At 40.0% G+C, this 140,124-nt stretch overlaps 2 protein-coding genes across 8 annotated transcripts; one reads left to right on the forward strand and one right to left on the reverse strand.

Annotated features, from left to right (window-relative positions):
* Positions 1 to 1,254: 1,254 nt before the first annotated feature.
* Positions 1,255 to 64,768, forward strand: plcb2 (phospholipase C beta 2). Its single transcript, XM_016995929.2, has 32 exons — positions 1,255 to 1,769; positions 7,032 to 7,109; positions 17,261 to 17,329; positions 18,833 to 18,973; positions 21,242 to 21,321; positions 23,281 to 23,334; positions 23,433 to 23,508; positions 24,451 to 24,551; positions 24,687 to 24,853; positions 25,101 to 25,247; positions 26,904 to 27,061; positions 29,625 to 29,707; positions 30,602 to 30,686; positions 30,849 to 31,020; positions 32,715 to 32,806; positions 33,775 to 33,871; positions 37,967 to 38,051; positions 39,839 to 39,963; positions 42,570 to 42,724; positions 43,907 to 44,071; positions 45,475 to 45,574; positions 47,794 to 47,898; positions 49,024 to 49,109; positions 52,078 to 52,180; positions 52,329 to 52,385; positions 53,195 to 53,408; positions 54,953 to 55,118; positions 57,391 to 57,467; positions 58,970 to 59,065; positions 61,737 to 61,794; positions 62,927 to 63,013; positions 64,389 to 64,768. The coding sequence occupies exons 1-32, from the start codon at positions 1,686 to 1,688 to the stop codon at positions 64,665 to 64,667; spliced, it is 3,642 nt and encodes a 1,213-aa protein (XP_016851418.1). The 5' UTR covers positions 1,255 to 1,685; the 3' UTR covers positions 64,668 to 64,768.
* Positions 64,769 to 74,075: 9,307 nt separating this feature from the next.
* Positions 74,076 to 139,395, reverse strand: pak6 (p21 (RAC1) activated kinase 6). 7 transcript variants are annotated; one of them, XM_062968189.1, is made up of 11 exons: positions 139,221 to 139,395; positions 136,536 to 136,690; positions 117,463 to 117,526; positions 101,410 to 101,618; positions 94,435 to 95,061; positions 84,219 to 84,707; positions 83,083 to 83,216; positions 81,244 to 81,370; positions 80,300 to 80,425; positions 78,468 to 78,602; positions 74,076 to 76,177 (listed from the first exon to the last, which is right to left on the reverse strand). In XM_062968189.1, the coding sequence occupies exons 4-11, from the start codon at positions 101,611 to 101,613 to the stop codon at positions 76,010 to 76,012; spliced, it is 2,010 nt and encodes a 669-aa protein (XP_062824259.1). In that variant the 5' UTR covers positions 101,614 to 101,618; positions 117,463 to 117,526; positions 136,536 to 136,690; positions 139,221 to 139,395; the 3' UTR covers positions 74,076 to 76,009. The 7 variants fall into 7 exon arrangements, with proteins under 7 accessions (XP_062824259.1, XP_062824256.1, XP_062824255.1 ...); XM_062968186.1 differs by having other exon boundaries at positions 94,435 to 95,064; positions 136,536 to 136,687; positions 139,221 to 139,393; XM_062968185.1 differs by having other exon boundaries at positions 94,435 to 95,064; positions 139,221 to 139,393.
* Positions 139,396 to 140,124: the final 729 nt, after the last annotated feature.

The raw sequence follows: 140,124 nt of genomic DNA on the forward strand, positions 1-140,124 counted from the left end.
AACCTGCCCCCCCCCCCAGATGTTTTTGGCCTTCAACTCCCAGAAATCCAGCTGGTAAACTGGCTGGGATTTCTGGGAGTTGTAGGTCAAAAACATCTGGAGACACCAGGTTGATTGAGAACCACTGATCTAGCCTCTGTTTCAAATCTTCAGAGAAGGAGACTCTTCCATGTTCCACCACATTCTACCACACTTTGCTATGTTTCAAATTTCATATCATTTTTAACATTTACAACTGATTTAAGAGTGTTGCCCAATGGATCTCTTTCTGTACCAGACCATGCCACAATACTGTAGCTAAATACCAGAAAAATATATGTTTGTAGCATATGTAGACTTGTCACATGAGTCAAAACATCTTTGTAATTGGGAAATGATGGCAGTTCTGATTGGAGAGCATGTGCATGAGAAGATTCCAAAAGTAAATCAAATTTACTGCAGTGAAGAGAGAAGGGGCTATGTTATGTCTTTGCTTTGGCAAAAAAAGAAGATGTCTTTGTATTTTGTTTGCAAAACCTTTTAGCTAGCAGCACTGTGGGACGGGGAGCATGCTTGTGCAGGAAGGTTAAAGCTATTGATTTGTCATAGCAGGGAAGTGAAATATGGCTATTGGTAAAATTATGTTTTCAGTGCAAGGCATTTTAAAGTGAAAGTTGTATGTAAAAATGAACACTCAATCCTAACTTTTGGACAACGAATGGGGACAAATGGACACATATAACTTAAGCAATGAATAAGAACACATTAGAAGGGTCACATTAGAAGCTATATGACTTCAAGTTAGCTTATTTCATGTAAATATATATACTTCTCTGTATTTATTACTAATGTTTAAATGAATAGTATATGCATTTGTTCTTCAAACCAATAAAATTATCTCAAGATCCTTCTACATTGCCGTATAAAATCCAGATTATCCCCTGTGATAATCCAGATTATATGGTAGTGTAGAAGGGGCCTCAGACTGATTTATGTTTTGTTTATAAATTACTGAAAGCCCCAACAGAGCCATGTTAAATTAAACAATACATTCTGGCTCATGCAGGCCTTTCATTTAACTTACATATATGGAAGATTTAGTTACTACTCCTTGCATCATGTTATTTTAAGTTGCTTCAATGTTTTCAACACTATATAGATATTTGTTTGTACGGATATAGGCATTTTCCATTTGCAGACTGATCTTTCTTGGGAAGGTGTCTGTGTGTCTGGGTGATCTGTAAATAATATCTTTCACTTAAATTGTGAGACAGGAGATGATACCGAAATGGCAACTTCTGAATTTTGTAATTCCTTTTTCCCGTTTGAAACACTTTATGAATCAGCTGGTTAGAGAAGCAGAAGCGCATATGAGGAAGTTGATAACAGGAAGCTTTCAATTGTGAGTTTCTGCAGTGTTAAGGAGCAGGCTATCACCCAGCTCTTTGTTCGCTCACCCTACAATCTCTCTGGATTGCACGGATAGATTTCACCTGTTTGTTTTGGAAAGCTGATCATTTGCCATGCAGATCAAGGGCCCTGCCTCTGTCTTTTGGAGCCAGTCCAGCATTTTCCCTGCTCTATAAAGTGCCATTGGTCCCTGAAGTGGCAAGAACAACATGTAAGAGGAAGAGGAAGGTCACAAGGAGGCATCCAATAACAGGAGAAGCCCCCTCCCCAATTGAGGGGAAGACTTGGATGCCAAAATGTCGGTGCTCTCCCCTATCCTGACTTGCCCAGAGATAAAGGAGTACATGACCAAGGGCGAACGCTTCATCAAGTGGGATGATGTGAGTACCATCATTTTGGTTTTGCCTTGGTCTCTGCTCTTGACTTAGAAGCAGTACTAATAACAATCTGACGGGGGTTTTTTGTGGAGTGGAGGACTTGTCATGGATGGCTCTGGATATCCCACAGAAATGTGTATGTGAAAGGGGGGCATTTTTGTTTGAGGACAACATACACATGCTTTTTTGTGGGACCCAAGGTGGAAAGCCAAAGGTGGAGAGTAGGAAAGAGGAAATGCTACTCACTGATTACATGCTTGTGATTATCAGAAGGAATAGCCATGTTTAGGCATTGTTGCTAAAACAACAGAAAATCTTATGGCATTTAAAAACTGATATATTTATTCATCTGTTAGTTTTTAAAGCACTGAAGAACTTTTCATGCAAAGTTTTTCTTGTTCATGCCTAGGTTCATGCAAGGTTGCTGTTCTTTTGTGAATATGCATTGTTCTTATTCCTTGAAAGGCACCCCAAGTACTTTCTTTTCCAGTAAGCATTAGCTCTGCCTTTCCATTCATTATAGAGACGGAAAAGATGCAAAATAACAGTGGAAAAAATGACCCATAAAAGCTTTTCTCAAAGTTAGCAACATTCATCATTCACTGTTGATGATGATATATTTTTACCTGCTTCTCCCAATGGATAAAGTGGTAAATAACAGATTATAATACAACAAATGGATATATAACACTAGTTAAAATATATAACAGCAATTAAAATACATACAATAATCAGCTAAAGGAGCATAACATCAATTAAAAAGCATAGGTATTAAAATGAAAACATCCAATTCTTAACCATCTGGAGAGGCCTGCTGGAAGTGATTGGTCTTCAGTGCTTTTTCAAACTCAGGCAGTGCATCCAGCTGTCAAGTTTCTTCCAGTGGGTCATTTCACAGTGTGGGTGCAGTTGAAGGGAAAAGTCCATCTTGGCTGACCGGAGTAAATAGCTGAAAAACATGGCCTACAGTTATTTGTTTGATGCTGTTATATACTGGAAGTGTTTGCAATTCAGTATGTTCATCTCATGACACACACTCATAAATTCAACTGAAGTGTATAAACCTTGTTAAAGACTCTCATGGCTGGAATCACTGGGGTGTTGTGTGGTCTCATGGCTGTATGGCTATGTTCAAGCAGCATTTTCTCCTGACATTTTGCCTGCATCTGCATCATTGAAGATTCCAGCCATAGATGTAGGCAAAACAACAGGGGAAAATGTTGCTTGAACACAGCCATACAGCCTGGAAACCACAGAACACCCCCCTGTATGAAACTTGTTATCTCAGATATAATCAGGGTCACCGCAGTGATGCTGCACCAAACTCCATGATCAGTGTATTTGTGATTATTTTAATGACTTTATTTATTTAAAGCATTTTTTAAAATCCCATTCCTTAGCCCAAAAAGGCCCCTGTTGTGGCTTAATAGAGCTGACAAAGTGAAGTGGTTTGATTTCTGAAAGAAAAAATAATAGTATACATTATTTCACTTCTGTCTTGATACATACTTACTCACTCTGAACAAGCTTTTCTTGATTTTGAAGGAGTGACTTTTCCAAGTAAACTTGCTTAGGTTCTAACTTTTTTTAAAAGTTCTAATTTCTTTCCATCAAAGCAATTATTGAAGTCCATCAATTTATCAGTGAGTGAGAACTACTGGTCAAGGACAGGATTTGCAGATAGGATTTGCTCCCCTTTTCCCCTCTCAGTGCTGTTTATGAATGTATGAACCAGAGTTATACAGTTCATGCCCTGTCCACGCATTATGTAGAACAAAATGTCCCTGGTTCAAATGTTATCTCAGGCCAGAATATATTGGGCCATATTTTCACTTACATTTCCCCAACAATGTCTCCCATATGCCAGCATTTAAGTTTTATTTACCTTGTAGAACTGTTGTTAAGTCTTGCTAAGAGACATGAAGTGCAGTGAGCACTTGAAAGGCTGGCCTTCTGTGATGATAGTGGGGGCCTCATGTCAGCAGCAATTTCAGTCCTGAAGAGGGAATAAGACACAAAATGACTGCTCTCAATCTTTCTCTTTGTTTTGCTGTTCTTACATATTTGGTAAAGGATTCTGCTGACAGGTATGGTTTACCTTGCCTGGTATAAGCACATAAAGTTACAATAGGACTGGCTACAGTAAAATCCTGTTATTTAGATCTGATAAACACCATTTTTAGTTGGGAAAGGAAGCAAAAGTTTTAGGTCAGTTAGTGGTTCAAAGTTCAAAAGTGGGTAAGGATATAAACCAAATAAATATATTCCCCATTCCTACATTTGGATGTACTTATAGAAGAAGAGTAGTAGCAGTAGTTATGTGCCTTCAAGTTGACTTTGACCTATGGTGACCTTATCATAGAGTTTTCTTGGCAAAATCTATTAAAAGGAAGTTTGCCTCAGCCTTTTTTCCCAGAGCGAAAGAGTGCAATTTGTTCAATGTCTCGAGGTGGGTTTCAGTAGGTGAGTGGGTATCCAGGCTCTGCTGTCTAAGAGCTCATATTACAAAATTCACATATGTATTTATCCCTTGTGTCTATGGTCATTATTGGCTGACTCAACTGTTTTGAATTTCCCCTCAGTGAAAATGTCACTGTAAGCACTTAGAAAGGAATGCCATGCTCACTAAAACCACATCATGTCAGATAAACCTTATTTCCTTTCTCTATTTTGATAGAATTACAAGCTTGGTAGATGAAGGGAATACTGTGGGTGCAGTATACCTTGGTTTGAGTAAGGTCCGTTATTATATCCTTACAAAGCAGTTTGTAAAATATGGACCAGACAATGCTATTGCTAGGTGGATTAGGAATTGGTTAACTGACTGAACCCAAAGGGGACCTACAATGGCTCCTCTGTGTCCTGGAGAGAAGTGATCAGTGGGATGGCCCAGGGTTCTGTCCTGGGCCCAGTGCTAGTCAATATCTTTATTAAAGTTGTGGACAATGAAACAGAAGGCATGCTTATCAAATAAGAAGAGAGGGATAGCTAATATCCCAGATGACAGTATCAAAATCCAAATTGACATTGTAAGTGCTGTTGTCGAAGGATTTCATGGTTGGAATTACTGGGTTGCTGTGAGTTTTCCGGGCTGTATGACCATGTTCCAGAAAGAGTCGTTATCTCCTTCTGGAACATGGCCGTACAGTCCGGAAACTCACAGCAACCCATTGTAAGTGCTGTTTGACAGTGGAATATGCCTCCTTGTAGTGTGGTGGAATCTCCCTCCCTGGAGGATTTTAAACAGTGGTTGGATGGCCATCTGTCTGGAATGCTTTGATTATGTGTCCTTGCATGGCAGCATGCAGTGGGACTGGATGTCCCCCTGTGCTCTCTAAGATTCTATAATCTTTGTCTTTCAAGCTAGTTAGACTATTCTATTATATGGCTAGGTAAAGGTAAAGGTTTCCCCTGACATTAAGTCCAGTCATGACCAACTCTGGGGGTTGGTGCTCATCTCCATTTCTAAGCTGAAGAGTCAGCATTGTCCATAGACACCTCCAAGGTCATGTGGATAGCATGACTGCATGGAAAGCCATTACCTTCCTGCTGGAGCGGTACCTATTGATCTACTCACATTTGCATGTTTTCGAACTGCTAGGTTGGCAGGAGCTGGGGCTAACAACGGGTGCTCATTCCGCTCCCGGGATTTGAACCTGGGACCTTTTGGTCTGCAAGTTCAGTAGCTCAGCGCTTTAACACACTGTGCCACCAAGGGCCCCATTATATGGCTACATTGGACTAAACTCGCTTTAGAATAAGCCACACTTTAGAACATAGTCCTTTATGGTGCTGCACAGGTCAGTATTTCTGAATATCTACATTATAAAGTATCTGTTTGCCTATCTGCTTTTTCACCCAAGCCATTAGCTAGCTAGTGGTAACATGACAAACTTATCTTTACATTGCTAAATTAGAGTTCTGATAACAAAGTTATTTTTCCTTTTACTCTTAAATATTCTTGGTTGCTTTAAGACTTCAAGTAGCATGCTTTTGTGCATAACTTCAACTCTTCAACTCTCTGTTGTTGGGTCTTTTTACAATAATCTTGAGGCCAATTGCAGGCGGGGTAAAATAATTATTTGGAACTGAGACACAGGGAAATTTCCATTACCAATATTTCATAGATCAAAACCTGGACAGAATATGATCAAGATAGTAAAATGGATGAGGGAAAATATATAAGGTAGGAGAAGCTACAGCCGTTCACTTTGTTTGAGATAACTGGAAAGGGGAATATTCTGCCACTCCAGTTCTCTTTGCCCTAATGTGGCGCAAAAGCAGTGGAAACTCCTTTTGCACTTTGAACTCAGTTTATATTAGCTGAGGAAAAATGAGGACAAAGGAGAAAGTGTGCAGAAAAGAGAGAGAGAGAGAAAGAGAGAGAGAGAGAGAGACTGGTACACAACTGAAGAAATGGGACAACAAGAGGATTCATCATGACTGTCCCTGCCAAATCTGGACAATTCAAGGATGTAGTGATATGGGGATATTTGGGATAAAAAATTCTTTCCCCCAGTATAAAGAAAGATAGAAAGGACCTTCTGGTGATAAATGAATTAAGGCAGGAGAATGGTGAGAATAAGAATTGCATAGGATTCCCATCACAAAACTACCCTGTTTCCCCTAAAATAAGACATCCCCAGAAAATAAGACCTACTAGAGGTTTTGCTGAATTGCTAAATATAAGGCCTCCCCTGAAAGTAAGACTTAGCAAAGTTTTTGTTTGGAAGCATGCCCACCGAACAGAACACCAGAGCATGCAGGATCGGTAAATGTACGTACCATAGAGTGTTGTATATGGAAATAATGGTAGTAACAAGAAATTCTTGATAGGATTCACAGTTTGTCTGGTTATGCTGGTTTGTGATGACAACTACTGTATAGTATATAATAAATGTTCATTTTTTTGTTCAACAATAAATGTAAATTCTTCTTCATGGAAAAATAAGACATCCCCTGAAAATAAGACCTAGAGCATCTTTGGGAGCAAAAATTAATATAAGACACTGTCTTATTTTCGGGGAAACACGGGATTACAGGAACATTTACATCTGCTTCCCTGGAAGAGGAAAAGCCCTCTTCCTGACCTTAAAGTCTATGAATCTTGAAAATAAGATTTTATCGGTCCATAGACTAATACTTTGGAGCAAATGGATTAATGTAGTCACCACCCAGTCCATTTCATGGACAGAAATATATTTTTTCTTACTGAGAGTTGCATCAATTAATATTTCTGATCTATTTACTTTTTCTTATCCTTAGGATTCTACAAATGCCTCTCCTGTCATTCTTCGTGTAGATCCAAAAGGATTTTATCTTTATTGGACCTTTCAAAGTAAGGTAAGTCCTTTCCCTTGCTGTTTGACTGATGGTGTTGACAACAAAGATGCCTGAATTTGAGATGGCTGAACTTACCCATGAAGTTGCCATATCCCAAATGAGATTGTTACTCTGACAAATCTGGTGCCACTTGCGCTAGCCAGCAGTGGGTGTTCAAGATTTTAGGAGCAACTATTCTACACCAATAAAAAGAAGGGGCCCACATAGAGTTAGACTTTATAGCACATTAAGCTGCCACACAAGTCACTTGATTATAACTGATCCACTTATTGGCTGGAATTCTGTTGGTGACGTATATTGGTGTAACCTCTTCCAATGTGCTTTTTTATTTCTGCGAAAGGAGATATTTAATGCATCCTTGTACAATGGCATCCCTGTGAGCACATGCAATCTCAGCTTGAGTTTCTGAGACATATTTTCATGGTCCTATGCACCATTTAGCTTCAGTTTTATGACCTCTTCACATAGGCTGCTGGAATAACTATGAATTGTGATGAATCAAGTGACTGCTGTCAGGGGGCATGGGGAACCCATTGTCCCATGTCTCGAATCACCCAGCTTGCCAGGAAGCTGATCCCATGGGGGAAGCATCGACCTTGTGGCTTCCCCCCATTGCTTTCTGTGCAACAAGGGAAGCCTCCCATGTTGTTGAAGTGGTGGCATACGCCAGTTCATCCCTAGTTGACCCATGGAGCCCCACCAGAAGTTCATCTGCATTGTGAGATGGGAGCCGGCGGGCTCCATTGGTCAACTAGGGTTCAACCAGCATATGCCACCAAAGTAAGCCCCTTCTGATGAGATTGCTAGAGATGGGGAAAAAAGGAAAAACCACTCTTCTATTCTCCAGGACCTCCAGCTTCAAAACTGCAGCCAGATGTGCCCGAGATCTTTCTGCCTCTCCCAGCTACTGTTTGGCTGTGAGACTGTCCCACACTGAATGAAGATGAATTTGCACACAAGTGTGGAAGGGGATGCCCAGCCCAGATGTACTCAAGTGGTGCTTTATGATCCACCAGCACCAAACAATATCTTGTCCAGAGCAAAATATTTTATTTGAATTATAGAAATTGTATGTAAATATGTATTTATCCATATAAACTAACACATGCAAACTTTGTACATATTCATGTCTCTTTTTGTTTTCTGGTTTATATGTATGTGGGTGTGTGATGGAAGCCACTTCTGCAGTAGGACAACATGTTTCTACAATATGAAATGTGAGCTTCAGACACAGATTATTTTCCTATCCCTGCTACCTGAGATCAATGGAGTTGGAGGTATCAGTCAGGATTTGGATTTTAATACAAATACCATGTAAAATATTATCCCCAAACTCTGTCCCTAGCTGACTGCTGCACTCTACAATAACATCAATGATCTTTTGTGAATGAATGATATCTAAAGGAGGAAACTAGTGAATCAAGTAGGAATGGAATTTAGGAAGTTCCTACTATGAGTTGTGTATCTGTGTGAGCAGTATCTTTTCCCACAGTAACATCTTAAAATATATCCAGTACATCTTCAGGATCAAACAAGTCCAGGGTCAAGAAATCTGTAAGGCAGAGCAAAGTCCTAGAAGTCGGGAGTGCAGAATACTTCAGCAGTCCAGGGGTGCATCTACACTGTAGAATGAATGCAGTTTAACGCCACTTGAACTGCCATGGGTCAGCACTATGGAATCATGACAGTTTTAGTTTTACAAGGCCTTTAGCCTTCTCTGCCAAAGAGTGCTGGTGCATTACCAAATTACAAATTCCAGGATTTCATAGCATTGAGCTATAGCAGTTAACGTGGTCTGAAATTGCATTCATTCTACAGTATAGTTGCACCCAGGAGTTAAGGAATCCAGTATTCACGCGAGCCAGGTGGCACGAGTGTGTGTGTACCTCAGGTTGCCTATCAACCTATGGTGATCTTATGAATTTCATAGAGTTTGGGGTGAACTGAAGTTTAATTAGTGGAGGAAGCTTTCTACTTATAAAAGCACTCAGCTCAGCCAGCACCCTACTTCCAGGTAGTACCTGTCATTTTTCTCAAATGCCAAAATGTTTAGGGCTGTCATTGTGTCTCTGTCATATCTGAAGTTGTTAACTGTTTTAGCAACTCCAAGGAACCCCTTCCTGAATCCTCCACTTGAGGTCCCCATAAATTGCATTGTATTGGGTCTAATATATGCTTGGATGTTGCCTCTGACATAAAGACATGACCTGAAGATTTGGGACAGGGCGGCCATGAATGTAATGGAAATGCGGCAAAACAGAAAAAACGTATTTGGTGATATATTGTCAAAGGCTTTCACAGCCGGAATCACTGGGGTGTTATGTGGTTTCCAGGCTGTATGTCCATGGTCTGGCAGGATTTTCTCCTGACGTTTTGCCTACATTTGTGGCTAGCATCCTTCAGAGGTGATGCTGTATATAGAAGTTTCAGCGCTGGACAATCAATAACGTACAGGAAAAAAGAGAAAAGGATGCATTTTCTTCCTTGGTGCCAAGAAAAAAAAAAGCTTAAAAAAGAGCCGTTAGCATGTTTAGTTCTGCTTTCCAGTTAAGTCAGATGTTGTGGTTCATGGTTGCTTCCTCCTTAGTCTAAACAGTAACAGAAACTTGAGAATAAGACCACATGGAAGGCTACAGCAGTAGCTATGGCCTCTTACTTTTTAAAACTAAACTCCTCAGTTTCCCCTACCTCTGAAATAAAATTGGGCCATACTGTCTTGAGGATTTTGAGAGCTGTAGTCCAAAAACTAATGTTTTCAGACTCTGGGGAAAACCATACATTTTTTTAAAAGCCCACGAGCAGAATGTGACGCAATGGTTTCTATTTTTTTCAACATGCTAGTAACATCAAGAGCTCTAACTAACCCTGAACATGAAATTTCCATTTAGTTGACAAGGTATCTACTGACAAATAATCTCAACCAAGATTGAGGGTTCTCTTACGATCCCTCTTAAGAGTCCAACCTTTGAATAAAGATGGAGAAATCTGTCAGTTCTACTTTCTCTCACATGCAGTCTTTAAAAAAAATCTTAGGTTCTTTTCCTCCTAATTCTATGTTTTCTGAATTTTTTTTTCCATGTTGGGAGTGACTTGAGAAACTGCAAGTCACTTTTGGTGTGAGAGAAATGGCCATCTGCAAGGACGTTGCCCAGGGGATGCCCAACTATTTTGATGTTTTTCCTTGTGGGAAGCTTCTCTCATGTCTCTGCACGAGAAGCTGAAGCTGACTGTGGGAGCTCTTCCGTGCGCTCCCCAGAATTGTACTGGCAACCATCAGGTTAGCAACCCAATCTTCAAGTCAGCAGTCCTTCTGGCACAAGGGTTTAACCCATTGTTGATAGTTGTTTCAAAACTGAACCAAAAGAATATCCTCACTCAGCAGGACTGGACAAATTTAATAGGCAAATATTGTCCCAACTTTTATTTTCATGTGACTGTTAAAGGGAGAAATCTCTCAGAACAAAAAGAGGTGGCAACCTTAACTCAGCACCATTATAATCAGATATGGAGGGATTCATAGCAAAAGTTAGAAGAAGTAAGCACTCAAAGGCCTTGGCATGGGTGAAAAAATCTGTGAGTTCCAGTTTCTCCCACACTTGATTTTTTTTATTCTCAAAAACTTGCAAATTCTGAATGTAAAAAAAAAAATGCACATTTGTGAAAACTAAAACAAACAGAAAAGAATGTCATTCGATCACATTTTTGTCTTGGAACCATTTTTTCAAATTATGATTGGAAAGGCTAACACAGAAAACAGCTTTGCAGCAAGGGCATGTTAGGTCTCCTGAGGACACCAAGCATTCATTTTAAGGAATGCCAGAATTTCAATAGTACAGCACATCCTAGAGTGTTGTGAACAGAAAATCCCAGGTCCTGATATCTCCAGATAATGCTCAGAAACCTCATTTTTTTAAAAAAACAAAAACAAATCCAGAGTTGTTTTTTAAGCAAGAGTACTACTTTCTGTTGGTTTAGACTATTCCAAAGCTAATACAAACTGGTGCTGATTGTATTTTTATTTGTTTATTAATTTTCTAATTAAGACTCTTAAAAATCATACAATTCTTCACCACTCTTCCATATTATTATCAATCGCTAAAGTCATGGATTGGAAAGAACAGTTATTAATTTTGTGGATGCTACAAAATTGGATGGGAACACATTGGAAGATAGGTAAAGAATGCAAAAGAAACTTGATAAACTAGAAAAATCGCCTGAAACTAGTTGAATGAAATTTAACAAAGATGAATGTAAAATTCTACATTTAGGCAATAAAAAAAACAATTTTAGAGGTATAGGAAGAAGAATATTTGGTTTGGCAATAATACATGTGAAAAGGACCTTGGGGTTATTGTTAATTATATTGAATAGGAAGGAGGGAGCAAGCTTGTTTTCTTCTGCCCTGGAGACTAGGATGCGAAACAATGGCTTCAAACTACAGGAAAGGAGATTCCACCTGAATATTAGGAAGAACTTCCTCACTGTGAGAGCTGTTCAGCAGTGGAACTCTCTGCCCTTGAGTGTGGTGAAGGTTCCTTCTTTGGAGGCTTGTAAGCAGAGGCTGGGTGGCTATCTGTCATGGGTGCTTTGAATGCGATTTTCCTGCTTCTTGGCAGGGGGGTGGACTGGATGACCCATAGGGTCTCTTCCAACAGTGTGACACTGCAGCCAAAAAGGTGAATAATATCTAAGCCTGCCTTAATAAAAGCATTGTTTCAGATTCAAAGGAAGTAATAGGTCTACTGTATTCTGTATTAGTGCAGTCCTTATCTGGAACACTGCATTCAGTTCTGGGTACCTCATTTTAAGGAGAATGTAGATGAGTTGGAGCAGGTGCATGGAAGGAAAATAAGGATGATAAGAGGTACAGAGAACGAAACATGTAAGGAAAGGTTTGCACATAGTGTCTGGTGAAGTGAAGACTGAGGAAAATGTGACTGCACTCTTTAAATAGCTGCAGGGCTGTCACAGAGAGGAGGGTGTGGGTTTGTTTTCTGCTATCCCAGATGGTGGAGTCATGTCTAGTGATTTGGAATTACAGAAGTGTAGATTTCAATTGAACATTTGAAGGAAATTCTTGACAGTAAGAGCTGTTCACAATGGAACCAATTGCCTAGAGAGGAGGTGGATTCTCCATTTTTGGATGTTGGACAGCTACCTGCTAGGAGTATTCAAACTGTTTTTTCTGAGTGTGGGCTCAAACCTGATAGGCTGTGGAACCCCATCCAATCCTGTGATCCCATTACAGGCAGTCCCCAAAGTATGAATAAGATAGGTTTCGTAAGTTTGTTCTTAAGCTGAATTTGTTTATAATTTGGAACAGGTAGACTTTAAAGTGTAACTCCTATCTCTATCTATCTATCTATCTATCTATCTATCTATCTATCTATAAGCTTTGGATAGCATAGGGAAGTGTTAACACCCCTGTGGTGTTTGTTTTGCTATCTGCATACCTGTTCAGAAGAATTTACATTAGTTTCTGTCACTGTGATAATAGGATTTTGACAAATTTGGTTTGTGGAAACAAGATTTGATGACTTCAGTGGAGACACCTTTTCCCCATGATAACTCTTTCAGGAGTGAATTTCCCTTCCTAGGGATAGATTTCTCTTACCTCCTGTTGTCTCACCCCCCCCCCCCGTTCTTAACTGTGAGTCATTTGTAAGTCAGATGTTTGTAACTTGAGGACTGTATTCCAAGAATGTTTCAGATTTGTTTTTGTGTAGAGCTTACCCAAATTTGTAGAACATGAGATATTCATTAAAAGTTAATATGAAAGAAAGGGAAGCAAGCAGGTTTTATCTAACCTTAGGGACCACATATAACAAAAAAAAAAAAGGATAAATTGTGTCATCACTTTCCATCACTTCACCCTCATATTTACATTTGTAGGGGATGTGAGAGAGGGCCTTCTTGATGATGGTTTTCAAGCTTTGAGACTTCATTCTTATAGAGGCTAATGACTCCTTCCACCGCTTTATTCCAACAGACTTTTGGGAACTAATTATTTTGCAAGAAGAGTGTGTGTGGGTATGTATGAGTGTTATACAGGACTATTTATAACCTTTGCTTATTAATGCATATGTTCTAAATGAGTTTTGATTCTAAAGTCCATTTGCATATTAAAGATAGTGTAAGTTTCAGGGTGTTTTTTTATCTCTGTAGGCTTATACTTGTACTATATTTCTTTTTATGTTATAATCCACCTTAAGTCCCAGCTGCAGGGAAACAAAGTGGTGTAAATGAATCAATACAATACAACAAAAGACAACCAAAGAGAGGATTTTGCATAAGATTTTCAGATTTTAATGAAATATTTATGGATGCAAGTGTGGGTGTAATTACATTAATCTAACTAGAAATCAAATGGATGGCGTCAAGTTTGTGAGTTACAATGGTGTACATTGGACATATACCATTGAAATGTATCCAGCTATAGGAGAATAGCTTGGATACATCCCCGCTGCTTCAAAGGTGTTAACATCAAGAGATGTAGCTGCGGAGGCATAGCTCTGGGAAACACATCCTATCCAAGATCTCAGCCAATATTGATTTTCTTCACAGTTGAGAAGACTATGACCTGTATTAGAGATTACCTATGTACCTGCTTAGTCTTTTCTGCCTGTGGTGTGTGTTGATGGGCAACTTCAAAGCTCCGTCTTGCCTAGTGATTCTTTAGTGATTCTTTCTCTTTCCATTGGACTTGGGCTGGATAGCACAGGGAAACGTTAACACCCCCATGGTGTTTGTTTTGCTGTCTGTGCCCCTATTCAGAAAATTTCACCTTGCTTTTTGTCCCTGTGAGAATTGGATTTTGAAAATTTTGGCTTGTTGTGGAAACAAGGATTGATGATAAAGCTTTTGTGAAGACACTTTCCCCCCATGATAACTCTTTTAGGAGTGAATTTCCCTTCCAAAGGGCAGATTTCTCTCACCTCCTCTTGTTTAACCCCCATTCTTAACTATGAGTGGTTTGTGAGATGGATGTTTGTTACTCAGGGACTGCCTGTAAACAATCTGAGAGTAGGATGGTTGTTTTCTGAATTCTACTCTGGGAGAGACACAGGCTCTCATTCACAATAATAATGTCTGTGTTAGGAGGCATATAAATGCTTTTGAGAACGTTGTGGGAAATCCAGTTGTAAGATTTGTTTCCTATTAGTGGCATACCTTTTTGAAGTGAATGTACAGTTATCTGCAAAGATTTCGTTAGGATGGATTGCTATGTTGCTCTTCTAGAGAGAACAACCAAAGAAGGATTTTATTTCAATCTGTATTATTGTTGGAATTGAATCTGAATTATGGCTGGAATCTTGTTGTGGGTATTGAGACATCAGGACATTGGAAATATAGGTTTTGAGTCATTGTAGAATTAGTTATTCAGTACCCCCTTATGTAATATTCCATCTCCTCACCCAAAGCAGCTTTTCAGGGCTCATGTGTGCCCCATGGCCAGCTACAGTACCAGCAGCAGTCTCTCTGCTCTCATCTCCCACTGACATCTCTGTCTTGTGGTGCCTGATGTCCTCCCTGCACAGTCCTGTGGGGAATGTGCTGGCACTGAGAAGCTGACTTGCATCACAAGCAAAAGAGCATAATCTGTGAGTGTAATGTACGATCATGACCAATTTTTTCCTGGCTGTATCATATCTATGTCAGAATCAGACACCAGAGTGTGTCATTACTGAGAAGCACTTTTGAGAGGGAGCTATTTTGAGTAGAGAAGTGATGGGGAGAGGTGATAATTAATCTATTCCTGTCCCCAGCCATTTCGTTAAATTAAAAATACAGTCATAGGATCATAGAAGCATAAAGTTGTAAGATTTCACATGAGCCATCCAGTCCAACCCCCTGCCATACAGAAAGAGTATAATCAAAGCTCCAGTAGGCCCTCTGTATTTCTGGGTTGGACTCTAGTGTGACTCTGTGGTCACCTTTCTCCAGAAGTTCACCCTAGAGTCATGTGCCAGGACCGAAAGGTTCCCAGAGATAACATCTCTAATGACCTTGTCACATGGTCACTGGAGTCACTCTGTGTCATCAGTGGGCAGGGGGCACCCGGCATCCCATGCCCCATATTGCCTAGATTCCATAAAGGGTGATCCCATGGGGAAATCATTGATCGCATGGCTCCTGTGCCTCCCATGTTGCCACAGTGGTGGCATGAGCCGCCTTCACCCACAGAACCCCGCCAGAGTTGTTTGATGGGCACTGGCGGGCTCCGTGGGTGACCTGGACTGGATTGGCATATGCAGCCGCTTTTAGCGTTTTGTAATGAGGTTGTAAGTCCTCCAGTGTAATGCTATAGTCAGTTCCCATGGAAGTTGAGGATACAGTTATGCTGGGGGATCTAGACATTCCCAGAGAAATGCTCTCTTGGGTTTTAAAAAAAATCATTTTTTGTATTTGCATCTATTTACTTTGACAGGGACCCTGTGCTTCTAATCCCTTGCTGTTTCCCTGCCCCCTCATACAGTTTCAAGCACAGTTGTGCAACAGAAAGTCATGAAGTGAGCAGCATTTTGGATGGAAAACTAACCAGCTGGGAATAGGTTAAGGGCACACCCACAGTTCTTCTCCAGTTGAAGTGGTCAGTTTTCTACATTAGTTTAAGGCCCAACATACTCCCCCAAAATGACCAAAACATCATCATGGACCTCTTTACATACATTTTATGTCAACTATTGTTTTCCTTAGAAATAGCTAAAGTGAGCAAGTTGTAGAATTGTGGTATCTTGTGGTATCTTCACAAATATTCTTCACAAATATTCTTGTCTGCATTTCACATGATTTAGGCTTCCCTTTCTTGAGGCTCCTGCTGTTACTATGGTTCATAAAAGTGAAACCAAGTTTATGTTTAACTGATTGTAGTGATGTTGTTTAGGACCTCATCATACGGGGCTAAAATTGGCAGAATGCAGCAATTTAACCCCGGTCACCCATGGAGCTGGCTGGCTCACATCAGACGACGCCACGCCGGCTCCGTGGGTGGAGGACGGTGGAGCCACGCATGCCACCACTTTTAAGCTTCCTGTGTTGCTGATTAATTTAATGGGGGAAGCTGTGCACTCCACACTCACAGCATGCTTCCCCACATGGGATCAGCTCTTGGAGGAACCCGGTGATGCAGGGCATGGGGTGGCAGCTTCCCTACATCCCCGGCGAAGCAGAGCAACATGGGACATTTTCTGCAGCCAAGTAACAAAGTAGTTAGACAGTAAATGGGAAAACTGGCAACTTAAAAAATCTTTTTAAAAATTCTTCAGCTTTTTATCTACAGTATTTTCAGCAATGGAATTAGGTATTCTGTGGAAAACTTGCTAGGGCAATTTGCACCATTCAACATATAACCCCCAAAAGAGTTACTTAAATTGAAGCAGAAATATTATGGAACTGTTTATATTTACCCTAATATTTGCATAATATTCATATGGAAACAGTTGCACTAGCTAAACTGAACAAGAACTCTGATTTTCCCATGTATACTTGGGGTGGTGGTGTAAAAAGCAGCATACAAGTCTCCACCTCTGTATAACCCTACCTATCATTTCAATGATTTTGCAAATTTTTGTCCTATTCAGAGCTTTGGAAAAATGACTGCAAGATACTGGGAGCTGTAGCCTAAACAATAGAAAATCCAAGTTGTGGCCCACTATTTGGTACTACAGTAGAGTCTCACTTATCCAAGCCTCGCTTATCCAAGCCTCTGGATTATCCAAGCCATTTTTGTAGTCAATGTTTTCAATATTTTGGTGCTAAATCCGTAAATACAGTAATTACAGCATAACATTACTGCTTATTGAACTACTTTTTCTGTCAAATTTATTGTCTAACATGATGTTTTGGTGCTTAATTTGTAAAATCATAACCTAATTTGATGTTTAATAGGCTTTTCCTTAATCCCTCCTTATTATCCAAGATATTCGCTTATCCAAGCTTCTGCCGGCCCGTTTAGCTTGGATAAGTGAGACTCTACTGTATTTGTAAAAGGTCTATTAGGCTTCATCAAATACATTCCCATCAAGCACATCTCTCTTTTTAGCATTAGATGTGATTAGGCTGTTTTATGTAATATGTTCATTAATTCAGGACTTCTGCTTTCCTTTCCAGTTGCTGCCATATGGAATGCTAATTTTTGTTTTATTTTGCAGGAAACTGAATTTTTGGATATAACAAGCATTCGAGACACTAGAGTAGGGAAATTTGCCAAGATTCCTAAGGTACGTTTGTGGAATAACATGATGAGATCAAAAGAGCTCATTCATGCAGAGTCCCAACACAGCACCAATTCTGCTTTAGTATCAGTGGTTAGTTGGTTCTGTCTCACTCTCTACATTAACACAAGCTTGAAAAGGTTTTTGGAACTATGTGTTATTGAAGGCTTTCATGGCCAGAATCTCAGAGTTGTTGTGTGTTTTCCGGGCTGTATGGCCATGCTCCTGGAACATGGCCATACAGCCCGGAAAACACACAACAACCCTGTTTTTGGAACTGTTTCATATTTGGGTGGAGGCCAAAAGGAGGTGCAAGACAGAAAAGATAGTCCATTTTATGGGGGAGGGAGGGGGGGTTGGAGGAGTAAAACTATTTCCCCCATTCTGTTATTCCCCCCACCCATGTAGCAGTTGTAGAAGCAACCCTTGTTTATGACGTGGGAATGGGGGGGGGGATAACCAGCAAAAAAGGAGAAAACATTTTTCCTCCTTCAACCCTCCCCCCACTGAAATGGACTATTCTACTCTATTTAGTGCCCCCTCTTTGGCCTCCGCCCAGATAATGGAACAGTACCACTTTTTAATTACAACTTTCAGATTTCCTATATTTTCCTGCATGGCTGGGGATTCTGATACTGTGAGGAAACTAGCATACCTTCCAACAGTACCATTCGTTTACTCTATGAACCGTACTGAGTGGGAGATATTGGGGGGGGGGGGGGGGGAATAATGTTTCCAGGTTCTACAGTACAAACTGTGTATGACCTAAATAGGTCATGCAAAGGCTGCAAGAATGCCAATGCATGGAGGTAGACCTATGTTCACTGTAGCATCTAATGCAGCCATGGGAATCATGCACAAGAGTGGTTGGACTACAACTCCCAAAAGCCGAAGCCAGTATTGTCAGTTGTGAGGAATTTTAAAACACACTTATTGAAATTTTCTTCAGGGCGGGGGGGAAGGAGGAAGGGATGAAATAATATCCAATAGGTGATGGTATAGTCAGCCCTTTTGCAGTTTTAACTTTTGCTTATTTGATTATTAAACTAGCAGCCATTGACCATAGAGTAATGCTAGAAATTCCTTTATCTGTTGCCTCAGATAAAAAGTAGCATTTGGTTAATGCAGTGGTTTTCAACCTTTGGGCCTCCAGGTTTTTTGGACATCAATTCTCAGAAATCCCAACCAGCTTACCAGCTGTTAGGAACTGTGGGAGCTGAAGTCTGAAACACCTGGAGGCCTAAAGGTTGGGAACCATTGGCTTAATGTATCGTTGTTGTTGTTTTTTTCACTTTTGTGGAGGTGCCTCACTCCTACTCCCTGAAAAAGCGTGGTGCCAACTGTCATTATTTTTTTAAAATATAATTTAAGATGTTCTGTTCTTGAAGAAACAGACTTCCATGTTGAATTTCAAGCAAAAAATGCATTAATTATTGCTTTTTAAAGAGATAGTTTACTCTCACCTCTGCATTTAGTCTGAGAACACTAACATTTGCTTCCTCTTTGCAGAGCCAGAAGCTCCGAGAGGTTTTCAACTTGGATTTTCCAGAAAATAACTTCTTCCTCAAGACATTGACAGTCGTTTCTGGCCCTGATATGGTGGACCTTACCTTTCACAACTTTGTTTCCTATAAAGAAAACGTTGGAAAGGTATTAGGTGGGAGTGAGTGGGGCACTGTGAAGATTCTGGGTTCTCTCCAGGAGTGAAGGAAAGATTTTTCTAAGTATGAGCGGATGTTAATCACAGCTAGTTAATTTTGTTCTATTCCTCAGCAATTCTGCATGATACCACAAGAGTAGATAAATGGAAGCAGTTGTGATAGCTTGTTTCAAGTGTTGTATTAGATATGGTCAACTTGAGTTTTAATCTATGGTCTGTCATGATGGTTACTAGAGATTTTTGTGACACATCTCTTTTACTCTAACTTTATTTCACTGAGTGCTTGAGATGACCAAAACTTCATAACAATATGGCTGATTTAAGACATGTTGCTGTGGCATGCTAACACATCTTGTCTCCAGTTGATGTCCAAGCTTCACACCATTTCGGAGATCTTATAAGTGTGGCAGTAGTACATCTTAGTAGGCTTTTTTGTCCTATTAATATCCAAGCATACCAGCTGCTTCACACAAATTTTTTAAAAAATGATCACTTTGAGAATTAGCTCGATGGAAATAAGCACTCAGTTACTAATATTCATGATGAATTTTAATAAGGAATTAATTAGCTCATAAATAACAGACAGCCCTAGGCATATTAAACATATAAGACATAGGATCAAAAGAATTTGGTATAAATTAATGTGCCAGGATTCAAATATAGATATGTTAGCTTCAAAGGCATGTTTGATGTTTAAATTGAGTGCAATTCTATTTGGCAAGGTAGAATGCAGTCTCATGAGAATGGTACAGGGCCTGATTGGTTAAATAATGGTGTTATATTGGTTCAAATTAATCTGAGGCAACTAAAGATCCCAGCTGTTTAGCACCATTACCTAACCCAGTGGTTCTCAACCTGTGGGTCCCCAGGTGTTTTGGCCTACAACTCCCAAAAATCCCAGCCTGTCAGGACCCTGGCTGCAGAGCACCAATAACCTTACACAGAGGCCAGTCTCTATCTAATATCTTTATTAAAGAAATATATAAAGTCAATAAAAACAAGTGAAGAATATAGTTCAGAAGCAGACCTTTCAGATGAGGTCAAATATAGTCCAGAAATGTATTGTCCAATATAAAATATTAGAGTTCAAAGTTTTAATCCACTTGACCGAAACACACACTTTGTCAAGCAATAGTGTGGGGAAATAACAGAGTCTTTAAAGTCCAATGAAGCTTGACAACAAGGCTGGAAATAAACTTGATTCTTGACTAGATCCGTGACTGAAGACGAGGCAAACATGAAGCATGAAACAGAGTCCGTGGTAGAACCGTGAGACAGGGCAAGGCTTGAAGCTTGATCCGGGAAGCAAGGAACTGGGATTACGAAGTCCACACACGATCTCTCTCCTCAAGCTGATCAATTGACTCCGCAAAGAATCCCTCGCGCCAAACACCTATATTGGGTCTCGTTTTCCCGCCAACAGAACTCTTTCCCTAGAGAACGAGAAGCGAAACCCAACTCTGTCCAGATGCATGACTCCTTAGAATTTCCCAAGGGAAGCAGACCTAATCAGCCATTTGTTTGGCAGCGATTCTCAGGCTTCTCCGATTAGCCTCCCTGACTCCCCTATCTTTAGAATAATTTTCCCTCCTGGGAAACGGGGGGGAGTTCTGCCCAAGGCCTGTTTGGCTGAATTCTTGAGGGCAAACATCAACATCCTGCAGGTGAAGAGACTCCGGCTCTTGCTGAACCGGCGAAAACCCCATGTTTTCCTCTTCGTCTGCCACAATAGTACTAGGAACAGGACTACAAGGCCCATGAGTCATCACACAGCCAGTTTATCAGCTGTTATGATTTCTGGGAGGTGAAGGCCAAAACATCTGGGGATACACAGGTTGAGAACCACTGACCTAATCAATCAGGCCCTGTACCATTCTCATGTGACTGCATTCTAGCTTAATTATACATTCATTAAGATAGATTTACGTAAATAATCTGACTTTGAACATATTTACAGAGAAGTAAATATCATTGATTGCAGTGAAGATATAGATGGGACTGTGGTTTTAAGAAAGGATAAGAAGGTCTAGGAATAATCATTGGTTCCATATTGAACAATTTCAGTTGTTCAATGGGGATTGAAAGGTTAGAGACTCAAATTGTTTTGAACTCGTTTTCAGAATCTGCTACTAGCATGACTAGTAAATAAGAGATTTTGAGATGAAGTCCAAATATCATTTCCCCAAACTCTATGAAAAAGTGAGTGTTCCACAAAACAAGTTTCCATTCTTTGCATTTTTATTTTTCCCCCTCTTTAGGATTGGGCAGATGATATTATGGCCATTGTTAGGAACCCATTTACATACAATGCTTCTCGCTACACGTTCCTGGAGAAAATGTAAGTTAGTAATTGCCTAATTTTTTAATGTCCTAGCTCATTCTGATATCGGCTTCTGATTATGACAGAAATTGAGCCAAACAGCTATATGAGGGGAGTTACAGCATTTGCAAAATTGCTAGCCTGCCTTTCATTAATAAGTAGGCAGAAAAACAGCTCACTAAAGACAGGACATCTCAGTATCTATAAATAATCATGAAATGTTGCCAGTTGGCAAAGAAAGACAAGAGTTGCAGCATAAAATGTCCTCTTTGTTCTCTTGGACTTTGTAGCAGGGGATAAGGCTTGTGTGATGTTTCTGATGATGTTGTTGGACTGCAAATGCAATCGGTCTGGCTCGCAAGTAAACTCATCAGTGAGAGATACTGTGAGCTGAAGTCCAACAATTGAAAGGGTGCTCCAGAGCCTGGGAAAGTTTCTGTTCTGTGACTTGTAGTTTTAAAGGGATTTTTTTTCAAATCTATGGAACATACCTTGCCCTCCTTTGGCAATACAGCAACATGTATGAAGTGTAAAGTGTGAAGATGAGAATTCCTATTAGAAAGGTTTTTATGTTGCATCCTTCTGTTGCAGACCCGTGATTTTTTCTTTACATCCATTTTATATGGACAAGCCAAGGATAATTATAACAACAGGCAAAAACCTTGGAAATCAAAGGCTTATAGAAATGGGCGTGGTTCCCAATGCCCACTTCTATTTAGACAGGGCATTGGGATTAATGCCCAGTCAAAGTATGTTTATACGTTTTCTCAATTTTAATAAAGGAGGGTTATAACAGGTCAGGACATTTCATCGAGAAAATGATTGACTGATGTAAGATTTTTCACATTAGGAAGATTTTGGGACCAGAGAACATGAGTTTCAAGAAAAAGAGGTATAGGTTTTGGAGCAAGGATTTAGTCTTACAAAAAAATCTTGAAATGTGAACATACATCAAAAATGGGGAAAACTGTCATAATCCCATTCATCAGAGAGAGAAAACCCTTTTGAAAAATCAATTCCAGTATGATAGAGTGAAATTAGTTAAATTTTATATCCATACTTTGGAATAGAAGTGAGCAGAGATGAGCACAATAGCAGTAAACAATTAAATTCAGAAGCCTTGTGTATGAGAAAGATGTCCTTTATTATAGTGATAGCAGATAAAAGGCCTAAATGCTCCAAAAGTAACAGATCCCATCTGGTCTTGGAAGCTAACTGGGGTAATCTATGGTTAGTATTTGGAAGGGAGACCACCAATGAATACTAGGTGCTGTAGACTATGGCTGGATCTACCCTGTCCTGTATCCCAAGATTTGATCCCAGATTGCTTATCCTAGATTATATAGCAGTGGAGACTCATATAATCCAATTCAAAGCAGATAATCTGGGATCAAATCCTGGGATATAAGGCAGTGTAGATCCACCCATAATTTCAAAAGTTGGAACTAGAAGAACCACCTCTGACTATTCCTTGCCTAAGAAAACCATATAAAATTCATAGATCACTATAAATCAACAGCCAACTCGAAGACACAGACATTCAATAAATCCCTTCTCCCTCCCTCATACCTTGCCTGCTGTTGTAATTACTACAACGAGAAGTACTCATCAGTAGTCTTGATAGCTTTAGTAGGGGTTATCAGCAAACTGGCAATATTTCATAAACCAATTTCATTTCTGTTCATACACCAATGGTTTCCATTTCCATTCATGGTTTCCAATGATTGCAAATGCTATGACTCTGTGGAATTTAACAATTTCCTCAAACAGTTTTTGAATTTAAATTCAGCCTGTAGTCTAACAACACTAATAATTCATCGGTAGCTTTTCAAAAATAGCTCTCCCTGAGCTCTGAACAGTAATCAATAGATCTAAATAGCAATTTTGTAATTCCCACTTGGTGCCACTCTTCTCTCTTTCCCCTCTTTCTTCTTACCTTTGTGAGTCGCAAGGTCAATGTTTTGATATTTTCTGCAGACTAGTGAAGCTGAAGATGCAGCTGAACACTGAGGGGAAAATTCCTGTCAGAAAGTAAGTCTCACTTTTAATCCATATTTAGAACAACAATCTATTAGGAAGTATTTTTTCAGTAGTTCTGCCTATTACCAGTTGTCTTCTTTCTTTCCCAGTATTTTTCAAATGTTTCCTGCAGACCGAAAAAGAGTAGAGGAAGCTTTAACTGCTTGCCACCTTCCGAAAGGAAAGGTGAGTAGCCTCTCAGCTGTATAGTCCAGATTTTATCCTTGAACAAATTATTGTTGAAACTCTATCACATTTTCTAAACAATACTGGAAGTTGTAGGTTGATAAAGCTGATCAGCATTCCAGAGTGCAGCAAAATTTCTTCCTTGGATGATAATTCATAGATTTTGCCACCCAGCACGTGCACTGAAGAAAGATAGTCCAAAAAAGTTACTTTTCCAATTCAGGAATGCTTTTCCATATCACAGAACTGCACAATTACCTCATTGCATTACAAGCAATAGCTGTTGAAATCTCCGCTTCCACCCAACAATTAAAGGTACACAACAGATACGAGGCAATCTTTAATTATCCTTCAACAACACAGTAGCAGGAAATCAAATTGATAGGCCCATATCTCAACTGACCCCACAGTCCCCATCTACACTGTAGAATAAATGCAGTTTGACACTTTAACTATCATAACACAATGCTGTGGAATAGTTGGAGTGTAATTTGGTGAGGCTCCAACACTCTTTGGCAGAGAATGCTAAGGACTTTGTAAAATGCAACTGAGGTGATTCCAAAATATTAAGCCACTGCAGTCAAAGTGGCTTCAAACTGCACTAATTCAAAGTCTATTAGCTTTTTTCACATGCTCATCATAACTGCCCCCAGTGGCGAGTGGGTTAAACCCTTGTGCCGGCAGGACTGCTGACTTAAAGGTTGCCGGTTCGAATCCAAACCGAAGAGAGAGAGTGCAGATGAATTCCCTCTATCAGCTCCAGCTCCATAAGGGCACATGAAAGAAGCCTCCCACAAGGATGGTAAAAACATCAAAACATCCGGGTGTCCCCTGGGCAATGTCCTTGCAGACGGCCAATTCTCTCACACCAGAAGAGACTTGCAGTTTCTCAAGTCACTCCTGACATGGAAAAAAAATCATAACTTGCCCTTTTGTTTCCAGAATGAGGGCATCAATCCAGAAGACTTCCCTGAGGCAGTGTACAAAACATTCTTGATGAACTTGTGTCCTCGGCCAGAAATTGATGAAATATTTACTTCACAGTAAGCCTCCTTTCTTCTTTACAGATAATGGCATCTTACAGATAAAGCCTTCCACCATCAAAACTTTGCTCATTCTGGAACTTTCCAAGGATTTTCATCTTTCCCATTCCCTCTCCTTCCATTGTCTTTCCTCAGCCATTCAAAAGCCAAACCATACATGACGAAGGATCACTTGACACAATTTATCAACAAAAAGCAACGTGATTCCCACCTAAATGATGTGCTTTTCCCACCCGCAAAGCCAGAGCAAGTGCAGCGTCTCATAGAGAAATATGAGCCCAGTGGGATGAATGTTCAGAGAGGTGAGTCCTTTCCCCTCCAAATGAGTCCTTCTCGTCATGCAGAGAAACATCGCACTTTCCAGTTCTTGCCTAGGCCTTCAATAGTGGAAGAGACATAAAAGAGAATGATTATGCACTGTCTGCAGACATCTGTCTCTATCAACATCTGCAATGTCCAGTTCCAGGAGTGAATAAAATACTATAAAGGAACATCCAAGGAAATTTTCTTCAGGCCCTTGTCCAACAATAATATTGTTTTATTTTACAGGACAATTATCTCCCGAGGGAATGGTTTGGTTCCTGTGTGGTCCTGAAAACAGTATTGTATCTCAGGACAAACTGTTGCTGTACCAGGATATGAATCAGCCACTCTCTCACTACTTTATCAACTCATCCCACAACACCTATCTAACAGGTGTGTATCCCTACAAAAACATGCCCATATTTCACTATGAGAGGCTAATTATTGGGCCAACGTGCCTTGCCCAGCAACCCTAACTTGAAAGGAAGACCAGTAGGGCATCTTGTATTGGTATTGGACATGATACAGAGATAAGTGAAACAATAACTGATTATTTTTGGCTGCATGTTTGTGTTGTTAGTATTATATTTTACAATACATTTATATTTTATAATGTTAGGAATGTAACTTATTGTTTGAAGGATGTATTTTGATATAGGCCAAGGAAGGGCAAATTTTGTTCTTCTGGATACTGCTGGACACTTCTTAGCATTGGCTCTGCTGGGTCAGGCTGTTGGAGCTGAAGTCCAACAATTTGTATATATCTGATATAGGTTGAAGTCCTACTTACCTATATGGACAGAAATGTTATCCAAGCTGCAATGAAGAAGGATTAGATAAAAATCTAATAACCAATTATAAATAGGAAAACTGTGTAATTATTCTGCTGCCTATCCATCTTGGGTTTTTCTGTTTCTAACCCCAGTGGTCCCTGAGGTAGGAGACTTTTTGATAGTGAGTGAGTACAGCATGACCAAAAATGGTCAGGGGTGCTATAGTAATTACTTCAATACTCTAGTGAAATAGCCTCTATTATTGTTGTTGTTATTTATTTCTTGCATTTATCTCACACCCTTCACCAAATGAGTGAAGTGGGCCACTCATTTCGTTAAGTTACCCAGAAAACATTCCTGTGAGGTAGACCTGGTTCAGACCCGCTGAGCATGACCAGTCAGTGAGTTCTGCAGCTTGGACGAGACTGGATTCCAGATCTGCTGAGTCCCAGCCCAACATTTAATTACTATACCCATTAGTTATGTTCCAATTAGCAATTGTTTTTGCATATTTTGTAGAGAATTGTGTTGATGTCTTTGAAACATCATTCCTCCCCTGTATGGAAACAATGTTTTTTTTAAAAAAATCGGTGTGAAAGCAGTGTTTTTAATTAGTATCATGTATGAATGGAAGATGGAACCCCCGGTGGCACAGTGGGTTAAACCATCTAGCTGTTGAACCGATAGGTCAGCCGTTCGAATCCGGGGAGCGAGATGACCTCCTGGTATTAGCCCCTGCTCTTGCCAACCTAGCAGTTCAAAAACATGCAAATGTGAGTAGACTAATAGGTACTGCTCTGGCGGGAAGGTAATGGTGCTCCATACAGTCGCACTGGCCACATGACCTTGGAGGTGTCTATGGACAATGCTGGCTCTATGGCTTAGAAATGGAGATGAGCACCAACCCCCAGAGTCGGACACGACTAGACTTAATGTCAGGAATGGAAAAGGAGAGGGGCAACAGTTTTGTGGCAGAATGTGCTTAGCATCCCAACAGTCTCTCCTGTTCTGCCCTCACCTTGTCAAGTTAAAAATATTCAAGTGGCAAACTGTGAGAAATACACTAGAGGCTGAAGAGCCACTGCCAGTCAGAGTAGACAGCAATGGGTTAGTTGTGCCAGTTGTCTGATCAGTTTTGAAGTAATTCCCTATGTTCTTCTGTATTTAAAATATTTGTGTACCCGAATGTCAGTTTCCATTCTCATGTTCAACATGCATAGAGAAAATACAGATGCAGATACAACAGATTTCATTTTTCTTCTATGCTTTTTTTAAGCTGGCCAATTTTCAGGGATTTCATCTCCTGAAATGTATCGCCAGACTCTCTTGGCTGGTTGCCGCTGTGTGGAACTGGATTGCTGGAAGGGCCGCCCTCCAGACGAGGAGCCCATCATCACCCATGGATTCACCATGACAACGGAAATATTCTTCAAGGTACAGGACTTTCTCAGGAGGTTATTTTTTCATTGTTTTTTTAATTTGTTCATTTCCATTTTTTGTTTTACTTTCTAATACCTTTTCAAGTGTGTCTTGTGATTTTCAGAACACAAATTGAAAGTTCTTCACCCAAATAGTAAATATGTAATGCTATCCTAAAAATGAAGATTAGGTGGGAACAACATAAAATGAAAAAGAGACAAACAATTCTGAATGAAAAAGGCTGGAAAAAATTGAATAGTTTCCATCCAGTTCAGAAATGTCTCTGACAGAGGGCTTTTCTAGATGCGATCATTTTGACTGATTTATGCCTCAATGTTATCTAACTATGTTTTTCCACCATGCAAGTGCAGCTACATCCTACATCCTACATTTTTTAAAAACCCTCAATAGTATGTCAACTCATTTTGGTTGATTTGGGAGCATATACTAATGATGTCACAGTTAGTCTTTTCAAAGTGTTATAATTTATGTAATGTGAAAGAGGCCTTGGTTGCAAGAGTCTCCCACACTATTTAATACCTAAAAAAACCTTCAGTTTCCAAAACCAGAGATGAACTACTGAACCACTTTACCTTGGTGAGTCTTTGTGGTTTCCCAGAGTCCTGGAGCAAAATATTGATCTCCAGACCCACCACAGGTCCTCACACTGAACTATACATGTGTTACTATCATGTGTAAATTGATCTTCCCCTTTGGCTGCTTTTTGGTTGATGTGATTCCTCATGTTCAGTGAGGCCACCTTGCAGTCAGCATAATTGCAGCAGACCAACCCCCCCCCCCCCCAGCTTTTATCCTTTTCAATTATTTTAGTATTTAGCAATGTTTGTCATATTTAAACATTTCTGCATCATGTGACATCACACCCTTATGCAACACTGTACAATTTGCAGAGCAGATAAAAGCTAGGGTACTTTACCAGAGCTCTGATTGCAGGGCAAGATTGCTGGGCACCACAACAGTGAACCTCACAAAAGAACTATGAGCCATTAGCACAGCGTGCACTGTTCACTGGAGCTTATATAATGTATGGATCCTCCCTTCGCGCCAAAGGACCAGTGGGCGGAGGAGGAGGCGATTCTTTCCACTGTGGCTCTTTTGAAATACAGATCAAGCACAGAGACACAGTAGGAGCCTCCCATGACTATTATCTGCTTGCTCAATTAGAAAGAGTTGTAGAAAATAATATGAAGGCCTAAACCATGTTAATCCCCGGTAAAGTTCCACTGACTTCACTGAAACAGCATATCAAGGCTCAGTTTTCGGGAGGAAAGACTTATGTGCTGTTGTACAATACTAGGCTGCACACCTGCATGGTTCCATGGGATAAAAAGAAGCAAGAGAAAGAAGGGATTACAGTAAGCACCGTCACCTGTCAATTACAAGTGCTGAGGGAGAAGAGGGAAAGAAGAAAGTAAGTTATGCATGGAGGAATAGCAGGCTTGCAAAAATTTTATTTCAAAATAAATCTCTAAAGCCACAAGCAGATATATTGGGTTTGCTTTGTTAATATTAGAAATGTCATTTGCCTAAGGTCTTCCAGTTTCAATAGCTGAGATTCAAACCCTGGCCTCTAGAATCATAGTCCAACTTTTAGACCACCACACCATACTGGCTCTTGCATAATCCTTCAACGGCTGAAAACAGCAATAGCAATAGCCAAGCAATGTCATGCAAACTAGCAGAGACTGCAGCAGTTGGCTTTTGGCACAGATTATACCCTGCCTTTCCTCTTGCGACTGCTGAGTTGAATACAGTAAAAACCATATTTGCACATTGCACTCAGTTTACAGCAGTAGAAGTAGACTGAGTACAAAGGGAGAAAGTGGAAGAAAGAGAGGGTTGTTGTATGTCTTTCGGGCTGTGTGACCATGTTCCAGAAGTATTCTCTCCTGACGTTTCACCCATATCTATGGCAGGCATCCTCAGAGGCTGTATGTCATGCCACAGAGCCTCTGAGGATGCCTGCCATAGATGTGGGTGAAACGTCAGGAGAGAATACTTCGGGAACATGGTGATCCCGGCCATGAAAGCCTTCGACAACACATGGAAGAAAGAGACACTGATGGAAAATCAGCTTTAAAAGTGGGAGGAAAGAGGATTAATCTAGACTGTCCCTGCTAAATCAGGACAGTTGAAACATATGTATGTCCCAAAATGTTGCTCTTGGTATATGTTGGTCTGTATCATTCACACTTAAAGCATTTTAAATGTAAATATACCAAACATAAAGTATGAATTAATTGATATATGCTTGGGTTGTGACTAGTCACATTTCTCTGCAGAGCATATATTCAGTTTTTCAGGAGAATAAAAGATCCCTTAAAGTGTTTAAAAAAATGTAAATATGAAGAAACAGAAATCACTCATATTAGTCCTACTCTGACTTCTCTGGATAGTTGACACAGAAGGTCGGAACTGGACATGTGAAAACTTGCATCACCATAGATTTCCCACAGAAATTGGAAATACAGATTTTGAAACTGGATTAACAACCAAAAATAAGATGTTTCTTGGCACTGAATTTACCAAAGTGCTTTCTCTTTCTCCCCACTTGCAGGATGCAATTGAGGCTATTGCAGAAAGTGCTTTCAAAACATCTCCCTATCCAGTGATCCTGTCTTTTGAAAACCATGTGGACTCGTAAGCATTAAGTATTTCTGAGTTTGAGTGTGTGAGAGTAGACTTAGAAATGCATTCAGTCAAGATAGGGTCATGCCTTAATGGGGTCCTATTACTATCCTTCTTGAGGCAAATATTTGCAATGAGAGAAAGTGAACTCCAAGCTTTCCCCATTCACTAATGTGAGAGGGGTGCAAGACCCACTATAATAGTGGAAAACTGCTACAAAATTTAACTATAGAGTTACATTGGAGCACCTAGAGATTCCCAGAAATAATAAACCAAACAAATAATCAAATCAACAAAAGTTAAACTCACAGTTGTAGAAGCCTAACATTAGTGCATGGATTATGGCCAATCTACAATTAATGCTGGCTAAACTATCCCATAGAAGGGGGGAAATGGGACAGCAAATCTACACTGGGATTCAGCACATATTATTTTGGAATACAAAAGGCATTGAATCCCTATGCTACCAATAGTTTCGGGTGTTTCGATAGTTTCTTTATAGTTCTGACAGAAGCTCAAAACAGATTCTCTACTTTACTGACTGGAACCTACCAGCCATTCCAGCTTATTCCAGTTCAACACATGCTTATTAGTGAAATAAAATTATGGTCAATGTGAGCCTGGTGATAATATTTAGTCCAAATTAATGTTTTAAAATTAACTAGAAGAAACAGCACCTTGTTTTAACTCTAATAATTTAATGTATATTGTTAGATTGTTTTGCAGTGCATATGTATGGAGGCAGAAAGTTATACCAAAATATTAATTTGGATCTATACCAGCTCTGTTAAGAAGGGGATAAGAGACAGACAGGAACTTTGGAATATGGAATAAAGATATTGCCTACCTTTTCCACTAATACAAAGGCTTCCTTTTTCCATCTCTTCTTCCTTTATGTTCTTAAAGGCCTAAACAACAGGCTAAAATGGCTGAATACTGCAGAACGATATTTGGAGACATGCTACTGACAGAACCATTGGAAAAATATCCTGTAAGTGAACAAGTACCTTGAATTGCTGCACAGAATAAAGTCAACCAATAGTAGGTTGTAGGTGCTGTTGCCTTGGCCATCTAAGATGTGTCTGATGTGAGGAGTTACATAAAAGCAGTAAATTCTCCATCAACATCCATTTCTTTTCTTTTTGGGGAACAGCTAAAACCAGGCGTTCCCCTGCCAAGCCCCCAGGATTTAATGGGGAAAATCCTGATCAAGAACAAGAAGAACCAGTTTATACCTGGGGATAATCAGGACACATTGAAGAAAGGGAAGGATCCAGAAGATGAAGTGACAAATCAGCCTACTCCAATAGAGAGAGATGGCACAGGTACCACATTGTGAAGCAGAGGGAAGGGGAGCTCCTGGCCCTCTACCTAGTATTCCTATCATGCTTCACCTTTGGCCAGGCTTGCTGGGGGTGGTGGGAGTTGTAATTCTTCAAACCTAAAACCTTTGCCTTTGATGAAAATTCCAATTAGTTTGTAGTCAATTCTGAGAATTTTCTTTGACAGAAGTACAAATGAATTACTGTAGAAACAGAAGGATTTTTATAGTTCTCTCCTAAGAAATCTATTGCCTATTCATCTTCTTCATTTGGATAATATTCCTGTAAGCATACTCCCCCCACCCCATTCCCTTATTGTGGTCTGATGGGATTCTAGCATATTTATCTCTACTGAAACTGTACTGAGACTGAGGTCTATTTTCTGCTTCCTCTTTTATTTGAAAGCGGAAAAAAGGAAAGCAAAAGAGGGCTTTGCTGACTGAGAACCACCTCTAGATAGTGTTGGACTGCAACTTTCAGAAGACCTTACCACTCTATGCTGATGAGGAGCTTATGGGATGATGATGATGATGATGATGATGTTTATTTATACCCTGCTTTTTCCACAAGGAGACTCAAAGCTGCTTCAATATCAATCCAACATCAAAATATTCTCATCCCCAGGGAAACAAGAATTGAAGGAGATGGCATAAATAAGACCAAGGTCATCTGTGACTAACTTGTTGTAGAAAGCTTTGGTGACATATTAAGAATTTTCTTATGTCTCTTGTGAAAGCAGTTTGTGGCCCTCCACAACTGGATATCCCACATCTTTTACCACTGGTGCTGCTGGTTAGGGCTAATGGGACTTGCAGTTTAACAGCATCTAGGGAGTTATGAGTTGCCTGCCTTCCTCTTAAACAAGGGCAGAATAGCTACAGGACACTGCTGACTTTTAGTAGTGAGATCAATGCCACCTAATGACTAAATTATGTAAAGACACTGCCCACATACACCTTGAGGTGAAGAGCAGCCAGCATTTATTTCTATATCTGATGGCAAAAAAGCAAATACTGTATTCATGGCCTGAAAAAAAGACTGAAATACATTTGTATCTGGTGTATTGACACATGCAAATGATCAATTGATGCATGCACTTAATATTTGTTGTTTGTTTGTTTATATTCCACCTTTTTTGCAACCTTAGAACTCAAGGTGTCATACAAAAACTAAGCTCCCTTTTACACTGCCATATAAAATCCAGATTATCCTCTTTGAACTGGATTGTGTGGCAGTGCAGACTCATATAATCCAGTTCAAAGCAGATAATGTGGATTATCTACTTTGATAATCTGGATTATATGGCAGTGTAGAAGAGATACATATAAAAGTGAACATTATACTAAAGATGTGCTGTAATTGAACTCTCAATAGAATTAGAAACAATTAAAATAATTTTTTTATAAACCACAATATAGACAATGTAGGACTTTTTGAAAGACCTGCAAAAACAAGGGAGTCTTGATTTGCCTAAGAAAAGATAAAAAGGATAAGGAAAGTGCAAGTGTAGCTTCTCTAGGGATATAATTCCAAAGCCTGGGAGCAGTCACTGAGAAGGCCCCCTCCAGCATCCCATAGCAGATGCAGGAAAGGTGGAATGTTCCATCTGGAGGAATTTATGATCTCAAGAAAGTTGTGCCAGTAGATCTTCATAAGACCCTGTATGATCATACTGATTTCTGTTCTGGATCGTTAAGCCAATTCAGGTGAGGTGACTGAAGAGATTCCTGAAGAGGGAGAAATGGAAAAGTTGGATGAAGAAGAGATTAAAAAACTGCAGTCTGATGAGGTATGATTATTGCTCTTTTAGAATCACTGATCTTTTAGGGGGAAAAAATGAAACCAGAATGTACATATGGGTCTAACTTAGGTCAGCTTCATGAAACTCTTTAAGTGAGATTTGCAAGAGATGCTTCCTAGTGAGGTGGGGACTTTCCTGACCTCCTCAGGTGGTCAAGGTTGATGCATCACAATCTCAATCACAAATCACCGCAAGTAATTTGTGCCTAGCTAGCTGTTACATAAATAAAGGAAGTCTTCCTAAGGACCGTCTCCACAAATTCTGTGACTCAAAATAGGGTTGTGTGCCAGGGTTTCCCCAAACATATTATCCTATTCCCAGGAGTTTGTAGTCATCTCTTTCACCTAATAGGTATCTTTCAGGTGGTTGTTGCTATGTGCTTTCAAGTCATTTCCAACTTATCACAACCCCGAGGCAAATTTATCACTGTTTTTGTCAAGATTTCTTCAAAGGAGGACCTTTGCCATTTTCTATGGTTGAGAGAGTGTGACTTGCCCAAGATCACCTAATCTTGGTTTCCGAAGTCATATTCCAATGCTCAATTTCTTATACCATGCTGGCTCCTCTTTAAGGTTGTACACCATCAACAGGTGCAACAACAATCATTACCAATAGTCAGGCAGATAGATAATGACTGAGATCATGCATCATTCATCTACCAGTGCTACTAGATGCCCTCCCTGTCCATCCCTTACCTCTCCTGGTGGTGGGACACATCAGCTTGGCAAGGAAATAATGCAGGAAACAGAAAGCAGCTAGCTATGCTCAGCAGCTGGCTGAAGGACAACACAACATCTTCAAAGTCTAAGTGAGTGGGGGAAGATATGAAGATATGTCTAGAGGACCCAACTCTATGCAGGGTCTCAGCTACTCTCTGTGTGTAAGTGTGTTTTTGAACAACCTTTGTGTGTTTTTCTCCGAGTTCCTTTTCATCTGCCTGTCTTGATTTTGCTTAGGGTACTGCAGGACTGGAAGTTACAGCTTATGAAGAAATGTCCAGCTTGGTTAATTATATCCAGCCCATCAAATTTGAGTCTTTTGAAATCTCATCACGTAAGGGGATTTTTTTCTTCCTAAAAAGCCATTAAATGAATTGTTTTGAAGTGAATAAAGTAAGCCTTAGAAATGCTGTGCTTAGAAATTTTGAAGCACTGTTATCTTCTTGCTCCCTTTCCTAGGGACCTGATTTTACCGCATATACTTTTGAAAGTGGATATGCTGGAAAATGTAGCATTCAAGCACAAAATAAAGCCACGAAACATCAGCTAGGGAGTGGAACTAAGTAATTTGCTGCATCTGTGATTTAGAACCAGCCTTGTTATTAGTCAGAGTGAGGCAATAAAATATCGTTCTTCCAAGCAGACACAATGTTAGAGGCTACCAGTATTAAAATTAAAATCTGGCTACCAGTATTAAAAAACTCTAAAATCAAAACAGTAGATGGGAACCAACACTCTGAGGGCAGAGGACAGCTAACGACTGAACAAAGGATGCCCCCAGGCAAGAGACAAAACCTTTCCAATGCTAATTAGAGTGATTAACTGAAACATTAATGCTGGCTTCCCAGTGACAAAGGACTCTTGCCACACCCTGGACTCTCCACAGATATATATATATTTTCCTTTCCTTGCCTAGTTTATCCATACCTCACAACCTCTGAGGATGCCTGCCATAGATGTGGGTGAAACGACAGGAGAGAATACTTCTGGAACATGGCCACACAGCCCGAAAGACATACAACAGCCCTGTGATCCCGGCCATGAAAGCCTTCGACAACACAATGTTAGAGGCTTTAGTCATCCCACATTATTACTTAATAAAATTTAGTCAGATCCATGCTTCTAGGAAAAGTAATAATCATGAAATAGACTGTAGATGAACCACAGCAAATTAGGATAAAAATGAGCCTTTATCAAGAAAAATAATCTTCCAACGATACTTGGCATGTGCAAAACCAGCTGATTTCATTCCCTTCGTCTGTGGAAACAAAGTTCAGCACATCCAAAGCCTTCATTTCATTGGTTTTTAAGGTTTCTGTTACCTCTTGAGACTAGTGGTGTCAGGTCTGCCTTTAATTCATACCCATAAGGTTCCACCAGTTTCAGAAACAATGCAGAAATTGAGTGGAAGTTGGCTGCCACATTATTCCAGATGTCTTGTGTCTGTATGACAAGATCTGAGTACCACAAGCCTTCAAAAGGAGGACAGATAGATGAAGAAGAGATGAACTGTGTAGGCTCTGAAGAAGAAAGGAAGAAGGGATGATGGCATGACTGGGGGCAGGGGATGCATTATGGAACATTTTGCAAGCCTTGGCATGTTGTGTATCATCTACCAGATTCAAGCAATTGCAAATGTCTTGCTTTTATGAGGTTACAACAGTGGTTAGCAATTGATTGATAGTGGTTTTCGCACAACGAAAATGTTTGCTCATTTGATGTTCTGTGGGCACCTCAGTGCTTCCTTATGCACTATTTGTGGGCTAACCGTCTTTAGGTAAAATCATCTTTATATCTGTATTCTTAAATATTTTTAAGTGTGTCAGTGAAGCATCGTGGACACTGACTTCTTTTTTTAATTAACATCTACCATTGCCATTACCATCTACCATTATTTTCTTATTTTTAATTAATGCTCTCAACAGATTGATCAAACAGAACAGAAAAGTCTGGAGACATAGTATTGGCAAAACCAGTCATTGGGCAAAATGAGGCAGCTATCTTGGATGTCAAGAAAAGGTGTCTACTTAGTTTGTCCAATATCTTACGTTGAGAGATGTACCATAATGTTTTGCAATGGCAGAACTGCAAAGTATCTCCACTTACTTTCCTGTAAGATTTCCTTTGCTCTTGCACTTCCCATAGCTATGTAGTGATCAGAGGAGAGTGGGAAAAGGTTGAGAAGCATCTATGTCAGTGATTCTTAATCTGTAGGTCCCTAGATGTTTTGGCCTACAACTCCCAGAAATCCCAGCCAGTTTACCAGGAATTCTGGGAGTTGGAGGCCAAACATCTGGAGACTCACAGGTTGAGAACCACTGATCTATGTAGTTATAGCCAGAAGCACCACGATGGCATCCTCTTCCAGGACCCCCTTGTAGTTATGAAAGATGCCCTCATCATTCTGCATCTGGCTATAGTTACATGCCCAGATGCTACTCAGTTATCCTCCACTCTCCATTGGCCACTGAGTGTCTGTAGGAGAAAGGTATCTGATAAGGGATTTCTTGTGGAAATAAAAGAAATAACCCTTACAGTGACCAAAACAAAAGGTATACACAGGTGCAGGTCGAACCTAAGCCTGTCATGATCAGAATGCCAGCTCTTATTACTTTTACTTTAGAGACTGGCAAGAAAGGGCTTGATGGAATTCTGCTTCAAATACCAAAAATAAATGCCAGGTTTGTATATGATCCAGTTGGACTCAGGTGGATGAGATAATATAGGTTGCGCAGCTATAAGCAGTAAAGAATGGCTGTGGGTTTTATATTTCATCTAGAATCATAGGGTTGGAAGAGATCACAAGGACCATCCAGTTCAACCCCATTCTGCCATGCAGGGAATATAGAATCCATCCTGACATATGATCTAGTCTGATTGAAAACCTCCAGAGAAGAAGACTTCACCATGTTCTGAGGCAGCATATTCCACTGCTGAATACATTTATTTTATTGTGTTTATTTCTATCCTATCTTTCTCCCAAAATTGGGACTTAATTTGGAAAAAAACCCAATACTGCTAAAGCATGCCAGAAGCGAACATTTAAGGGTAATTAAACTTTTTGCAGTATTAAAAATGTACACTTAAAAAGATAACATGCTGAATAGAACTTTTTAAAATGAGCACCCTTAGCTCATGTTTTAAAATTCTGTTTTAAAAACCCGCAATAATAAAAATGTCATATTACAGCATTAGGACAGCAAAGAGGAGGCCACACATACATTCTTGAGAAGGAAGTTCCAGAGTCTAGGAGCAGTCACTGAGGGCGCTTCCAGACAGGACGAAAACAGAGTTTTTAAAGGAAGAACAAAGAACATGTCCCCACACAATCCTGTAGGTCCCAGGATTTCTACCCCTCCATCCTCATAGCCCTCCTCTGTATTGGAACAAGATGGGAGTAGATGGGGAACATTTATTTATTTATTTATTTATTTATTTATTTATTTATTTATTTACAGTATTTATATTCCGCCTTTCTCACCCCGAAGGGGACTCAGGGCGGATCATATTACACGTATAAGGCAAACATTCAATGCCTTAACATAGAACAAAGACAAGACAAATGCAAGCTCCGAGCTAGCCTCGAACTCATGACCTCTTAGAGTAATTTGTTGCAGCTGTCTGCAGCTGGCTGCTCACCAGCCTGCGCCACAGCCTGGGCCATCTGGTAGAAGTTTTTTTTAAAAAATCACTCCGTTATGCACTGCACATGTGATTATCTTAATATAAATATAAGCAGATTCACATGTGCACATATGAGGTTCAGCACATAATAGTGATATTTTTCAAAAAAAAACACAAAAAAAACCAACCCTTTGGCCAGATTTCTCTTTTTCCCTAATTGTTTATTCAAGCTCTGTTTAATATTATAGAGTTTAAAATAAAGAGTTTCAGAGAGTTCTAATTGCTCTCAATTCGTGCTTCCTTTGAATCAGCTGTGTGTCCCTTTGACAGCCCAATCAGCTGATCAGCTGTTTCAGGCTTTTAAAAAGCAGACATGTGCTGGAGCAGTCTCCACAGAGGGGAGGGAAGGAAATCACGTATTTTTGGTGACTGTGGGGTTACACAGTAATAAGAGTATGCACATTTTTTGGCTGGAATGGGGGGAAAGGGGGAACCTTTTATCCTGTGTTTTTCAGCTGTTGCAGTGAATCAACACGCGTTTAGTGCTAACATCATGTTGCCACTACCCTTTTAACACAGGAAATATTGTGTTCTAGGTACTGTGTAGATGGACGCTGAGTGGCACAGTTGTTGGGAACATGAGATGAGACTTTCTCATGTTCTTCCCAGTATGTTGGCAGGTTCATATGAGGAGATACAATTTGCCAGTCAGCCTGGATCTGAGATATATAGGGCTTTATTGGTCATAACAAGCAGGTTGAACTGAATTATGAATACTGAGCATGCTTTGTTTTGCTTTTTCCAGAGAAGAACCGAAGTTATGTCGTGTCCTCCTTCACCGAGATGAAAGCTTATGAACTGCTGACCAAGTCACCCATCCAATTTGTTGAGTATCCTTTTTTACAGCACTTAATACCTACTAATATGTGCAGAAATTCACATCAACTATGTATGTACAATCCAAATGTCAGAGACAGAACGCCAGCAAGTAAAACAAAACTCAGTTTATTGAGGTTACAGAACTAAAAACGCCCGTAGGAAACAAAGAACAGGGCAAACACTTGACTTCAGTGTGATAAGTAACAAAAACAGCTCAGTTTGAGCTTAAACGGTTCAAAGGGACAAACCGGGTTAAACAGAAGTATAATCCGGATTAAATCAAAAGTGCTTACTTCAGCCTGGCAAACAATGCAAACAAAAGAGGATCAACAGGAGACAAAATGTAAACAACAGACTGGTGGCAGATTCCTCTCTGCTACTCAGAAACAGCAGGGGAATAAACCAGGCTTGTTTATTCCTTCCTGCAGTGAGCGAAAAGCGTGGTCGTAGTCAGGATTCAGTTTTAGGTTCAGCGGCCAACGATATCCAGGTCCAGGCACAGCAGTCAGGGTAACGGCAGTCAGCAGGGTCCCAATCCGGTCCAGAGGTCAATAGCCAAGCGTAGTCGTCTAGAAATCCAAAGGTCTCACCGATAGCCAGCAGAAGGGATAATCCGGAATCGAAGTCAGTCAGTCCAGCGTCAATTCAGTGCGAGTAGATATTGCCCGTCAAAAAGACGACGGAGGTCCAAGCTATCGAGATTAAACACAAGTTGCACAGAGAAAAACCCCGCACAGTTCCTCCCGCCGTCGATGCCCAGTGTCCTTGGTAAACTTACGTATCCAGTAACGAATCACACCCGTCTTCAGGAAGTTCCCCAACAAAAGCCCAAGCGTCCGTCCAGATTACCTTGCCCAACGCAATTAGACATTGGTCCCAAACCCCATTTTATCCCAGTTCAAGCTCATCATCGCTGTCAGCTGCCATCCCAATTCCAGGCGCCCCAACATCATCATCCTCATCAGAGCTTAAGCACCTTTGACTATGCCCCACAGCATCCCCAGCTGTGGATCCCGCTCCATCCCTCCAGCCAGTCCATGGGTCTGATCCTGCAACCCGCCAATCACCTCCCATGCTTTCATTGCCTGTTTCCCCAACTCCCAAATCCTCTCTCACACGAGTCCATTCCATGTCGTCCTCCTCCGAGCTGGCCATCTCTTCCTCCAAACCCTGAGAAAAACCCTCAAATGAGTCCTCATCTGTCGGGTCTGTAAACAAATCCCGGAGCCGTTTTCTTTCACGCTCCTCGAAAGAGTCTGACTCTCGAGGAGTCTTATGACCCCTTCTTCTATTACCGGAGCCCGAAGGCTCAACCATAACACGAAATGTGTACTTTTGGGTGGGGAATAGTGTGATCTCCCTCTCTCTTACACAGACATACACACACATGCTAAGTAAGATCTACATATAACAATATCGCCTAGAAACCTACACAATACAAATAACATTTAAAAAATTAAAAACTCCCTATTACTCACATTAAATACAGACTAACTACTATAATCTAAAATAAAATATATCAAAAACAGAAAATAAAATTTAATAATTAAAAAGCAGTAGAACTAAAAACAGAAAAAAATAGTTGGAACAGTTGACTTCTTTCTTACTGATAGTATCTGTGAAATCCTGTTTCTGCTAAATGCATGTGTTTCTCCCCCCTTCTGTCATTTCATGTATATAACTTTCAGTCTCACAAATGAAATTTCAGTATGAACTGTTTCCACCCAAAACTGGTCAGCTGCTCCCAGGGCATATGCCCTATGATACCCCTCGGTTTTGTACTTAAAAAATAATCCAGCTATAACAAAAGGCAGATGAGTCGGATTTATCCCAAGGGGACCCGAATGGACTCTTCTAACTACATGCCACAGATGTTCTGGAATGTTGGCTGCCAAATGGTGGCTTTAAACTTCCAGACAACAGGTGAGTGTACTTGTTTGTGCTCACACAGGATAATTAATTTTCTAACACATGCATCTTTTGCATAAATTTCCCAGTGCTGATTTCCTGTCTGTCTCTGTTTGGCTTTTCCTTTTATTCTTTCTTTTATAGTCTATTTATTGTAATGATGTTTCTCTATTGGTTGTTCCTCTGTGGCAGATAGTTGTAACTTGTTACAGTGTTCACTAAGGTTGCATACTACTTTTTTATTCCCTGTTGCTTTAAAAAGAGGACCACTTAAGATCTATTAAGAGAATATTATGAACCTGGGACTCAACCCTTCTTATGACTAGAAGTTCAGGGAAAATAGATAAGCAGAAGGCAGCAGAATCAGGAATTTCAGAAAACTGATATGTCAAACAGAATTATGAAATAAACAAGGAGAAAGACAAGTGAACTAGCATTGGAGTAAACAGGATGAAGAGTAAAGGGACAGAACATTGTGTACTTGGAGCAATAAATAGGACCACAATGTAATTTGGAGAGGGCTAAGCTTAAATGTCTCCTGTTATGGAATAGAGTAAGCAGATACAACAATCCATGATTTCTATTCAGCTGTATTTTTCTAATGGGGGACATGGGATTTTCTGCAATTATTAGTGCTAAGGCAGCAATTCACCTTACCTACAGCGATTTCCTTTATTGTGTTGGTGCCCATGACCCCGCCAGATAGTTATTACGATACTAATAAAGCCAAATAGAGCTCTCCCACTTCTGTGTCAGGCCCCATCTACACTGCCAGATAAAATCCAGATTATCAACTTTGAATTGGATAATATGGCAGTGTTCTTCTTCATTCACGCAGTCATTTCCGACTCTTCGTGACCTCATGGACCAGTCCACGCCAGAGCTCCCTGTCAGCCGTCGCCTCCCCCAGTTCCTTCAAGGTCAAGCCAGTCACTTCAAGGATACCATCCATCCATCTCGCCCTTTGTCGGCCTCTCTTCCTTTTTCCTTCCATTTCCCCCAGCATCGTGATCTTTTCCAAGCTTTCCTGTCTTCTCATGATGTGGTCAAAATACTTCATCTTTGCCTCTAATATCCTTCCTTCCAGTGAGCAGCTGGGCATTATTTCCTGGAGGATGGGCTGTTTGGATCTTCTTGCAGCCCAAGGCACTCTCAGCATTTTCCTCCGGCACCAGAGTTCAAAAGCGTCTATCTTCCTTCGCTCAGCCTTCCTTATGATCCAGCTCTCACAACCATAGGTTACTATGGGGAATACCATTGCTTTAACTATGCGGACATTCGTTGCCAGTGTGATGTCTCTGCTTTTCACTATTTTATCGAGGTTGGCCATTGTTCTCCTCCCAAGAAGTAGACGTCTTCTGATTTCCTGGCTGCAGTCTGCATCTGCAGTGATCTTCGTGCCTAAAAATATAAAGTCTGTCACTGCCTCCAGGTTTTCTCCCTCTATTTGCCAGTTATCTATCTGTCTGGATGCCATAATCATGGTTTTCTTGATGTTTAACTGCAGCCTGGCTTTTGCACTTTCTTCTTTCACCTTGGTGATAAGGCTCCTCAGTGTAGACTCATATAAAGGCTCCGCAGTGTAGATTCATATAATCCAGTTCAAATTAGATAATGTGGATTATCTGCTTTGATAATCTGGATTATATGGCAGTGTAGATGGCCTCATAATGTTGTGAGGCTATACAGAAATTTGTATGTCTTTTTTTTACATTTCCCCCATTCCTCAAGGAATTTGTGTTCATTTGAAATTATTTTAATCTGTAGATAAAAAGTCTGTGACATTTTCCAAATACGGGCTTAATTGTGTACATTTCTAAAATGTATGGGTGCTTTTGTATTCGTTGCATCTGAGGAAAGGTGCATTTCAGACTGTTTTTGGTCTTGAGGGGGTGGAATACATTTTTTCATATAGAAATAGATAGAAATGGAAGCAAGTTAATGCATAAATGGAATAAAAGGATGGAACAAGGGTATTCATAAAAAGAAGCATACTTTTAAAACCTTACCAAAACAATAACAGAAGGGAGTAATTTCCCTGTCATTTTTAGTTTTTCATTATCTTAATGCATGATCTCTATCCAGAAAGCTGTCAACATCTCAGGGATACTTGGCTAATGAAGAATACGTTAATATTTCTGTTTAGGAAAGGGCACATTATGCCTTTCTTCTTAATGATTCTTATCATACAACCCACACATCTTCTTTCCCTGAGATAGCCCTTTGTGCCATTATCGTACACAATGGAACTTATCCTTTTTCCTCTGCAAAAGTAGCATTGGTATAGGCAAGTCCTTCTTAGCAAAGCATCCCTGAATCTGTGCATCTGCTGAAGTAACTTGTTATCTGGAAAAGTTAATGCCACAATGATTCAGCTAGATGGACCTGATATACATATTTTCCTGGAAGTAAATCTCATTGATTTCAGTGAGGTTTATTTCTAAATTTACTATTACTACTTAAACAAAGCATTTGGAGCTGATGAAACTGGATCCAGTGGTTAAAGAGTGTGTATTGTTTAGGAGATAAAATGACCAGTTGCTCCCTGAAAGCAGATAGAAAGCAGATATATTTTTACCAACTTTGTGTACTTCTTCTTTGTTGGGCTGTTCTCTCCACAGATGCCCCCATGCAGCAGAACATGGCTCTCTTTGAATACAATGGACAGAGTGGCTATCTCCTCAAACATGACTTCATGCGTCGCCCTGATAAGCAATTTGATCCTTTCTCTGTGGACCGCATTGATGTGGTGGTGGCAAGCACGCTGTCAATAACGGTGAGTCACAATCACCAGGTTGCATCGGGACTTCAAGATCTTTCACCAGGACTGTAGTATAAATACAAACACCACTGTGTTTATTTACCAAGGCTTGATGTACCCAGGGTCTTCATGGCTGAATAAAACTACAATGTCCTCCCCAGAAAATGATGAAAAATGTTATTTCTTTCAATGTCTAAATGTAGTGAGTGAATCACATGAGAAACAGGAAAAATCAGAAAGCACTTTGCTGAATCAGTTTGTCAGCAATAGAAAAGAGGAGATGGCACAAATATAACCTAAACAAGAAACAGATAGTTGATCTACACTTTTAGGCAAACCATCAAAATGTCATTTTTTCTGGGAACTGTGCCACTTCATTTCTAGTCAGGGTAAACATACCAGAAGGGTTACAACATAAAAAGTATAATCATATCAGACATTTGTGTGTACATCTTTTATGACAAAAGTAATATTTTTCAATGAAAGTGATATTTTCTGTTCTCTCTTTTTGTCACTTAGAAAATGATGTCCAATCATCATGGAAATAGTGCCAATGTGACAAAGCCAATCAACTCTGGCAATGTAATGATGTAACTAAGGATAAGTTAGTTCAATTCAGAGTGTAGGTCTTGCATTGCATTGTGCTCAGTTGTTGAAGTCCTTTTAAGTCCTTTCTTCCTGCAAATTCAAGTGTGCACATATAAGCTTTTTCAGCAGGGAAAATTATTCATGAAAACATCCTTTTTCTGGCCTAGTACTAGTTGAATCTACTTACACATAGCAATTTAGGGCATGAAGCTAAGCTAAGCTAGAACACATCTTTCTCACACGGCAGCATTTCCCTATCAAGTAGTATAAGCAATCGCTCATGTTATTCTGTCAGTTGCATTTTGAAGGACGTGTTTTTAAAACTTCATTCCCTAAAGCAGGACTGGGAAATATGTGGCCCTCCAGAAACAGAGGGGAAGTGCTCTCATTATTCCTAGTCAACAAAGTTGGGTGTGAGGAATTGTGAAAATTGCCATTCAATAACATGGAGAAGTCCCTGTTCCCCAGCCCTGCCAGAAAGTCATATAAAGGTGAAATGAAGCAAGTATCCATGAAGTAATTGGAAATGTTTGCAAATAGCATGGCTAAATGGATATTAGTGAAACGGGGCTTAAATCCTATGCTGTTCTTGTGTTTGTGTATTCTTAGATCATTTCTGGCCAGTTCCTCTCAGACCGTAGCGTGAGGTCATATGTGGAAGTGGAGTTATTTGGACTACCAGGTGACCCAAAAAGAAAATACAGAACCAAGCTGACCCCAAATGCCAACTCAATCAACCCTGTATGGAAGGAGGAGGCTTTTGTATTTGAAAAGGTAGCCACACGTAACTTAACATCTGTCTGTTCCAGTATCAGCTTTCAGCAGCTGAGATTGGCTTCTTCTACCAACCATCATAAATATAAGTATTAATTGAATGAGTGATAGGAATGTAAATTTATTTCATTGTACTGTTAGTGTCTTTGTTATGTGTAAGAATGTAAAAGTATTAACAATGCCTGGTGTTTATACAGCAGTATCCATCCATATTAGTAAACTGCCAATTAGATGCTCCAGGCATTATTTCAAAGGAAGTAACTAGTAAAACCACTTCTGAGCATTGCTTGCCTAAGGAAACCCTAAAAATTCATGGGGTCATCATAAATCAACAGAAGGCACAAACATATACATACATCTATATACTAGCCTCATCTTCAAAATAGGATGCATGGGAAGCTGCCTTATCTCAGAAAAGGTACTTGGTGGGTCTAAATTAGTGTTTACACTGACTGGCAGCATCTCTTCAGGATTAAGCTATTCCCAAGTTCTGGCTCGATTCTATGGTTCTGATTTTTATGTTTTGCTTCCAGTTATAACTCTACATGGGCTAACTAACAGAATGTAACAATGTATTTCTGAAGGTTTTTAGACATAAAATCAGATCAAATATTCTAAATATGTATCATGCTATATTTCCCAGGCCTGGGCAGTTTCCAATATGAAAAACATAAGCCCTTTCCCAATTCCAATCAGTGGCAGATAGACACACTTTCTCTTTGTTTTGAGTCCACCCCTCTTCCCAAAGCACAGTTTTATTACTATTGTTATTTTAAAATGTTGATGGTCCTAGAAAGCAACAGCAACAATTCTACATGAGATTTGCTATGATGAGCTTTAGAGTTGCTGGCCTTTTGTATTAAAATATCAAAGATTTGTGGTCCGCTTGCACACCACACTGGGACTAGTGACTCACTGTAAATGTGGTACTCATTAGCCTTTATGGGTAAAGTTTTATCATTTTATCATTTATCATCATTTTATCTGGCCTGAGAGAATTTCACTGCCAGGGCAACATTGTAAATGTAAGACTGTATAAATGTAACTAATTGCCCTTTGAAGGAAACCATAAGGCTAATGTGACCCTCAGTGAAAATGAATTTGACTCCTCTGTTGTAAAGAGACATTTAATTCTAATTTTGGTGCTAGAAAGATATGGGACACTTCTCAAAATTGAGATTGTTCTGTGTGCTCTGATATGTATTTAGAATTAATCAGGTCTCTTTTACTATGCATATAAATTAGCATTATGGAACAAGTGTAAGACCTAGTTTAGCCAGGTATTAACCATAATGCAGAATTAAAAAGAGTATATTTATAATAGGATCTGGAGAGGTGAATTTAGATATATTTTATTCAGTACTATCCCACTGAACGTTACTTTACCTGATTATATCTTCCAGATTTTGATGCCAGAGTTGGCTTCTCTCAGAATTGTAGCCTTGGAGGAAGGAGGAAAATTCATTGGTCACCGCATCATTCCTGTCACTGCTGCACATACTGGTGAGAACCAGGCTTTTATGTGGCCACTGAAAAATAACTGATGAGGTTATTTGGTTAACTAGTATTTTCTTCACATGAATCCTTACGACTTCGATCATGATGGCTATATGAAAAGGTCAGATCTATAGTACAGTAGAGTCTCGCTTATCCAACATAAACGGCCCGGCAGAATGTTGGATAAGTGAATAAGTTGGATAATAAGGAGGGATTAAGGAAAAGCCTATTAAACATCAAATTAGGTTATGATTGAACAAGTTAAGCACCAAAACATCATGTTAGACAACAAATTTGACAGAAAAAGTAGTTAAATATGCAGTAATGCTATGTAGTAATTACTGTATTTACGAATTTAGCACCAAAATATCACAATGTATTGAAAACATTGACTATAAAAATGCGTTGGATAATCCAGAACGTTGGATAAGCAAGTGTTGGATAAGTGAGACTCTACTGTATATAAAGCTTAAGATCTTATTCTTAAGTAAATGTGGTTTAGGAAGCATACAAAAGATATAAAAAAAATGCTCACATACAGTCAGCCCTCCACATGTGCAAGTTGAAACTCGACTGTAGTGTTACACTGGAGGACCTAGAAATTCTTAGAAACAGCACTTCTATAAAGATTTGTATGTCCTCCAGTATGATTCCAAGGTCATCTTCTAGAGGAAGGACCAGTATATATTCCCAGAGAGCTGTCCTTTTAGGTAAAACTTAGTGGGTTTTTTATTACTGTTTTTCTACTTTTACAAGGGTCTTGAGCCCCTAATCCTTGCAAACGTAGTGGGCTGATTGTACTCTCTGACACCCTTTCACTTGCCATTTTTGTGGAAGGCTCTCTTCATGGATGATTTTCTCCAGTCTTTTTTGATATTAAAAAAAGATACCTTCTAACAAAATCAACAAAAATAGGATACTGACAAACCTGCACTTGACCTGTCTTTCTGTACAAGCAGACTTCGGGCCCTTCCAAACAGGCCCTATATCCTAGGATCTGATCCCAGGTTTTCTGCATTAAACTGGATTATATGAATCTCCACTGACAGATAACCTGGGATAAACAGAAAACCTGGGATCAGATCCTGGAATACCAGGCCTGTCTGGAAGGGCCCAGTGTCTCCAATTTTGTGATTAGTAACTAATAATTCTCTGTGTATGCACTATTGACTGGCAGTGGAACAGGGAATAACATTTATCTATTTAATTTCATATGGACACAAAATGGTTTAAAATATAAGTTGAAACAAAATATAACTAAAACAACATATAGTGCAAACATTTATAAACTATTATACAAAAATTCAAAGTGTAAACAGATCAAAACATATTCAAAACTGTAAAATCCACTGCTCACCCTCATTTAAAAAACAATTCTGCCCCAAATGGTATGAAGCCTAAAAGGTAAAGATAAAGGTTTCCCCTGACGTTAAGTCCAGTCATGTCTGACTCTCGGGGTTGGTGCTCGTCTCCATTTCTAAGCTGAAGAGCCGGTGTTGTCCGTAGACACCTCCAAGGTCATGTGGCCGGCATGACTGCATGGAGCGCCGTTACCTTCCCGCCGAAGCGGTACCTATTGATCTATTCACCTTTGCATGTTTTCGAACTGCTAGGTTGGCAGGAGCTGGAGCTAACAGCGGGTGCTCAAGCCGCTCCCGGGATTTGAACCTGGGACCTTTCGGTCTGCAAGTTCAGCAGCTCAGCACTTTAACACTGTTGTTTAAATCAGAAGGTCCCTGTTCACTCATGAAAGAGAGCAAAGAGGGAGCCAATTGAGTTCCCCTTGGGAATGAATTCTACAGTCTAAAAGCAAACACTAAAAAGAAGGCAATGTCTTGTCTTTCCAGTGGATAACTTTATAAGGATGGCCTTTCCCAAAGATAAGACTTAGGCAAACTCATAGAGAGAATGGGACATTCAGATAGTCTCAGCCTAAGTTGTAAAATTACATGGACTAAGGATTCTCAGAATTACTGCACTACAAAAACTTACTCACATAAACGTCTTGGCTAACTGACTTGGACATTAATGGTATCAGTAGCTACATTTTTGGCCTTAGAGTGGGCCTTTATGTAGCAATGACTGACTACAGCTTGCATCATATGAATGCTACTAGAGCTATTTTCAATTGTCTTCACCATTTTCCAAAACACCTTCTTAAGAGCATTGTTTGCCACTTGTTTGTGTTATGTGTTCCTATTGGGATTATTTGCTTTCTGTTTCAGGCTATCATCATGTTTGCCTTCGTAGTGAGAGCAACATGCCACTTACGATGCCTTCCCTCTTTGTCTATGTGAGCATGAAAGACTATGTTCCTGACTCTTGGGCAGGTACTGTTGTCCAAAGGTTTGAAAGAGGGCATTTGTACATATTTGCTGGATTTTCTATAAAGAAGGCAAATTTTTCATTACCATTGGGTGTGTCATCTGATAGACAGAATTAATATATAGAAGCAGCACTGTTTATTTTCACAAATTGTGTCATTTTGTGAGCATTATTTCCTTTCTTTGATTAGTCAATGATAATCCTTAACATCCTCGATAATATATGGTTAAGCATATATTATATTGTTGCCAGAATTCTGTTGGAAATACTATTTAGTAGATTCAATGAATTAATTTTTGAAAGATGAGTTAACACATACAATGAGACCTCGGTATAACATTGAGGTTTGGTTACAGAACCTCCCATAAATATTAAACGTTGTGGATGCTCAAGTCTAATTCTATACAATGGTGTAATAAAATGTTTTTGCTTATATAAAATGGCAAAATCTTAGTATGCTTTTTTTATTTTTGAGACATGGTTGCTTGAATCTGTGGATACAGAATCCATGGATATGGAGAGCCAAGTATATATAAATCCTACTGATTCAATGAGTCTGTTCTAATAGAGATTAAATATATGAGTCAGACCTGTCTGACCCGGAAATGTGAGATATCGGAGAGATATGACAATGTTGTAACAGCTGTAATTATAGGTATGGTGCTAGTGTTGTTTTTGTATTGGTTATTTGCAAAGCTGATATATGGATATCAGTGACCATTTGGTGTATGGCCCTTTACCTTATGCATACATACATATGAGCAGCAACCATGATTTGGGATGTATTTCCCTATACAATAATAAGTAAACATACTAAACAAAATGATACCAGAGATTATCTTGAATGCAACTCCCATCTTCCCTTATCATTCACCATGCAGGAAAGACAATGGTTTTTTTAAGGCTACCTGCAACCAACGGTAGCAGATCTATCATGGGACTGTGTCGTCAAAAAAAGGCAAAATCTCGCTCAGGCAAATTCCTGTCCATCTGTATTAATGTGGACAAAAAAAATGCCAAATTAATCATATATGAGTTGAATTAAAGTATATTCCCTACTAACTGAAGCAGCAAGTAATAAGCAAGATGAAGTGCAAATTTGTGTTTAATATCTTGGCTTATCTCTCTAGATCTCACCATGGCACTCTCAAACCCAATAAAATTTTTCAATGCACATGACAAAAAGTCAGCAAAGAGTCAAGAATCTAATCTTGAGGTGAGTTCTGCAGATGGTTTTATTTTTAAACTAATACAGATTGAGTATCTTTTATCCAAAATGCTTGTTTTAGCATTTTAGATTTTTTTTCAGATCTTGGAATACCTCTATTTGTATACATAATGAGAGATCTTGGAGGTGAGATCCAAGGTTAAACACAACATTCATTTCTGTTTCATATACACCTTATACACAAAACCTTGAGATAATTTTATGCAATGTTTTAAATAACTCTGTGCATGAAACACAGTTTGTGTGCACTGTGAAACCCTCAGAAAGCAAATGTGTCTCTATCCCAACCACGCACATAGACCCTTTTGGAATACAGTATTTTGGATTTTCATTCCAGATAAGGGATGCTCAACCTGTATACTTGTAGCTGACCTTTCCCTGCAGCTCAGGGGAGCGGTGGCAACATAAATAATAGAACAGACATGCACATTTAATTGAATGTTTTTGTATATCTAGGTCAAAATGGTTTCAAGAAAAGAAAATGGTACTCAGTGTAGTTTTTTTTGCTTCCTTGGGAGAGAGATTTAGAGGTAGAGGTAACACAGAAAGTTCAAATAGCAGGAAGGAAGAATAATTCTTTAAAGAAGGCTTTTTCTTGGAGGGTTGAGAATTATCTCTTCGCTTCAGAAGCATATGGATATCTCTTTTTTGCTCATATGAATAAGGCTATAACTCTCAGTCCTGATTCATCCTCTATTGTTCCTATTTTGTCCTCAGTTGCTGCAAACAGTTCAAACTGCAAAAGTAGTTTGCCCTCAAATAACAGAAGGAGAAGAGAGGGTAGAATTTACCATCTGTATTAAGCTCAAGTGATAGTTGACTACTTATAGGGGAATCAGGCAAAAGCCATCTCTTCTAGCTTATGTTTTCTTCCACATTAAAAACAGCTTTGACTGATGAATTTCATAACACAATGATGAGGAACCTCTAACTTTCAAGCCCAAACAGAAGAGAAGAGCAAGCATCCTGCCAGTTTCTCCAGCTTCTCTTCCCTGAAAAAAAACTTACTACTCAGGGCCCTTCCTCACAGCCCTATATCCCAGAATATCAAGGCAGAAAATCCCACAATATCTGCTTTGAACTGGGTAATCTGAGCGCACACTGCCACATATTCCAGTTCAAAGCAGATGTGGGATTTTATTCAGCTGTGTGGAAGGGGCTTTCAGACTTTTATGGCTGCACTCTCACTGGCTTTCATATTCCTGCAACTCCTTCCCTATAGACTTTTAGGAGAGCCTGTTTTTATGGGAGCTTGGAGACAATCTGCTTTCAGGAGGCTGGGAATTTTCATACATACAGTCTACAGAATAAAGATGAGCAGCTGGCAAAGGGGTCGAGGAATGCAGTATCTGCGAATTTCCTGCACAGAAAATAATATGCAGAAATACATAGAACATGCCGTTTGTTTCCTGTGCAGAAAATGCTGTTTACTGTACAAAATAACCACTTGTCAAATTCACACAGAATAAGTCCTGAATTCTATGTTTTTGGAGACTGGGGTTTTGTTTTTTTGGAAAACTTTCTTGCAGTGGGAAGAAAAGCATTGAAATTACTCATTGCTTCCTTTGATAAGAAACTTAGTGACTTACATCCCTACTCCAGACTATAATGTCTAGGATCCAATAGAACACAGCCATGCAAATTACAATAATCATGCTCTAGTTGTATGTTAATAGTTATATTTTGTAGGTTTTTACATTGTATAGTTTTTAAGATTGTGGGCATCTTTGGGCCTTAATCCAGAGGAAAAAAACGAGGAGGAAGAAAATGCAGCAGCAGAGGCAGCCTCCTTTACTTCCTTTTCTAAGACAGAATGTGATTGATTTATTGTCTCAGCATACTTTCATCATATAAGTGGAATAGTAAAGGGATTGTGGACTTCAGTAATAGCTTTACTCCTATCCAATATATCACAATGCAGTCCAAACAATACATTGGAAAGGGCTAATGCAAAAAGAGCAGTGTTTGGTGTTGACTGAATTTACTGAGAAAGGACACAACAGTTGCCAATTGTTTACTCAAAAAGTTTAATCAATATTGATAACATGAGCAAAAAAAATGATATCAGATTGAGAAAAAAGGGTGAGTGAACTGAAAAGATTACTTAACCAGTGGGGAAGGTAAAGTCTATTGGTGAGAAATTCATGAAGATGTGTAAAGGGGGGGGGGGTGTTCCCTACTAATTTCTAGGTTTTTAATGCCTTGACCCCCCCCCCCCAAATTACCATAGCTCATGGCTCTTTATTTATTGGGGGGGGGGGGTTGTCTTTCTCTGTGGCTAAGAGAATGTGACTCACCCAAGGTTATGTTAATCAAAACTAGAACAAGAGCCAGTTGTTTCCATAAATCCATTTCTGTTGTGACACGTGGAGATTCAGGGAAGTCATGCTCCCCCTCTATTCTGCCTTGGTCAGACCACACCTGGAATACTGCGTCCAATTCTGGGCACCACAGTTGAAGGGAGATGTTGGCAAGCTGGAAAGCGTCCAGAGGAGGGCGACTAAAATGATCAAAGGTCTGGAGAACAAGCCCTATGAGGAGAGGCTTAAAGAACTGGGCATGTTTAGCCTGCAGAAGAGAAGGCTGAGAGGAGACATGATAGCCATGTACAAATATGTGAGGGGAAGTCATAGGGAGGAGGGAGCAAACTTGTTTTCTGCTGCCCTGCAGACTAGGACACGGAACAATGGCTTCAAACTACAGGAAAGGAGATTCCACCTGAACATCAGGAAGAACTTCCTCACTGTGAGAGCTGTTCGGCAGTGGAACTCTCTCCCCCAGACTGTGGTGGAGGCTCCTTCTTTGGAGGCTTTTAAACAGAGGCTGGATGGCCATCTGTCGGAGGGGCTTTGAATACGATTTCCTGCTTCTTGGCCCATGAGGTCTCTTCCAACTCTTCTATTCTATGATTCTATGATTCTATGACACAGATGCATCACTGTTTTTTGTTTGACAGAGGCCAGAGTTGCAAACAGGTATTTCAACCAGTCAGCTCACTACAAATGGATTACCTAATGCCACAGGAACCTACAGTATTCCTCCTTCAAATGGACCTGCAGGTAATGCTACTGATCTATGAATCGGGTAGATAGTGTGAGGCACAGAAGGATGGGAAAGCCACTACCAACTCTCATTTCTTTGAACTAACCATTCTGCTGTGGTCTATGCAATGAGCAGAGGAAGCAAAATTTTGTTTTTCTCCTCCAGGAATGCTTTCATCAGGGAAGGATGAAAACATGAAAGAAGCCACAAATGTAACTACAGGTAATTCTAACTCAAATGTCAAACGTGAATGATTAATTTCCATCCGAATAATATAACTTAGTGCTGGAACTGATTGTTACATAAAGTGGGATGAGTCAACATTGTTTTCCACATTACTAAAACATAAGATGGGGAAAGTGCAAATCCACTGCCACTTGTAAGCCCAGGATTTTTCTTGTGGCCTCAGAACTTCCCAGGAGCCCAAATGTTTGCCTCCAAATACCTCCAGGGGACATGGGGGGGGGGGCGTTTTCTCTACATGTTTGTTCCTCACAAAGCCATTTTTAATTCAGAAGAGGCCTCTTTTCCATTAGGAAATGACCTGCACATTACTTTCCAAATGGGGAAAAAATCTCTCCTAGCCTGGTTTCTATTTTTTTAACCCTTTCTCATTCAGGCACACATTCACACCTGTGCACAGAACTGAAAACATTAGACAGTCTTGTTGGTTGCTAAGAACCATGGCCAGGAGTCAAAATGTGAGCAAAGAGCTACTTCCACATGTTCAGAAAAAGCCATCAGTTCCTTCTCCAAGTTGTATCCCACATATTAGACTGTATCTCTGGAGTGTTTGTAACATCATATTCTACATAACAGTCCTTGGTGACCAAGAACTGTATTTTCCTAGACATCAGATCCTGCTACTTCAGTGCTGGAAAAATATTGCAACCATGCAATAGCAATAGTCACGTTAACCTCAGCAGTTCACATAATAAACCAGTTGTGCGGAAGGGTTTCTAAGCAGATAACGTAAGAATCAATGCAGTATTTTGTTTGAACAAACAAGTTTATTTTATACTATATTTTAGAGCCACAGACAGCAAGCATTGAGGAGCTACAGCAAATAAAGGCTTTTGGGAAGCTATTGAAGAAGCAAGACAAGGAGCTAAAAGAGCTGGAGCGGAAGATGATCAAGCGCAGAGAAGAGCTGTTGCAGAAATATGGTGTCCTTTTCACAGAATTGGCTGCCCAGCCTGGCAAAAAGAAGAATCCAGCTCCTCCAAAAGCCCCCAAAAAGAAAAGGTAGAAAAAGCTAATCCAAAATCCATATTAGGCTAATAACTTGTTTGTGTTCAGCAGGAAAAATAATAAACAAGTCAGATGGCAGACTGATGTTTCCGTCATTTAGGAATGGCTGATAACATGTAAGGTGTAAGAAGATACCTGAAGGCCTTGAAATATCACAATTTAAAGGATGGCAGACATCCTGTTTAGCATTTATGATTGTGTCAGCCTCCCTTACGCCATCACAATTTACGTTTATTTTTGTTGCACATGCAAATGACCCAAAGCCTACCCCCCCAACCCCCCCCCCCCCATTTCAATGAGCAACTAGGCCATTTCTATTTTGCCAGACAATGAGCAGAGGTACATCATCATCATCTTTATTTATATCCCACTTCTCTCCCTCATGAGACCCAAAGTGCAAGATCTCTACCAATATTTTCATTGGAAAGCCCTGTTTTGCTTTTTAAACTTTCTCCATCCTTTTTTCTGAAACATTATTTTATTAGGCCTTTGAATTGGCTCAGTGAAGGTATTATACTAATATGCATTTTGGAACTTTTCCCAAAAACTTTCATTTAATTTTGGTGCTTGAAAAAGCAGCAATCTATGAAGCTGCTGTTGACAGATTGGAAATGCCTGGTTTACTCCCAGTGGAATACCTATTTGTTACTCAGGTGTGCAATTGAATGATGGATGAAGAGCATACAAGTAAGAAAACAACAAAAAGCATTATTCACTGAAGCAAGTACATAGAGATTTTAATCACAAATTTATTTATTTTATTTATTTCCAACATTTATATCCCACCCTTCTCACCCGAAGGGACTCAGGGTGGCGTACACAATTGGCTACAATTCGATGCCTACGTATAATTAAAACATAGCAATGAAAATCCAATTATAACAATTAAAACAATATAAAAATATAAAACATATGATTAAAAATCCATTCATCCAAAATCCTCGTGCTGTAGAAGTCCCAAAACCTTAGAAGTTTTTGAGGAAATACCTCAGATCAGGGATATAAATAAGGACATATTATTCAACAATGGATCTAAAATATAAGGTCTAAAATGTTCAATAGGGGCCATAACAAAGATATACTCCAGAACCCTTAAAAGTCATTCAAGTGCAAAAAAAATGTGGGTTTTGCAATATGTACCATGCCCCCCCCCCCAAGTGTTCTGTGGGAATAATGTAGACCTCTAGCTTTCCCCAACTCCCTGTTCCTGTCTTAAGTTGAGAGCTATAACATTATAACATCAGCATTGGATTCAGGAAACAAATTAGGGATGACATACAATTAATGATGACGCTGAACTGCCTTTATGATATATAGCAAAAGCAGGGATTCTGCTGCCCTCCAGATGTTTTGGACTCAAAATCTTACTGTCTGGTCATGGGTCATACTGGCTGGGATTAAAGGGCAATACTACTGAAAATATATACAGGATACTCAGCTACCTAACCCTGGCATACAGGAGACATTACACAAGAACAATGTAATACATTACTATACATCCTTGCTCTATAGTAAGACTTATCCCTCTGTCTCTAAAGTTGCAGGAGGTTACCTCTGGATGAGAGCAGGAATACTGGGGAAATAGCAGAAAGCCCTGACAACAGAGTCTTGGAGCTGAAAGATAAGCTTGAGGAAGAACTACTTCAGTTGGGGGAAGAGCAATACGATGGGATTCGGAAGAAGAAAGAGCAGCATGCCACAGAGGTACAGCTTATGACTTAAATGCCATGATTATTAATGTAGACTCATTGAAGTAATGGAACCTATGTTCATTGAACAAGCTGGGGCCGACAATGTGTGCAGCTCCATTAATTTAGTTGTTTACTTGCTTACATTGATAACAAAGATCTCAGGGCAGCTCATTATATGAAAGAAAACAAAGGTTCAATAATCGCAAAGAAAGTATAATATAGGACAAAATAATGACAAGAAAACTATATTATAGCATGAAAACACAGACAGGAATTCAATACTGTAGTTACAAATTCAAAACCTAGGGTTACAGGTCAGTAAATACTCGGTATTTTATTCTTAAACTACATCATGACTCCAAGACATTGGCAAGGGCCTTTCACAACCAAGGAACTACTCCTGTATTTGCCTACCTCACCACTCTTGACAAGGACACACAGTTAAGAGCTGCCAAAGATCTCAATTTTCTGATAGGCACAGAGAGAAATCTTCTAATAGCTACTGCATGAGCTCAACTCACAATGTTACATTATAATTGGGTATAGTTTCAAAGAATCCTAAGTGCTCACATTGTAAAGCAATACAATTGTTGTACAGTAAATAATAATAATTATTGACTGATAGGTTATTCACATGGCACAAGTAAAAGCTTGGAAAAATGGGATGTACAAGCTCCCCTTGCATTTCTGGTATAATATAAAAAAATACAAACTTGCACATCTCCATGGGAAGATTCACAGTTTCTCAAACTGTGTGAGATTTGTGTAGCTCGTGTATGTCTCTTTCTCTTTTGCATATTTTAGCACAAATACAGGAAACACACAGGAAGAAATTACATACTTGTTTTTTGCAGCATAACTACCCTGACAAATAGGCAAAGGAATAGATACAGTAGAGTCTTGCTTATCCAACATAAACGGGCCGGCAGAACGTTGGATAAGCAAAAATGTTGGATAATAAGAAGGGATTAAGGAAAAGCCTATTAAACGTCAAATTACATTATGATTTTACAAATTAAGCACCAAAACATCATGTTTTACAACAAATCGACAGAAACAGCAGTTCATTACATGGTGTTCGACTTGTGATTTTGTGATACGAAACCCAGCATATCTATCTTGTTTGCTGTGACATAATAAAATAACAACAACAACAACAACAACAACTTTATTTTTATACCCCGCCTCCATCTCCCCGAAGGGACTCGGGGTGGCTTACATGGAGCCAGGCCCAAATAATAACAGACATAGTAAAAACACATTGATATAAAACAAGTCAATAACATGGCCATACAGCCAGAAAAACTCACAGCAACCCAGTGATTCCGGCCATGAAAGCCTTCGACAACACATAAAACACCTTGTTTTCTAAAAGAGAAACCAGGAGCTTAGTGATTGACTTATTCTCAGTTGAAATAAGTCAATAAGCTGTGTTCCTGAAAATAGTTGCATTTGGTCCTGAGGAGACATGCATAGAGTTAAGCTATGTTTTATATTCTTGGTGGGAAAATACACAAATTAGAAAGAATTACATCTGATACTACCAACTTTGTTTTTACCCTGGCACAGTCTACTAAAGACGCATCAAGATTCTTTCCAAATCTGAATTTGGCTACTAGCCTAGAAATCCACAAAACTCCAGAAGAAAGATATGTATACCTGCACAGCTGAACAGACCATTCCATACATATCTATCATGATCAGATCTTTTTTCCTGGTAGAGATCTAGTATAATTCACTATGACTTCATTATATATTATATACATTATCAATACCTAGATTTGATAGATGGCATTAGACCTCCAAACTTTTCATCAACATTCCTGTCTTCAATTGGCCAGGATCCACAAATGGATCTAAGATTATATGCTATTATTTTTGTCATATGTGAATTTGGCTCCCCCTTGTGATCAATTCTTTATTTTAATACATTTTTGTGCATGAAGGTTAAGAGGGCTTGGTCATCTGCTGAGGCTTGGTTCTTCCTCCCTCCGGACCACGCATATCAAAATCTGAGGACTCTCACATCTTATTATATAGAATGGCATAGTAAAATGATGTCCTCTATATAAAACAGCAAAATAATGGTTGGCTTTTTGGATAAAAAAATATTTTCAAGCAGCGAATGGTTGGATTCATGGATGCAGAATCTTTGGATACAGAGGGCCGACTCCAGGTAGTTCATGCTGGAATAAAATATAGATCTGATAGGATCAAACTCTTAGTTTGCAAAATGAAAACTAAGAGTTTAAATCTGACATTGTATCCTGTTTTTTTTAAAACAGCATATTGCTAAAATAATAGAACTTGCAAGAGATAAACAAGCAGCTGAGCTGAAGGCACTAAAAGAATCGTGTGAAAGGTAGATAATGAAATCACATATACTGTTTTTATAGCATTTAATGTATTAATTTTGAATGGCTTGATTTGCTATTGCTTCCCACACACTCCCCCACTTCCCCCTTGATGCTTTTGTACTGTACAATTTCGCATGTATTCTTTCTGTCATTTTTCTTTGTTTGTCCTTTGTCTCCACATTTAGAACATTTCACCTTTACTAAATATGCTTGGGTCTCAGCTGCTCAACATAATATATCGCCTCCTGGGCACAGGGGAAAAATCAACTGATGTGCACAATTTGCTTCATGCAGAAAACCATACAAAATAATATATTAATAGTCTGAATAGATCAATGTTATTGATCTACTGACAGCATACAAGATCTATGTTGGCATACAAGCATACAAGATCTATTGACATCATACAAGATCTATGTCAGAAACAAGGATCTTTGGATTGCATCTTAGCAATTAGATGCTCTAAGCCATCTTCCTGGAAAAGCCAACCAAACTATAAACTGTGAATCAACTTAATATTGGGGAACAGGTTTTGACAGTCTATGTTTAAACTCTGATTTGCCAGTCTTATCAGAGTTTAAACATAGGATGCCAAGCATTTGAATAAGTGTATTCATGTTTTTAAGCTCATTTGTTGATTTAGGTACAGGCACTTGGAAACTGAGTGTAGTGCTTTCTCTGAACATCTGGGGACTGCAACATTTAAAACAACAACACGAATCAACTCTTCAGATTGAATTATACCAAACAAGGAGTCTGTAGCTATGCTGAAGGTGCTCAATGCATATAATTGTGGTCACTCTATGCCTGGTCCTTTGAATCAGGACATGAATCTTAGGGATAGACTACACATTATACTGAAGGAGCAGTATCTAGCTCTAAGATCTGCTCTTTTTTCCACATATGCAAGCCCAATGTATGCCAGGCCCACTCTGTACTGATAAGGGAAGGGCATATATTTTCTCCCTGGCTTCTTTTTCAAAATCAAATGTGGACACCCTTCACAGGAAATAAAAAGTGGGGTAAAAACTACTGGCACTAATGCAAATCTTTTTACTTTTTCCTTCCTGCCTTTCTTTCTTTTCAGTACATTTGAATTTTTTTTTTTTTTTGATGTGCTGACCTGAACTAGAGAAGGCTCTATGTGATTAGTTATGTTTGGGTTTTTTTTTAAGGTCTTATTAATGGACAGTGCATATTTAATGTAATTTAGTCCTTACTCTCTCAAGTGTGTGTGTGGATAACCTATCAGTGCCCAAAGGAATCCAAAAATATAAAACTGACAGAAGGGATTCACATGATGTAACCTGCAAATAACACATCCCACTGGGATCTTTTGCCTCAGGCAAGGAACATTTTTACTCGAGTAAACAAAAAGCTTCATATTGTGTCTCTTTTGCCAATCTGATTCCTAACTGAATGCTTCAAGACATTATTCCTTGATTTTTTTAAAAAAATGTTATTAATTAGATTAATAAACTTCAACAAACCATATCATCCTTTGCAGTGACACTAAAGAAATGAAGAAGAAACTAGAGGCAAAGAGGCTAGACAAAGTACAGACCATGACAAAAAACACCACTGATAAGAGCACTCAGGAAAGGTAATTTTGGGGAAAAGCCTGACCATTTTGGAGTTTGCCAAAACAGAATGACTTTCACAGTAACTGTATTCTAGTCTTATCACTTTTTCAGTTTTGTGGGTGGGCCTGAACACACTAAACCATAGTTTTACATGATGAGAACAACCTGCAACAAGCTTCTTCTTCCCTTTTCTGTTCTGGTGTTGTCATAAGGATTTTATAAGCTATATTTTCTGTTTTCATTCAACCATCAAATTATTCAGAACAATAAACTGTGGTAAACGTTGAGTTACAATGGATTATGAAGTTGGCTTGTATGAATCAAGGATAGGCAACTATAACCTTTGAGATGTTTTTGGCCTACAACTCCCATGATACCTAGCCAGCAAGAACATCTGAAAGGCTAGAACATCTTGCACCTAGTTTAAATAAAACATAGTAAACATTAGCCACAGTTAATGGCTTGCCTGAGATGTTAGACTGTAGCTCATGGAAAAGACTACCAAAAATTTCTGAACTGCCTCAGTGGTGAGAGGACAGCAGAGTTCAAACACAACAGGGTCAATGTTCTTGTTAAGGTGAACTATTAGTTAAAGTAGCTTCCCGAGCTTGATGTCTTCTGTGTTTTAGACCCTGATTCCTATCTTGTCCCAGATAGTATCAAATGTATTGTTTATAGGTCGTAACAAGAGAGAACAATTAGAAGACAATATAAAAGACATTGATAGGCAGCATCACAAAACAAAAGTTAAGCACTCTTTAATTCCAGAAAGTCTATTTAGAAGTTGACTGTATTTGTTTTGACAGAGCTCTCATATTTGCCACAGTGACAGCAAATAAAGCATTCTTATATTTTATATGATTCTGTTGCCAACTGAGATGTTCAGGTTTATGACAGATCTAAATAATGTTCTACATAGAACTGAGATGATATCACTAGTGCTCTGATGGCTGGCGTCTTCCTTATGAGTGGAATAGTGCTAAAGGGGCTATCCATAATACTGAATCTTGATCTCAGTATCTTTGGTACCTAGCATTCAGATTAAAGGACAGAACAGATTCCCCACTGCACTGACATTGAGAGCACTAGCTCCCACTCTGTGAGTTTAAGTTGAAAAACCAAATCTTCAATCAACCTGTCGTCTCACATGCAGAGCTTTTGTCATATTGTTTAGTGCCATTGTGAGGAATTGAGTGCTTTCAGTTGTTCTCAGACTTGTACTATCTAGCCCAGGGGTCCCCAAACTTTTTAAACAGGGGGCCAGTTCATGATCCTTTGGACCGTTGGAGGGCCGGACTATAGTTGGCCACCGAGCAATAAATAATAATAATAATAATAATGATGATGAGGATTGGAAGAGAGCCCTTGAGTCCAATCCCCTTCTGCCTTAGTGCACTGAAAGAACAAGCAAAGCACCCCTGACAGATGGCCTCCCAGCCTCAATGTTAATAATAATAATAATAATAATAATAATAATAATAATAATAATAATAATAAACCCTTGGGCCATTGAGTCCAATCCCCTTCTGCCTTTGTGCACTGAAAGAACAAGCAAAGCACCCCTGACGGATGGCCTCCCAGCCTCAATGTCAACAACAACAACAACAACAACAACAATAATAACTGCAAAAGGCCACCCTGCTGGGATCTGCGCGCATCATCCGAAAATATATCACACAGTCCTAGACACTTGGGAAGTGTTCGACTTGTGATTTTGTGAAACGAAATCCAGCATATCTATCTTGTTTGCGGTGTCATACAATAAAATAATAATTATTATTTTATTGTATGGGCCATTGAGTCCAACCCCCTTCTGCCTTTGTGCACTGAAAGAACAGCCTCAATGTTAATAATAATAATAACAACAACAACAAAAGACCCTTGGGCCATTGAGTCCAATCCCCTTCTGCGTTTGTGCACCGAAAGAACAAGCAAAGCACCCCTGACAGATGGCCTCCCAGCCTCAATGTTAATAATAATAATAATAATAAAGAGTGTTGGAAGAAACCCCTTGGGCCATTGAGTCCAACCCCCTTCTGCCTCTGTGCACCAAAAGCACAAGCAAAGCACCCCTGAAAGCACCCAGCCTCAATATTAATATTAAGGGTTGTAAGAGAAGAAGAGACCCCTTGGGTCATTTAGCCCATCCCCCTTCTGCCCTTGTGCAGTGGGGGCCGGATTAATGGCTTCGATGGGCTGCATCCGGCCCCCGGGCCTTAGTTTGGGGACCCCTGATCTAGCCTATAACTCCCAGAAACCCTTCCATTTGCCATGTTGGCTGATGTTCTGGGCTCTTAAATCCATCCATGAACTGCTATTTGGGAACTATTGATGTCTACATGGAAGAAAAGCTAGCTTTCTTGTAAGCACCAGATTAATCCTTGTTGGGATTCAGACACCTCTTATAAGGCTAAGAGTACTTCACCCCTCCCATTGTTCCTCTCTTTGGGGCAAAAGTGGAAGATGCAAAATCTGAAGTGCTACATGATTCCCACCCTTGATTTATGGCATTGTAGTAGGCACAATGCCTTTTATAGACAGGTGTATACTTGTGATGTACTATATAGACATTCTGTTATTGTAATATATAAGTGGACAGCTATGAGAATAGGACTGCCCTCCTTTAAACCTTTCTCCTCTAGATGAGGAATTTGTAAAATTGAATGATTGATATTGTTGCTTTGTCTACAGATTGAAGAAAGAGATCAATAATGCCCACATTCAGGAAGTAGTACAAACAGTCAAGCAGGTGAGTGTCTTTCAGGAACAATTCTGTAGCCTTTTAAACAATATAGGATTCCATCCTGCAAGAGCTTCTCTGAGGCTGTTGCTTAGCCATAGAGAGCAAAGAATGAAACTCTCACCTAATAAACACTTAGCAGGCTAGAGTCCTTTCTTTCTACTTATAGATGGCCTCTGCAGTATAACCTAACCTTTTCAGTTGGGCAACATAAGAATTTAGGATTGCACTCTTAGCTGTAAAGATGTGCTCAAGAACCTCTCCTGCTACACTAGGACCACAAGTGGGTTGGCATCCTGTTTGGGACATATGCACCGTATGTTTGCTTGATGTGTTTGTATGGCCTTTTGGGGGTGCTGTGGAAGCTGGCATTCCCTCCTTCCCTCCACAATGCCCAAGTTCCCCCGCAACTTACTAAATAGCCTCTGAAGCCACCACACAGCCATTGCCCACTTTGTGGGGAGAGAATAGGATTATATATGTTTCTCCCTCTAGCCAGTACTTGAATGAAAGTTCTTGTCTGGCTATGAGAATGGAGTAAAATACTTCTCCTACCCACAAAGCAGTGAATGGCTGTGCATGGGAGAGGGGTATCAGAAACTGTTCAGAAAGCCAGAATGGCACATGGCCTTGCGTACTTCCACATGGTGCTCTATTAATCTATGTCAAGACCTACAAAATTGCAGCCACACTGTCTTGTTCCAACATATAGCAAACTTTGTATGATGATATGGAACTGCCTGCATCCTCCAAATCTAATGACTTTCATGTCTCATCATCCCCAGAAAGGCTGCTTGTTGTGTATAATAAGACTCGTATTTCATTATAGCTGGATGGCATCCATTTCTAGTGTCTTGCTATAGAAATATTGTTGTTTACCTATAGCTATATAACTCAACTTGGCAGAATGATGAAGATTTTACATTGATGTTAAGTTACCAACAGATCTAATTGATGTGAAGTTACCGACAGGTTTGAGAGTGACGAGTGTGCCATTGTTTTATGTGCCTGATAAAGCAATTTTTAATCATACTGCTTTTAGCAGAGAAGGCAGGCTGGGTAGGTGGTTTAGTTATACTGTTGCATTTATATAGTTGTATTGAAGATTGCTTATGTTAAAAGTTGTTGCTTTCTCTTCAAGATGAATGAAAAACAGAATAGATTTCAGCAAATACTGGAAGCAAAGCAGGCCGCCTGTATAGAAAAAATCAAAGAAAAAGAAAACCAGGTATTTCACAACAAATGAATCCTAGATTGACAAGAATCATGACTTTTGAAGATGGAGTAGAAAATAATATGGACAAACAAAAATATTATTATCAGTGTAGAAACTGCTTTTCCAGGTCTCACATCCATACGTTTATACAGGGAATACCAGTTAAAGCAATGGTATTCCACATAGTAACCTATGGATGTGAGAGCTGGACCATAAGGAAGGCTGAGTGAAGGAAGATAGACACTTTTGAACTGTGGTGTTGGAGGAAAATTCTGAGAGTGCCTTGGACCACAAGAAGATCCAACCAGTCCATACTCCAGGAAATAATGCCCAGCTGCTCACTGGAGGGAAGGATGTTAGAGGCAAAGATGAAGTACTTTGGCCACATAATGAGAAGACAGGAAACCTTGGAGAAGAGAATGATGCTAGGGAAAATGGAAGGAAAAAGGAAGAGGGGCTGACCAAGGGCAAGATGGATGGATGGTATCCTTGAAGTGACTGGCTTGACCTTGAAGGAGCTGGGGGTGGTGACGGCCGACAGGGAACTCTAGTGTGGGCTGGTCCATGAGGTCACAAAGAGTTGGGAGCGACTGTACAAATAAACAACAGAACAAAAAAGCATGCAAATTTTGCACTTAATCAGGCCCAGCTATGAGTGGTCTACAAAATCTGTGAGTTTTTGAAGACTTTCTTACAGGGGAAATGAAATTGAAATCCTAATGGAACTGACCCCCCCCCCCCAATAACCACAAGGTATATGTTCTTGAACTTAATAGTTAATAGGGAAACCTACTGATCAACTGCCTCCAGAAGATACCATAGAGCAGGCCTGCACAAACTGCAGCTGTTCAGGTGTTTTGGACTCCAGCTCCCAGCATTCCTGGCCATTGGAACAGCTGGCTAAAAATCTGGGTGTTGAAGGCCAAAATGCCTGGCAGGCCACAGGTTGTGCAGACCTGCCATAGGGTCATGCTGGAGAACCTAGAATTTTCCTGTGCAACTCTATAGCAACTTCTAGGAGAAACAAACTATAGAATTGTCTGGAGAACTTACAAAATTCCTAAAGATTACATCTTTTATTTGGAGGTGGGTATGTGAGACACATCACCAGTACCATGAGTACAGAGGTCATACTGTTCATTGATAAATTTCTGTCGATGTGACTGCAAGGTAGACAGTTAGCTCAGTTAACTGCAAGTCAAAACTTGAGAAAGCTGGTTTGGGGAAACGTAGCTCACAAAATCCCAGAGGCAGCCTTAGGGATTGTGAGAGCCACAGCCCAAGAAATGGAACTCTGTTGCAAGCCACATGGAATCTAAGAATTGTCAACAAGTACCATAGTGTGGTTAGTTTTCTCACTTACGACTTGCCACATCTCTCTGTTCAGCTGCAGGAGGAAGCCTTCACAGAATATGAAGAGAAAGTGAAAGGCCTCAGTGCAGAAGTGCAAGACTTGGTGAAGACCTGTGTGAAGGTCTGTTTCCCTCTGGAAGCTAATATAGCAAAGGAAGAGGCTCTCTGTGCGGCCCCTGAGGAAGACCAGGGCCCAAAAGAGCAGTTGCAAGGAAAAGATCTGAATGAAATCGTAAAAAATGAAGAGCAGGTGGCTGAGAATGCCAAAGAGGAAGAAGATGACTCTACTGTTATTCAGGACAGCAGATTGTGATATTCCACTTATTTTCAGAATTCCTCTTTCTGTTTCAGACATTGCAGCTCCATGGAGCTTTTATAACAGATTTTTTAAAATAAAATAATAGCTTTTTATAATTGTTCCTTGGTCTCTATGAATTTGTGGAAATTTTGATCTGCAGGGAAACTTCTACCCAAATTAGCTAACAGATACTGCAGTGAAAGATATTTGCTGAAAGCCGAACAGACAAAAGTCAGATGTTTGAGTTAGAAGAACAATGGTCCAGCTAATCCAGCACCCAATTTCCTGTTGTGGCTAGTCGCTTTTGGCAGGATGTGAAGGCAATAGAGGAGGAAGCATTTTACCCATACAAAAGCAGTCTCCCTCATCCAAGAATATGTGTCCTAGGCTTTGTCATTATTTTAATGAAAGCATTTTTGGATCAGGGTAATTGTATGATCTATACAAGATCTGAAATGCTTCAGATATCGCTTTGGTGCATTAACACTTTGCCTCTGAGAACTGATCATGGCCCATCATTAACACAAATAACTTTTTGACATACTTTTTAAAAGCACATTTAATGTAAGGGCGATTATGAAATAGATCATCAGAATGAAACTGCCTCTTGCTGAAATCTTGATCTAATCCCCTTGTCATTTGGCACCCCTTTTTGGCACCAAACATGGTAGATATCGGAACTACATCTGTGGGCAAGGACTTAAAGCAACATACTTAATTGACTCCTGATCTTGCTCTAGATTCCTGATCTCTTTTCTTTACTCCAAGGCAGGGAAGGGCATTCTAACCCAGTCAATAAAGCATCCATAAACAGCCCTTGAGGGCCTGGAGATATTTCCTTGCATGTAGCTCACACTCCCAGTTAGGGAGACAAGCTGCAAGTGAAAAAATACTAATCTTATTACTGGTTTGAGATTGGAGAAGAGTGAGATTATCTCACACCACTTGTGTTCCCGGTCCTCTAGGAATCTGTGGTTACTTCCAAGAAAGCGAGATCACAGTGTTTACTTAAATTGGAGACAAGTGCTCTACTAGTGGATGGTTGTGTTTATCATGATACTCAGAAATAACTGCCATGATGCCTTGAAACTTCTCCCTCAGGCAGCATTAAATCATAAACTCCAGTCTGTTGGTAGAACAATCTATGTGCTTTTATTTATTTTCCCAAATATTAAAATATCACATAGCTGTGCCCAGTCATGCGTTGCTGTGGCGTCGTCCTAAGTGAGTTTTTGTTTGTGGAGGCAAGTATGAACGTTGTTATTAGTCACCTTGATTAACACTGAATGGGCTTGCAGCTTCAAAGCGTGGTTGTTTCCTCCCCGAGGGAACCTTTTGTTAGGAGGTGTTAGTTGGCTCTGTCTGGAATACCCTTATTTTCAGAGTGTTGTTCTTTACTCTCCAAGTTGTAGAGTTTTTTTAATGCTGGCTGCCAGGTTTTGTTCATTTTGATGGTTCCCAGGAACCTAATAATAATAATAATAATAATAATAATAATAATGACTCTAAGCGGGAATCCTTTGTTGGGAGGTGTTAGCTGGCCATGATTGTTTCCTGCCTGGAATATGGTTGTTGGTTGTTTCCTGCCTAGCTGTACTCGGCTACGTGTTGGTGTTAGTCTGTTGTTACGTAAAATAATGAAATGGGAAGCAGCTTGTGTTTGAAGCTGCAAGGCTGTTCAGTGCTATTCTCTCTAATTGTCCTTAGAACAGTGGTTCCTAACCTGGGATCACCAGATGTTTTTGGCCTACAACTCCCAGAAATCCCAGCCAGTGTACCAGCTGTTAAGACTGCTGGGAGTTGAAGGTCAAAAACATCTGGGGACCCCAGCTTAGAACCACTGTTCTAAGGACAATTACAGAGAGGGTGCCAGGTATTTTCATACCCGTGGCAGGTCACACTGGTACACCTGATGTGATTGAAAGTGAAGTCATTTCATCTCCAGCTTTCTTTTTGAAATATCAGTTGAACAAAAATGGATTGGGCAAAAATTCCCACCTGCTTATCTTACTGATGGCTAGAACATGTTTTGTTTAGAGACTGCTGCAGCAACCAGCAAAAAGTGTACTGTTTTCACCTGCCAAATACTCAGTGCCTCCTGAGAGAATCACCTGCTCTGAAAGCAGACAGGATTTTAATTAATCCTTATCATCTCTCTCAGGATGGCTGAACCACAAGGAAAGTCAGCACAGGGAAACCAGCTTCACCCAAAGGGAACATGCAATAAGAACCACAACTGGAAGAACAATAATCTCAAACTGAGGAAGGCTGGACTCAGAGATTTGCTCCCCTACTGGACTAACAAATGGGATTGTATCCTTATAAGAACATCAGGAGAAGTAAGCACCAGTTAATACCAAACAATGTTTTTTTTATATTTTAAAAAAAATAATACATGGATTTCTTAGCTGGTTAGTGATGTCTACATATTTAAGATGTACCTTAAACATGTGGATGTCTTTTTCAGATACTGCAGGGGTTGATATTCCTTCCAGACATGAAATAGTAACATCTGTTCTGCTAGCTTTGAGCCTTGAAGCTCCAAGGCTATTAGATGCTAATCAAGGTGATCAATTGCAAACTTCACACCTGCCTCAAACAGACGAGTTCTTTCTCCCACCCTAGACATTCCAGATATATAAACCCCACTTGCCTAGTTTCCAACAGACCTCACAACCTCTGCCATAGATGTGGGTGAAACATCAGGAGATAATACTTCTGGAACATGGCCATACAGCGCAGAAAACACAGCAACCCACTGTTCTGACATCTTCCTTGGCTATGTCCATTTTGCATCTGGCTTTGGAGATGTAACGGTTTGCATGGAACAACAGGGTGGAGAGGCTTTAGAGGCTTTTCAGTATGTCAGCAAGATGATTTATGGCTCAGCAGAACATAGATCTGCACACAGGTATTTACACCATGCTGATGCGACATAGGGTAGAAGTTAAGTACATATGTATGGTTCATACCAGTGTTTCCCAAACGATGGTCTCCCAAGTATTATTGACTTCAGTTCCCAGAATTCAGTTCCCAGAGTATAAATAAGGCATGTTAGAGACTTTCTTTCCCGCCATTACTAACAGCCATGGGCCCTTTCCTTTTAAGCGGCTGCGGGGGGGGGGGGGGGGAGGAAGGGCCCTGAGGCTGTTAGGAATGGAGGCCTGGAAGTCCGTAACACCTGGAGGTGCCAAGTCTGCCCATGCCTTATTCATACTCTAGAAATCAACATGTTTAAAGGATCCGGGGCCTTCCCTGTCCTCAGCTAGGTGGGCGCGTGCTCTTGCTCAGCGACAGCGAGCGAGCGCGAGCGAGCGCGCGGCCTTGCAGGCGAGGAAGGAAGGCGGCCGTCGCCATGGCAACCACAGGCCAGGATAAAAGGCCCTCCTCGGCGGCGCCCCGGCCTCCGTCTCTGTCTCCTTCTCCCCGTCGCCGGCCATGGCCATGCTCCGCCCGCGGGACCTGGGCCCGGGCGCCTCGACGCGGACCTTCCTGTCGGCCATGGCGTCGGGGCGCCTGCGGCTGGCGCGCTTCGTGCTGGACGCGCTGGAGGGCGCCTTCGTGGACTGCCGGGCGGGGGAGCGGGGCCGGACGCCGCTGATGCTGGCCGTGCTGCTGCCGGAACCCGGGGCGCGGCTGGCCTTCGCGCGGCTGCTGCTGGAGCGCGGTGCGGCCGCCGACCTGCGCGACGACACCGGGCGCAGCGCCCTCTCGCTGGCCTGCGAGCGCGGGGACCTGGAGGCCGCCCAGCTCCTGGTGCGCCACGGAGCCGACCCGGACGCGCCCGACGCCGAGGGACGCAGCCCGCTCATGTACGCCGCCGGGCGAGGCCACGCCGCCCTCCTCGAGTGGCTCCTGCGCGCCTTCCGGCGCCTCGGACAGCTGGGCCTGGACCGCGCGGACCGGCGAGGGCGCACCGCCCTCCAGTGGGCCCAGGAGGCCGGGCACCCGCGCTGCGTCCGCGCCCTCCGCCGCGCCGGAGCCTCCCCCGGCCCCGAGGAGGAGAAGGAGAAGCCCGTGCTGAGAGCCAGGCGCCCCCTAGAGGCCGAGGACGGGGTTGCCCCGCGAGGCCGTCCCCTGGTCCGAAGGGCCACCGCACCCGACAGCCTCGGCCTCGTCGGACCCTGAGGAGCCCAGGGACTCCTCCCTCTCGGCTCTCGGACGCCCCGCTCGCCAGCGCTTCCGTCCTCCGCCCCTCACGCCTCAGGCCCCATCTATACTGGCAGTCCCAAGTGCAACTCCAGCTATCAGGAATGGGCAAACTTCGGCCCTCCAGGTGTTTTGGACTCCAACTCCCACAATTCCTAACAGCCTATCGGCTGTTAGGAATTGTGGGAGTTGGAGTCCAAAACACCTGGAGGGCCGAAGTTTGCCCATTCCTGATGGCTATACATATAGACCCCCACACTGTCCACCTTTCGCAAGGAGCTGAAAATTTGGATGTTTCAGCAAGCATTCGAGGATGACTAGCCCTATTTATAATGCCTGGTCCCTAGTTAGTCAGGTAGGACTCTGCTCCCTTTACCCTGCTCAATGCCCGGTGCTGTCGCTCCACCTTCCATGCTGAGGGGCTTCCTCCCAATCAATGTCCTTAAGCGGGCCTTTTTACCTTCCTGCTAAAAGTGGTACCAATTTATCTACTCACATTTCTACTTTCGATCTGCTAGGTGGGCAGGTGAGCTGGGGCTAATGGCGGTTGCTCACTCCAACCCAGGCATGAACTCCCGATCTTTTTGGCTGGATTTTTTCCCAATCGGCAAGATTTTTCTGCAGCACACGGTTTAGCCTGCTGTGCTAAGCCCGACCCCGGATTGGTGAGAAAGCTTCAGTGGAGACACTTTTCCCCCATGATTAACCATTCCAGGACTGAATGTCCCTTCCTAAGGGTAGATTTCTTTCACTTCCTGTTGTCTCATTCCTGTTCTTAACTCTTGAGTCGTTTGTTAAGCAGATGAGCATAACTCGGAGTCTGCCTGTGAGTCCAGATTATGTGCTTTGAACTGGATTGTATGGCAGTTTAGATCCAGCCTCAGCCAAGAAGGGAGACCCACACTTTTTTCACATTGGACAGCAGACTCTGGGCTGGTGAATCATGAGGACAAGAGGGTTCTTTTTAGTCATACCCTTTGGGTTAATCCTTGAAGAAAGATAAATGTGTGCCTCAAGATCAGAATTCAGATGTATTTTTGAACTGTAGCAGAGAATGTTGACTTGCTGATCATATTCCTAGAGATGGGAACCTGATTTAGATTGGTATCACTTGTCTTAGAGCCTTGGGACCGTATTTTTGGGGGGTTCTCTCCATCAGATTTTTGGAATACTTGTCATCGTCATCATAGGTGATCACGCTTAGCTGAATATGACTGTCTTCCAAAGGTAGAGTCTTGGCAGTGGGTTCGTAGAGACCTATTCTGGACTGTAGAGAGCTATTCTGGATCTACATGGGGACATACATTTCCATATTGAAGACAGACATGAAAAGGATTTGCTTGACGTTCCTTACTCTTGGCACATTTCTCCCTTTCATCCTCTATTTGTGCCTCTTCAAAATACATAATAGGGACCTCCAGTTACAATGCTTGTATTTTCATGTACATACTTAATGAGATATCTTGGAGATGGGATCCAAGTCAGGACATTACATATTTTTATACCATACTTTGAAAACAAATTGTGTTGAAACAAAGTTTGTGTATGTTGAACCACCTGTATGTGAAAGCGTCACTCTCTAAGCCACTACCCCCAGCCGCTCAATGTGTACAATTTTCATGATTTTGGAATTCCAGATAAGGGATGCTCAACCTGTATACTCGTTGCTGACCTTCCCTTTTACAGTTTGGGGGAGAAATGAAAACAGAAATAATAGAACCCATAAAAATACAGTTGATTGAATGTTTTGTCACTCATGTGGACAGCCTTAAATTTTGGAGTACAGGTTGAGCATCCCTTATCCTGAAATCTGAAATATTCCAGACTTGTGCACATGGGAGGTTGAGATAGTGATTGCTTTGTTTTCTGATGGTTCAGTGTACACTAACTTTGTTTTGTGTACAAAACTATTAATAATATTATATTAAACTACTTTGAGGTTATGTGTCTAAGAGGTGTGGATTAAACATAAATGAATTTCATGTTTAGACTTGGGGCCTATCGCCAAGATATCTTATGTATGTAGATACAAATGCGAGTATTCCCAAATTCAAAAAAATCCAAAACCCTCCTGGATACAGGCATTTTGGATATGAGATATTCAAATGGTTCACTATCCCATCAAATAGTAAGCTATTTCAGATTTCAGAAAGAACACAGATCATGGTCTTCCTTTGATATCAGAGGATCTTCCAATGTATAGACACTTGAATAATTCTCGGTGCAATTTCTTTCCATTAGCAAACATTGCAGGCTATGGAGGTAAAAAGACCTTATGATATTTTGTCACTGTTCGTCTTGTATGTGCCTTCAAGTTGATGCTCACTCATGGTAACCTGATCCTAACTTTTTTTGCAAAGGTTTATTCAGAGGAATTGCTTTTGAGACTGAAAGAATGCAGCTAGTTCAAGGTCACTGAGTTTTCATAACTGGGAGAGGATTTGAACTCTGGCCTTCTAGAGTTCTGTTTAAATACACAAACCACTACACCATGCTGGGTCTTTGGATAAATAGGAAAGGAGGTGATGCAAAAAGGCCTTGTAAAATGAATCTGTTATAATCGTTGTCATGCGATTATATGCATTGGGAGTTTGTAGTCATCTGGTTGAACAAAGAAAAGCTGAAATAGAAGTGAGTTTTTTAATAGATCACAGACAGCTATGGCTGTTTGTCCAGATGGTGATGTGCTACTGCCAGGATCTTATGGGTCTCAGTACCAATTGCTGGGGAACATGAGCAAGACACTGCTAAAGCCTTCATGTTCTACTTGTGTGGTTCCCATAAGGTGCAGAGATGGCAGTTGTGCACTCAGAATGCAAAAGCAGGAGTCCACTCATATTATACAATTATAGCACTGTATTTCCACTTTAGCAGCCAATGCTGCACCCTACAGAATCCAGGGGATTTGTTGTTTGCTGGGGCATTAGAGCTCCCTGGCTGAGACTCTAAATGCCCCTCCTTAAACTGCAAATCCCAGGAATTGTGGTAATGTGTACTGTGAAAGAGCCTTATATAACTCCATCAATCTCATCTAACACAGGCTCTTCCCTGTGTTTTTATGTGAATTGTGCACTTTATAACAAGTAAAATCCCAGAAAGATTGGTTGGAGGTAAATAGAAGAATAATTGTTGTTGGTTTCTTAATGTAACTTTTATAATGAACAAAATAATATTAGACCTTAATCCTGTATTTGCCTGCATTTGTACCTGGCCCATTGAATTTAATGGGGCTTACTTTTGAGTAGGTCTGTATATATTTCTCTATAATTAGCTATTAATTATTCTGGCTAAGAGCAAAAGAACTTGGTTTGTTTATTTATTTATCTATTTATTTTTATGGGCTTCTTTTCTACAGGTGTGTGATCAAATGACTAGATGGATATATTTTTATAATGCTAGTGAGAGATTTACCCTGTTACTGTTTGAACCAATTTTTATTTTTTAAATTAATTTATATATAATAGGCCAAGGCAGGATGCAATAAAAACTGTGGAACTTTTCTTAAAACCCCCCAGAGAAATATAGAAGTAAAACAAAATAGAGGTAATGCAGTAAAATTTGACAGCAGCATTAAAACTGAAGAGTGATTCGATTCTGAGACGATACTTCACTTTTCATTTTTACCTGTGTAGGTTTATTGACTTGTCTCAGTCAATCTCAGTCTGTCTCGACTTGTGTAATATATAAATATAAAAAGACATAAATGACACCCTTTTGGACTAACTGGAACGAAGACATTTCTAGCAAAAGCTTTTTGGAGTTGGTCTGCTTCATCAGATGCCAGATAAATGAATGTTTTTAAATTAGAGACCCAAATCAATTTCATGAATGTACATGTAATATTCATATGCACTCCATTGGCTTATTTACCTGACATTATTTCAGTAGACTGTTATTTTTTTACTGAGTAAATGTAGTAAATGCTACAGCCTGATTCATTTCTTTATTGACGATTCTAAGTATCTGACAATCCGGTTGCCAGTTAGAATCTCAGTGCACTACATGTAACTATTGATGTCTTCAGATGTTTGTATAATTTCACTTGATATGGTATTTTCCACCTACTGTATATTTCACTTTTTGTTCATTTGTTTTCAATTATGTCAGGCATGAACTCAAAAACTGCCATACAATGTGTGAAGTATTAGGTGCACAATAAAATTGTCCAAAAAACGTTGTCTTTGGTTAAAATCATTTTTGTGTGTGTGATGGGGGGTGGGAATATTTGGAGTTGGACTACGATATGGTAGACTGGGGTTTTTCCCCCTTCTTTTTCACTCTGCCTAGCTTAAACCAGCCCCTTGAACCTAATATTTAGCATTAGCAAGGAGTAGGACTAGAATATTAGGGGCTTATCTGGTCCCTGTTTTATTAGGCAAATGGCAAATTCATGGAAACTATTAAAGCCAGGGAAATGGCATAGAGGCATTTTATCCACTGCTCCCTGATCTAAACGTGTCTCCCACTAAAGTGCTTTTAACAAAACAAAACAAAAAAGACTTGGGGAATGGCTGTCTAATCAAAGAGCTCCCGAGAGATGTATTTTTGTCCCAAATTATACAAACCTAGTAAGTAACTAAGCAAACCTACCTTATGAAACTATCTTGGGAAGGTTGTATTTTGGGGGCCAGAGAACACAACTGCCTAAATCTAAGCTATTTGGGAAATTACAAATGATGGCATTGATGACGACAGTGATATTTATATCCAACCTTTTTGTTAGTCTATGGTTCAAGGTCCCTGTTGGCTGCCTCTGAGAATTATTTCCAACTCAGGGATATCCTAAGGAATTTCCTGTAGTTGAGTGTGTAACTCGTCCATATATAAACATTAAAATCAAAACAATTCTAATCCTTCCCCTGCCCCAATTCCTTTTTCAATCTTTCTTCAGAGTTCTTGTCCTTCTGTCTCTTCACATGACCAGCACAGAAACAGACACATAGTGCACCTCAGTTCAGGGCTCTATATATACTTAATATCCTTAAAGTTGTGTCTTGTATTTCCTTTTATCAAAATGAATGAGCCCTTTTGGGGGTTTCACTGCATCTATACTTTCTTGTTCCCACATTCGTAAGTATTTCATCCTCAATACTATCTTTTTGGTCATTCTCAGTTGAAGAAATTCTGTTGAACCACGAGATCTTTCTTCATCTGTTTCTAGGTTTGAAATTGCCCCAGGGCAAGATATGAACTCATTAGTTAGCAACCCCTTTCTATATTTGTCACAAAATGACCACGAATGTAATTTTTAAAAAATCTGATAATTGCAGTGGATGTATGAATAATCAAAAATTCATTTTAATTTAAAACAGCAAACAATTCACAAAAAGATGAAACATTTGTTTTAAGATAATTAGACTTTTAGAAAACTTTTTTTTGCACAAAACCCAGGAACATACAGAAATATTTTACAACAAACATTTCCCCAACATTTTGACCTGTTGGTTTTTATACTTTTACTATCACCATTTCCCTGCAACTGGATAGATGAATAACTTATTATGTGAAAGTAGAATTTGATGTATAAAAGTAACTGTTTTGGACTTCAATTCTCAGAAACCTCTAGCTACCATGTTATTGGGAGTATTGTATGAGTTATGGTCCAAAACATTAACTTTTGTAAGTTCTGTTCATGAGGCAGTAGAACTGAAGTTGACCCCTTCTAACCCTCCCTCCCTTTCTATAACCTTTGTAGTCCACAAATGCAAAACGTCTGTTTCACAAGACTGAACTCCAGATATGCCACAATTACGCCCCGTACAGTAATGCACATAATACAATCTAAACTAAGAATTAATTTACCTTGACCTGATAACCTTGACACCAATTAGATCTGCCATACAAAATGTCTGCATCAACTTTAGAAAAGAATATTAAAAGTAGTCCACCTTCATACAGGATTTTTTGGACTCTTACTCCACGCACTCCCTCTGCTCTTTAAAAAAAAACATGGGAGGTAGGGGCTAAATATTCTTACCAGCAAAACAATTTTCTCAGTGGAATAAACAAAAGAGCTCCAATGTTTTATTAACCTTACTACATAATCCAAAGCTGATATAAACACCCATCCAATTTAGCTGCCTCAGAGAAATGTCCATTGGCATGTCCAATGCTATTTTGACGGGGTTGAGTATTGGCAAAGTTGAGAAATCCAATTTAGACGACACCTGTGATGTCTTCTCATAAAGTCACTGCTTGGGAAGGCACAGGTTGTGGAGCCTCAAGCATAAGGTTATGCTGTCTCTGAAGAAATGTATACAGTAGAGAGCTCCTCTCCAGATGATGTTCAGTTGTGAAATGACTGACCACTCTTTACTTTTCAAAAGTCATTCTTGCAGAAAGAAATGAATATTCTGGAAGGAAATAAGTTATCAGATCCTTTTACAATGTGGGTTCAATTCCTCTTAAGAAAGGAGTGATACAATTTAGGATTATAGGATGAGAATGCATACCTTATAGTCAACATTACAGAACAAATGATTCTGCTAAAGAGATATCTCTCATTCAGTCACTTGTTAATGTCTCGAGTTGTACAGAAAAACATTCTAAGATGGAAGAGTCATCTTTCTAATGCTGTATATAAATAACATCCTTGTGAAACATGAACAATTTGGGCGCTTCACAATATATTACAGTTAGGATTTGCAGGAATCCAACTTTTGATTGTCTTCAGCAGAGGGGGAAAGAAGAGTAAACATTAGAAAGAAGCCAAAGATGGTGAAAATTCCCTCTTATGTTCACATCTTGTCGGTGGGAACACTGAAAAATTAGAAACAAATACCGTCGAATTCCAAACTCAGGGCTAAGATATCCAAAAACTTTATTCATGTGTATGAGCCTGCCCATAATTTAAGAATTTCATCAGAAGTCCTGACTGTTCCACCATTGTCGGCAGGTAAATAAAGTGGGCATTACTCTGTAGCAGCACTTCTGTTGCAGAACTCTTCCAAGTGAAGTCTGGAACTGACTTTTCAACCAGGAATAAACATTCTTTTCATAGGCTTTGAATGTGTTTTGGCCTATTTTTTAAAGAGAATGTTTTGTTTAAAAATGAAAGTTTTGATTTGTATTGGGCATCTTTTTGAGGGCTCTGACGAGCAGAAAAGATATATAAATATTTTTAACCATAACAAGAGTAATCCAGTGAATGTTTTCAGGAGGACGTTTGCACTGTAATACTATGATACTAGGGGTCCATGAGTTCAGGGTCAGCAGGTGGAGGTGCGTTTCCTGTAGCGCTGGATAAGGGGCACCAGGCACTCTGGGAGTCCAGTCTGAAGCAAGAACGGATGATCCAAGAGTTCTTGTGCTGTTGCTCGCTCCAAGGGATCTCGTGTTAACATCCGTTCCAAGAAGTCTCTTAAAACTGGTGATGTCTATTAAAAAAAGGAGAAAGAATCAAGTTAATGTATTTTTAGGATGAGGGATTAAATACTAGGAGGTTTTTTGAAGTACAAATTCTGAAAATGACTATAGCAAGATACTATTCTTCATACAGGAGTCAAGATGAGGGCAATCAAAATAATCAAAGATCTGGAAGCCAAACCCATGAGGAATGACTTAGGGAGATGGGCATCACTAGCTTGGAGAAGAGCAGGTTCTGAGGGAACATGATAGCCTAGTTATAACTATTTCAAATGATGTCATACTAAGCAAGGGTCAAACTTGCTCTAGAGACTAGAAAATGGAGCAATGGATTCAAAAGAGATTCCTGACAGAAAAATGTTAGACAATGGAATATACTGGCTTGGAGTGTGGTGAAGTTTCCCAACAGATGGTCATCCAGCCTTTCTTTCTGTTTAGCCTGCAGAAGAGAAGGCTGAGAGGAGACATGATAGCCATGTACAAATATGTGAGGGGAAGTCATAGGGAGGAGGGAGCAAGCTTATTTTCTGCTGCCCTGCAGACTAGGACACGGAACAATGGCTTCAAACTACAGGAAAGGAGATTCCACCTGAACATCAGGAAGAACTTCCTCACTGTGAGAGCTGTTCGGCAGTGGAACTCTCTCCCCCGGACTGTGGTGGAGGCTCCTTCTTTGGAAGCTTTTAAGCAGAGGCTGGATGGCCATCTGTCGGGGGTGCTTTGAATGCGATTTCCTGCTTCTTGGCGGGGGGTTGGACTGGATGGCCCATGAGGTCTCTTCCAACTCTACTATTCTATGATTCTATGATTCTATTTAGGTGGAAATTCTAGAATGGTGCAGTGCACATTGATATGGAAGGGAATGGAAATATGACCTGAAATCGCTCCTTGGTCACAAAGTTCACTGGAGAGCTTTTAGTTTGTCATTTCCTCAGAGACTAATTTATCTGATGGGTTATTATGAAATATACATGAAATAAAGATGTATGCTTCCTCCTCAATCCTTGCTATAGGACACATTGCAGTGTTTCATGATAAGAAATCATTAATATTTTACAGATATACAAATACAATACTATGATCAAGTTTTACTCTAAAATCTAAAATTTAGATGCATCATTAAATGAGTGTTTCAGAAATACCACCTAAAACTTTTATTGAAACTCTTTCTTGGAAACTAATCTGCTATCCCACCATCTGCTGAAGTAATATTCAGTTCCCAGTCCATGAAACAGTAGGGTGGTACCCTTATCCTTTGGAAGGTAGATAGATAGCAAAAGACTGTTAGTCAAGGAGCAAATTTCTTGTGAGAACACAGAAATCTTTGCTCCAGTGTTACCTTGCCAAATTTTTGCATGAAAGAAAGAAAAAAATTGAGGAAGGAATTACCCAATAGACCCAGTAAGTGTTTTAACAGATGCTTGTAAATTCCATTACTGGGATAAGTGATTCCTTGTACTTGCCACTAGATGCCAGCAATTGCCTGCACAACCAACAAGTAAAACTGCCTACTTTAAATCACGAACAGCTAGGTAATTAACAAGGGGAATGAATAGCTAGCTGTAATGGAAACAGTTTTGATATCACATCAAGACATACTCAGGTCCTATAGCCCAATTTCAGAGTAACAGAAGATCTTTTACTGGCTCCCCGATAACCTCAAATATTACAAAAATCCAAAAGCGGAAATCAGTTGTGTTGAATGTTTTAAAAATACAAAACGTGTGTGTACATATTTCTTCAAATCACCAAACAATTTATGGTGACCTTATCAATTAATTTGATAAGGTGTTTTACACAAGGAATACTCAGACATGGTTTTGCCAATTCTTTTAGAAACACAGCCTAAAGCACCTGACTTTGCATATATATTATTGCATGTGGCAATTACCGGTGTGCTTGCTTCATTGGGTGGATGTGCAGTTTTCACAAAATGGGAATTTGTCGCCAGAAAGCATTTCTTAGTTGCATACACATACACTATGATTAATCAATGTGATTTCATTAGAAATGACTGCTTATGGATGCTTTTCATGCTTTCTGGATATATTTGTAACATTGTTCACTGATGACAAAGTACAGTTGGCCCTTCATATCCACAGATTCTGCATCCATGGCTTCAACCATCCACCGCTTGAAAATGTTCCCAACCAATTCCAAAAACCAAAGGACAGCACATTACTATGCCATTGTACAGAATGGGACTTGAGCACCCATGGATTTTGGTAACAATTGAGGGGCCTGGAACCAAACCCTAGTGGGTACCAAGAACATATGTGGGATTTTTGTACATATACTGACCTTATGAGAATTCTTTATTTTGGGTGGAGGGCTGTCACGAAGCCTCTTCATTGCTTGTACGGGAGAATCACTGAAATAAGGAGGTTCTCCATCTACCATCTCTATCACCATGATGCCCAAAGACCAGATGTCTACCTGTAAAAGGAAAATAACCCCATCAGAGCACGTGATTCTCTAAAGCAAACAAAACATTTCAAATGAGAAATAGGAACAAAGAGGTACTGGTGTATTGCTATTGTATGCCTCCAATTCATTTTTACCTTACAGTGAGCCTAAGGTGAAACTATCATAGGGTTTTCTTGGCAAAGTTTGCTCAAAGGAAATTTGCCATGACTACCCTTCTAGAGTGACAAAGTTAGCTCATGGTTATGCAGTGGGATTCTATGTCCAAGCAGGAATTTGAATCCTGGCCCCCTGAATCCTAGTCCAATCTTCAAGTCAATACATTGCCTCTAAGGCTCCTTCCACACAGCTGGAAAAAAACACACATTTTCTGCTTTGAACTGGAATATATGGCAGCGTGGATTCAGATAACCCAGTTCAAAGCAGATATTGTAGGATTTTTTGCCTTGATATTCTAGATTATATGGTTGTATTGAATGAGATTACTTTCAATAAAGAAGTCAAGAGATCAAGTCTGCAAACCTGCACACTAGAGGAAGGGAATCTTTGGCCTCTGGTGAAACTCCATCTGGCCTTCTCCCTTTTAAGCTCTAATCAGAGATCAATGGGGGAAATGTATTTTAAAAGCATTAAAACTTTTAAGGCCATGATTCTGGTAGATCCAAAGGTGCAATTAAGTAGCAATAAGAAAAAGTTGCTGCCCCAACAGCAAGGAAAAAACAAACAAACCAGCAGTGGTGGCAGATGAAAAAGCTGACTGACAGGTTCTGCTCCTTGAGTAGGCTATGCGAGGTGGGGTTTCCACAGCACCAAATCAGTATAGAGGTGTGATCTGGACAATTGTTTGTGCTGCTTAACAAACAATTGTCCAGGATGCCCCTCCATATTGCTATGGTTAGCAGAAGGAAACCAAGCACGCAAGAAATAGGCAACACAGGCCTACTTCCTCCCATTGCTGTGCTGTCTTTCACCCTGTATACAAATCCCCATGGATCCATCATATGAGCAATTCACAAACAGCATCTTATGCAATATAACCCTATAGGATCCCAGCTTAATTCCCCCGATGACTAAACTGGGATCTGCAAGTATGAAATGACATGTATCTGGGATACACTTTCAGGCATAGCTTTTACGCTGGCTTACTACTGAGTAGTCAAGATTTCAGCTGATAATGCATTTACACTGTTAATCAATTTGACACCATGTTAATGGACATGGCTCAATGCTATGGAATCTTGGGATTTGTAGTTTGGTGAGGCTTTGTAAAACTATTACTCCCAAGAATCCATAGCATTGATTTATGGCAGTTAAAGTGGTTCCAAACTGTATTAATTATACTGTGTAGATGCACCCTGAGGTTTGCATGCCAGGTGGGAAAACAGAGAAAAGATTTCTATTGAAAGTCATTCTTGGCTGTTGTAGATTTATAAGATTACTGGAATATGTATAAAGAATACATAGACCAGTATCATGCATCCTGTAGCCTGTACTGTCAACGTGTGGCCTTCCAGTAGTTGCTGAAGCATAAATTCCATTAGTCCTTCCCACAGTGGTGTATGATGAAGATTAATGAGAGATGCAATCCCAAAGCACCTGAAGGATCATACTTATGCCCTCCTTGGTAACGTAAAACATCTCAAACAGGACTTGAACAGGCACATCCTATTAATTTGATGTCATTTCTGCAGTCAATGAACTATAATCACCTCAGTGGTATATGGGGATCTTGAAATAACCTCTGGAGCCATCCAATAAGGTGTTCCTACTAATGACTTCCTTTTTGGCACATCTTTACTGATTTGAGCACAAAAGCCAAAATCAGAGAGTTTCACCTATGCAAAAGAGAAAAACAATAATCATTGCACATCCAGAGCAAAGAAGGGAGAATAGGACAAAGGAGTGTAGAGAGGGGGATAAAGAATTAAAGTCCCCTCTCCCTACATCAAAACCCCAGTCTGTATCACCACCACCACACTGTGAAACCATTAAATAATTTTTATACAAATATTCAAAATTACTAATTACATGGATTTCCAGGAAGAATTTGAAAACCTGGTTATGACATTTAATGACCTTGGTGGCTCAGGTGGTCTAGACTATTTGAAAGACCGTATCTCCATATTTGACCCTGGCTGACTTTTAGATCTTTAGGGGAGGTCTTGCTATTGGTCACACCACCATTCAGACACCAGAGAGAACCAACAGACATCCCTTCCAGTGGTCCAGTCAGCCCCTTCCCTGCTGTCTTTCTGCCCACAGGTGAAGACCTTTTTATTTAGGCAGGTATTTGGTGTTAATTTGTTGCAGCAGGTGAAATTTTTTTTTATGAGGGGTGGGCTTTTTTGTATTTTTATTATATTCCAAGCATGCTTTTTAAACTATTTTAAATAGAACAGTGTTTTAATTGTCTTTTAACTTCTGTATTAATGCCCTTTTAAATTGTAATGTTAATAATGATTATGAGCTGTCTTGAATTCCATACAGATAGAAGGATAACATATGCATTGATTGATTGACTTTTTACCTAATTTAAGTTTTGCACTGGACATGGCGGGGATTGAACCTGGGACTCTTGCATGCAACATGACATAGAAGGAAGTTCAGAAAGAATTATGACAAGTGGGAAAAAAGAAGCAATGAAAAGACTTACCCTTCCATCAAGAGTAAGAAGAATAGAATCACTCTTAATATCTCTGTGAATCACACCTTGAGAATGCAGGTAGGCAAGTGCCTGCAAGACTGACTCACACACTGTAGCAATTTGCTCTTCATTCAGCCTGAAATACAGCAGCCAAAACAATAAGCTGGAGTAATTTTGTTTCATAAGCACAAACACTTAAACATTCACTTAACATTGAAACATGATATTTAAGGCAAGTTACTATTCCATTCAGAGAAATAGGAGTGGCAGCAGGCATTATTATAAATAGCTTTAGAAAGGGGTCGGACAAATTCATCAAAGATCAAGGATATAGGAATCAATCAATCAATCAATGACCAGAATAGCTTAATTAAACTGTCATATACAAAAGTATCATGTAGGCACAAAACAACCCTGCCCTCATTGCTTAAATCAAAGCCAAATTAAAACTTGTTAGCAAATTTGACACTGACCCAACTGGTCTCAACAAATCCTAGAGATGGCTAGCTCACTCTGGAAAGTAATTACCCCTCTGCATGTTGCTCTTTACATTACTGGCTTTATTATGCTTATTGAACATCAGCGACTGCTAGCTGGGAGTAGATTATATCCACACTAATGGGATCCTCCATTCGTCTTTCTGGATTCCGAATTTATTTATGCTGTTTCTTCCACTGTACGTTTGTTGGTGTTTGCTTTTAATAATTTTTTCTCCTTCTATATTCAGTATCAGGGCCAATCTTTAAGTGAATCAATTTCTTCAGATGTGGAAAGGCATCATCAAGGCATTAGAAGAAAGAAGTATGTGCCATATTCTGCCTCTGGACTCCCCTCCTCCACCCCAGGGAGCCTTGTGGCCTTAGATGTGGTGAAGGATGCTGTCCCACTACCTGGGTTGAAGAAATATTCAACTGCCAGTCCAACGGGCTTTTAGTACATGGAATGGAAAGGGGACCATCTTACTTTTTCCTGCGGGTTTTTTAAAATCTCTTATGATTGTCCTGCTCATGGAATACATATGTACTCACACTGATAACTTCACATATCTGACAAAGTGAGCTTGTGAAAGCTCATGTCACAATCAGCTTTACAATATTTTATAAAGGACAGTCAGGCTCAGATATGTGAAGTATATTTTTCTTACAAGCCCCCCTATGCATTTTTTTAATTGTGTCAGAAGTAACTTGAGAAACATACTGCAAACTGCTTCCGGTGTCAGAGAATTGGATATCTACAGAGACGTTGCCCAGTTCAGCAGTTCAGCTGGCACAAGAGTTTAACCTATTGTGCCACCGCGGCTCTCCCCATACATTATCCTGGCACCTATTGGAAACTCTAACTGGACACATAATTCAGGGGTCTAAGAAAATTTCACAAGCAAGACATGAGAGCAATAACCTCTCTTGCTGTCATTCTTAAGCACACAGCAATCTGATGGATGTTGCTTTTCATCTTACAGGTAGCCAAGCTACAACTAATACCTGTCAGGATTACCATCAATTAAGTTATCTTGTTCAACACACTTTTGAAGTCACCTAAGTTGGTAGCCATCACCACATCTTTTGGCAGGGAAGCTTTTAACTGTGCACTAAAGTATTTTCACAGTCTTTCAACATTCACTTCCACTGGGCATTGCTTATTGTTGAAGAAATAGCCTGAACATACACTCCTTCACTGCTATAACATGGCACAATATAGGCCACACAAAGGTTTTTTGCTCTTATTGAGAACTGAATAGGCAACATCACTACAAAATAATCTACATGAGACTGACACCACAAGCAGATTGTTGCCTTAGTCCAAATTAAAGCAATTAATGTGTCCATGCTGCTGTGATCTTTTTCCTACCTGACTTGAGAAAGAATATCAGTGAGAGCTCCTCCCTGAAGAAATTCCATCAGCACCCAGAGTTCATCTCCCACAAGATAACTCTTATACATCTCGACCACATTGTCATGCTGGTAATCTCGCATTATTACAACCTGAAAGGGATATAGAAAGAAAAATGACTGACAGTCTACGCAAAAATCTTTTACATATAACACACATCTGTAGTTCAGTTTATTAGATCCTTCCTTGTCTAGTCAACCTAGAGACTTTTCAAATCAAAGGAATATGTGACATCAAAACACAAGCCATAACCAGTGATACGACTCCACCTTAAGATCTGCAGACCAATGGTCCTAACCAGGAAGCACTATTCATTTGTCTCCCTTCCTTATGTAAGAGGGAGAATACCTGTTCTCACTACAACCTTTGTGTAAACTAGCCACAGCCTTCATTTTCTTCTACAGCTGTCTTCATATCACCTCTAGAAATACAGGGTAAGATCCAGATTACGTGAGTCATACTCTATTCTCATTGAAATCAATAGGACACACTTTCACACTATTCACATAGTACTATGATTCCACCTTAACTGCCATGGTAAGATCCTATGGAATCTTGTAACTGGTAGGCACTAGAACTCTGGCAGAAACCCCTGCCGAAACTGCAAATCTCAGATGTAATAGGATGGAATCATAGTAAGTAAAAGTTTTCCCCTGACATTAAGTCCAATTGTGTCCGACTCTGGGTGTTGGTCCTCATCTCCATTTCTAAGACGACGAGCTGGAGTTGTCTGCTGACACCTCCAAGGTCATGTAGCCAGCATGATTTCATGGAGTGCAGTCACCTTTCCGCCAGAGCTGTACCTATTAATCTACTCACATTTGCATGTTTTTGAACTGCTAGGTTGGCAGCAGGAGCTTACCCCTTTCGGTCAGCAAGTTCAGCAGCTCAGCGGTTTAATCCACTGTGCCACCGGGGGCTCCACAGCAGTTAAAGTAAAATCACACTGCTATGACTGTGTGATAAAGGACTCTAAACCTTGGTTCACATGCTCAATTCAGCCCAACTTTACCCAGTTAAAGAACATCTCATATAATGCTGATCTAACCCATTTCTTCCCCCTCTCAAAATGCTCAATGTAACATGAATTTCACCTCATTAAAAAGGAGCTCCCGTCGCTGCTGCTTCCGTAGGTCCATCATCTTCACTGCCACCTGCCGCCCAGAGTGCTTTTCACGAGCAATGCAGACAATCCCAGTCGACCCCTCGCCAATCTTAACATAGTTCTCCAGCATTGTCCTAGGATCTCCTTGGTCCACCACCATCCTCAGTGCAGCTTTGAACTGCTCATGGGTTACAACTGCTGGATCCTCGCTGGTTAGCTGCATTTTAGAGTCCAAGGGAAGGAGAAGGTTGCTGGAGCTGGTTTGGGTATGGCGGTTCCGGGGAGAACCTGCTGGTGATGGCCTGCCTTGAGGCAAAGCTGATGATGGGTGTTCATTGGTCGGTGATTTCTGAGGGGTACTTGCTTCTGAAATCCTGGCATAATCAGGTACTGGCTGGTCAGAAGGAAGTGACTGGGATTTGGTTGCAGGGCTGTGTGGTGAACCCCAATGCGGTGGTGGCCTGTAGAAAGGGTTGGGCTTGAAAAGAACAGAGCGTTGTTAACGAAGCTAGCAACTCAAGTCATGAATTTGAAAAGAGTTACAAGACATTAATCTAACAAGAACAGCAGTGTTTGAATATTGTAATACTCAGTATAATATTCATATGGAAGGAAGACAACATGTTTGTTTTTATGACTCTAAAAGTAAGTATAGTTTAATGGTTTTAGGCCTTTGTGGTCTGAATGTAGATGCTTACTATGTTATTTATGGGTGTTTATATTGTCCATGATAACACTAGAACCTCCAAATCCCTGTATCACTAAAACTGGAACTACCTCTACTTTATATACAGAACTACTTCAAGATGAACTGAAAACAGATTGTAAAACACAAAGAAGTTGACACAGGCTTTTTGGTTCTTGCATGTTTGATGAGAGCATAAAACCATATTGGTTACAAATGTACACTTGGTTTAAAAGAAACTCTTTTCCCATTCCTATCATGCGTTAACAAGATTCACATGCACTAAAAAGGCCCAAGGGAACATCATAGCTTAAAACAGCATCATTTTGAAGAACAGAAACTGCCCTCCCTACAGAAAGCACTTGTGCTAAGATTAATCCTGCAACTGTAATTTAAGGACAAAATAAATAGTGGATTGCTGCAGCGAGGATCGTCTTATTTTGTGGGTGGAGAAGGATACTTGTTTCTCTACTTTATATTTAAATAATAAATAAATAAAATAATGATTTTTGAAATGGCAAGCCATTGCTGTGGGAATACTATTTATATTTATTAGTCAGTGTTTACATCCAACATTTCTTCCACTAAAATAAAGTTAGCCTATACCACTGATTCTTAAAGTGATGATCCCTGGATCAATTCTGGTCTCTGGCAAGTTTCCAATAAAGAAAAAAAAACAACAGTATCCAGCAGGCACAAGTTTAGTGCCAATCCCTGGCACACTAGGAAAAAAATAATTGCCAGTTTCACACATCAAGTAGCATAAGAAACACTTATGCCCCACACTTTTCCATTAGGTTATTGCACAGTACTGTAACTGCATGACCTTTTCACACTATACAACTGAAGTATTATGATTCTACTACATATTAAGGAATCCTGGCATGTCCAATTTAGCAAAAGGTATTTATAATTCTCAACCAGAGAACTCCAATGCCTTACCAAACTACAGCAGAGTCTCACTTGTCCAACATAAACTGGCTGACAGAACGCTGGATAAGCGAAAATGTTGGATAATAATGAGGGATTAAGGAAAAGCCTATTAAACGTAAAATTAATTAAATTAAGCACCAAAACATCATGTTTTACAACAAATCGACACAAAAAAAAACAGTTCAATACACAGTAACATTATCTAGCAATTACTGTACAGTATTTACAAATTTAGCATCAAAACATCACAATGTATTGAAAACATTGACAATGAAAGCATTAACTACTAAAAGGCAGACTGCATTGGATAATACAGAACACTGGATAAGCGAAGGTTGGATAAGCGAGACTCTACTGTATAAATACCAGGATTCCATAGGATTTGTACTCCCAGTGACTTTGTAGTCATGGGACACATTTACACTGTACATGCATTACTTTAACTGTCATGGCTGAACATTGTGGAATCATGGGAGTGTAGTTTTGTGAGGCACAAAGGCATGTGGCAGAAAGGCAAAAGTCTTTGTAAAATTCCCATAATTCTATAGCACTGAGCCATGGCCGTTAAAGTGGTTTCAAACTGCATTAATTCTACAGTTCAGATGCACCCTCAGTGAGTCTTTAATCTGGACCTCCTGTGTCCCGATCCAAGCACATGAACTACAGCGATCATAAATACATTGGAATACACTATGATGTGCACATTACTGTGTTTGTTCATGAGTACAACAATCCAGTCATGGATAGAGTGGGGAAGGAGGAAATAGCAATGTCATCATTTGTAATAACACACATACACTGATTTACAGTGAATCACAGAAAACATACTCACTAGTATAAGCAAATTGTTAATGTCCTTTAGGCTGTACATTTAGCATGTAATTTGTGATGTATTACAAAAGTTGGTTCAATAGCGGTGAAAAATTTAACTGAGAATTTTTTATTGCACACAAGCAGTAAAGAATAGGAGAATTTTCCTTCTCTGAAAATAGTTGTCTATACAAGTTATGAGTATTTACTGCAAGAACACCTTTAGTGCATACCAAGTTTATTCCAAGAGTAGTAATTCAGTTTAATTTGTTACAGGCAGTTGCTTTCCAAAACAGGCTCACCATAAACTTAAACAAATTGATTCCATCCATAAAAGAATACACATATCTAGGATTTTCATGACAACAGCCGATCAATCATATACCCTTTAATAAAGTCATATCTATGATTGGGGGTAGCATTCACCAAAAGAGCAACTCTAAAGTTAAAAGCTGTAAAATAATGAAAATATGGCACAATAAAAACCTCTTTCTTCGCCAATTTCTTACAAAGGATGCTTTAATAAAAATAAGTAGCAAAATCTTCTATACTGCCACTACCATGAAAATAATCATTTCCTTGGTTCTCAGTTTTCATAGAGTATGAAATAGTATAATGCTACTAATAAGTAGCAGCAGCAATAAATAGAAATGGGACAAGTCACAACAAAATGTTGCAGTAGAGTACAATTCTGTTCAGAATTCCAGACACTCCGCTCCACTGTCTCCTCAGGTCTTCCATTTCCATGGTATAAAGAACTGGGCTTGAAAGAAAACGGTGCAGTATAGATATTATTTGGAACCCTAGCCATATCCTATCTTCACTTCTCCACTGTGGCTTTGCAAAGAGCTTGGAAAAATTACAATTTGGGCCAATAATTCCCAGAATTCCACAAGCAATGGGGGTCCAATCTTATCTTTTGATGGGACCACAGTCGCTTACACTCCATAAAATAAGTGCTCCTCATGTCACAGGTTCAGCAAGTTCCTGTGGCCCAGAATCAGCTGGCATTTCTGAAGGAAATGGAAGTCTTTCCTTAAAGCACTCAAAAATCTCCTAATACACATTTAAACAGATTTTGCCCAAATTTGCAACAGAATACAATAAGACCTAACAGAAGAACTGACATGCCTGCAGGAAAATGCACTCTTATCTGTAAATGGATTAATAGATCTTTAAATGTTTGCCTGTTGATAACACCTTGGCCAAATATACTTCAAGATTATTGCCTACATCCACTTGTTGGTTGCAACTCTACAGACATACTGAATCAATGGAACTTACATAAGCATTGACTTAGCAAGCCTGCTGTAGGTAGGAAAGGTACTGTGGAGTAGTAGTCTGAGAAGGACTTTGGGAGATTAATATTCAAATCCCCATCAGGCCATGAAAACCCACTGAATAACTTTGGAATTATTATTATATTTATTTGTACCCTATTTTATCTCCCTTGAAGGGGACTCAAAGAGGTTTAACATAAAAGCATCAGCATAACCATTTAAAATATAAAAATATACAAACATTAAAACAGAATTGCATATAAACGCCGTTAAAAATCCCCAGTTAAAAACCATTAATACAAGTTCAATGTTAAAAACCACAGCACCCCCTAAATTGATCTTAAACACCTTCATCTTTAAAAGCCTGCCTGAATAATAAAGGAAGGCAGTGGCAAAGCCCTCTGAATAAACATTGCCTAAAAAACTCTGTGTTATGGTCACCTGAGGGTCACCAAAATTCAGAAGCAAAGTGAAGCCACACAAAAAAACTCATGTTGAGATTAATAACTGTGTTTGCTATATATAATATGAGATAGACAGGTAATTGCTACTGCTGCTGTCAAGTCATAGGTGACCCTATGAATGAGACACTTTCATCAGATTTTGTTACTGCATTAACAGATCTTTCAAATGCAAATTTGTGACTTCTTTTATTTAGTGACCCCACTTGTAAATGCAATCTTCTTCTCTTACTTATGTCGTCACCTTTCCCAAGTACTGTCTTTTGCAATAAATTATTTTTTATTGTGTCAGAAGAAATTGAGAACAAACTGCAAGTCGCTTCTGGTGTGAGAGAATTGAGGATGCCCAAATGTGTTACCATCCTGCTGGGAGGCTTCTCTCATGTCGCTGCAAGCTGGAGCTGACAGACGACAGCTCACTCCATCTCACAGATTCAAACTGGCAATCTTCGAGTCAGCAACCCAACCTTCAGGTCAGCAGTCCAGCCAGCACAAGGGTTTAACCCACTGCGCCACCACGGCTCCTCCAATAAATCATGATATGGCCAAAGCTCGCCATCTTCATTATAATTCCAATCTTTGTCTCACAACTAACTTGGTGCAGGTGTACATCAGAATTTTCCACATGCGAAGTATATCTGCAACTAACTCTAGATTGCCATCACAACCACCCTTGTGAGTTAGATCAGGATAAACCTGACCCGCAATCTTCATAACTGGAGCTGGAGAAAGCTATCATTCCCTTTGCTGCACCACAGTGGCTTTTCATAGCATATTCACAAGTATCACACCCTGCCATAGTTGCAGTGAAACACATAAACATATCAGAAAGCAACATTTGGGCCAACAAAGCTGGAAAGGATTGTGTCAATGGTTTGTGGCTTAAGAAAAAAGGCAGCTACGACCTTGGACCTTGCCAAGTCTGCTAGGCTCCTGTTATCTGTGATATATGGTATTTGTAAAGAGGAGTGGCTCTGAAATCTAATAAAATAGGGAAGAAGGGGAAGTTTTCTGTTCTCCCAATACCTGTACTCCACCTAGACTACACACAGTACATTATCTTAACTAAACCTATTTTTTAGCCTATTGATCCCAATGTACATGTACAAGGTATTGCGAATTTACTTTTCATAGTACATTAAAGCTAGGACAAACACACACAGAGAGAATTGCAAGTGACTACATGCTGGATTTTATTTCCCCATCATCTAGCTGTACCACCCCTCCATTCCTTTCCAGCTCAGACATGTTCCTGGAAGAATCGTATTTCCAAACTTCAAACTTTGTTTTAAAGGTTTATTTTAGGTAATCTAAAGCACCTAAAGAAAGCCCTCGTGGGTGTCTCTAGACGCCTGTCCTGTGCCAGGTTTTTTTTTAAAAAAAAGAGAAACTAACAACCACACACGTCTAAATGGACATACATTTCAACACAACTACTTATTCCCAAGTCAATGTATTTGTAACCATCCATTTCCCTCCTTTGAAACTACTTTCCTTTTCTTTCTTCTTTGGTGTACTATGCTTTGTTCACCAAAAAAGGTCAAATCATTAACCAATTTAAATAGTTATACTCTTCTTGAAGCGAGTTAATTTGTGATCCCTACTCTATACCCCTTTCTTCTTAAATGAAAGGATAAATATGGAATAAGCTCCTGGCAAACCCTGCAAGTACTTGGAAATGGGAGGGCCAGCTGGGCAACACCAGCAACGCTGGTCGGGAAGCCATGGACTGCAGCCTATCTGGTGTACCATCATTTGGAAATATCATTTCCAAATACATTTTGGGTCAGTCGGATATGATGGGCATTCAATTGGATTTCCTCCACTTAGCTGTCTTAGAACAAACTTTGTTAGTCATTAAGCAACCAGTTAACATTCCAAGAGTCTGGTAAGAATCCATCATAGTCTTTGGCTGATACACCAGTTGTGCACCTTCCTAGAATCAGAAGACCTAAAGATAATAAGTTCAAGGTTGGACTTCTCAATGTGCTGTACATTGGGCTTTATTCTAAATCAACTTCAGGAATTCTAATTAGTTAAAAATATGACAGCCAAATTGGTTACAGGTAAATCCAGGAGTCAGCATATCACACATATATTAAAACCATTGGTTGCCAATTAGTTTTGTTTAAAAAAATTATCATTGCTTCTTAATACATTTAATACATTTTCATCACATTATTTACACTTATTTCAGTTAGATATGGATATTCATAAATCTTTTGTATAAACATTTGTAAAACCTATTATTAGTGTTTACACTTATTTTCGTTTGGTGCAAGAAATGAATAATACCTAGGAATACTAGATACAAAATGTCCTAGATGTTGTTGCACTGTTCTTGCACCAATTGGTTTCGTTGCAAAGTACAAAGTGTTGGTTATTAGCTTTAAAACCCCACATAGTTTGGGCCCAGGTTACCTACAGGATTGCCCCATAAACATAGGCCCTCTGGCAGATGTTTACCAGCCAGAACACAACTGGCCACTGTCGCCCAGAGGACCTTTTCATTGGCTGCCTCTAGACCATGGAGTGATGTGTCGGAAGAGATTCAGAAGCTAAACAGGGTGTCAGAATTAAAACCAAAATTAAACATCTCTCTCTTCTAGTAGGGCTACACAGTCAATTTTAAATTGTGAGTTTTAAATTGACATTTAATTGATATGAATTATTGTAATTTATGTTTCAATTGTATATCTAGGTGTTTTAATCCATGTGTTTTGAATGGTTTTATATTTTTATCTGTGCATTTTAACTATGTTGTACCCTATTCTGTGGCCTGTGGAGTGGCATATAATAAATAAATAATGGATCTGTAAGTATTATTATTATTATTGTGTTCATTTATATCCCATTTTTTCTCTCTATACGGACACTTAAAGCGGTTCACAACTAAAAGCATTTCAATACAACTTAAAATATACAAATATTAAAACTGCGTTAAACAGCATTAATATTAAAACAATCCGGGTTAAAACCATAAAAACCATATAAAGTCACATCACAAAATCACAGACTCCTTTTGTTTTAATGATAAGCCCTTAAAAAGCATAAGCAGAGAATCATATTGAACCATATATGGCCAGGGGAATGAGATATACTTAAATAGGTTTAAGTGTTATGTCTTCCTCTTTTTCCCTACCTTCAACCCACTTTTGCAACAAGCCTTAAGATCTTAAAGCAAATGATGACCATGCAGACATATTGGCCTAGTTGTTAATGCCAACTACAATTATGACTTACATTAATGAAGCTTATATAATTGTTTATTCAGGGCAAGTCTACACAGGCAAGAAAATCTAGACAATGCCTCGAATCCCCTGCTCACTGTTGCCATGATGTTTGCTGACTTCTGGTGAGCACTGCAGATTTTTTAAAAGGTTAAACCTACTTTACTTCACTTTTGGAAAAATATTGCCCCCTTCCTTCTTGCTAGTCATACAGGTCCCTCTACTGATGTCAGAACAGGGTGCCTGCGACAGCGAGGAGCTCTGTGGCTAACAGAGCAGCAGCGGTAACAGAGGGTGAAGTCCAGCGAGACAGATGCAATCTCAGCCCAGCTAGACTGTGTAAGTGCCAACACAGTGCTGCCTCAGGTTCAGCTGGGTGCGTCTAGCCACCTCCAGCCCCGTATGCAGCAGCCAGTGTTGACTCGCCCTTAATAAGTTGTCATTGACTCAATTTGATGCTAGTTGGAACTAAGAACTAGACTTAAACTTGTGGTTTCAACATCAAGTCAGACTTTTTTCCCTCCTCTCCTTGTCCTGCTTCATCCATTTTGGTGTGTGCATTACATCTTGCCTAATAAAAAATTGTTTTTATAGTCAATGAGTTGAACCAACAAAGATATCATGTCAATATAGACTTGAAAAGATATAGCTACTTAGTACGTATGCCTCTTGGCCTTCTTCCAAAGAATTGACCACAGGGCTGAGGATGTAACTCCTTTTTCTCTCATTGCAACAACTCTACAGGACAAGTTTAAGCTGAATAAGAATATTTGAGGTTTATGGCTGAGCTGGGATCTTAGATTTTTGATTTTCTCTATAACTAAACATTTATCAGCTAAGCCACATCGTTGTCTTTAGTACCATTATTCTTTATCTCATTTTCATTCACAGAACTTTCCATTCTTGCTGTTAAAGAAAGCTCATTTAGTGGGGGAGATGGGGAAATGCTGCACTTTTGCACTACACAGTTATAGTGAAATGATTGCACTTTAACTACCATAGTCACATTCTGTGGAATTCTAGTGAAGCACAAGAGTTCTCTGGAAAAGAATGGTAAACACCTGTCAACTGTTCTTGGATGGGGAGGTTATATAGATCCATTTCAATCTGGCTTCAGGCCTAGTTATAAGACAGATATGGTTGCATTGCTTCACTGGATGACCTATGCAGGGAACTGAACGTGGAGAGTGTACCTCTGTTGGTCCTGCAGGACTTGTCAGTGGCTTTTAGTATTATTTACCATGGTATCCTCCTAGGTAGAGAGCTAGTATGGTATACTGATTTTGGTGTTGGACTAGAACTATAGACACCAGGGCTGAAATCTCCACTCTGCCATGAAAAGCCACAGATCACATTCTCAGTCTGAGGAAGGCAATGACAATTACCCTCTGAACAAATCTTTCCAGGAAAATGTCATCACATATTTGCCTTAGGATCCACATAAATTAGTAATGACTTGAATGCACACAACAAAATAATCCCTCTGGGCTGTTTCTCTGAGAGGAAGATACTATTTAACAGTAGTCCCAAGTCCTTCTTGAAGGGGCAAGCAAACAAGCTTATATTGTTATGTATTGTATGTCTGTACCATTGCTGTAAACCGCCCTGAGTCCCTTCTGGGAGATAGGGCGGTATATAAATAAAGTTTTATTATTATTATTATTATTATTATTATTATTTATTAAGCTCAGAAAGTAGTAAGGGGAAAATCCTGTTTGACCTTCTCACCATGGGCCAGAGCCACAACCCCCCCCCCCCCCCGATCTTTTTAAACATCTTCATGAAATCACTGGGAAAAGTAATCTAAAGTTTTGGAATCCAGCATGCTGATGACACCTAAATCTTTCCCTATTTGCCACCTAACTGCAAGAAATTTTATTAAGTACTCAATCAATGTCTACTAGGAGCCCCCGGTGGCGCAATGGGTTCAACCCTTGTGCTGGCAGGACTGTTGACCGACAGGTCGGCAGTTTGAATCCAAGGAGAGAGATTGAGCTCCTTCTGTCAGCTCCAACGACCCATGTGGGGACATGAGAGAAGCCCTTCACAAGGATGGTAAAACATCAAACATCTGGGCAGCCCCTGGGCAACATCCTTGCAGACAGCCAATTCTCTCACACAAGAAGTGACTTGCAGTTTCTTAAGTTGCTCCTGACACACACACAAAAAATGTCTACTGTTAATAAAGGACTAGATAAGAAGGGAAAAACTGAAATCTAATCCAGACAAAACAGAAGTTTAGTGAAAAAGCTGAGCAGGCAAGTGGGATACAGCCCATGCTGCCTGCTTGTGTTTTTCAATTTGTATTCCAAAAAGATCAAACTTTTCCAAATGCTGGCATTAAACTTTGTCTATTTTTAAAGTAAACTTTTGTTCACAAAGGACATGGGAGGAGGTTGCATTTCCAGATAATCACATTGGAAACATACATTTTCAGACAAAACCTGGCAGGCTAGAAACAACAGACACTATGCATACTGATACCCACACAGATTACTGTGACTGGTAGACATGTACTTTTTTGTTTTGTTTGTTTGGCTCCCTTGTTGGTTACTTATGAGAAACAATATAGGTGTGGCAACAGGATATGCCCATACTTATTGTTTGTGACTTAACACCAGTGTCTGTTTAGACTAATAGTTACTTGGTATTTTGCAATGCAGGCATAATCTCTTAATATTAGACTTTATCTGTTAGAAGCTACAGTCATACTTGCCTTCAAAATGACATTGAACTTGGAAGTAAAACTAGTTTAAAGCTTAAAAGACACCATGTTAGATAGCTTTCAGGCACCAAATAAACATACCTTTATCGGCTGGCTGATTCCGGGTTTGTTTGTGGTGCTGGTTGAGGGGAACATACTTCGTAACAACCTTCTTTTTAAGCTGTTTTCCCTCGACTTGGAGCCAGGACTGCCTTCCCCAGGTGGCCTTGAATTAGCAGGGGTCCCCTGGTAAGGTGGAGGATGGCGCTCTTCTGAGTTCCTTCTCCCTCCAGCGTTTTCTTGGTTTACTGTAGGGACTGGGATGTATTGCTGGTGATGAAAACTTGAAGGAAGTGGGACAAATCGGCTATTTGTGCTGTGGAATTCTGACGGACCAAGGGACTGAGCTTTCATTACAAGGCCATTGGAATGAGCCTGTCCATCCATGATGGGTTTATAATCTGGCCACAAGGTCTGCCTTCTAGATGACTTGGATCCACCATTGCAGTTGAGGTAGTTTCCATATTTGTCTGTCCAGTCTGGCTCAGCACACTGTAGATACATGTCTGTAGGTTCATCTTCCCCAAGAAGTCCCAGTGATTGGGCTCTTCTCCTGTTCGTTGGGCTCTTTCCCCTCAAAGTATTTGAGCTGATGAGGGAGAGCTTTTGGATATCATTTAGTATCCCAGAGATATATCCTTCCACTTCAAATGTGCTGGCTCTCACAACCTTCTACCACAAAAGACAAGAGAAGATCAGGACAGGGGAAGAAGAAACGTTAGTATTTTAGGGCCTCCAGTTCAAACATTCATTAAGATGGGGATTCTCACTGCAAACGGGAGCATAGGTTTACAACACAGACTGAATCCAATTCCTAGTCCCAATCAGAATAGACACACTGAATTAGTGAAATTTGCAAATGAGCTAACTTACCAAATTCTCAATGGTTCAATGGTTCTACTAGTTATTACAACTTTGAAAAGTGCAAATGAAATATGAAAGTGATGTGAGTTCTACCTCTCAAATTTGATTTCGTAGGTTTGGGAGGACTTAAAAAACCTGCAATTATTGTGATTTGTTAGGGACATGAATGTTTAATAATTTGCCGACCCAATCTTTCATCTGTCTTTAAAATATCCTACATTTTCTCCCCTACCCCCTTTTGTACTCTTGCTGTAAACTGAATTCAAAACACAAAAGCAGTTTGCTCTCAATCAAGTCAGCGGGGGAAGAGAAGAGGTAGAAGAATCATGCCCTTCCCAATAGACCCAGGCAAAAGCAAACTGCTGTAGCATCTCTCAGCTTGTGTCCTCCTCATTACTGACTGTTGACATCTTGAACACACTCTGGTGTTCCTTGGTTACATGTCCCAGTTTTCATCTGTGAAATGTAGAGTATGCCTACCATACTGACACACCGGAAGGCTTCCAGATGTGGAAAAATAACCAGGAGCAGAGTGTTTTGGGGATCATATATGGTCTTCTGGTAATACTTTTCCCACTCTGGCTTATACTCATTTCCACAATACTGAAGTTCAAAATAATTGAATCTACATCTCACTTAAATTACAGATTTAAGAAAAGATTCATATTTTGCTTTACACCTAATATCCTTAAACTCAGCCTGCATTTCTTCTAGATGATGAAAATTGTATTCTAACACAACTGGAAGCATGAGATTTAGAAAGGCTTTTTATTGATTTGAAAGAGGCTTGGCCCTACCTGAAAACAGTATTATACAAAGGTGCTGCTAAATTTATCTCACACTAAACATGAGAACAAAACAACTATACACCTAATACATACACTTGTGACCTATGCCTTTACTTTTAACTAGCTGTTGGATTCTGTCTACGGTTTTTTTCAGTCTCCTGCTGCCCCTTGCTGAGGGATACATTGAAATGCTGAGGTGAAAATAATGTGCAACACTAAGTCTGTGATAATAATAGCTTTAGGTTCTAACATATTAGCTCAACAGACAAACTCAGTCACAGTAGGAAACGGGCCCCATTCTGAGCCAAATCATATTTGGGCCATGTGAAGATTATGCTGATTATCATAGGCAATATCCACAAGTTGGCCAACCCAGACTGCTATCTCTGCTATACTTAACCATGCAGCTTAGTCAGTTCATTTACTTAGGAAGTGGAAAACCGAAGAATCTATTAACTAACATCATCAATTTCTCCACAGGGAGGCCCAATACAATGCCTATGCATTCCCGTGGCACAGTTCCCAACCGGTATAAAAGAAATCCTTCCCTGGAGAGAAATACAATTTCTTCTGTTTGCTAACAACTGAGCACTTCCATAAAAGACATACTGAAATAACTGAGGCAGTGAAAACAGACATGGATCCTGACATGTGTCACTTAAGGCAGCACAGCTAAAGTAATACACTATCTGAGTCGGTTCACACATGTGTGTAAGCTAATTGATAAAATGACAGGAAACTCTGGCACATTCAATTTGATAACTAGCATATTAGATGCTGCTCAGAATTCAGCAGTAGGAAACATAGTTCCATATGGAAAACTGGAGACACAAAGAAAGGTCCCACTCAATCGCAGACATTACTTTTATGTTGGTGCAATATGAAAGACTTCTATGTGCATAGCTGAAATGGCTACAAGCACACTGGGGGCTATTTTATACAAATGTTTTACCATGTGGAACTTATCTCATCGAGCTGGGTTTAAACTGGCCACCACATTGCTAACTGCAAATGTAAAAGGGCCCTTGTGACAAAAGCAACATATTATCCCAGGTCTTTGTAAGGATCCTTAAGCCTGCCAAACACTCTCTTCCATAATAGGAAAATGAGCCGTGTATCATTTGATCTTAATCTTAGTCATATGGGCAATACTGTACATATTTTTGCATAGAGTCCTTGATGCCACTATTGTCAAATTTGTGCAGCAGCAAAATAAAGTTAATTTATGGGTGAAAATAAAGTGCACATGAGGCATGGCACACACTCAGAAAAAGGTTCCCTTGAATTATAGAACTTAAAGTTGGAAGAAGTCATTTAGTCCAACTCCCTGCCATGCAGGAATACACCACTAAAAGATTTCTGAGAGCTGGTCATATATTCAGTGTTTAAAACCTCTAAAGAAATAGAGACCACTATGTTCCAAGGCACTCCATTCCATGGTTGAACAGCTTTTACAACAAAAAAGTTCTTCCTAATTTTAGGTGGAATCTTGGTCTAGTCTTTGGGGCAACAGAAAACAAGTTTCCTCTGTATTCTACATGACATCCCTTTAGATCAGACATGGGCAAACCTCAGCCCTCCAGGTGTTTTGAACTTCAACTCCCACCATTCCTAACAGTCTACTGGCTGTGAGGAATTGTTTGCGTAAACATCTAAAACACCTGGAGCACTGAAGTTTGCCCATGTCTGCTTTAGATGCTCAAAGATGGCTATCATGTGGCCTCTCAGTCTTCTCTTTTCCAAACTGAATATATACAATCCCCTAAGTCATTTCTCAAAGATTTCCAGACCTTTGATCATTTTGTCTGACCTTTTCAGAATACATCCCAGCTGGTCAATATCCTACTTGAATGGGACACACTATTCCAGGGGAGGTCTGTCAAAAGCAAAAAAAGAGTAACACCACTGCTTATTTTGAAATACAATTCTCCTTAACAAGGCGTGCATTCGTTGTTCTAACCCAGATATACTCTTGTTTTGCCACTGCTACATGACCAGGGGGCCTGGTAAATTTCACAGAGGTAGGTCTGGTCCCTGCTCTTGCTGAAGTTGCCCATTCCTGATCAAAGTACACATAGGAGAAATTTAGCAGGCAGGTAAAAGAGATGTCTGTGGAATAATAAAATTGTTGAGCACTGTCATGCATGTGAAAAGTCATAAGGTCCTATTTGACAAGATGTTTTCTTTCCAACCTTAAAACATCCTGTCAGAACTCTGTCTTAGATATAAAATAGCTTGAGCGGGCCCTTTCTTTCTTGTTCTGAGGACTGCTCCTTGCTTCAGCTTCAAATCAATTCTATGCATTTCAACAGTACAACAATGATGTATTTGCTTTCAAGCAAATGTTAAACTTATTCAGCAACCGTATCCAAGTAAATTCAAACACTGCTATTTATTTTCTTTTTGCGCAACATCTCACCTTTCTTACTCATTTATCTTGAATTGTTTAATAAAATCTTGCATTAGAAACCTGGAGCAGAGCTGATTTAAGAGACTTTTCATTGCTGGAAAGAACTGTTTCACTCATATGCCTAAAGCTACTTCATTATTTAGGAAGTGAAGTGAATCCATTCACTAACTGTGAGATGGACATTTAGGCCCTTCTAAAATACTGCTACATGTTGGAATTTCCACATGTTAAGACTGAGATTTTGGAAATGACACAAGTGGTGTCAGCTTTTGATCAGGAGGAAGTGCCTCTCAGTCTGTTTTACCTTGCAAGAAAGGTAAGAATGTGTGCACTTCATCCTCATGGTGTCATCTCTCAATGACACCCAGCTGAGCATCTGCACCATCTTGTCTAAAAGATGTGGGGTCTGAGGAGGCTTTCTGGTCATATGAAACATCCCTGTGGCACATCTCCTATGGGACTGTTCCTTCATAAGTCCATATCATCTGATGTTACAGCCATGAAGTGCCGCACATTTCTTTGTGAAGCCAAACAAAAGAAGGGAATATACGACCTGACTCACAAACCTTATAAATACAAAAATTGATATTGCAGTCAGGGCAGGAGGCTATAGAAAGAGAAACTTTGAGCTTCAGTGTTGGACTACAAATGGGGAAGATGAAAATCATTTCTATTCTTATTATGTGAGGAGCTCTACACAAACATGTTTGATGAATATTGAACGGCGGTCGTTTAGGGACTTTGTGTATTTTAGTCTTATTATGCAGATTTTTTAAACTAATACTTTAGGCTCTAACTGGGAGGAAGAACTAGAAGATATAAAATACCGGATTTCAATATTTGCCACTGACAAAACCAATAGTGTTGAAATGGTGCCTGGTCTTTGTTATACAGTTGGATTGTTTACACCAAAAGTAATTAAATGTCCTCCAGTGGAAAGAGTCACACCCAACTTTTACATTTATTCAGGTCTACTGTGTCTTCAGAGCCTAAAAAATTGTATGTCCTATGTATTTCCTTTATAAAAAATCATTATTTATTAAAAATTACTGGAAATACATTTATTTTTATAATACACACATACATAATTTTACTTATTTATTGATTGATTCCACTGATTTGTCACGTACATATTTTTTGGTGGACTCGCCCCATGTCAGGCATATGAAAATTATGTGCTCCATCAAATTGAACACCATCTACCAGCCATGTATGGCAGGGGTTAACAAGCATGTCTAAGATCATAAAAGAAGGTCAAGTGAGCATGGTGGTCTAAAACCACAGCAAGGAACCTGTTCAACGGGGATTCCATTTGCAGGTTCACAACTTGTCCAGGCTTGTCCTATCTTGTCATCAGGAAGTGGCAATTTTAGATTCTTAACAGTGATCCTTAGCTCAGGCTCATTTTACTCATATGCCTGAAATCCCAACAACGATTCATCGATTGACCATCTAATAAAGATATCTGAAACCAAACTTGAAAGGTTGCACACTATTTTGTGACTTTGGGCTAGCCTAATAATGACATACCATTGATATAATTTTTTATTCTTTTCCCTTGCAGCTAATATCGCTCTGTTTGTTTTATGTGTGGCTTAGCAAACACTACATTTAATTACTCAACAGTGTATCTTATACTAGAGAAAGATGCGTGAAGCTGGATTTTTCCTTCACTAGGAACACACCTTCCCCAAGTTCAAAGTTTCCACTTACTTTCTATTGATATATGCCGAGGGCATATATCACTCTACTTGTGTAAGCACACATTTGTGCTATGCCCAATTCCTTTTTGTTAGCATGCTGACTTGCTGTGTCAAAGACTAGATTAGTTTGGGAAAGTGACAGCAACAGATGGGTTAGTCTTCTTGCTATATATGTGGAAGGGAGAAAAACAGATTAAAACCAGGACACCTGTGGCCAGCAATGTCAGAATGAGGTCAATTTTTCAAAATTTAATTATGGGGAAGAACATACAAACTAAGGTTACAGCAGTTGGCTTTCGCCTGATCCCTTGGGAAGGGCAAGATTCTGCCTCACCTCTTCCCCTGCTAAGTTAAATACATTGATTGACTGCTTGACTAACTGAATTCATACCTCACTTTTCTCCTGCAATAGGATCAAAGAGGGTTAATCTTGCAGTTTGAACACAGTTTACACCAACAGAACAACACTGAGGACAAAGGGAGGAAAGGAAGCAGAACCGGGAACATTTGAAAAGCAAATGGGGAAAGTACGAGTATTATGACAAGTGACTGATTAGGACTGTTCCTAACAATCTGGAACAGGTCAAAGGTACAGAACTAACTGAAACAAACTCCTAGCCCAGAGAGACAGTCATAAGTGTCAAGTCTCAAAACTAAGCTGCACCTCTTCCATTACATCTTCCACTCACTCTGTTTCCATCTCAGTGCTCATGTCATTGGAGGAAGCGACCATCTGGAACTATTGCTTGATTCAACTGCAGTGACATAATGCTAGTACTGCCAGTCCTTTCCTCAGCTATAATACTGAAAAAGGTTATTCCTGTACCTAAAACCTTCACCTTTCCTAAGAAAAATTCTGGGACCTCATCTATTCCCCCGCAATTCAGATCTACTAGAATGGAGCATACACATTGCAGAAGAATTGATGATGCAAGTGGAATGCATATTTTGCTTTGGATGAAATGGACTTTAGTCCATGAAAACTCATGCCATAACTCCTATGTTTTAAGGAAGATTCTTTGTTCCTAGGACAAACTGGCATGGCTACATTGGAAAGCCAAAATGCCCACAACACTGCGCTTCATGGTTAATAATGATGACTGAAACACATTTGAAAGTTCTCCTCAGCAATGTTTTCCAATACTCCACATTTCTTCATTTGTTCACACGTTCATCATTATCATAATAATGACAGTTACCAGTTACAGTAACTGTTTTGAGATTTTGAGGAGTCTGAATATTTTTTTCTCACCTTCATCGGCTGAAGCTGCACTCGAGTGATCCTTGAAGGGTCTACAACAGGTTTCGGCCGTTTCAGAGTGTCCAGAATATTCTGCCATTGAGGAGGCAAGCCAATAAATTTCCCCTCCTTTGGGTCAAATGAAGTGTGCACGCGATGCTCAAAGTTCTGCGGGGCAGAGATTTCAGGACGTTTCTTCTTCTTCTTGCGGAACATTGTGCCTAAATGAGAGAAATGAAATGTCCTGGATTTATATGGGCTGCTATCTAGCCTGGCTAACAAGCAGCTAGTCACATTCAGCATGTATTGGCCCCAGTGACGATATGTACTGTCATGCCCTCCAAACAGATGCCCCAATGCAGATGGAGATATAGATTCAGAGGTGCACCTGCCTGCTCACAGTCTGTCAACAAGAAAGTTGCACATGTGGCACATCTTTGCTGGATTGGGCGTGTTATTTTTTAAGTCATAATTTTAATATAGGGGTAGGAGAATCGTACTGGATCAGATAACATTTTTCTTATACTCTTACATTTACAGGCAGTTTCTGAAACTGGTGCAGCCAGGCCTACAATACAGCCCAATGCAATCACACACCAACCAGCATGTCTACACAAAAATGTATCACCATTTCAGTACCAAAACAGAATTATTTCTTGATAGAAGATGTCTAGACATTTATATACAACACAACCTTCAACAAATATGATGCTTTACCAACATTTTCTGATTTGCTCCATAGCTAGCCTCAGCTTTCTACAGAGCTTTCCCTCATTCTGCAGATTTAAGACACCAGCATGCTTTTTCTCAGCTTCACATGGAGCTCTCTCAAGCCTATTCACTTACCATAGTTCGGATATTTTTGCTCTAAGTTTGGGTCAGAGTGTGAATTTAGCAGGATAATTTCCAGACTTTTCTGCAAATAGAATTTTCTGGCAATATTTGCATGCGTTCAGCAACACTCTTGCAAAAGAGATAGAATTCTATATTGTTCATGAGGTCACAGATACTACTACTGTAGCTTCAAGCAAAACATGATTTGTCATGCTGTCCTTTATTTCCTGTGGTTAGCACACCCCAGAAGAGAAGGACTTTTACTCACTCATTAAAAAGAGAGAGCATTTAGATATTGCTTAGGACTCATTGAACATCTCTGCTCTGAAGGGACATTAAGGGTAGAAATAATGCAGTTTGACACCACTTTAATTGCCATGACTTGAAACTATGGAATCCTAGTTTTGTAGTTTAGTGAGGCACTAGCACTGTTTGGCAGAGAAGGCTAAAGACCTTGCAGAACTACAACTACCACAATTCCCTAGCACTGAGCCATGGCAGTTACAGTGGTGTCAAACTGAATTAATTCTACAGTGCAGATGCACCCAAATTAATAAATCAGTGGCTGAAAAGTAAACTCATGATATCCAAAGAGTAAAGACCATGGAGGTCATTTTCAATGGTGATTGCTAGCAAAAATAATCGGTTGTGATTAGCTTTCCTTAACAGTAAAATGCTAAGCGAGCCAACTGTATGTGAAGGATGGGTTAGTGCTTGATTGGTGAAGTGGAAATTAAGATTAATTATTCTAGCTGGACTTTCTCAACATAGTGCTCTCTAGAAGTTTCAGATCGCAACATGACTCTGACCAAACAATGGGAGATCTAGCTGAAACACTAGAAGGCTATGCTAACTAATATACTCAGTTATATCTGAAACCTATATCTACACATGCACCTACCTAGGTCTACATCCATTTACACATCAGATGTGAAATAACAATGTTTGGTGGGGATGGGCTAATCTGTCAATTTAGGTTTAAAATTTATTTTTCCCTTTTCTAAATCAATTTGTGAATTTCTTTCAAAGCCTAGCTGATATTAGTAGAATATATGGAAAACCCACATTAGTATATTCTTTTTTAAACCAACAATTCTGTTAAGGTGTGGTTTCTCCTGAGACATCTCAAACACAATCACAGGTGTTGATACAGCTGATGGATTTTAATAACACAATTGATACCATACAAATAATAATGGGCTACTTTAATTGCTACAATTAACCTATATTTGGGGGTTCAATACATATGTAATACATTCATACATTTTAGAACTCATTTGGATTATTTTCACATACATCTTTAATCAGACACAGCTGAGGATATGAACCCACTTCATGAGTCATGCTAACACTCCTTAAAAGTTAACTGTGGCTTCTAAAAATCTTTGCAATGAACAAGGTGTGAAATGGTATTTCTCAAAGAGTATATTTTACTATATTCAATACCTTACATTGCACACAAGTTATGAACAGATTTTCTGTCTTCATGGAAAAGACTACTAGATATTCGCAAATCCCAGACTTTGAGAGAGAAAGAGTGTGCGTGTGTGCCGTCAAAATGTCAACTTATGGTCACTCCCATGACTTTTGCAGGGTTTTCTTTGGAAAGGAATACTCTTGTAGTGGTTTCACCCATTCCGTCCTTTGAAACACAACTTAAAGCAACTGTTATTTGTTGGAGGTCTCCCTTCCAAGCACAAAATAGGGGTTGTGCATTCAGAGTATTTAGACGAGTATATGCAATTACACTAATGGTATCTGTAAGCAGAAGATGGCCATGGCTGAGAGCCTATGTGATGCTGGCAAAGCTGCAGGAGGGTGATCACTGCCAGGAGAATAACAACTGCCAACTGGAGCCAGGATGACAGAACACAGAATCATAGAATTATAGAATTAGAAGAGACCACAAGGGCCATCCCGTCCAACCTCTTCACTAATCAGTGGGGTTTTGGGTTAGATAATCAGAGCTGCCCTTCATCATTGGGCAGCCTAACTAAATTCACTGCATAAAGAGGCATCGTGCAGCCTAACTAATTCACTGCACAAGGAGGTATTAGATACCTTCTTGTGCAATGTAAGTCACTAGGAATAGTCCAGTGTACCGCAGCATGTTTATGCCATTATTATGAATGAACCACTAAATTAAAATTACCCAGAATTTATAAGACAAGATCAGGAGATCATGCCATGATATTAAACAAGTGTGTCAGCTATTAAGAGACTACATAATTCCCATCATAATCTTGACAAATTACATGCTCTAGAATGTACTGAAAAAACTGTCAAATATAGTCCCCCTTTCCACCCAGTATCTGTTAGTTGAGGTCCCCAAAGCTATTTTGAATATAGCCATAATTATCTGCAGGAACTCAGGCATGAAAAGTAGAACAGTAGGATGACCAGAAGTGATGTTCAACCACTGGGAAAAAGTTCCTCCCCAGCCTGGGAAAAGAATTACAGCCACTTTAACAACAGACTTAGTAATTTTGCTCCTTCAAACTTTGGGTTTCTTTTTTTAATGATTGTGCCCTTGTGGGTTTGAACCACTCCCATGCTGAGAAGTCTCTTTGCACATAATAAAGTTTCCTACACAGAGGAAATGAAAAGGCCAACATATGGTTAGTCAGCCAAATGCAGATGTGTCTCTTTTGCCACCAATGATTTCCCACAGGTTGGCAACTCGTACCTTGAATGACACATTCATCACTCAGAATCACAGCTCTGTTCCAGGCAAATAACATGCATATGTCTGTGCCTTCACATTGCCTGTTGACATATAATGACTACATGAATTACATAAGGATTTTCTTCAGTGAGGAATAGTCAATGGTGGTTGTCCATCGTTTCCTTTGAAATATAATTTACAGGCCCTGGTGGCTATATTCAACCCTGCTTAACTAGATTCAAAAACTATATATGGTGCAGTATTATACCCAGTCTTATATCCAATGGCACTTGGTGGCTTCCAGATTAGAGGAGTGGATTTGTGGAACCTATTTTGGAGATAGATAGCCTCTTTGAAGTTTGAACTAAAACTGAGAGTGGGTTCACTACCTCACTGACATGGAGGCACTAGACACTACTGCTAATGCCCATTTAGCTAGGATTAAGTTCCTTTGAACTCATCAGTTTTGGGTAAACATGCATTAAGATTGCATTCTTAAGTTTATCCAGAGTGGCTGCATTTTTTTAAAAAAACTTAAAAAACCCTTCATTGCCATGCCATAGTCCAAAAGTGGCATTGAAACTTCATTCAGTTTCAAAAAGAGTTTGGTATATGGCATAGTGCCAGGACTGTGGATATGGTTTCTCCAATTTTAAAGCTTTCTTAGGTTCATGTAAATAGTTTCATAGCTTTTTGGAACCTGGTTTATTTCCTCCTTGGCTTTCCCCCCTTCTTCAATGCAAAGAGTTCCTGTTTAACCTGGGAAGCTCATCTAAAACAAATCAATGAAAAACCACTATTACTATTAGGCATAGTAATTAAGAGTATTATTACCCTATAACTCAAAGTCCCGTTCAATTATGGACCAAAGCTTTTTACATTTCAATTATGAGTTAGAATGACTGGTCTGGTATCAAGCAACCATCCTCAAATAATGCTAGAAACAAACCACAAAAATTTGCAAAATCCTCCAAAAAGCAATCATGCTTGCAGATACAACAGCTACCTGTCTCACAGAGCCAAACATTCAGTTCACTTACGAATCCGCAAATAGGAGCCCTCTAGTACCCTCTTCCAAGGCATGTATGACCAATATTTGTTCACACACAATAAAGCTGTTATACATGCATTCAATTGTGCACTGATGATGCTTCAACATTTTCAAGTGGCATTTATTGTGGATTTCCATAAGCCATCTTAGACTATCATACTGGTGGGTGCAGTTTAAAGAGACAGAACAGCCAGCTTAGAAAAAATAATGCAGAAAATACAGATTTTTTAAAAATCCTGTTTCAGTTTTAATAATCAGCCTGGCTTTTGCTTTCCACTGAAGCTTGGGCAACAGCATTAAGCCAACCAATTGTATGTTGCAATTCTCATGCATTAAGTATCAGGTTCCAGCACTGCTGGAGAATATTTGCATTTCCACTCCCACTCCACACCCCCACCCCACTCTGCTTACAAAAAGCCTATATAAAATATGGATTGATCTAGTAGAAAAATAAATAAATGAGAAAAATAAATCATAATTGGATTTGGATCTGGTAAGTAAATGTAAAATGCATACCTGAGGCTCAAGCAATTACCGAACGTCCCTTTTTGACATATAGTCTGCACCCCAAGACACTGAAATTTCAGCAACCTACTAGTCTTTTCAGTTCAGTGCTCACATCTGCACTGAGAGAAATGCCACAAGCATAAATAATCAGTCACTGCCATAAAGAAAAAGCTGCTGGAGACTGAAATTCTCTTCACCATCAGTCCCTGCTGCCCGGAGAGCCACGTCAGATTTTTCAACTCCAGATATAGGTTTTTCATGGCTAATATAATTCCAAAGCCTGTCACATCTCCCAGTGACTATGAAAAAACCCACAGCCGGCAGATTCAGAGCAAGGGGAGGGAACAGCTGAGAAGGAGGGGCAAGGCAAGGAAAAAAGGGTCAGGCATGGATGAGGAGGGAAAAATGAGCTCCGATTGCTTGGAACAGCAAGAGAAGAGGATACAGGCTAAGAGGGAAGAAGTCAGGTGCAGTGGGAGTGGGGCTTGGCACTCCTAATGGGGCCCAAGTGAAACACAGGCACCGAGACAATGGGCTTCCTAGTAGACAAAAAGTGGCATGCAGGAGGTAACAAAGAACTTATTTTTAAAGACGGCTCTTTCATACTGTGCTTCCAATATTGTCAAATCAGCTGCTACACAATGAACTGTTTCAAAACATGGAGATTTGCAAGTGTTAAGATTTTCTTTAGCTCAAAAGCTTAAATGGATCACTGTAAACCCCAATTGGCCAAACTGATAGGCAGACATACCATGAGGAAACAGCAGTGACACATATTTTGCTACTGTTGCTGTTGCTGTTTTTATTGTATTTCTATCAGATTCAGGAAAGATAAAGATGATTAAGAAGAAAAAGAAGCAGCAGTTGTTAATGGTCACATACAAAAAATGAAAAGGAGGGAATGTAAAAAAAGGAATATGTAGAGAGAAAGTTGGAAAAGCTAAAGTGCAGAATTAGCTCAAGGTTGTAGGCAGGTTAAAAAAAATAAAGCTTTTTTGTTATGTCCATAGCAAAAGGAAAAACAAGGAAATGGTAGGGCCACTACATGAAGAAGATGGTGAAATAATAGGGGAGAGAAAAGGCAGAACTACTCAATTCCTTTCTTGCCTCCCAAAAGGAAAACAGTGTCAACTTGGGGAAAATGAAACAGGTGAAGCAGTAGGGGAAATGCAGTACAAAATAGGAAAAGAAGTAGTATCGGAATATCTGAGTACTCTAAATAAATTCAATTTCTAGGGCCAAGGGTATTTAAAAACTGGCAGAAGTAATCTCAGAATCACTGGCAATGGTCTTTGAGAATTACTGGGGAACAGGAAAAGTCAGACTGGAGGAAGACAAACATTGTTCTCATCTTCAAATTGGGGGGGGGGGGGGGGGAGAGAGAGAGAGACTCAAACAATTGCTGCCCAGTCAGCCTAACAACAATTCCAGGAAAGATACTATAGCAGATCATTAAACAGAGAGTCTCTAAGTATAAAGAAAGGAATGTTGTAATCACTAAAAGTCAATATGTGTTTCCCAAAAAGTCATGCCAATCTAACTTTGTCTCCTTTTTTTATAGTTATAAGTACTGAATACTATGGAGGTAGCATATCATGATATCAGTAAAACCTTTGACAAGGTCCCCTATTATATTCTTGTAAGAAAGCTAGTAAAACATGGGCTAGATAATGCTATTGTTAGGAGGATTTGTTATGACCCAACTGACCAAACACAAAGGATGCTCCTATTCTTCCTGGAGATAACTGACTAGTAGGGCCCGGGCTTTGGCGCAGGCTGGAGAGCAACATGAACAGGCTGGAGAGCAAGCCAGCTGCAATGAATCACTCTGACCAGGAGGTCATGAGTTCGAGGCCCGCTCGGAGCCTATGTTTGTCTTGTCTTTGTTCTATGTTAAAAGGCATTGAATGTTTGCCTATATGTATAATATGATCCGCCCTGAGTCCCCTTCGGGGTGAGAAGGGCGGAATATAAATGCTGTAAATAAATAAATAAATAGGCTACCACAGGGGTCTGTCCTGGGCCCAGTGCTAGTCAATATCAATGACTTGGATGATGGAATAGATGGCATGCTCCTCAAATGTGCACCAAATTGGGAGAGATACCTAATTCTCCAGAAAACAGGATCAGAATTCAAAATTACCTCAACAGATTAGAGAGCTGGGCCCAAACTAACAAAATGAGTTTCAACAAGAAGGAATATAAGTTACTACACCTAGATAGAAAAAATGAAATGAACAGATATGGTTGGTGGAGACATGGCTTGAAGATAGTACATGTAAAAGGGATCTAGTAGTCCTCGTAGGCCATAAGCTAGAGTCAACAGCATGATGGAGCAGCTAAAAAGGCAGTAAGATTGTAGGCTACATTTAACAGAAGTAGATCAAGGACCTCTTCACGCGGAGCCTTTTTGCCCTGTTTTGCCGCTTTTACGCGCGATTTGGACGGAGCCTTCCGTGCACCATCACACAACGCATGGCAGGCCCCGTCCACGTTCCTCCCAAAGTGGAGGGGAAGTACTGAAAGGCGCTTTCTCCTCCACTATGAAGAGGAAAATGTTGTTTGGGTAGTTCTGATTGAGCTACCCCACCTTCCTCTCCTTTTTGCAGTGTGATGACAGAAGGGGTGATGGGGCAACGCCAATGCACTCTGTCCTGTCCCCACCATTTGATGAGGGAGGGAGGGTGCGGGGGGTGCCACGAGCTGCCCCGCACACCTTTCCTTTAGCAGTGCAACGGCACAGTCCAAAAGGGCTTTGGTCAGATCTTGCCTGGAAAACTGTCCAGTTCTGGGCACCATAATTCACAAAGGTTATTGACAAGCTGGAACACATACAGATAAAAGCGACCAAGACAATAAAGTGCCTGGAAACCATGTCCTATGAGGAGTGACTTAATAAAATGGGTATGTTTAGCCTGGGGAAGAGACAGTTAAGAGATCACATGATAGTCATGTTTAAATCTGTGAAAAGATATCACAATGAAGATAAAGCCAGCTTGTTTTCCGCTGCCCTATAGACTAGATTTGGAGCAATGGAAAACTACTAGAAAAGAGATTCCACCTAAACATCAGGACTTCCTGACGGCAAGAAGTGTTCTACAGTGGAATATGCTGCCTTGGAGTGTAATCAAGTTTCCTTCTCTGGAGGTTTTTAAGCAAAGGTTGGATGGCCATCTGTTGTGAGTGTTTAACACCTGTGTAGCAGATGTTAGACTGGATAGTCCTTATGGTGTCTTCCAACTCAATAATTCTATAAAATAAAAATCAGTGTTTAATAATAATACCACACTGGATAAAATAAATAAACAACAGCAACTAGCAGCAGTAGTTATGCAAATTTGTTAGTAAGTTCCATGAGGACTTTCATTTATTGCCGCCTAGAATACTATGGCTGAGATCCAATGTCAAAAAAGTAGAGCACAAAGCTCTACCTGAATGGCACAGCAGCTGCCAAATACCAGGAATGGTTCTTGATAGTGATGTTTCACAGTGGGAACTGGGGAAGAAGGGATTCCGTTCAGATGATAAATCAACATCTGTTTTACGTCAAAGGGAAAATGTTATGAGGGCATACTCACAAATTGAGTGCACTCTCCTTTTCCTTCACCTTGGAGCCCATTGCAGCAATATCTTAATCATTTGAATTGCCACTGCCTCTCTCACTTCTTCACCAGCAAACAGGAGTAATATTGTCATTGGGGCTTGATAATTGGCAGGGGGAGATCCTGGGATAGAGTACAAAGGATTGGAGAAAGGTCCCCAATGCTCTGTCCTAGAAGAGACATACATATATGCAAGTCACACCTATATAAGTCACTACTGCATGGGCAAACTTCGGCCCTCCAGGTGCTTTGGACTTCAACTCCCAGAAAACTCAGCCAGCTTTCCACTGTTAGGAACTGTGAGAGTTGAATCCAAAACACCTGGAGGGTTGAGGTTTGCCTATGCCTGCATTATAGGATGCCTTTCTATATGAACTAATGGGAGGAGGGAAGGAGAAAGAGGAGCATGGGGCTTTTCCCCTCCTCAGGACTTGAATTTCTTTACTCCAGTTTTATTACAGCTCAGAGGCTGGTAGTCAGTGGGATGGGTGGTACACCAGCAGAATCCCCTCTCTATCTCCTTATCCACCAGAAAATATTGACAACAGACTGGCAGCTGCTGGTCTAGAGAGAAAGTTGAGAGAGAATTCTTAAAGCTCTGAATCCTTGTTGCTTATGTATGCTCCCAGATTTTAAAAAACAAAACCCTAGTCCAGACAAAAGAGAACAATTCGCATTACAATTTACCTTTGCAACTATACTTGCACACTAATACAGTGGGTCTTGGTATCTGCTGGGGATCCTTCCAAGACCTCACGTGGCTATCAAAATCTGTGGATGCTCAAGTCCTAATACATACAGTGGTGTACTAAAATGGCAAATTCACAATTTGCTTTTCAAGCCATGGCTATTAAATACTGGATACAGAATCCATAGATGGGGAGGGAGGGGGCTGCATATCCAATATTGTATATCACAGTTAAGGAATTTACATCCCCTCAGATGTTTTGGACTCTAACTCCCATTATCATTCCCCAGTACATTTTACCAAGCCCTTTAGAAAAGCCCCCTTTCCCTCTGCATACAAGGTTATTTGGCATGTTCATTATTTCTGCTCTAAAGATAGGGGCTCATATTACTTTTCAAGCAAACAAAAATTATAGTCCTTTTTCCAGAGGAATGTATCACGTAAATTACAATTTACCTAATGTGGTTTAGCCTGCTAATAAGTCATAGGATGGAAGGATGGGAGTCATAGCATGATGTTAGAAGAAAGCTACACAGACTGTTGTGATGATTCCATTCCTTACAATGACATGGCTCACTGATGGTGCAGGGTTTACACCATCAAAGAGCCTGAGAATTATCCGTGCTGTTTTGCATCCTTACTTTAAGGGAAAACCTCCCTGCCCTATTCTACAGTCACTTTTAGTATGTCAGATTCTTGTTTTTCCCTGATAATACAACTCTGCTACTGGCAAGATGAGTGTTTCAACAACACTAACAGCACTGCCGACTGATGTGAAGCTTTAAATCCTTTCCTGAACACAGATTATCATTCCATTAGAAAAAAGCTTGAGAGAAAAAGACATTCAGAGAGAGACGAACTATTTATTATATTACTGGGAGTACTTGGGGACAGATGAGAAAGATGAGAAAGAAGTTGCAAGATCCAAATACTGTGTGCAAAGCTATTACAAGGGATGCAGGAGGCAAGAGGTAGAAAGAAAATTAAGCTCTTTTGTCTTTCATTTTTAATTGATCAATATCTGCACATAACAAACATGTTGATTTTTATCTCCATTAGTATAACACTACCATGCAATAATGGTGGAAAGAACACTCAATATTATTTATTTACTGGTAGAAAAATAGATTTCCTGACACTTGGGAAACCATGGTTGTGTGAAAACCTTGTTTTTTTCCCTGAAAAATCACTGGGTTGTTTGATTTTTTTTATGAATAATTCAGCCCCTAAAAACATGTTGTTTTCAGATGGTAATTGATGTTTTGTACAACAAAATTGATGAATTTCACACAATGAAACACCAAACTTGAAATAAAGGAGTCGGTTTTTGGAAATTGGATTATTTACACACACAAAAAATGTATACAAAAAGATATTTTGCTGAAATCTATGTAATGGGTGCAAAATTAGTGGGTTCTGTGTAAAAAAAGATGCATATATGATATTTGCACCAAAACTGGAGTTTCTAAAAACACAGCTTTGGGGCATACAAAGTGGGTTTCATAAAAAAAAACCATTTCTAAATAGCAACATGGCGCAGTTTGCTAGATTTTTTCCCCCCGATCCCCCCCCCCAAATCCCCCCCCCCAAAAAAATCTGAGACTATTTAAAAACTACAGGTTGCATGAAAAACAATTTATATTCAACCTCCACACAAGTATTTCTGTGCATAGTAATGTGCCAAAGCATTCCTTGATGTGCAAATATCAGGTGAGAACTGCACAAGAATATTCTCCCATAGTAGGAAGAAGATTCTGGAAGTTTTTCATCCTTGCATGCAAGGATGATATATTCAAAGGTGTATTTCCTTACCATGCAATGTACCAGGGTGTTCCTGTGGACAGATCCTGGTATATGAGCATAGGTAATAAGTGAATTATGCGTTCACTGTTGCTAAGAGTTCACTGTGGTCTGGAAATTGGAGAGATCATCTTAGATTAACTTGGAACACAGCTTGACTAGAACGGTCAAAACAGTAATAACATTTTTGTTTCAATAATAGCTGTTTTCATTGGGGAAAGAGGAAGTAAAAGAGAGAAAGGACAATTGACGATTTTTTTTAGTTACAGGGCTTAAGACAGCAGGCACATTTTTTAACCCCAATTGTTCCACACAGAGCATCAACTGGTCGCCTGGCAAAATCCACAGTTGAAGGATGCACAATTTTCAAAGGTCTAGACCTTGGAAGCCCACACACACACACCTGTCCCAACATCCTGCCGGCTTATTCCAAGAGGCTCCTTGTACACTCTGTGGGATACAATTTTACTGTATCTGCCCCCTTTCATGATGTTATAGGTTTGGAGAGATCCCCCCTCCCCTCAAAATCAGAAGTGGTTAGGTGACAATAGATTTAAGAGAGTTCACAGTGTGGGAGGTAACTATAATGAAATTGCTTCTAGAAGGCACAAGAGGCCTCTCAATCAAAAATACTATAAGGGAGTTTCAGAGCCAAGAAAGAGTACATAGTCTCTCCACAAAATGCTTGGACTTACATGTTGTCCATGGGCTGTATTTCGTCTCCTGTCTTAGGCCCCATCTATACAGCTATATAATGCAGTTCGAAACTGTATTATATTGTAAGGACAGAACTGGCAGTGTAGATGAGGCCATAGTCTGAACAATCCTGTATTGTGCCTGTTCCAAAAGGGGAGGTGTGTGTGTGTGTGTGTGGTTTGTGTAGGTAGGAGGGAGGGATAGCCAGGAACATTTCCCATCTTTTTATTTTTCAACAATGCACCTCGAATGATGCCACAGCAATGCAATTAAACAGTATATTTCCAACTGAGGCCATCTTTAGGGGCCATGGTAGTGCAGCAGTTAAAACTGCTAGATTCAGGAAATCTCCTGACCGGAAGGTTAGCAGTTCGAAGTCGCAAGTTGGGGTGAGCTCCCAGTTGTCAGTTCGAAAGCATGTAATGCGAGTAGATCAACAGGTACCACCTCAGTGGGGAGGTAAAAGGGTACCTCATACAGAGATGCTGGCAATGATGGGAGAAAGTCTGTGGGCTTCTCGGCATGGAAAATGGAACAAGATCACCTCCCCATGGCTGGAGTTGAGTTTCACCTCCAGATGCCAGAGATGGAAAGGGGAAAGCCTTTACCTCTGTCTGTGTATTGTATGACTTTGTTACTGTGTAAAAAGGCATTGAATGTTTGGTTTATTTATGTAAACTGTAATCCACTCTTATTATTAAGCTCTGTCATTGTTGCAGAAGTAAAGCACCTATTGTGACTTCTTTCAGTAAAGCCCTGAATGTTTTTCTCCTGCTCTTCACCCCTCCCCAAATGGAAATGCAGCTTTAATGTTGTCTGTTGTGAATGGAAGTGGATTGGTACTGAGCAATTATCTGAGATCTAGACAAACAAATCAAAATAGCAGATCATTGTTCAAAGTCCATTAGAGGGCTCATAAATACCTTCCTTAAGCTGCACAAGTCTCAGCTCCCACTTTCAGTCCATTTAAACAACCAACTTTTTTCCAGAGTTGAGTTCATTAATAACTAGTTTCATGAACAGAAATAATCTATGCTCAGCACTAATGGGTATACATCTATAACATCACTTTATAATAATAACAATTATAATAATAATTATTTTATTTCCAGCCTCTGCCTGCCGTTCGATAAGAGAGAGAGAAAAATCTAAGACCACTCCCATTTTTATGGCAGGTATTGCCAATAAAGTCCTTTCATGCTGGGCAACAGTCTTACCTTGTGCATTTCATTAAAAGAACCACAAGGTCCTCATACACTTTCTTTTTATGGTACACAGCCCACCAGGAGTATCTCTACCAATCTTATGGCATGCTAGATAGAAAGGGAGCTCAGGCACCATTAAGGCTGTAGGAAAAGCACAACCATCTGTGTTATGAAAAACTATGTCAGTGACTATGGGGAGAGATGGGAGAAGGGCTAGAAAAATATGAATCAGATTCAGAAGCAGAGTATTTGAAGAACTCCTTCCGTCTGGATGATCCTGCTTGACTACTGCCTGCAATGGTAGAGGCTGTGCTATTTGTTGCACCACATTCAGAAGAATGTTATTGGCAAGTGAGACACAGCCTTTTAAAATCTTTTTTTGGTGGAAAGTTGGAATATACATTCAATAAACAAATAAGCTGTTAAACTAAATTTAAATTTTCACCTAAGAAGTCTGGATAGCACTCTCTCTTTTACGTTTGAGGTGGGCAGCTAAGATCTTGAGGTTTTGCTAAATTTTAAATCTCCCTATCTTTAGATTATAGAGCTCTATCCTGGTATCTGGTTTCAATGTATGAAATTGGCCTGAACTGTTTCTACTGAAACTTTAATTACTATATTCTGTGTATGTGTTTCATGAACTTTTGTAAGCTTATCTTGGTTGGTTTAATTTAAAAAGCAGAATTTTTTTAAGATGAAGTAATGAAGTTGAATTACTTCTATTAGAAAACACAATATTCAAAATGCTGCCTGGAAAATTTGTATTCTTACTGTTTAATGGATTATAGCTCCCAGAATCCTTCAGCCAGTATTCACCCACACCCTTTTCTAAGTCTAAATCTTCCTTCTAAATTTGCTGCAAGAGTTTGGTGATGATTCATATTTGGTGACAATTCCTCAAAGTTTTCTGCCTTCCTTATAGAAAATTCACATAGCTTTTTGTTTTTTTAAACGTGGGACATTTATTTATGGATTGTGTACATAATGTGCAGGGTTTTTTTTGGTATCAGGAGCAACTTGAGAAACTACAAGTTGCTTCTGGTGTGAGAAAATTGGCCATGTGCAAGGACATTGCCTAGGGGACGCCTGGATGTTATGATATTTTACCATCCTGTGGGAGTCTTCTCTCATGTTATTAAAAGTATTCCAAACTATTGGGCAGGGGGTGGGGATGATAGCAGGATACAACTTCCTAACCATGGACTACCTTGTACAGTCCATGTTCAGAGAGTTTTCTGCTTCTAAGCTGGGTCCATATCTCTCACAATTTTCAGAAGAGAAAATTCACATTTTTATAATCAGAAAGAGAACAGCCTGAAATGTTTAGAGGATTCAAGAGTCACAAAAAGGGTTCTGGGAGCCACATGTAGGCACAGAACTTCACTTTGCTCATCCCTGATTTATTGTGACATTTGAGCTGTTGGATGCTTGGCAATCAATAAATCCATAAGCCAACAGCTATGTGATGGCCTTACTATTAACCCATGGGCACAACCATGTAATGAAAACAATCATATCACAATAGTCAGTTCTCACAGACTGTACCACATACAAGTGACTAAACACTATTCACAACTGAGGTAGTGCTACGGTTCTGTAAATTAACCCTGTTTGTCATTTATGGCATTTGCCCATTGCTAAGGCAGGTTCACAGATGGCCCATACTGCTAAAACAATTAGTTTTCTAGTTTGAACAACTCTTAGAAATATGAAATATGTTAAACGGCTGTCACTTTATAGGTAGAATAAAATAAAAGAAGGATGCAAACTGATTGTAAAACACTATTTTCAACTGAGGAAGTTGAGACCTACAGTTTTGTGAATTAATCCTATATTTGCATAATATTAGTCTGCAGAAAGATTGCTAGAATTCAGGCAGGTTTTGACACTTTTCATCTGTCCTTTTTAACTGGCTATAATCAAAATATCTTTGAAGTTTACACTGACTAAAGTAATATTTCTGAAACTGTTTCCTTAGCAGACTGGATAGCCCCAGAAGCTGTTCAGGATGTCTTGGTTACATATAGCAAACCACCCAACCCAGAAAATTGCTTATTATCACCACCTTTTTAAATAAAGTTCATCCGCTTCTGCTGTTCATGTGGAACCTGTTCTAGTGCACACTTTAGTTGCAAGCAAAGACAATTAAAGCAAACAAGGATTGGCCCACTGCATAAACACATCCCAGAATTTTCTGCAAAAAGTAGGAACTTAGCAACTGATAAGAGTCCCTCCACAAACAGACAAATGTAAATAAGGGAACTGGTGGTAGGGAATCCAAACCTTTCTGGGCCAAGAGACAGCCTGGATTAAGCATGGCAGGAGTGCAGTATATTAAATGGTATGTCTTAAACTGTAAATTGGGCTGGGACTTTCCTTTCTACAGTGCTTTCCTCCGCATCAGGCATATAAACACAGGAGAATGCATCTGGTGTACAGTTACATCCTTATGTGTAGAATCACAGAATTTCAGGCTTGGAAGGCACTTTAGCTGTAACTTATACTAACTTCTTGTCATTTCGGGAATTTTGAAGAGTTGATCAGCAGTTTTCAACATATACTGTACATCAAAAGAGAGATCACCCCCACCAAGGCAGTTGTCCTATTGTGAAGTGACCCTTAGCACATTTCTCATGATGTTCAGGAGGAATTTGCTTCATTGTCATTTCTTAGCTCCAGCCATAATCTCTAGAAAAATAGTACAAATCTAGAACTGTACATTCTGATGTATAGCTATGGGTGTATATAGAAGTGGGTGTGTATGTATGTATGCATGTATATGTGACATACATATATATATATATATATATATATATATATATATATATATCGAAGGAGGCAAGTCATGACAATCAGACATATTTGACCCTTTGCACTGGACCTTGCCATCTGTGCATGGTAGTAAAAGGCACAAAACACACTTCTCCATAGAAATTAGAAGCACACCCCCAAGCCAGTCTTTTAAGTATCTGTCCCCTTAGCAAGTATCTCAGTTACACTTTGAAGTTATCACTTACCAGTTGTACAGTTTGCTGTTTCGTCACTGTTTGGTCTCACAGCACACTAAATCCTTAACAAAGCCTGTTTAAAAAAAAAACATGCAACCATCAGCAAATCCTAGTGGACGGTTCCCACATGGGACAAATAAATATGTACAGAGAAAGAGAGAAACCATAGAATTTCACAATCATAATTTGATTATGATCAATATGGATTAGCCTTGCCTGTGAAATCATACCAAAGACTTTAAGCAGCATTTTTCAATTGCTTGACAGTTTACAAATAAAACCAGGTTGCTCACAATTCTGGCAGACAACAGCATCTCTGGAGAATAAGCAACTACTTTTATTTGTAAATCAGAAATTGGTGTGCACAGCAGGTACCCTTCAGGCAGAGAGACTTGCCCACATGGACGGTTATTTTCTTGTATATATACAGACAGTAGGCAGACATATTTCTTACGTGCTGACTGCTTTTATGAAGCATCAGTTGGGCCATCTTTAACTCCTTCCTTGCTGCCATGTTAGCTACAACCATGCAATTTCCATTCAACACTCTGCATCATCTGACAGTTTACAGAGCCAGCCACTCCCCACCTCCAAAATACAGATAGCACATCACCACATAACATATATACTTGCAGGTCCATCTCCTACAGGGCTTGGAAGATGACAGGGTGAGAAAGGAGATTAGCCTTCTGGTAATGATGTCGGGGAGGACAGTTGCAAGGGAGAAGGAAGAGAGGACTGCAAGCAAACTCTAGTTCAGCCATTGAGCAAAGCTGATTGGTGGATGGTTGTTGCTGGGTTACAGGAGTGAAGATGGAGTAAAGGCCTTCCCAAAGGAGTTCAGCTTTCAGTTTCCTTTCTTTTTCCAGAATAATCCCTGAAGGGGAGAAAGCTGCACAATCCTCCCAAACGGCTCCCCCTCACTGTGCAAACCCACCGGTGCCCAGCATCTTCATCCTTGGCATTAGCCGATGCTTTTGTTTTGTCTTAAATGCAGATCCGCGGAGAAAGAGTTAATCCTCAGCAGCAAAGCAACTGGAAAGCTAAGATGTTAGTTGAAACTGACAAATCCAGTCCTCCGTAAGCAGCAAACAAATGGCATGTGAAAGCAGCAATCAGAAGTTGCTCTCAAAAAAGAAGCAAACCTAGCTGCACTCCCAAGCCTCTGGTCTTCTTAGGTTTGCTTAGCGCCCTTCAGTTGCCTCTCTGGAGTAAAGTGGGAGGGAACAGGTTCACGCAAAGCCTCTCAAGGGAAATTTAAGAGAAAACAACAGGAGGGGAATGCAAGGAAAGGGGCGGGGGCCGACTTTGCATGTTTGTACAGTGCTCTGTTCACCTATCTGTGAGTTTGAGTTTAGGGCGTGGTGCCGTAGTCACACAGAAACACTAGGCAGGCAAACGTTTGAATTTCAACCCACAGACTAATGCTGATGCTAGGACTTTGGGCCCATGTTCTCCACTCCTGTTGTCCCTGCCAGTGGTTTCTAGAAAGGAAGAAGATTAACTAAGATTTGTAGGGTATGTCATGGTTGCCCAACCCTTCCTTCTTGGTTGACTGACCTAGTAAAACTTTGCTGAGATCATTATCTCTTCTCTCCCAATCTCCAGAGTCTGAGTGCCTGGAGCCATTGCTATTCCTAATGAATCTTGACATCTCTTCATCGTGTCAACTGGCTTGCAAATTTCCAGACCAACCCTGGATTTCTCATTATGCCTGGCAGAAGCTCATTGATATAAATATATATTAGGTAGATAGTTGTTCAGTAATGAATGTGTTTGCCTTACAGATGCATTGCGCATGATCCAGTGTTATTCTTTCCTCATAATGTATTTGTGAGTGAAGATCAGCATAACTACAATAACATTGTTTCACAAATGCTGCAACTGTGCTTGAGCTCAAGGCATACAACTCCAAGAAATATATGCATTTCTCACCTACTAGACAATTGGCGAAGTATGGTCTCACATTGAAGATAATGGAGTTAGTAACATGTCTCAGGTAAGAATAATGTCCGACTTCATGTCTTCCAAAGCCATCAACAAATAAATGGGTGGTTGGCTTATTTGCAAAAGTCTGATGTGAACAATGGACATTTAAACACTAAAGTATTTAGGTCCAAAGAGCTAAGATTAAGAACAGGAGCGCACATTTTGAACTTTGATTATCTAAGTTGTTACAAAAACAACACATTTAACTCCATTCAATGAACATCCTCTGCTTTTTGAGAAAATATAAGCCTTAGTTTTAGAAATACAGGAATTGCTTCTCCTAAATAATTTTCTAGAAGCCACCTAAGCCTCCATACAACTTCAGCCCCATCTACACTGACCACTTACATTTAGGTCACTTTATTAGAGCACTTTATTAGAACTAAGATCGCATATCGCACTCTGCACTTGCCCTATAAGCCTTATATATCACCTGTCACATCAGCACTTTTAATCTTGTACCCATTACTCTGGCCCGGCCCAGTTCTATTGTGTTCTAGCGTATTGTTATTGCTTGTGGTTTATACTGTTTTAATTGTTTTAATTTGTCTTTTGTTTTGTATTGCTACATTGTGTGTTGAGGCCTTGGCCTTTGTAAGCCGCATCGAGGCCTTTGTAAGCCGCATCGAGTCCTTCGGGAGATGCTAGCGGGGTACAAATAAAGTTTAATAATAATAATAATAATAATAATAATAATAATAATAGCATCTACGCTCCTTTTCCCTTCCTCAAAATGAATCTTGTGTGATGGCTTTGGGCTTGGATCAGGACTGCTGTTTAAAATATTGTCTGTGCAGATGTGCTATGATCGTGACCCTGCATAACTGTGGATGCACTGTAAAGGAAGCTACTACAGAGCATTGCTTCCTCTGGTTAACTCTGTCAAATTCACATTAATAATCTGTTTAAAATGCTCTTATGAACTGGTCATAAATGTGTCCCACATCCCACAGGCTTTAGTCCTAAATTAGGCATTAAGAGCAAATTCGACTGAAGCTGATAATGTGCAAGCTGATCTGATAAAACTGGATGGCTGAGAAGGATCAACCACCTGCCCAGAGGCATGATCCTCCATAATGAGCAATTGTTTATACCTTAGCCCAGGAAACCTCTACTCTAGATTCTGCACAAAGGTACAGACCCCAATGGCTGAGGTTGTCAAGAGTATCCAGAGCATCTTTTTAGTAAAAAAATAATAATAAAAAAATCTAGGGAGCAGATCATTGCACATATTCAAGACAAACCCAAATTTACATTCATATCTCATTCCAGTTGCTATTCAAGCTATTTGGTTATCTTGTCAAAAGTAAGAACTGCATGGTCCTCCATATATAGATTGAGGCTTCCTAGCCAACATGGGTAATTCTGGGAAATGCAAGATAACAACTTGGGAGGGATACATAATCGCCACCTCTGTATTCCATTTAGTATTGACCAGAAGTATCCTCCGAGGTGCCAGAAAAGGTGTACAGTAATCTCAAAATGTCACATTCAGGGTGGAATTTGGTGCTGCAGTTCTGTTATTGGAATTAATTTCAGGTAGTTGGGGGACCCTCCAGAACAGCATGGAAGATGCTTAATGAACAGAAAAGAAGCTACAGAAGGAGAATTACACAAAACCAGTTATTCAGCAAGCATAACTCAATTTCACCCTATGAAAAGATATCTGAACTCATGTAGGCTCCTAATCAGGTACCAAATTTTAGTATGATAGGTTTTAGGCAGGGCCCAAGCCTTCTGGAATGTAATAGTCCTTCATCATATTTTGCACTAACCCTGTTTGAAACACAATTCTGGAAGGTAAGTATAATTAATTTTACTCTTCTTTATTTCCAATAAATATATGTTTTAGTATTTAATTTCATTTGAAAATAAAAAAAACACTTGGCTTTATATTCTATGGTTATATATTGTTCTTGATATCTTTTGTTTCTCTTATGAAAATTGTATTTGGGCAAACACAGTTTTAACCTTCTTTTAAGGTAGGATATCTGTGAATACATGAAGCTGTGAAGTCAGGTTTAGGACATGGATGAACAATCTGCTGCAGTTGCCCCAGTGGCATCACTGGGGTTGGTGCCAACCAATATGGTAATTCATGGTTTCACCCGCACAGACCGCATCCGGTACCAGGCCAGACTAAATATACCTGCTAAAATAACACAAAATTTGACAAAATCAGCTATCATAAAAAACACAGCTGCAACAAAAGCAGCAGCACATGCTTGTAGCTCCTGCAGATGAAATCATACCATTTGAAGTATCATTATAATTGGATAATAATGATCATTCTGACCAGAGCACATACACACTAGAAAGTTTAAAAAATACAGTTGTCCATCCGCATTTGCAGATTGGACTTTTGCAGCTTTGATTATTCACAGATTTGACTTTTCTTTAGGAATATTCCATGATGATCAACTTTCTCTAGTTAGGAGGACCTAGAGATATCTAGAGAGAGCCGTTTTCTAGGAATCTCTAGGTCCTCCAATGTGATCCTATGGTCAGTTTATAGCAGAATTTGACTATAAAGTTGTGCTGGAAGTTCTAGAAATTCCTAAAGAGTTGTTCTCTTCAGTTAAAAAAAATGCCAATTTCTTTTGTTCATGGTTTTTCCCTTTCACAGTGATCTTGTGCCCCTAACCCATGCAAATATTACTATAGTATAAAGCAAGTATGGGCAAACTTTGGCCATTCCTCCAGGTGTTTTGGACTTCAACTCCCACCTAAGCGGCTGAGGGGGAAAAGGAAGGGGCCTGAGGCTGTTAGGAATGGTGGGAGTTGAAGTCCAAAACACCTGGAGGAATGGCCAAAGTTTGCCCATGCCTGGTATAATGTGTCAGTCTTGCAAGTATACGGTTATTGTAAGTATGTGGTTATTTCTAACTATTTCTGCTGAAATACTGCACATTTTTTACAGACAGTCATTTTGGTATTGCTCTCTCTGATGTTATCTATCACCAGTGCACTTCACACTGAATTTTTCTTAGAATGTTATATCTGCATATGCTTCCTCTTCCCTCCTTTCTATACATGATCTTCTGGATGTACATTAGAATAATCTCTAATCTCTGTATTTCTAACTCTACTCTCTGTAATACATCATCTTGAATAAATTGGATAGGTATTTTATTTTTAGAATAAATAGGAAACAGCAATCAAAACAAAAATGCTGTCTCTTATAGAGTATTAATGGGAAACAATGAGCACTATAAGACTGTCAATAAGACAACACAGATGCTACTTAATGAGCCAGAATCTCTGGGGAAAACCCATTTTAGCTTACAGTAATCAAAGCTGTCATTATCTATATATATAAAAGAGTGATGGCATCAGGGCAGTGGACAAAACAACAAAACTACAGGCCCCCCAACCTCGAAATTTGACAACACAACCCATCATCCACGCCTCAAGGTTGATACAACAAAAAGAAAAGAAAAATAAAGTCCTAATTAGAGGGAGAGCAATAATTGTTTTTATCCAATGGCTGCCAGTTTAGAGGGCTAATCTCTGCCCACTTCGTTGCCTAGCAACCAAGGGACAGCCAGGTTTCAGTTAGGTGACAGGCCGATGTAGGCCTCACTTAGACTTCTTCCACAGATTATCTAATTTGCACTGGATTATATGGCAGTGTAGACTCAAGGCCCTTCCACACAGCTATATAACCCATTTATAATCTTATATTATCTGCTTTGTACTGGATTATCTTGACTCCACACTGCCATATAATCCACTTCAGTGTGCATTTTATACAGCTGTGAAGAAGGGGCCTCATATAATCCAGTTCTAAGCAGATAATTTAAGATTAGAAATATACAGTAGAGTCTCACTTATCCAACATAAACAGGCCGGCAGGATAAGTGAATATGTTGGATAATAGGAAGGGATTAAGGAAAAGCCTATTAAACATCAAATTAGGTAATCGTTATACAAATTAAGCACCAAAACATCATATTATACAACAAATTTGACAGAAAAAGTAGTTCCATGCGCAGTAATGCTATGTAGTAATTACAATAGAGTCTCACTTATCCAACACTCGCTTATCCAATGTTCTGGATTATCCAATGCATTTTTGTAGTCAATGTTTTCAATATATCGTGATATTTTGGTGCTAAATTCATAAATACAGTAATTTCTACATAGCATTACTGTGTATTGAACTACTTTTTCTGCCAAATTTGTTGTTTAACATGATATTTTTGTGCTTCATTTGTAAAATCATAACCTAATTTGATGTTTAATAGGCTTTTCCTTAATGCCTCCTTATAATCCAACATATTCGCTTATCCAATATTCTGCCGGCCCATTTATGTTGGATAAGTGAGACTCTACTGTACTGTATTTACAAATTTACCACTAAAATATCACAATGAATTTAAAACACTGACTACAAAAACATTGATTATGAAAAGGCAGACTGCGTTGGATAATCCAGAACATTGTATAAGCGAATGTTGGATAAGTGAGATTCTTCTTTAATATGAAATAATTACTGGGATAGAATAATGCAGAACAATATAATCTCTAAAACCAGGACAGTAAATAAACAGGGGAATTCCACACAGGAAACAATCAGGGCCAGCTAACACCTCCCAACAAAAAATTAACTCAGGGAGGAAACAGCCAGGCTTTAAAGCTGCAAGGCCAGTACATCCTAATCATTTTTCCTAATTGCAGCATTCATACTTGCCTCCAACAAACAAACAAAAAACCAATCAGAAATATTGTATATTCACAACCTTTAGGAAATAATATCCCCTGATGGCGCAGCGTGTTAAAGTGCTGAGCTGCTGAACTTCTGGACCAAAAGGCCGCAGGTTTGAATTGGGGGAGCGGAGAGAGCCCCCACTGTTAGCCCCAGCTTCTGCCAACCCAGAAGTTCAAAAATATGCAAATGTGAGTGCATCAATAGGTACTGCTCCGGCGGGAAGGTAACACCTCTCCATGTAGTCATCCCACATGACCTTGGAGGAGTCTACGGACAACGCCGGCTCTTTGGCTTAGAAATGGAGATGAGCACCAACCCCCAGAGTCAGACATGACTGGACTTAACGTCAGGGGAAAACCTTGACCCTTGACTTTCACTACCACCAATTCCTCAATACTTTATTTCCCAGACCACCAGACTTCGCCACAGCAACGCGTGGCCGGGCACAGCTAGTTAACTTATAAAAACACAGAGATCTTTCCCTCTAATTCAACCTTTTTTTAAAAAAAATGTAAAAAGCATAGCAGCCTGGAGGAATAAAATCTCAAAGTATTTGCTTCATAATATAAGCCCCCCATTCCCAAAGGTAGACAACAAAATTGGAAAACAGATTTTAAAATCCTATTAAAATTACAATTAAATCCAAAATGTAAAGGCTGGGAAAATGTAAATGCTTATCATCTCAGTACAGCACGTCGATTAAATTTTTCAAAGCTTCTGAAAGATGCTTACTTAGACTTGGGGCGTGACTCAGTTCATCTCTTTTTGACATGAATGTATAATCAGAAGCGGGGACAGCCAAAACTTTCTCATCTGCTAATATCAACTCAAAAACAAACCACAGACACTTAAATGAATATCATTCATACCTGCAGGTGAGAATAAACATATGTCACGTTAGTAAGTAAGTCACTGCAAAATAACCTCTTACACTTTGCCATCATTCCAAGGAGAGAAAATATTTCCACATTAGCAAACAGCCACTGGGAATTTCCTTCTGCATGCCTCTGCTATGCAAACATTATAATTTTGATCCCAAAGGACTGTTTTGCATATTACTGAATATTAAATCTCACTTTACTACCTAAGGTACTCTCAGCAAAAAAAAAAATCACAATTAGTCAAATGCATAGACATAGATGATGGGTGCATTTTAAGATATCTGTCTGTCACATTTTAACCTGTTCTATATTTTAGTCCTGTAGTTGGAAACGCAAAGGCAATGATTAGGCCCCCAAATGTTAGGAGGGACAGTCTCTATTTGATATGCAAGTCAAATTAGGACATTATTTGGAAATGTTACTTTGAACTATGTATTATTTGAATTACAGTTCTGAGAGTGACCAGCACCCAAATTAATGACTTTTGAAAGATTTGGGCTCAGAGATGTATACATGTCCACTTTTAACGATATTAATAAACATCAGACAATGGTTCAGGAGAAAGGAAAAAAATCACGATGATATAATGATTTCTGGGGACAAACCAAATCAAATCTGTGCTTGCATTGCTCCCAGTATGTGTGGTTTACTTTATGTTCACAGAGATATAGACATAAATATTGTATAATAAAGACAGCACTGATCAGCATTTGATCTGATCTGAGGACTCCAGTGGCAATGCTGATAGTGGAGGACTCTCTTTTGTTTTGTAAAACGGTTTTGCAGGAGAGATTCCTGGTAACTATACAAAGGATGGACATTTGTTGAGTCTTGAAAATAAGAGCCACTTGGAAATTAATTCACTGATAATGCAAGTGCAAAATTAGACGGGTAGGGTAAGAACAAAGCAGTTTAAAAATAAGCAACTCCTTGGGTTTAAATACTGAAGAGAAACTGAAATAATATGCTTCACTTGCTGAACAAAAACATGTGTTTATTAAAATAAACATTATTTTCTACTGAGTAACTGTGATTCAAAATATTCACTAGCAGTCAATTATGTACCTGGATTGCATAGATATTACATGAGAGGGTCAACTGGGTAAGATAAGAGTCAACTATCTTCTTGCAGAACTATGAAGTGGACTAATTAATCTGAAGGAAATATATGAACATGTGGGTATTTTTAATAATCTTCTCCATCACACTGAATTAATAGGATGTCATGAGTGTCTTTGTCTAAGTTGTAAAGCCAAACAGCTGCCAGACAACACATAGGAGACACATGGCAGGAACTAGTTGGCCAAGCATCTTCTCATCAAATATACTGTTATTGGTTCAACTGGGGAGCTCAAAAATAACTGACCCCCTTAAAAGTCAATTTAGATATGTTAAGAAACAGGCCAAAAAAGAGCACCAGAGTTCCTTTCAGCAGAAATCACCATTATACTGAGGACACCCAGGTTTATAGTTTCTTGTCACCTGATACAAAGTAAACAGTCAATACTTCTGAATTCTTTCTGGATTTGATAATGGTCTGGGTGAAGTTGAACGCTCTGAAATTAAAATCTGACAAAATGAAGGTGCTGGTGATAAGCAGAAGGTTTGGCTCATAGACATCTTGAATATTGCAATAAACTCTACATTTATGGGGTGTCACTCTACTATGTTAAATCACCTCATTTGTCTCCTGCCTTTTCCCCAAAGCTTGGACACTGCCTTGAGAGGAGAAGAGGCTAACACATAAATTGATTGTTATTGTTAAGTGAAAAAACATAAAAGTAAAAACATATGTAGAGAAACCTATACAAACAATTTTAAATGGCATCCAGTTCTTTGTAGAATCAAAACCATTTAACATAAGTCAGACAAATGGATAAAAGTGCACTAAGATAAGCCCTTCAAAGAGTCAATTCTCCAAAGTCTGTTGAAATATTTAAAAGTATTAATCTGCTGACCAAAGGACAACAGGAAGAAAGGTAACCTCCCTAAGAAGGGAATTCCAGAGTCTCAAAATAGCCACCAAGAAAACCCTTTCCAGTGTTCCCACCAAATGTGTTTACAAGAGTGGGAAAAGTGAGAGAAGCACTTCCTCTAAAGACAGTGTCATATGATCCTTTGGATAAGCTGGACTGTGGTCATAGAGGGCTTTAAATCAACTGTCAAAATTTAAGAGACAATTGAAGACCTATCTATTACAGCAATTTTTAACTACGAATTTTGAACTCATGTCTTAAGTTTACTGTATTTTAATTTTTGTTCTGTGTATTTTAATATATGTATTTCATAGAAATATATTTTAATGTATTTTTTACAAGTTGTTTTATGATTTTGGTGCTTATGTTGGTTGTTTATTGTTTTATGTTATTGTTTTCTACACTTTTTGTATTGCGTGTTGAGTGCTTTGTGAGCTGCCCCAAGTCCCTCTGGGAGATGGTGACAAGGTACAAATAAAGTTTATCATCATCATCATGCATTTTAACTGTGTTATGCCCTGTCTCAAACATTGAGGAGGGGTAGGTAAGAAATAATAATTAATACTACTACTACTACTACTACTACTACTACTAATAATAATAATAATAATAATAATTCCTAAACACAGTATCAGATTGGGAACTAGAGGAACTGTTACAGTGTGTTTTTCCCAGTGTCAGTTAAGTTCTGTTTGCACTTCTACAAGCCAGCTGAAGTTTTGAAGAATTGCTTTCTGAATTCAGTTTAAGATTTTGCCAACTGCTCTCTGGACTCAATTCAAGATGTCAATTTTAATCTTTAATGGTTTAGGGCCTGGCTATCCAAGTCTGTTTCTTTTTTTACTACGAACCTGTCCACATTTGAAGAATTTCTAGTGGTTCCTAACTTTTGTTCCTTCCGGTGTTTGGGACTGTAACTCTAACTGTAACAGTGCCAACTGTCAGGAATTCTAGGAGATGAAGTCCAAAAAAATCTGGGGAACCAAAGGATAGGAGCCCATTTTAGAGAGTACCATCACCTGCAACATCCCACTTGGTCAGCAGGCAGGAAAGGTCTCTCTAACTGCCCAAGATAAGGATTTCTCTTCTGATTACTCAACTGCTTTTTAAATGCCCTTTCTCTCCCTTCCTCCACCCCATTTCCTCCACCATTATAAACTTGTTTCAGTTGCTGTAAATGAGTTGCACTAAAATGAGTTCATCAGGAAACAGTCTGCACTTTGCTCTTCCCATTGTGATCAGAGTGGGAATATGAGTTGCTGATACTGCAGCCATTTTAGAGATTAGAATGGAAAGCCCCAGCTTTGTGATCACAAAGCTGGGTGGCTTAAGAAAATGGAATAAATAAAACTTTTTAAAGGCTGAGGAAGTGGTACTTCCTTAAGGAGATATGCTTTGAATTATATAGCACCCTCAGAACTGTACACAAAAATCTCTTTCAATCTCTCTCCCAGACACATAAATTTTAAAATAATGTATACCTATTTCTAATCAAGCTGCATGTATATGTGTTGCCAAACAACGGTAGCCTCCCCTGAAGAATTTATAGAATCATAGAGTTGGAAGAGACCTCATGGGCCACCCAGTCCAACCCCCTGCCGAGAAGCAGGAAATCGCATTCAAAGCACCCCTGACAGATGGCCACCCAGCCTCTGCTCAAAAGCCTCCAAAGGAGTTCACCAAGAGACAATGAATAAATATATGATTTTTCTTTTTACTAAAAACTTTTCCCCGAGGTCCAGAGTTCCCCAAGTTCAAGGCTTTAGAAGATCAGGAATGAACCCAACAGCAGCAGTACCCCCATGAACTATATTGTGCCTAACCCATTAATAAATTGTATTAATTTTATGATTTTTGTGTAACTTGTACTGTAGCCATTTTTTACATGAAATGTGTGTAAACTGCTTCTTAGAAATGTATCAAAATGTAGCCTAGAGACAACCACCCCTCTTTAACCCCGTTAAAATAATCTCCTGCTACTCCTTCATGGAAGTAGAAGCTTATAGTATATACATTTGTTAACTCTTTTATTGACAGCCAAGCCCTTGATTACCCAAGATCTGCACCTTTGTCCCTTTGTTTGGCATGGAATTGGACCTTAGAACTAATTAAAAGCTCATCAGCATATCTGTGCCATTGTTTTCCCTGGACTGCACCCTCCCAGGGTCCATCTCTACAGCTGATTGGTCCTCCAGTCTGACCAATCTCTGGCTGCCATTCTCCCTGCCAAGGAAATCCCCGCTTGGAAGCGGTGACATCAATGGAGCTCTCAGCCAATCCCGACGCAAGATCCTGGCCAGCCTCATTTTCAACCAATCAGGGGAGAGAGCTGGAGGTTTGAAGGGATGTCAGAACTGTTTAAGATGCCTTGCATTTCTCTATGCTTGTATATTTTGAAGCAAATTGCTGTACTTGCATCCTTTTTGGTCGAATTGTATTAAAAACTCTGTGGCTTGTCTTCAACCTGGGGAGTTGGTTTCTCTGTTCTGGTCTTTCTGGTTTGGCATATGCTTGCCTTAGCCATGGTCCTAGCTAAGTCACTTAATATGGACATGTATACATATATGCACATGCACACACACATACATATATGCAGATAATATTAGATTTTTCTTCTTTCCCTGGCTTTCCCCAACTCACTATATACATTTCAAGGTCCCTCTGCTTAAAATAATGTAGTATTTTTGTGTGCTCTTCCAAATTAATAACTTTACCATCTAATTCCATGGCCTTTTGCTTATTCTTCAGTGTTGCTCAAACACAGGTGTCCCAGTGGAGAGTATAAAACCTCCCCCGATCAGTTCCACAGTCTATGCTTTTTGAAAGGGTGTGAAGACATATTTTTCTAATTTGTTTTTACATTTATTGTTCATTGCAGTGATTGCAATGGCTTTATTGTTTAATTTTTTTGGGGGGGTTGTGATGTTTGTTAGCCAATTTAGTGAAAAAAACAAAATTTAAGTCAAATAAATAAAACATTAGAGCAGAAGTAAGAGTAAAACTGATTTCTATTGTGTCTATACTGGCTTTCAATAATTTAAAAAATGGTTTCATATCTACCATCCTTCAACATGAAACATCCTCCAGCTAGAGAGATTATTCCTATGATGTTAAAGATCCTAGGTATGGTCCCCAAGAGACGGTTGCCATTGCTCTTTAAAATAATTTCTTCTCCCACTTTCTGTATTTGAAAACTACAATCCTAATCACTATATGATATGAAAGAGGAATGAGCAAAGTTGTTGGCAGAGGAATAGTGCAGAGCAGGAAAAGGATGAAAACTTTTTTCTTTGTGACAGGAGCGACTTGACAAACTGCAGGTCACTTCTGGTGTGAGAGAATTGGCCATCTGCAAGGACGTTGCCCAGGAGACACCTGGATGTTTGATGTTTTACCATCCTATGGGAGGCTTCTCTCATGTCTCCGTGTGGTGTAGTAGAACGGACAGATGCAAGCTCACCATGCTCCCCGGATTTGAACCACCAACCTATCAGTCATCAGATCCTGACAGCACAAGGGTTTAACCCACTGCACCATTGTGGGCTCCAGGAGGAAAACTGTCAGTATTCTAATGGCATTTTAATTTTACCAAAAGATGGTAATAAAATAGTAATACATTAAACCAAATCAACTTATTTCCAAGAACATCATTTAGGAGTAAGAGGAGGAATAAGAGGAGGGGGGGGGAGTCATGATCTGGGTGAAGATTTGGAAAGCAATTCTGCTCGGCCTTTTCCATGATCTCCACAGATTTAAGAGGAGATTTGACAGCAGTGTCCATACTGATAGTCTGGGATGTTTGAATCCAGTTATTGGTCAAGCACCAATTCTTCAGTGTCATGCCAGCCACATGACCAGAATTGGGAATGAACAAAATTATTCCCTTAATCTGGCACAATGACAGGTGCCGAAATGCAAGAACGTGATTGCAATAATGCAGATGAGTTGTTTCAGGAATGGAATTATCCTAATGTCTACCTGGACACCATATTACCTCATTATTTCTGAAATGTTATATTGACAGTTCTGGTAGTGTCGTCTCTGTGACAGGTCATCCATAATGCAACTGAAATATTGTAGCCAAATTTGATTACTTTTACTCTGCACTCAGGGCCGGTTGTTACTAGGCGGCCGCGGACGCGGCCGCCTCGGGCGCTGGCTGCTAGGGGCGCCATTCGGGCCTGACTTCCTGGTCGCGGCCGGCGATCGCCCGGGCGGTCGCCGGCCGCGACCAGGAACTTCCTGGTCGCGGCCGGCGATCGCCCGGGCGGTCGCCGGCCGCGACCAGGAAGTCAGGCCCGAATGGCCTAGGTGTGCTGTGCGCGTGCGCACAGCACACCTAGGCCATTTTGCCCTTAGTAACAAACTAAGGGCAAAAATGGCTTCTCTGGCTGTGCGCATGCGCACAGCCAGAGAAGCCATTTTTGCCCTTAGTTTGTTACTAAGGGCAAAATGGCCTAGGTGTGCTGTGCGCACGCGCACAGCACACCTAGGCCATTCGGGCCTGACTTCCTGGTCGCGGCCGGCGACCGCCCGGGCGATCGCCGGCCGTGACCAGGAAGTCAGGCCCGAATGGGCTATCTGCGCTGTGCCCGTGCGCACAGCGCAGATAGCCCATTCGGGCCTGACTTCCTGGTCGCGGCCGGCGATCGCCCGGGCGGTCGCCGGCCGCGACCAGGAAGTCAGGCCCGAATGGCCTAGGTGTGCTGTGCGCGTGCGCACAGCACACCTAGGCCATTTTGCCCTTAGTAACAAACTAAGGGCAAAAATGGCTTATCTGGCTGTGCGCATGCGCACAGCCAGATAAGCCATTTTTGCCCTTAGTTTGTTACTAAGGGCAAAATGGCCACGCTGGGCGGGGGCGGGGCCAACTGTGGCCCCGCCCCCCTCACTAATCGCCCTGGCCCCGCCTCCCACGCAGCGTGGGAGGCGGGGCCAGGGCACGCTGGGCGGGGCCAGGGCGCGGGTGGCGGGGGCGCTTTTCAGCACCCCCGCTTCCCATTAAAAAATATCTCCGGCCGGCCCTGTCTGCACTGCATTTGAATTCAGCACCCTGAGAGTTTATTATCCAGTCCAACTCCATAACATCTTTACACTGTTTTTTTGTCAGTTTCATCGAGATCTCCTCAAGAGTTGTTGTTTGTGAAGAATTATTAACAATTGCTCAATGACAGACATGGCTATGAATAATTTCTGCTTAAATTCCTGGGATTTCACTTGTATCTTAAACAAAGAACAACAATCATTATTAATTAAGGAACATCTAGCTTTCGCTTGTCACAGGTTCTTGCACCCAAGGAATATTACAGTTGCTTCTGTACTCATCCAGCTTTCCCTGATAACAGAGTGCCATAATATTAGCAAAATAAATAAACACAGAAACAGCCAAATGTGTATCTGGGGGGGGGGGGGGGGAAGGAGGCAAGAGTTTGCAAGAGGTCATTTATAGAATTTGCACCAAACAGACATTTGGTAAAGGTATTCCCCTAACATTAAGTCTAGTCATGTCTGACTCAGGGTTGGTGCTCATCTCTATTTCTAAGCCAAAGAGCCAGTGTTGTCCAAAGACATCCAAGGTCATGTGGCTGGCATGATTGCATGGAGTGCCGTTACCTTCCTGCTGGAGCTGTACCTATTGATCTACTCAAATTTGTATGTTTTCGAACTGCTAGGTTGGCAGAAGCTGGGGCTAACAGTGGGAACTCATCCCACTCCCCAGATTCAAACTGCCAACCTTTCAGTCAGCAAATTCAGCAGCTCAGCAGTTTAACTCAGCTGTGCCATTGGGGGCAGGCCTAATTGTTCCTTTAATGATAATAATGATAATAGTAACACAGTAGAGTCTCACTTATCCAACATTCGCTTATCCAATGTTCTGGATTATCCAACGCATTTTTGGAGTCAATGTTTTCAATACATCATGATATTTTGGTGCTAAATTCGTAAATACAGTAATTACTACGTAGCATTACTGCATATTGAACTACTTTTTCTGTCAAATTTGTTGTATAACATGATGTTTTGGTGCTTAATTTGTAAAATCATAACCTAATTTGATGTTTAATAGGCTTCTCCTTAATCTCTCCTTATTATCCAACATATTCGCTTATCCAATGTTCTGCCGGCCTGTTTATGTTGGATAAGTGAGACTCTACTGTAATACATCACACAGTCCTAAATGCTTGGGAAGTGTTCGACTTATGATTTTGTGATATGAAATCCAGCATATCCATCTCGTTTGCTGTGTCAGTAAAATAATAATAATATTTCATTTACATACCGCCCTATCTCCTCAGGAGGACTTGGGGCGGTCTCCAACATAAAGCAAAACATTCAATTGACCATACAACAACGTGAACATAATAAAGATAATAAAATAAGAAAACAAGAACATACAATTCAAAACAATCCACAAAAGTTAAAATCCGCTTTCAATATGGTCCATCAACAGGTTCAATATACCATATAATATAATGTTTTGCTGTAGCTCCCTTGGTGGCAATGCAACCAGCAGCACAGGTAAAGACAAATGGCTCCTGAATTATTAAGATTTATGCTTAAAGTGGGAATTTGGGGAGATAAAGCTTTTATTTTCCTAAAATGACAAATTAACCTATCAAAGTTCCCTCTCATAAACAGCCATTAAGGGACCAAGCAGTTAACGCCCTAAATTTGTGGTTCTAATGTCTACTGATGTTGTTTCTGTGCAATCATGGGCCAGTCTGCCCAAACTGGTTGCTGCCCAGTTCTACCTGATAACAATTATATGATAAATATATAAGTAAACTTATACAGAAACAAGAGAGAGCATTTTAGTATGTAGATTTTTGTTGGCAAGAAACATTATGGTTGTGTCCTATTTGGGAGAAAACCAGGATAGAATTATACAACACACACATACATATGTCACATGAGCAAACAAAGAAGTGGGTTTATATCCATAAAAGCTCATGCGGTAATAACAATCAAATGATATTAAGGTACTACCACATTTTTTTCTTTTTCTCTCCCTGCTTTCTTTTTATGCTGCAAGAGACTAACACGGCTACTTGGGTACAAACTGTGCTCACAACAGGCTAAACTTGGAGCATGTGGCATGAGTAATTTGGTCTCAGATACAAATCCATCTGTTTCATGTGTAAGTGGTGCCCGTTCCTCCTACTCTCAGTTATGCAGGCGCCTGAGGGAGATTCACAGGAGGCACAATCTGAGGATGCCTCTGCCTTGCTGTTCAGGAGGAGGAGGAAGAGCAACATCATGCCAGCTGCAATCCCAGCAGATAGACCTACAGCATTTGGCACAAAGGGCATTTTGATGCAAATCAAATGCTCAGGTGTTGGTTTATTGTTCCCGTTCTCAACAAACCAAGAAATCTATGATCTGCAACTTCCCCTATGCCTTCATAAGAGGCTTGTCATCCATGGGGTGAACTTCAAGTCCCCAAATATAAAACATTGTTTAAAAAATGGGAAATCTGGGCATGTACCAGTCACTCCTGTGCTGGCCTAGCATCAATAAGGATAATTTCATATTGCTGTTTGAAAACGTTGCAACTCTAATTTTGGGAGCCCATTTTTCCCCCAACAGTATTTCAGCAATATTCCTTCTCATAGCCACTATCACTCTTTGCAACCTCACCATAAAATATTGAATCTAGCAAACTCATGGCCATCTCACTCTAGCCAAATTCTAAGCATATTAGGAAGAAAAATGGGCACATATCTTTTACATCAGGAAGAATACAGTCTCTTAAGAAATATACCAAAATTATAGTTCACAGAATAGTTTAAGAATCGTAATCCCAAATTAGGTAAACGCTGAAAGTGATATGAGATGCCATGAAGACAGCCATTCAACATCTCATTTCTGAAATACTGGCAGTTTCAGTTTTCAAAATTCGGAGCACAAACTAGTAAAGATGCAAAATCAAGTGAAATATGATGCCTCACAAAGCCAACACATTCTAGCCATCATCATCATTATCATCATCATCATCATCATCATAGGTGATCACTCATGTCCAAGTATGATTTTCTTCCAAAAGTAGAGTCTTAGTGATGGGTTCATAAGCAACTGTAAAGACCGGATACCTACTAGCAATTCATTCACAACAAATAGACACTCTTACATGGCATATATAGAGAAGAATTTGTGTGGTACTACATAAAATTATTTGAGACTCTTCTATTATGTTCATTTGTCCACATAGAAGAGTATAGTTTCTTTGGGCAGACCTTGTTTGTGAAAGTGTTTATGATTTTTTTCTTACTTTTCAGACAGTAAAATGGTATGTATATTTGTAATTGCTTGGAAAAGGTTATCCAGAATGGAACTCATCTACTTGGTCCAATGAGTACCTACATTCTAATAGCCAGAATATGTATCAGCAGAAATCTGTTCTATTTTAAATAAATTATACAAAGCATAGGAATTAATCTGGAATTTAGTCTCAATAATAATAAAACAACTTTATTTCTATGAGACCGCCCTCTCTCCCCAGAGGGACTCAGGGTGGTTAACATACATATAAAATGGCAAACATTCAATGCCACAACTACTTCACTTAATATCAAAAAGTATAAAATAACAATAACATACTTATTACAGTAAAAATTTCAAATTAGAAAAAACAATAAATTTAAACATAAGTCAGTAAAAACGTTATTGCACAGAGCGTATACCCAGACTGAATTAGATGACAAAATTGGAGAAAATGTCCAGCATTTGTTGTAGTTTCACTTAGACTATAGCTGCTATGAGGTGACAATTATGTTAATCCTCCTCTTCTCCATATGCTACCTAAGGTATATAGATATGTCTTTAACTGTTTCTTAAAGGAGAGGAGGTGGGCCATTTTTATTTCTTTCTGGAGGTCGGGGGCAATCACGGAGGAGGCATTTCATCCAGTTTGTGGCATTTCCAATAACCACCTCCCGAGAAAATAGTACATTTACAAATGAAGCTCCCATTTAAAAATGCAATTTTATACCCCAAAATAATACCGATGACAGAGGAAATCTATTCAGATGACTTAAATATGTTTCCCATTCTCTTGATACTATTACATTTTAAATCAGACTGCAGAGCAAGTAAAACTCAATTCACAACCACTACAGGAACTATCTTTCTTTCACATCCTTTGGGTATAGCACGGCACACCCCATACTGCTTAAATATAAATGAAGATTCCCCGCTCTAATTTTATTAAATTCATAGACCCGTTAAACAACAGCTCCTATAGTACTTATCAGTCCAGCTACGAGTATTTGGGTTAAAGTCTTGACAGTTAGATCAGTACTATTCAAAGTGGTGGGTTCATGGATTGGTGCCAGTCCACAAACCAAACACTGCCCATCCCTGGAAAGTTTCCAGGAAAGCAGGAAACCATTATAGACACTGAAATAAATAAAATACCAGGTCCCTGCACATTGGTGGCAAAACTGCCAGTCCCTCACATCTGATAGATGAACTTAAATCATGCCTATTTCGGTCCGGTAAAGCTAAAGACAGGTTTAAGACGCTTACCTTTTGCCTCCACCTACTGATGATTTTACATCTGGAAAATTGTTCCCATTGGTTGATTCAAATTCTTAATTAGAGAAAAGTATGTAAAACAACAGCACAGATTTTGTTGATATTCATCTTTCCCAGGACACACGCAGCCCTCTTTAGATATCCTGCTAAAAGGAAGGAAAAGTTCACATCAGACCTATATTCAAGAAACAGAAGTGAATTCACAAGTGTCCTCAAATCAAATCTTTGTGAGAAAAGTTCATGTCCTCTTCTTTGGGAAAATCACTTTTTGGAGTGCAGCTCCCTGAGTACCAGAGAAGGCTCTGGGAACTGTAATGTTCCCAATACCCCAAAGGCAGCAGAGCCTCTTTGATGTTCAAAGCTAACCTGGGTCAGCTATGGTTAGCATTTGGATGGGAGACTTCCAATAAATTCTTGTGATATAGCTGTTTCTGAAATGTAGCTGTAGACTATCTTTCAGAAAAAGTCACAGAGTCCTAGAGCTAGAAGAGACCCCATGGGCCATCCAGTCCAACCCCATTCTGCCATGCAGGAACACCCAGTCAAAGCACTCCTGACAGATGGCCATCCAGCTTCTGCTTAAAAACTTCCAGAGAAGGAGACTCCACCACTCTCTGAGGTGGCATATTACACTGCTGAACAGCTTTTGCCATCAGGAAGTTCTTCCTAATGTTTAGATGGAACTGGCAAAAAAAAATCTCTGAGCATTCCTTGCCTAATAAAATCCTATGATATTTGTGGCATTTCCAGAAAATGCCAGGAGACTTGAAGCTGTGAGCACAGAGATAGCTAATACTTGGATGGGAGACTCTAGTGAATTCAAGATGCTGTAGGTTACGTTTCAAAGGAAGTCATACAGTCATAGAGTTGGAAACGACTCCAGGGACCAACTCATTTCAATCCCCTGCCAGGCAGGAACACACAATGAAAGCACTCCAGACAGATGGTTATCTAGCCTTTGCTAGAGAAGGGGACTCCACCACTCCCCCAGGCAGGATATTCCACTATTGAACAGCTCTATCCTTCAGGACATTCTTCCTAATGTTTAGGTGGCACTGGCAATGCCACCTCTGACCATTCCTTGCCTAAGAAAACCCTATAAATCCATGGAGAAAACACCAGGGGACTTGAAGCTGTGTACACAGAGATAGCTAGCACTAGGACAGGAGATTAACATGTCCCCATGCTAATATAATTAAGATCAATATATCCATGGTGATATATACTACGTATATTTCAGAAGAAATCATAGAAACCTAGAGTTGTAAGAGACCACAGGGGCCATCTAGTCCAACTTCATTCTACTATGCAGGAACAGACCATCAAAGCACTCCAGACAAATGGACACTCCTAACAGATGGCTCATCCTCCCCCCCCCCCCCCCCCCCCCGAGAGAAGGGAACTCCATCAGGCAACATATTTCAGGATTGAACAGCTCTAACCGTCAGGAAGTTCTTCCTATTGTTTAGGTCAATGATGGGCAACCTTTTGCACTTGATGTGTCAAGTGACTTGGGTGGTGTGTCACTTTGAGAGAGAAAAACCATAATTTCACAATATATAAAGTTTAAATAACAAAAATATATAATTGTAATATATAACTGTATTGAATAAATCAAAAACTATTTACTACCATTATTTCCATGTACAACAATCTATGGTACATGGATTTTGCAGTTTCCACGCAGTTTCCACGCTCGGATGTAGTTTCAATGCAATCATGAATAATGAATAATATGATAATAATATAATAGTAATAATATAATAATATACTACAATAATAATAGAATAATAATAGAATGATATATATATATATAAATGTAATGTGCATAATTCCCATGGAGTAAACAACAAAACCACTGGACCAAATCACACCAAATTTGGCCACAAGACATTAGTCATCCAATCAATCTGCATGCGGCAGCGTGTCAGCAAAAATGGCTAGGCGTGTCAGTGCTGACACGCGTGTCATAGGTTGGCCATCACTGGTTTAGGTGGTACTGGCAATACTTCATCAGATTCTTAATTAGATTCCTTGGCTGAGAAAACCTTGCAAAATGCATGGGATCTCCAGAAATTGCCAAGAGACTTGAAGGAGTGCACTCAGAGATAGTTGGATGGGCAACCTCCAACGAATCCTAGGTGCTGTAGGTTATATTTTAGAGTAGGCATGGGCCAACGTGGGCTCTCCCTCCAGGTGTTTTGGACTTCAACTCCCACCATTCCTCACAGCCTCAGGCCCCTTCCTTTTCCCCCTCAGCCGCTAAGCGGCTGAGGGGGAAAAGGAAAGGGCCTGAGGCTGTGAGGAATGGTGGGAGTTGAAGTCCAAAACACCTGGAGGGAGAGCCCAGGTTGGCCCATGCCTATTTTAGAGGAAGGGACTGCTAAGAAAACCCTGGCAAACTGACAGAGAACTGGCAAAACCCTCTCTGATTATTCCTTGCCAAGAAGTGAATCCATAGTCTCCAAGGGGACCTGAAGGTAGAGAGAGAGGGAGTCCAAGAGGAACTTTTCCCAAGCTCTGCAAAACTGGGAAGGCGGCACCTCAACACCCCGCGGGGAGAAGCCTCACTTGCTGTGGGTCAGAAGACGTCGCAAAAACCCCATCCCCAGAAGCTGGCTCCCACCAAGGACTAGCCCAGCCTCCGACCGCCCCAACTGCCCAGGAGCCTCTCACCTCCAAGGCGCACGGCGTCCCTCCTGCTTGCTTCTCCTTGGAGAGGTTGCTCCCTGCCTGCCTGCCTTCCTCTCGCGGGCTGCAGGCTGCTGCTTGTCTGGGGAGGAGGGAAAGCAACATCCCTCGCTGGAGGCGAACAACATCACATTCCCCACAAACCGCCTCCCTTGAGCTTCGGGTTCAGAACGAAACACGCGCAAAAAGGCGGGGGAAAGAGAGACACACACAGGTCGGCGCGCGTCTCCACTTTGGCACCGCTTCAATGGGATGGAATCACTCCAGCCCTGCTTTTACCACAGTGCTTCTCAACCTTCCTAATGCCGCGACTCCTTAATACACTTCCCCATGTTGTGGTGACTCCCAACCATAAAATGATTTTCGTTGCAACTTCATAACTGTCATTTTGCTACTGTGATGAATCGTAATGTAAATATGTGATAATGCAGGATGCATTTCATTCACTGGACCACACATACCCAAAACGCCCAAATTTGAATACTAGTGGGGTTGGGGGGAATGGATTTTGTCATTTGGGAGTTGTAGTTGCTGGGATTTATAGTTCACTTACACTCAAAGAGCACTCGGAGCTCCACCAAGGATGGAATTGAACCAAACTTTGTACAAAGAACTCCCATGGCTGACAGGAAATTCTGGAAAGGTTTGGTGGGCATTGACTTTGAGTTTGGGAGTTGTAGTTAATCTACATCCAGAGAGCACTGTGGACTCAAACAATTGGCACAAATACTCAATATGCTAAATTTGAACACTGGTAGAGTTTGGGGGAAATAGAGCTTGACATTTAGGAGCTGGAGTTGCTGGGATTTATAGTTCACCTACAATCAAAGAGCCTCTTGAACCCCACCAACAATCAAATTGGGCCAAACTTTCCACACAAGACCTCATG

The sequence above is a fragment of the Anolis carolinensis genome, chromosome 1 (genome assembly GCF_035594765.1).
Source record: "Anolis carolinensis isolate JA03-04 chromosome 1, rAnoCar3.1.pri, whole genome shotgun sequence".
In the NCBI taxonomy this organism is placed as follows: Eukaryota; Metazoa; Chordata; class Lepidosauria; order Squamata; family Dactyloidae; genus Anolis; species Anolis carolinensis.

Coding starts and splice junctions, on each gene's coding strand:
- plcb2 (XM_016995929.2), top strand. CDS start 1,686: ATGTCGGTGCTCTCCCCTATCCTGACTTGCCCAGAGATAAAGGAGTAC. Junction 44,072..45,474: donor AGGCTTTTGTATTTGAAAAG/GTAGCCACACGT, acceptor TATATCTTCCAG/ATTTTGATGCCAGAGTTGGC. Junction 49,110..52,077: donor GTCAAGAATCTAATCTTGAG/GTGAGTTCTGCA, acceptor TTTGTTTGACAG/AGGCCAGAGTTGCAAACAGG.
- pak6 (XM_062968186.1), bottom strand. CDS start 101,613: ATGTTCCGCAAGAAGAAGAAGAAACGTCCTGAAATCTCTGCCCCGCAG. Junction 95,065..101,409: donor TGCAGCTTCAGCCGATGAAG/GTGAGAAAAAAA, acceptor CTTTTGTGGTAG/AAGGTTGTGAGAGCCAGCAC. Junction 78,603..80,299: donor GATCCCCATATACCACTGAG/GTGATTATAGTT, acceptor TTCCTTTTACAG/GTAGACATCTGGTCTTTGGG.